The 118,746-nt window shown below is 47.2% G+C and overlaps 1 protein-coding gene across 3 annotated transcripts; it reads right to left on the bottom strand.

Moving 5' to 3' along the window:
* Positions 1 to 10,103: 10,103 nt before the first annotated feature.
* On the bottom strand, positions 10,104 to 96,708 carry ATP2A3 (ATPase sarcoplasmic/endoplasmic reticulum Ca2+ transporting 3). Of its 3 annotated transcripts, none has more exons than XM_028707608.2 (21): positions 95,953 to 96,708; positions 58,946 to 58,963; positions 58,025 to 58,107; positions 55,222 to 55,326; positions 54,151 to 54,289; positions 53,408 to 53,488; positions 52,435 to 52,520; positions 50,388 to 50,852; positions 38,622 to 38,710; positions 33,180 to 33,282; positions 32,304 to 32,435; positions 31,603 to 31,728; positions 28,411 to 28,629; positions 27,304 to 27,639; positions 26,407 to 26,627; positions 24,407 to 24,609; positions 22,365 to 22,450; positions 21,845 to 21,978; positions 20,300 to 20,417; positions 18,625 to 18,742; positions 10,104 to 14,885 (listed from the first exon to the last, which is right to left on the bottom strand). In XM_028707608.2, the coding sequence occupies exons 1-21, from the start codon at positions 96,068 to 96,070 to the stop codon at positions 14,833 to 14,835; spliced, it is 3,033 nt and encodes a 1,010-aa protein (XP_028563441.2). In that variant the 5' UTR covers positions 96,071 to 96,708; the 3' UTR covers positions 10,104 to 14,832. The 3 variants fall into 3 exon arrangements, with proteins under 3 accessions (XP_028563441.2, XP_028563442.2, XP_028563443.2); XM_028707609.2 differs by having other exon boundaries at positions 10,104 to 14,889; positions 95,953 to 96,707; XM_028707610.2 differs by lacking the exons at positions 58,025 to 58,107; positions 58,946 to 58,963; positions 95,953 to 96,708 and adding an exon at positions 57,144 to 57,162.
* Between the last annotated feature and the right edge of the window lie 22,038 nt (positions 96,709 to 118,746).

Genomic DNA, 118,746 nt, shown 5'->3' with positions numbered 1-118,746 from the left:
GAGAATGGGGTGGTGGTCTAGAATGGTCCAACAGAGTTCTTGTTTTGCTCAAGCTACTCTCCCTATGAAAACAGTAGCAAGGCCCTCTCCATACTGAGATAACATTCCCGCATGTTGCTCTGCCCCTCTAAATGCTGGCGAGAATCCGCAGAGCTTATTTCACCCCCTCACTGGGCTTTTAAACAGCAAGCCCTGCAGAGAGTGGTGGGTGTCCCCAGACAACCGCTCACTCTCTGGGGACATTGCTTGTTGTTTTTTTGGTAACAATTTATTGATTTTCTGAAACAAAAACAATAAAAAAGAAAAAAGAAAAAATCATAAACAGATTAAACCATAATTTTTTGGTCAACTTTCCTCCACCCCCCCCCCTCTTGGTTCCATTATAATATACTTGTTTATGCACATCCATAAAACCTTATATACTTAACAATCCAATTTTAAAACCTTCTTCATCTTATTACAAGTGACTTTTAAAAGTTGTACCAATGTAAAAATCTGTACACGAAGCTTTAAAAATATGCATTGAAAAATTGCCCTTTTTAAAATAATTTGTCCTTCAAAGTTCAGTAATTTATTTTGCCAGTCTTCTTCTTTATCTTCTTTGGCTGAGGCTTCTTCCTTCCATAGGGCCTGGCTGGTCTTGGCCTGGCATCCAGTCTCGCATATCGGAACAAAATCTTTCGCTCAAACAATCCATCAAGTCCTGAACCATCTCAATATCATAACATCAATTTTTTTAACAATCATTTTCCACATTTTCTTCAAATCTTTATATGTCTTTTCTCTGGGGACATTGTTTGTTGTTGCTGGACGTGCAACTGCAGAAATCATTCCATGTGTAACTTAAGGGTTACTTCCCTTCCCTGTGTTAGTCAACTACCCATAGGTGGTGGTGTTGCTTAGCAACCAGCAAGAGTGGCATGATCTCTAGTGAGATCTTATGATGAAGAGTGGAATAATAATAATAATAATAATAATAATAATAATAATAATAATAATAATGGTGAGATATGATTGGCTGCATATCTCTGAGGGAGTTTCCCCTTTCCTGTTGGGTGATATGTCTCCCTCCTGTGGAATAGGCCTGAAAAACAAAACCTCTCTGTTCCTTTCCCTCAAATTATATAGTTTATGCCCTCCCTCAGGTTTCCTTCAGTAAAGTGTGACTGGGATTTTTCTTATTTCATTTTTATTCTATTTATTTCATGCAGTTCGTATACCACTTGATCTTTAAACAACAACAACAACCCCCCATCAAAGTGGTTTACAGAGACTCATTCTAGACTCAGTCTGTATCATTTAAGTGACTTTGCTAACAGTTGTATCTTCCCTTCTCACAGCATGGCACCTTTGAACTGACATACTTGAAATTAAATCTGATGTTTTTACATCCAAGCTGGGTTGGATAGCCCTTGGCTTGCCTGCTTTTACATTTGTATTTTAGCTGGTTTTTGCTGTTTTAAGCAAATTGGGATCTTTTTCAAGAAGTTGAGAAACTCTGTGCAGGCTAACTCAGTTGCACCTACAGTTCGGCATTCACAATTATGTCACAATTATGAGAGCCAGTGTGGTGTAGTGGTTAAGAGTGGTAGACTCGTAATCTGGTGAACCGGGTTCGCTTCCCCGCTCCTCCACATGCAGCTGCTGGGTGACCTTGGGCCAGTCACACTTCTTTGAAGTCTCTCAGCCCCACTCACCTCACAGAGTGTTTGTTGTGGGGGAGGAAGGGAAAGGAGAATGTTAGCCGCTTTGAGACTCCTTTGGGTAGTGATAAAGGCGGGATATCAAATCCAAACTCTTTTTCTTCACTCAGCCAGTTTCTGTCCTTGGTCCGAAGCTGTGCTGTTAAGTTGAAAACTCTCTCATAGAAGTTATTGGCATCCAACTGTGAAGTCAAACCTCTGTGCTAGCAGCGCCAAAGTCACCTCATTGGAATATCACAGAAGACCATTGACATTTTGAGAAGGTGTCATGTGGTACAAAACAATTCCCCTCACATGCCCAAGAAATCTTGCAGGCCTGGGCCTTTTAAGCGGCAAATTCTGTTTATTCCATAAACGGGTAGTTTCTTGTGCCTAGTTTTGAGATGGCACTGTGTGGAGATTTTTATCTTTAAGATAATGGTTCAGCTGACAACTGGCAGTTATCTATCTTGACTTCCTACCACATGTCAGGAGCAGGTAGCCCTTTTGTTGTCTGGGAGCCTAGCAACTCGGAGCATTAATCCATACCAACTCATAGAAGTGGCAGCCAATGTGTCCCACTGAAAAGTCTCGCAGGCATCATTTGGTACCAGCTGCAGCATCCAAACAGTCTCCAGGGGGCAGTCCCATGTACAGCACATTGCAGTAGTCTAACTGGAAGGCGACTGGAGCCTGGATAACTGCCCAGGAGATCTGAAGAACAGATTCCTAATGCCCTCAACAGTTTCTCCATTGCAGATGCTGACAGAGAGGTCTGGGATGTTCAGCTAGTTTGAGATTGGTCAGCTGCTATCATCACCAACGGTTACCGCCACCACCCCTCCCCAGGTCTGGCTTTTGGGGATCGGGAGCAGAGGACATACCCTGAATCTCTTCCATGTGTGGTTCATCTTGATGAGCTACCTTTGAAGGTGACCTGGAAACTACAACTAATTCAGAATGTGGCAGCTAGACTGATGACTGGAAGTGGCCGCCAAGACCACATCACACCGGTCCTGAAAGGCCTTCATTGGTTCCCAGTACGTTTCTGAGCACAATTCAAAGTGTTGGTGCTGACCTTTAAAGCCTTAAATGGCTCCAGTCCAGCATACCTGAAGGAGCATCTCCACCCCCATTGTTCAGCCTGGACACTGAGGTCCAGCTCCAAGGGCCTTCTGGTGGTTCCCTCACTGTGAGAAGTGAGGTTACAGGGAACCAGGCAGAGGGCCTTCTCGGTAGTGGCGTCCGCCCTGTGGTCCGTCCTCCTACCAGATGTCAAGGAAATAAACAACTACCTGACTTTTAGAAGACATCTGAAGGCGGCCCCGTTTAGGGAAGCTTTTAAAGTTTGATGTAGTTATTGTGTTTTTAATATTCTATTGGGAGCTGCCCAGAGTGACTGCGGAAACCCAGCCAGATGGATGGGATATAAATAATAAATTATATTATTATTATTATTATTATTATTATTATTATTATTATTATTGATACTATTACATAAGAGGTTGTGTTTTACAAGATGTTTTGCTGTTAAATTTAGAGTTCCAGCTGCCCCATTATTGTCACTGCTTTGGCACAGCAAGTTACCAAGCCTTCCATAGAAGGCCTCATTTCATGCCATCAGTTATGATTACGGGCCGGCCGCACTTTATAAGGCTTGCCTTGCAGCACTCGATAGTAAACGATTGTCATCAAGGGCCTGAAGTTTGCAGTTGGCCGTCCAATCTGATGGTTATCAGACATTCTTCTGAGTTTTAGGGGCCTGGCCAATGTCATGTCGAAGAACCCATTATCATCTGATCTGTGCTTCTCCAATTTGCTTCATGCCCCAGAGGCTCAAATCAAACCATTCAAATGCATTCCCAACCCAACTGTTTCCAACAGCCAGCCTCCCATGGCATGGGGCAAAAGCACAGGGCCAAGCCAAATGGATTGGTTCAGGTCCTTTGGCCACTTTTCCTGTCTAGCATGTAATAGATGCGGAACCGTTACCATGTAAGCAGCAAATAAACACCAAGGTGCAAGTCCTGTTTTAGAGTAGATATGCTATTCTGTGATTTGAAAGGTTCACTTCACAGAGGCCTCATATTCCATTTCGTTTCACGGTGGGTTAATGGGGAAATGTTCTTGGTGCAAAAAAGGTGGATTTTGGGTGCAATAAAGGACTCCCCACCCCCCCCAAGAAACCCTGACACAGCTTGTTTTTTCGTTTCAGTTTTGCTGCTTTGACACAAAACCCACACCCCTCTTTTTGCTGCTTATATGGTCTAGTTCATCAGGGATCACGTAGCCAACACAATATCAATACACTCTGAAGGTAACCAATTGATTTTGGCTATTGGAAAATGCTTCAAAGACAGATGAGAGAGAGAGAGAGAGAGAGAGAGAGAGAGAGAGAGAGAGAGAGAGAGAGAGAGCTCCCTTTCAATAAGATAACATTTCTGCCTCACTTCAGTCCCCCTGGAATTATCCAAAATGGGGAAAGCGACACAATTTCTCTGCAGTGAATTTTCACAAAACAAGTCTCTCTCCCACACCCAATTTCAAATCAGCTACCCCCCCTTTTTTTGCTACAGTACCCTTCCCCACCCCACCCCCGATCTTCTCTTCTTGGCAGCAGACTTGCTATTGACTTGTCTGCTGCTGAGTTTTGGCCAGAGAATGCTTGGATGACATTATTCCTCTGAAGCTTGTATATTCCCGGCCACCGGTGGGTTCTACACCCAGTACAAATCACTTTGCTTCTCACAAAGGATAGCTGTTCGACTTGCACTGATGACAAGGTCATATGCAATGTGAAGCATAGCAAGTAGAGCTAACCACGTGTTCAACTTTAGAATTTAAGTTTCTCGGGTCAAGAATCCCTCTTCTAGTTCTGCAACAATTTACGTAAGTTGACGGGTTTGTGGGTTCAGTCTGGATGAGTCCCCTCCAGTTCTTGGGTTCCTGTACCAATTGAGGGTTAGATATCCTAACAGAGGAGGTTGCTGGACTGGTCAGACAGGTTTAAGACAATAGCCTTAGTAAAGGTAAAGGGACCCCTGACCATTAGGTCAAGTCGTGGCCGACTCTGGGGTTGCAGCGCTCATCTCGCTTTATTGGCCGAGGGAGCCGGCATACAGCTTCCAGGTCATGTGGCGAACCAGAGCAGCACACAGAAACGCCATTTACCTTCCCGCTGGAGCGGTACCTATTTATCTACTTGCACTTTGACGTGCTTTCAAACTGCTAGGTTGGCAGGAGCAGGGACCGAGCAACGGGAGCTCCAATCTGTTTGAGAGCATTTTGCAGCCCTCCCATCCAAAACCCTAAACATATCCCGTATAACTTTGATTGTCCTCATTTTTCAAAAGCATTTGTTGTGCTTCTGCTTCTTTTTAAAAACCACAATTTAATCACCTCCAGGAGTGGTCCTTAAAACCTTGTTTGGATTTGAATCCTGAGATAGTGCCCTTGAAATGAGCGGTTTAAGTTTTCCCTGGCAGGGTCTAATGTTCTCTCTTCTAATTTATTAGATGCCAGATAAGATAAAACTCCAGTGAACAACAGATACTGGCCCTGTAACAATGTTGAGGTGGAGTCAATCCTTTTTTTAAAAAAGAAAAAGTTTCGCTCAAGGGGCTTTTAATGTTTAATAGGTTATTGTATTTTAGTGTTCTGTTGGAAGCAGCCCAGAGTGACTGGGGAAACCCAGCCAGATGGGTGGGGTATAAATAAATTATTATTATTATTATTATTATTATTATTATTATTATTATTATTATTATTAAAGACATTATATATTCCATTATTCAGCCCCTCCCTAGTCACTCTTCTGAGTCACTTATGACCACTTGCCTCTGGGCTCCTATAAATCAGTTACAGTGAAAGTGGCAATGTTTTTGAACATAGAGGCCATAGAATATTAGAACTCTAGAGTTGGGAGAGACCCTCAAAGGTCATCTAGTCCAATCCCCTGTAGTGAAGGAATCGCAGAATGAATCCCTGACAGATGGCCACCCAACCTTTGCTTGAAAATCTCCACTGAAGGAAGGTCCACTACCTTCCCAGGTAGTCTGTTCCCCTGTCCAACAGCTCTTCCTGTCAGAAAGTTCTTCCTAACATTCGGTCAGAATCTCCTTTCTTGTGATTTGAATCCATGGCTTCAGGTCTTCCCCTCTGGAACAGCCAAAAACAAACTCCCTCTATCTTCCATGAGCTATCTGAAGATGGCGGCTGTCATATACAGTGGTACCCTGGGTTACAGATGCTTCAGGTTACAGACTCCGCTAACCCAGAAATAATACTTCGGGTTAAGAACTTTACCTCAGGATGGGAGCAGAAATTGCGCGGTGGCAGCAGGAGGCCCCATTAGCTAATGTGGTACCTCAGGTTAAGAACAGTTTCAGGTTAAGAACGGACCTCCAGAACGAATTAAGTTCTTACTCTGTGAAACTCTGTGTTCAGTTTTATATATGTGTATTTTATTACAATGTTTTTAACAGCAATTGTTAATTGTTATTAAATGTTAGAACGGTCTGTCTGACTGCCAATAAAGAAGGTTTTCCTTTTGGAAAGGGTGCTTTCTGTTTGCTCCTGACTTCCCAAATCCTCTTGCCTATATTCCACCCTCTATTTACTTACCCTTGCCATTTATTATCGTGATAGTTATTGCCAAGGCTTCTGGAGAGAGAGAGAGAGAGAGAGAGAGAGAGAGAGAGCGCAAATGGATAAACTGCAACAGCTGGTTAATACAGCACCCTGTTTGCCATGGGTGGGAAGGAACACAGTTTCCCACCTACATATCAAAGTCTGGGGGACGGCCACAACCCGCCTCTTCCTGCTCAACAGTAATGTTGACAGCCGTTCTCTATTTAAGGTTTCGGTTGTCCTGGTGATAAAATCCCACAACAGCGTTGCAAATAAAAATTGATATAATCTAATATAGACAACCGTTGCATAAGCACCCGGGTTCTGAGAGCTGGTTGTCAAAAAGAAGCTTGTCAACCACAGCCAAATTAAGTAGCTAGCTTTTCACAGGTTCTTCAGCGGCAAGGCCATAGTGCAGTGGGAGCACATTCATTGCCTATAGAGGGTCCCAGGTTCAATCCTTGATTTCTCTAGGGAATGTTCCCTGTTTGAAACACTGGACAGTCCCTGCCAGTAACATCAAGTTCGTTGGACTGATCATGTCGTGCGGATGTCTGATTATCGCCTTCCAATGCAACTACTCTATTCCGAACTTTAAAATGGAAAGCGTAACGCTGGTGGTCAACAAAAGAGGTTCAAAGACTCTCTCAAGGCAAATCTAAAAAAACAAAAGTAGTACAGTGGTACCTCGGGTTACATATGCTTCAGGTTACATACACTTCAGGTTACAGACTCCGCTACCCAGAAATAGTACCTTGGGTTAAGAACTTTGCTTCAGGATGAGAACAGAAATCGTGCTCCAGCGGTGCGGTGGCAGCAGGAGGCCCCATTAGCTAAAGTGGTGCTTCAGGTTAAGAACAGTTTCAGGTTAAGAACGGACCTCCGGAACAAATTAAGTACGTAACCAGAGGTACCACTGTATAAATATGGACAACTGGGAAACACTGGCCTGCAAGCGTTCCAATTGGAGAACAGCCTTTACCAAAGGTGTCATGGGATTTGAAGTCGCTCGAACCCAGGACGAAAGGGAGAAACGTGCTAAGAGGAAGGCACATTTGGCAATCCCCCCACCATGATCAACTCCTGCCCAGAAACCTATGTCCCCACTGTGGAAGGACGTGTGGATCCAGAATTGGCCTCCACATTCACTTACGGACTGACTTTTAAAACCGTGTTTATGGAAGACAATCTTACTGGGCTACGAGTGATCGCCAAAGAGACCAGAGGTGGGGAAACTCCAGCCCTCAGGCCAGATTTGGCTTACCTGGTCATTTCTCCCACACCACACCCACCTGCCCCACACCTGATGTGATCTGTGACATCAGGTGCGGTGAAAGTAGACATGGATGGAGTGGCCGCTTGCAGTGTCAATCCCTCCCAAAAGCAGGATTGAACTGCCAGCTAAACTGGTTGGTGTGTGGGCCTGGGGAGTTCAATCCTGCTTGGTGTGGTGCACCCAAACCCTGCAGGGTGCATGGGAAGTTTTATTTGGTCCATACCTCCTCCCCAGCCCCCCCTCTCCTATTCCCCTGGTACCCTTGGCTGTGCTTGTTTGAACTATATCCCTGCCTCTAGCCCCTGTCCTGGCCTCAGTATTATTTAGCAGGACTGCACCCTTGTCTTGGGGGGAAAAAAACATCACCAGGAGTGTCACGAGAAGGTGCTTACAGTGTGCCAACAGGTTTGGATCTGGACAGCGCAACCCGAGGGGATAAATCCACCAGCTGCATAGAAGGCACCTAAGAGGGAGCCTCCACTTCCCAGTCACTGGCCAATCTGACCTGGAGGAAAATGCTCATCTGAATGATTGCTGTGGATTACTGTTGAGTGACGCATCTCCGGATGTGCCAAGCAAATAACCCCCGTTCAAAAGCATATTTACAGTCCAGGACCATGGATTTACTGCCAAAGTGTACTGGGTGTGTGCTTATGCACTTTTCCACGGAGAAGCTTGGAGTGAAAGACGAAACAACAAATCTATCTGTATCCTCAAAGAAAAAAGGAAGACACCCACAAGTATTATTACTAGGTGTGGCCTCAACCTGCAGCTTATCCTGTAGCTCCAGCTAAGACTGCAAACCCTAAACTGTGTGTGCTAGGATGGGCACCATCACGTGGCTTGACTCACCATGAGAAACAACATCGTTACATAATTGTTGCGTGCCGAAATGGCTCATAACCGGATCTGGGTTTTTTTGCAGACCGACTCCATGTTACAAAGATGTCTGCAAACGTGACATGAAGCTTGGCAACATCAGCCCTGGCATGTGGGAATGCCTTGCAGAGGACCACAATGCCTGGACCCTCTTAGGTTGGGTATCCACAGCAGTGACCAGAGAAGGAATAACCGCTGGGAGGAGAGCAGAAGAGAAGAAACGCCATGGTGCATCTGCACAACCGGACACCTTCATCTGCCCCAGCTGCAACAGGACATGTCTCTCCCCTATTGGACTGGACAGCCACACCAGGTGCTGTAACTCTCCAATGGTTTGGGCTTTACCCCCGAAGGCGCAATCCTCCGTTGTCTCCCGAGATAGATGGATACCAATCTCCTCTTTTGTGAGCTACACCTGCTGCTGCCCCCAGGGGGTTAATGAAGAGGGGAAATGGCCCTCGTGCTGAAAATCAACCCCCTGTCCACCTCCAATTTTAGAGTCTTGCAAGCTGCCTTGTGAATGATACCGTATTTTTTGCTCTATAAGACTCACTTTTTCCCTCCTAAAAAGTAAGGGGAAATGTGTGCGCATCTTATGGAGCGAATGCAGGCTGCGCAGCTATCCCAGAAGCCAGAACAGCAAGAGGGATCGCTGCTTTCACTGCGCAGCAATCCCTCTTGCTGTTCTGGCTTCTGAGATTCAGAATATTTTTTTTTTTTTGTTTTCCTCCTCCAAAAACTTATAGAGCAAAAAATACGGTAAATACAATTGGGTCCCAGCCAACAACTCAATCAGCACCTCAGACAGCGCCAAAGGACCTCTGCATGGGGAGGGTGTCCCAAGATTGGGGTGTTTTGCTGAGGGCTTCCTAGTTGGAAAGTAACCTCCTAACATTTCCCCTGCTAAAACTAGAGAGACTTCCACTGGCACAGTTGACTCTTTTCCTGGTTCCAGGGTTAGATCGATCCAAGGAGACGAGAGGGACTGTGAGGGGAGTGCTGAGAATTCCATGTATGATAAAGGACTGTTATTGCTATTGTAACTTATTAGTTGCTTTTCTTACAAAATTCAAAGCGACCTCTGGTACATATTGAGATGGAAAGGAATAAAATGGCACAGACACAACCTTGCAAGAGAGGACTCTCCACCCAGCAGCTTAGCTCATGCAATTCATCTGCAAAATGCATCCGCTTTGGGGGAACGGTTAATTAAATTTGTTGTTGTGGTTGCTGTGGTTGTTGTGAGTTGCGAGGTCTCACAGAATTTGGACGCTGGCAGATGGTGACTTGACTGTGTCTGGGTTACTTTAATTAAATAACTGAATAAATGGGTGCCATCCTCTCTCTTTCGCATATCTGCCTTATTCTCCTTGACTCTTTGTCAGTCAGGGCTCCTTTTGGGTTGTATAAATTTGTTTATACCTCTTTTTTCTTTCTTTCTTTTTTACTTCATGCTGTTCACTACAATTGTAGCATTTTTATTGCTTATTTTTATCAATTGGCTTGGATTTTCATTGCCTTGTGCAATCTGTGTGTGGGTCTTCCCCATCTTACTAAAATATTAAAATGCCAACAAAGATCAGCTCGACCGCAAGAGGGAGGGGGGAGGGAAACACACACACAACACAGCCAGAATGTGAAGAATAACTTTTCTTTTTGTTTCTTAAAACAACTTTCCTGAAATCACACACAGTATCTATAAAGGGTTTTTCCCCCCTCTCCAAAAAACCTCCATATTAAAATTCCTTGAATACAATTATATATTAAATACAGTAACAACATTTCATGCAAGAATTTTTTTTCCCTGTACAGCAAAACCAACTCAGTAGTATATTCAAGTCTGTACACTCCCAGAGGCCTGGTGATGCTCCCAATCATTTAATTAACATCTTATTTTATACAATGCTGGTGATAAAGAAGAAAGGGGTGGCCTGATATTCAATCAGCATATTGGAGAATCGTCATTTAAAAAAATAAAACAAAAGCTGCTTAAGCAGGTCCAATATGTGTGACTGATCTCTCTTTGCCTGTCTCTTTTAAAACAAAAAAACAAAAACTGGTATAAATCCACAGATGAACTTTTCGGGGGTACCTGTCAGATTTTAGCCTGCTATAACTGAGAATACTTCAACCTAGGCAGGGCTGGCCTAAGACATTTTTGCTGCCGGGGCACCATACATTTAAATTATGAAACCACTTTAAACCATCATGGATTCCCCCAAAGGATTCTGGGAGCTGCAGTTTGTTAAGGACGCTGAGAGTTGTTAGGAGACCACTATTCCCTTTGCAGAACTACAGTTCCCAGAATGGTCTAATTAAAGCAATCCCTCTTCACAGGGAACTCTGGGAACTGTAGTTCTGTGAGGGGAATAGGTGCCTCCTAGCAACTTTCAGCACCCTCAACGAACAGCAGCTCCCAGAATTCTTTGGGGCAGAAGCCATGACGGTTCAAGGTGGGATCACAGCACTTTACATGTATGGCCAAGATGGCCTCCTTTCCATTTCACGTCCAGAAGCCAGCTAGATCGGCAGCTGAATCTTCCTTTAAACACAAGCAACAGGATAGCATTGTGCCCTGGGCCTTAATTTAGGGGCTCCATGACAGAAATAGCTCTTCTCCCCAAGAGAATGGAATGGTCAGGGGACTCTGGGGGATCATCTGTAGGGGGCTGTCACTGCCCCCTACCCCCCACATCTGGAGCCTGAGGTGATTCCCTCACTTTGCCAAAAATTAGGGCTTCCCCCTCACTCACACCCTTCGACAAAAATGCTAAAGGGTGCAGCGTTACCTCCAAGACAACAAAGGTAAATACGACAAAATCAGGCTGGAGTCTGGTTTAGGCTTTCCCTGAGAATTCCAGTAGTTGTTTCTTTTATTATTGTTTAAAGGGGGGGGGCGCTACAAACTTCATAGAATTATAGAATTGTCTAGTCTCAGCTAAGATATGAGACTGGAGTCAACCTTCCAAACTTGCCCTCTAGTACAGCCATGGGTCCAGGATGATAGGAAGAGTATTCCAAAATATCTGGAAGGGCACTGGAGCAGGGAGAATGATGCAAAGATTGGGGCTTTAGAAAAGATTCTCCACTTATAGTTTTCAGCAGAAATTGGCCGTTTTGGTACAGCAGAGATCCTTCCCCACCAGTTTAGAATGTACAAATGCCCGGATTCGTATCCTGTTTACTGGCCTTTGTTTACCCACTTGCTGCTTCCTCTAGGATCCATCTCGAGGGAAAGTCTAGCCAATCAGGGATCACGCCACGAGAAGGTTGCTGCTGCAGTGCTGTGCAGCCTATCATGCTTTGCTATCTCAGGAGCAGACTGTCTAGTCCAGTTGCTGTTGGTTGGCTACAACCCCCATCATCGCTGACCATTGGCTGGGGCTGATGGGAGTTGTAATCCCACAACTGCTGAAGGGCACCCCATTGGCTAGCCTGGTCTATGTGATGACATCAGTAAGGGTAAGTGAGAGAATGAGGGCGAGGTAAATTGGTAAGTGAACAGCTTTGCAAGAAAAGGCATCTAAAATATTTTTTTGGGGGGGACAGTTTCAGTACCCCCCACAAGCTCACAAAAGAAAAACGAACCCTTGCATCATTTTTCTCTTAATATTCATAGCCTAAAAACTACAGTTCTTAGATATCTTTGGGTTGGGAAAGATGACAAGATAAGTAGGTTTGAACAATGTTTCAAATTTAGCAATGGATTTGCATGTTATATTAAGCTTGGCTTAGCACCAACATGCGGAATCCTAGAGCATGGGACTCTTTGCCCGCTGTCCCATGCTAAATCAAACCATAATTCGGCTTAGCATGCCATCTGAGCCTGGACTCCTGGTTTAGCTCTCTACAGGCTAAACATGAGCAGTAACCAAGGTCTGTCCTAGGAGTTATGGCTTGTTCTTTGTCCAGGAGAGTTAAACGACAAGCTCAGGTTTAGACAACAAGCTAAACGAAACCATGGCTTAACTCAAACCAGCAGCAGAACAAACCAGCAGCAACTGCAATCTCCTCTTCGGGAGCCAGGGCATTCACCCTAAACCATGGTTTGCCTTAGCACAACACATGAACCAGGTATCTATAAATAAAGCAAAGAAATGCATAGCCCAAGTTGAGACACAGAGGGGCTTAAACTCAATTAGCAAAACGATAACTATAGGAACATGAATATGGCACACACATTGGGTTGCCACCTTCTTTCCTGGCAATGCTCCTGTACATTTAACAATATGTGCCTGTGGCTTCCAACTTGTCTGTGCATGACAATCAAGAACTTCAACAGATCCAGCGTTTGTTAGCCTGGAGATATAAGGAAGTTTCCCCCAATTTGCTCAGCCCTCATTCACCTTCAAAGGGTTCCCCTCAGATTTGATTAATGCATTCTCAGTTCTGCAGTTGCTTATTCCAAATGGTCCACGGAATTTCTTTTTGGCTTATTGTTATTTGAAAGTTAAGACACGTGGGTTCTGAAATGTGTCCCAAAGGTGATGGAAACCCTTAACAAGAAAAAGGTGGCAGGATAATGTGGCGTATTCACACAATACTCTGCACCAGAATCCACCCCACCCAAAAAGGATTTTGTAGCAAATTAAATTGTGCAAGAATTGGTCACGGCAAGCAGCCAAACACTCCAACTTTTGTGGCGCTAGGATGAACCTAAAAGTGCCACAGTGACATCCCTGAGATGAAGGTGCAACACCCACATTTTTAAATGTTATGTTAGTATGGTGGCAACACATTGATAGCATTCACTCCCTAGTGCAAAGCAGACCTACCCAACAAAACGTGGTTGAAAACAGCTTAAGCTGGACTTGTATCTCTCACATAAAAACAGCAAATGAAAACACAGCATAAACACAGAATCCTCAACCCTAGGAATTGTAGTTTTGCGGTGTGCAGAGACCATTCAACATCCAGCCCTCTACAGAACTCCCAGTAATTCGCAGGGTTGTTAGACTGAAAGGCAGGATAAATGAATGGGACTGAAATTAACTCAGACCTTTGGGGTTGCAATTACACCCCAGGACACTTTCCACTGCAGAATATATACAAAGATCTATAGCATAGTTCATTTAGGGCAGTCTGGCTTAAGCCCTTCCAGATGTTTGGGACTACAAGTCCCATCTGCCTGAGTTAGCGCAGCTCTGCTGGTTGATGGGGGTTGTGATCCCAAACCCCTGGATCACAACCAGGTTGGGCAAGGCTGACCTAAGACAATGTTCAGTAGTAAATAATGCCCACATATTTCAGCCACTTACCATTGACCATTTTCTTTCTGCTTTCCAAAAAAGCATCTGGGAGAAAATTAAATATCCCAAGATTTGCCATTGCCCCAAATTATCTGCAACTCTGGCTCAATTTATGTGCCCAGACAGTTTTGTTTTGGATAGTCTAGGGGAAATTTATCCCAAGAAAATGATTTATTTTTGCTACTGGGATTATTTCCTTTTTTTCTCTCGTCCCAGACAATGTTAGTAACAAAAATTTCCCACAGCATTTTTCAACAAAAACTGATCAAAGGAAACAGATTCCTTAAGAACTTAAAACATCCTTATTTACTCAAGCTTTCCCAGACGTATGGCCCAGTCCTTGGGCTGATATGACTTTCGATGGCTTTAAAACAATTATGTTAAGCCAATTTTGTTATCTGCATTGCCTAGATATGATTCCCCCCACATTTGATTCATAGCATGCAAATTTATAAAATAAATACATAAAAGAATCTTCTTCTGATAGCGCAATTGTTGATTGGATTTAGGGGTATTTGACTACCTTGAGATACATTGGAATGTAGGGGAAGGTGGGGGGGGGGGAAATCTCCAAAACGATTTGTGTGATTTTTCACTTATGGGTTTCAGGTGAGAGTTAAATTAAGTCAGAGCATCAAGGGAGCACTTAATGCTACCTCTTCCTGAGCAGGGGTGGTGTCTGTCAAGAACTCTCCCCGAAACTACCACAAGCTCACTTCCTTTCTGAGACAGAAAAACACAGGTTTTTAGGGCACTGAAGATTTGGAGAGTGTGGGGAAGAAGAGAAAATTACAGGAAAAAAGATTGCATTTTGAAGAAGCAGACCTTTAAGGATCTAGGCTCTCCTGCCTCCACGACATTGCAAAATTCTACACCCTAAGCCATAATTTAGCTGTCCAGTCTTTGCACCACTATGTACAAGGGTGGAAGGGGAAGCTATGTAACAAGAGTAAAAACAAAACTAAAAATAAAGTCAGGTTGTTTGTTTGTTTTTTCCTTTTCTTTAACGATTAACCGCATTAAGTCCGACACTTTTTCAAAAGCATGCATATTCCTTGTTGGCTTCTGGTGATGTTCAGGCATGCAGGCTCTTCAGTCCCAGTTAGGAGCTGAGGGTTCAATTGCGGAGAAATTGAGTTCCTTTTGGTGTCGTTTCATTTCTTCGCATCTCTGCCTGGTGGTGGTGGGGAGAATGAGTGGAGGGGGAGAGACGGGAAATGATTATCGGTTTTCATTTTTTTAAAGATAAAATATTTCCCCCTACCTTTAACCATAATAGTATAGCTCAGGATGGAGGGAACCCAAAAAAAGGGGGGGGGGAGTCATTCAGGCAACAGATTGCTGCTTTGTGCAACTAACTCCCTCATGAGACTTATTTATAAAAATATTTATCTACTGCTATTCATTAAAAACATCAGAGCTGTTTGCAACAATTATATGTAAAGCCATACCATAAAATGCGAAAAAGTTAAAATCAGAAATCAGCTAGTTATTGTGGAAAGATGTATTCTTAATTGGCTGCATAACAGAAAAACTGCTGAGAGTTTAAAAGTTGACTGAGAAAGTGCCTGCTGAATCTAGTGGCAGAGTGTTCCGCAGGACCGAGCCAATGACGCTAAAGGCTCAGTTTCCTGTTGTTGTCAAGTAAGCCGTGCCAACCTGAGGAACAACCAATGACCCCCCTGCAGATGAACTCAGGAATCGACCTGGGATACAAAGGTGCCTGAACTACCCTTGGGCTAAGTCGTTCAGGGCTTTGCAAATTAATACAAGGTTCTTGACCTTGGCTGGATAATAGATGAAAAACAGCCAGTGCAGAGGCTTTAACAATGATGTCACAGGTTGTCAGCCAGATGCCCTATCAGCAGTCTGGCTGCCACATTCTGGACCAGCTGAAGCTTCTGAACCATGTTCCTGGCAAGGACCACAGCCTCAAATAGCTGGGAAAGGGCCATTAAACAAAAATTGCAGTACAGGATAGACCCCATCAATGGACCATGACCGATGAATGGAACCTCAGGGGCAGTGTTACTTGCTGCAATAGCAGGAGATAGCTGCTGACTCTGTGCTCTGGGTTAAACCACAGAGCCTAGGACTTGCCGATCAGAAGGTCGGCAGTTCGAATCCCCTTGATGGGGTGAGCTCCCGTTGCTCGGTCCCTGCTCCTGCCAACCTAGCAGTTCGAAAGCACGTCAAAGTGCAAGTAGATAAATAGGTACCACTCTGGCGGGAAGGTAAACAGCATTTCTGTGCGCTGCTCTGGTTCGCCAGAAGCAGCTTAGTCATGCTGGCCACATGACCCGGAAGCTGTACGCCGGCTCCCTCGGCCAATAAAGCGAGATGAGCGCTGCAACCCCAGAGTCGGCCACAACTGGACCTAATGGTCTGGGCTCCCTCTACCTTTACCTTAGGTTCTGCAGCACTTGCTGAAACAAGATCTATACTTGTTGAATTGTGCTGAGCCTTGGGCCTGGCTTTCCCCTTCCTAGTAGCCCAGATCGAGACATGTGGGTCTCTAAGTGGAATGGGGTTTGCTCTGCCTCTGAGGCCTCTGTGTCCTAGTTTTTTTGGGGGGGTCTCTCTAAGTGGCAAGTGGAGCATAGAGTTATAGAGCTGGAAGGGACCTCAAATGTCATGTAGTCCAACCCCCTGCAATGAGGGAACCATGGCTAAAGAATCCATGACAGATCTTTGTTTAAAAGCCCTCAAAGCACGAAAGCCGCCTTCCTGACATCAAGTCAGGTAGCAGACAGTATATTTCTTTGCTTAAAAAGCAAAACAATGCCAGAAACCCTCCTGGAGGGGGGGGGGAATGGGTTTGGTCTTCTCGTAAAGCACTCCCCCCCCCTTGCACATGTCAATTTGGCTCCAAGGTAACGACAGCAAAGGATTACCCTACAAGGCCATATTATGACAGGGGGAACGACAGGCTCTCAGCATCCAAAACAGACACAAAGACTCTGTTCTATGCCCACCGGTAATGAGTCACTATGGAGATCCTGCTGTGCTTCAAAGGGGCCTTTTATGGTCTCCAAGAGAGCAGGTTACATTGGCAGGCAAAGAAGGAGAAAAAAACGCCACAATCGATTTAAGAGGATTTGTAAATTCCTGGAAATGCAATAGCAGGAGTGGGAAGCCGAGAGAGCTGGTACCCAACCTGCTCTGAATGGGATTGCATTCTCCCCTAAGGATCAGATTCACACTTTGTGTGTTGTCTGTGTGTGGGGATAGAGCCAGCTCTGTCCCTGGAAGGCCATGTGATATCCGTGGCACTCACAGGCCTTCTAGCAGCCAACTACGACCCCACCTGGACAGGAGCAGCTTAGTCACGGTTATGAATACTACTACTACTACTACTACTACTACTACTACTACTACTACTACTAATATATTATTTATACCCCGCCCATCTGGCTGGGTTTCCCCAGTCACTCTGGGCAGCTTTCAACAAAATATTAAAATACAATAATTCATTAAAATACAATAATGAATGCTCCAGCAAACTTCCGTTTAGACTTACAATTGCAATTTTTATTTATTTATTTCATATAATTTAGATGCCGCTTGACTGTGAGGAAAAACCCTCAGACTGGATTTCAAAAAGATTATAAAGCAGTAACATAAAACAGTTAAGAACAGCTATTTATAAAAAATAAAACCAACAATAAGATAAAAACAGATTAAAGCACATGGCAAAAGTCTGCATATGTGGACAGGATTGCCGAAATAGAAATGCTTTCTTTTTGCAGGTGCCCAAAAGAGTAGTGTGAAAGTACCTGCCTGAGGTCCCTAGGCAGAGCGTTCCAAAGTCACTCAAAATGACTTCTGAAGAACGACATGTTTCTCATGTAAACTGTCCATTTCTACGGAAGTGAAGCTCAGTGAGCTCATCAGGACTTATTCCCAAGCTTCTGCAAGGACAAGTCCCGTTTCACAAACTTGTTAAGAGTTCTACAAGTGTCAGCAATCAAATAGGTCAGGATTTCCCAAAACTTGGGTCTCCAGCTGTTTTCGGACAACAATTCCCATCATCCCTGAACACTGGTCTTGCTAGCTAAGGATGATGGGAGTTGTAGTCCAAATATGGAGACCCAAATTTCGGAAACCCTGATATAGGCAGAGGTGATCCAGTGGACACGGTGGACTTGGACCTTCAATAAACATTACAAGGTACCTCACCCAAGATTCCTGAATACCAGTTGCTGGAAATCACAGGGGTGCTGGGAGAGTGCTCTTGTACTCGTGTCCCGCTTGCCGGTTTCCCACTGGTGCATCTAGTTGGCCACTGTGAGAACAAGATGCTGGACCAGATAAGCCACTGGCCTGACCTTGCAGAGCTCTTCTTATGCTCTTATCTGTGCTGATACATTGACTCCCAGTACGTTTCTGGGCACAATTCAAAGTGTTGGTGCTGACCTTTAAAGCCCTAAATGGCCTCAGCCCGGTATACCTGAAGGAGCGTCTCCACCCCCATTGTTCAGCCCGGACACTGAGGTCCAGCTCTGAGGGCCTTCTGGCAGTTCCTTCCCTGCAAGAAGTGAGGTTACAGGGAACCAGGCAGAGGACCTTCTCAGTGGTGGCGCCCACCCTGTGGAATGCGCTCCCATCAGATGTCAAGGAAATAAACAACTATCTGACTTTTAGAAGACATCTGAAGGCAGCCCTGTTTAGGGAAGTTTTTAATGTTTGATGTTCTATCGTGTTTTTAATATTATTTTGGGAGCTGCCCACAGTGGCTTGAGAAACCCAGCCAGATAGGTGGGGTATAAATAATATATTATTATTATTATTGTTGTTGTTGTTGTCGTTGTTATGATAATTGTGACCCCGCTAGCTGGGTTCCTAAGTGACCCATGCACATGCAGGAAAGAAGGAGAGGACTGCCACCCCCACCACAGGACACACTCACCATCTAAATGATTGCGGGAAAGGTACTTGAGTCCTTCATCCAGCAGGATAACCGGCAAGGAGATTTTCAGCACCGTTACCCATTGGGGCCAGCTAAGTGGTGTCACCTGGAAGATCAGCTGGGAAGCAAGGAGAGGATACGTATCACACCTGCCCTTCTGTTCAGAGGCAAGTGCCAATCATTATGTAACCGATATGGCACTGTCCAGACACAGGAATCAGCAGACTTGCGGTGGTACCCTGAGGTTTATAGCACTGCATAATTTTTTTTATAGAAAAAGATCTCCAAACATGGCGACACTTCCAGCAGCCCAATGAGCTTGTTGAGTGTCTGCAGAGGGAAATATGGAAAAGGGGAGGAGAAACGGAATGGAGTTTCCTAGAGGAGGGCATAACTTCATAACTGGAACCATGAATGGGAGTACGTCACAATGCAATATTTTTCTTGCTGGATAATGTTTTTACTTCAAGGGGGGGGGGGCAACAACCTCTAAATGTGAATTTAAACAAACATATACAATGTTAGCCCACAATGGGTTTCCAGCTGGGAGAAAGACATATGGGGAAAGTTTGCACACCGGAGGTTGTATGATTGATGTCTGGTGTCTCCACTTCATCAAACAGAAGCTTCATGGGGAAGATCTCTAACTGAGACTCCGGAGAGCAGCTGTTGGTCTAGATCAGGAATGAAGAACCTGAGGTCCTCCAGATGTTGTTGGACTCCAACTCCCATCAGCCCCCAGTCAGCATGGCCAATGCTCAGGTGTGATGGGAGTCAGAGGCCACCTGGAAGGCCACAGGTTGCTCCATACTTGCTTGAGACCAGGGGTTTCCCACCTTTTTAAGGCCACAGCTCCCTTGGTTCCATAAACTCATCTCCAGTGCCCCCTATCCTATCCTATCCTATCCTATCCTATCCTATCCTATCCTATGAAAAAGCATTATTGAGAATAGCGGTTTGCACTAAGGAAGACAATAACACACACAAAAATCAAAACAGTAACCATTAATTGCACATTTATTCAAAAGCCAATGAAAACTAAATTAAATTCTAAACATCCGTTCAATGAAATGGATCCAGTGGTGCCAGCTTTTCAAGGTCTGATCCTGCTGGCCTCTTAGAACCGCTCTTTAGAGCTCAATCGGAGCAAACAGCAATTTGGGTTCCCCCTGGATTGCCATTTGTTCCAATCTATCACTAGAGAGTGGGTATTCTCTTGGAAGGAGCTGGGCAAGTGGAAAAGTGCTTAGACTCATACTTTCTAGGCATGGCACAAGTGGAAATGTGGATGGGGCCTTAGTGCCCCCCCCCCAGTTAATCCCACTGCCTGCTCCCCAAGGTACAGCCCTCTTTTGGAACCACTGCTTTACTAGGACCAACTTCCTGCCTCAGTAACAAGGCAACTGGTTATGTTTACCCTGCCAAGTCCAGTCCTGAAAGGGACCACATGTGGACCCAGCCTGCTCAGAAAGTGGGAGAGCAGGTAGCATCTTTCTTGGGGTCCAAGGCTTCCCCTCTCTCATGGTGTCTAGGTGGTCAGATGCTGAAGAGGATGGGGCGAGGGTTGTCTCCTGCACCTTTAATAGTGGAGTAGGAGATGGGGATTTCAGGCACGGGCAGCCTGGGTCTTGTCTGCATCTGGCTGCCCTCCAAAATGCAGGTTCTACCTACTTACAGGCAATGGCTTCATGTAGAGGATCAGGAAGTGCAGAGCCATGGATATGACAATGGCCCCCAGGAGCCAGAGGTTCAGCCAGGGAGGCATCCTGAGCAGCGATTGGTTTTCAGACACACTGTGGGAGAGATGGGGTGCATTCAGACGTTGGGAATATTGGGTTAGTTTTCCTGATTATAATGCTAGAGCTTCTGCCCTGATCCCTAACGTTCCTTTCACACTGCAGTACCTGTTGAGCTATGGAACTGTGGGATTTTTTAAATCAACACACCATCAAGTCACACTAAATCTCATTTACTCTGGTGGGTGTGACCAGAAACATCACAGGAAAACTTTGCTGTGCCCCCCCTCCGTTTCCGCACATGCATCCTTCTTCCCCCCATAATTCACCCATGAAAAGGGTAGGAGAAAACATCTGCTTTACCTCCCCAAATTTCGTCACTTTAAAGGTAAAGGGACCCCATTAGGTCCAGTCGTGGCCGACTCTGGGGTTGCGGCACTCATCTTGCTTTATTGGCCAAGGGAGCCAGCGTACAGCTTCCGGGTCATGTGGCCAGCATGACTAAGCCGCTTCTGGCGAACCAGAGCAGTGCACAGAAACGCCGTTTACCTTCCCGCCGGAGCGGTACCTATTTATCTACTTGCACTTTGACGTGCTTTTGAACTGCTAGGTTGGCAGGAGCAGGGAACGAGCAACAGGAGCTCACCCCGTCGCGGGGATTCCAACCGCGACCTTCTGATCGGCAAGTCCTAGGCTCTGTGGTTTAACCCCCAGCGCCACCCGCATCCGTCACTTTACTCGAGCCCAAAAAACCCATGACCCAAATCAAAGTCCAATGTGCTATAGTACAAACGTATTATAATGATACTTTTGATATTGGTGATAATGATGAAGACGATGACGGTGGTGGCCCCGTCCCCCTTACGAATGCTGCGGGTTACGTTCTCCGCTAACCCGGAAGTAAATGCCCCTTGTTGCGACCTTTGCCCCGGAATGCAAGCGGAAGTCGCACTCCGGCCGCGCGGCAGCAGCAGGAGGTGCCATTAGAGAGAGCGCGCCTCATGTTACGAGCAGTTTCCTGTTACGAACGGACCTCCAGAACGGATTAAGTACGTAACACGAGGTACCACTGTATTTTGGAAAGCGGTTTTCAGGTTCTGGTCTTTGTTTGGAAGCCACTTGAACTCACGATGGCAGACCAAAACTTTTCAAAACTGCACTGTGGTGGTGTTTTTTTTTGGTTTCTCATAATTCCTGTGCAACTCTAGGCATTTTCCACTAGTGGCAACAATAATTTATGCCACAGAGCATGCTCTGCCCAAATGATTTTGTACTTGCATGATTCAGAAGCACATGCAGATGTCAAGGTTCTCTGCACATCTGCACATGCTTTACATGTGATGCAGAAAATCCCCTTCCTGGATTAAACGGGCCACACACTGTACCTGCGTTAGCCAGTTCCCATTTGCTGGACCATTTCTTCTTAATTTCATACCCAAACCGTTTTTTCAAGGGAAGGAGATGCCTGGCCGGCAAAGCAATACCTGTTGAGTGCATTTAACATCTCAATGGTCACCAGCACAGAGAGCGCCATGGTGGTCGGGTAACGCGATTCGAAAATGTCACAGTCGACGCCTTCAAAGATGGGGTTGTCCTCTGTGCATCGCATGAAGTTCCTCTGTGGGCAGGAGAATATAAATACAAGTCTGGAGTGAGGGGCTGCCATTGCCCCCCATCTTTCACCGCCACTACCAACAGGTTCCAGAGGAGCCTTTTGCTCCTAAAAATTAAATTACTTTATTCCCTAGCAGCAGTCACGATATAGCTATCCCTGTGGGTTGACAACAAGAATGACTAGGCTTCCTTGATAGCTATGCTCTGCCTCCGTGGTCTGAGGCAGGAATGCTTCTGAATAACAGAAGCTGCAGGAAGGAAGAGTCCTCTTGCGCTTGGATCCTGCTCGTGTGTCGGCCACTGTGAGAGCAGGATGCTGGACAAAATGGGCCAGATCCAGGCTCTTCTGATATTCTCACGTGTTTTCCCTGCACTGGACTATCAACTTACCAGCTGGTGGAAGGTAACTTGTGGTCCTTCGGGGTCATACAAGAACCACCAGGTAGCTGAACCCACAGTGGCAAAGCCAACATACACTGCAAGGAAAGGAGGAAAAAGTAATTGATCACACAGGCTAAACTCTGTGTGCTATTGTGCTGCCTTCAGAAGGCAGCCATTCGACAGTAGCCATATTCTCCGAGCAGGCTTTACAGGGCAGCCCCACTCTGAGCATCATTTATTTGTTTCAAAGGCCACTTAATCAAAAGACTCTCCCTGGGCAGCTTCGGTTCACTGGCATTCTTGATGCTGCAACCTAAATACCACAAGCTTTATACTCCACCTCCCATGGGACATGTCTGGCAAGTGGGCAGGGCCCCTGGCCTGTCAATCACACAACATGGCAATGATGTCACTTTGGCACAGCTGTTAGGGAGGGAAGCCCAGGCAATCAGCTGGTTGTTGGTGCTTGGAAAGGACAGATCTTTGCAGTTGCTGCCAACCAGCTGATGGGAGGGGTCTACAATTTCCCTGAAATATACTCGGAGTCAAGTGTGGATTTCATGCTCTTTATTCAGCTCAGAGTAGTGAGGAATGGAAGTTCCCCCGAAATGTCTGCTTTATATACATTACAGTATTTACACAATAGGCCCCATGTGATTGGCTAATTCTGGGATTCTCCTGTGGGCCAATCAGGTTGCAGATTCACTTCCACCCGGAGTTGGATTGGGTGGCTCCTGCGGACCAATCAGACTGCTGCATTCTGAATCCTATTGTTCTAGGACCAAACAGACGGCTGCATTTTGGACCCTATTCAACTCAGTACATAACATTCCCCTTTCGCTCAAGTGGCTTCTTTAGCTGGCTTACATTGTGCAGTGGGGAGAAGGCATAGGGTGAGGCAGGTGGGTGGGGCTTGTCTTGTCTTCTCCAAAACATGGGACAAATGGAAGGCCCTAGCAGGCTGAATTAGACCCTCGGTCAGAGATGCCCCAATACTGCTATTCCCACTTATCTGGGATTACGTCCCATTGGCCCCAGTGGGATTTACTTCTGAGTAGACCTGTTAACTGCCTTGTTAAGATGCTGGGCATTATAGAACATAAAATCAGCGAACAAAGCCCCGCCTAGAAGGCTTACAATCTAACTGCAACAAAGATGTGATTGGAAGGAAGCAGGGAAGGCGAGATATCTCTCGCTCTCAGAGTAGCCAAGTGCCACACTCCAGCTAAGCAAAACCCACCAGGAACCGACCCAGACATTTTGCAGTTTTCCTCTTTAAAGCTCGTGATGCAATGACAAAATGTTGATGCCCATTTTGCTTCATGCCATGCTATTTTTAGTTACTTATAATTAAATGAATTTACTAGTCGCTTTTTTGCCTTGGCAACTCAAAGCGAGTTACGAAAAAGCTTAACCCCCCACAAGAAAACCCCCATAAATACATTAAAACTAGATAGGAAAGGGGGAATGCATTAAAACATTCCACCCACTCTAGAAGGCCACAGGTCGCTAGGAGCCAAAGGTCTGGTTAAAAAGGAATGTTTTTGCCTGGCACCTTAAGATGCATAATCACGGTGCCAGGCCTGGGGAGAGCATTCCACAAACAGGGAGCCACCACCCAAAAGGCCAATTGTGGTATTTTATTTTGTTTTATTCCTTTTCACCCTATTATACACCCTGTTGGATAATGCATTTCATGTGGCTCTCATCGTATTTCCTTGGTGCTCGTCATTGGCTATAACTACAGAGATTTGGTTTAGAACGTGAGCTACACGTGAGATAAAATCTCACTAGCCTTTTAACCACACTAAGGGGTGGCGAGGATGAAGAGGCTGTGATGCTCCCCCCTTAGCCCCGCCCCACGGTCACCTGACAGCTGCTGGATTCTGATGCATTCTGGGCAAATGTCTGCAGAAAGGACCAGACTCTATGCACACAGCCTCCCCGTAGGAACTTCTAAACTCTGTGCTTCGAATGGGGGTTAAAGCAGTCTCTCCAAAATTCTCCTCTTGTCCCTAATCCCTAGTGTTGAACATGGCCTTGTTTCTCACCTCCAATGGCAAGGTAGCGGAAGAAGAGCCACCCACTGATCAGAGGCTCCCTGGGATTCCGCGGCAGCTTGTCCATGATGTCAAGGTCAGGCGGATTGAAGCCCAGAGCCGTCGCTGGCAGCCCATCGGTCACCAGGTTGACCCAAAGCAGCTGGACTGGGATCAACGCTTCGGGGAGGCCCAGGATGGCTGTCAGGAAGATACTGGGGAAAAGAAACACACAGAAATTCTACCATGACTTGATTTCACTCCTAGTGCTTTTCTTTTTTTATCACACAAGTGATAAACCTCAGTTCTGTGGGCCAGATTTCAGGGAATCATGGAACTGTAGAGTTGGAAGGGACTCGAAGAGTCATTTAGTCCAACCCCCTGCAGTGCAGGATTCTAAACTAAAGCCTCTGTTAAAAAAACATTCAAGGAAAGAAAGTTCACAATCTCCTGAAGGTGACCATCCACTGTCAAACAGCTCTTATCATCAGAAAGTTCTTCCTGATGTTGGCTATTGTATCTCCTCCCAGCAGTGGCGTAGCGTGGGTTGTCAGCACCCGGGGCAAGGCAAGTAATTTGCGCCCCCTAACCCGTGGATTTGCGCCCCCTAACCTGTGGATTTGCCCTAACCCCAGATGTTGCGCCCGGTGCGGCCGCCCCCCCCCTGCACCCCCCACGCTACGCCACTGCCTCCCAGTATTCTCTTTTCCAGGCTAAACATATCCAGCTCCTTCAGCCATTCCTCATAAGGCCTGGTTTCCAGAAACCAAGGATTGGAAACCTCCAGGGTTCCCCCCATTTGTGACGTGAAATGCGGGGCAAGTAGAGATGCAGCTGGAAAGCAGGATTGAACTCCCCGCCTATTGGCTGAGACATGGTGAGTTTACTTCTTTATTATTTCCATTTATAGACTGCGCTGCTAGCTACAAGATCTCGAAGCAGGTTGTGCACGCAATCAGTACGATAAAACCAAGCCAAACGTGTCGCATAACAAAATGCATTAACAATATCCACAAATGTAATAAGGAATGAATAAAACTGGAGAGCCCTGCAAGGTGGTATAAATTTCAAGCGCCACAACATGCATGCATCCCATTTTACTCACCACCCCGTTTCACACAACCACCACAAGCATTCGTAGATTCCAACATTGCCCCCATCAACCCCTTATACATAGATCACTCACACTCAACAATATTACAACCCATGTACAAAGTACCACTGCCAAGCATATACAAATTAGGCACATCCCTAATATCTGAAGCAGTAATTGACTTGTGCCCCCCTCCTGCTGGACCATCTAATACTCTCCTTCCATCTATCACCTGAGAGGCACCCAGTTCTCTACCAGAGCATCTGTTCTGCTTAGTTCTCTGTGGGGAAAGCTCAACTCTTCAAAAAACAGGACTGAACTCCCTGCCCATCAGCTGATGTACTGGTGTGCAATTCTGCATTCTTCCCACCTGTCAAAGTCAGCCCATTTGTGGGGGAGATAAAGATCTGGCTCGCTGGGGACCCCATGCTTTATTATTACAGTGGTACCTCTAGATATGAACGGGATCCTTCCGGAGCCCCGTTCACATCTAGAAGCAAACGTAACTAGCGATGGCACGTGTGTGCATGCGCGCGTCACTTTTTGCCACTTCTGCGCATGTGCGTGACGTCATTTTGAGCATCTGCGCATGCGCAAGCGGTGAAACCCGGAAGTAACGCGCTCCGTTACTTCCGGGTTGCCGCGGAGCACAACCCAAAGCACATTCAACTCGAGGTGTGACTGTATAAAGCTTATGAATTAGGAGTGGAACCCATGCTCAAGCCAAACTTGTCTGCTGGGGAGCACCCAGTGGACAAAGCAAACAAGGCGCATTTACGTAATCTTTGATGGCTTTGAAGGCGCCTTCCCAATATTTTGGACTACAACTTCCATCATGGAAGCTGGCTGGTGTGAGTTGGCACCCGTCTGGAGGGCCACAGGCATTCCTGGCTGCAGAATGGAGGGCACAGGCGCTTACCAGACCACTTCTCCGACGTTGGAGGAAATGAGGTAGCGGATGAACTGCTTCATATTATTGTAGATGGCGCGGCCCTCCTCCACGGCTGCCACGATGGTGGAGAAGTTGTCGTCGGACAAGACCATTTCCGCCGCTGACTTTGCCACCGCTGTGCCGGAGCCCATGGCGATGCCGATTTCGGCTTTCTTCAACGCAGGGGCATCGTTCACTCCGTCGCCGGTCTGGAGCACAAAGAAAAACCTTCGTCACTGGAAGTAACATAAGAAGAGCCATCTAGGCCAGCATCGTCTTCTCACAGGGGCAAACCAGATGCCTGTGGGAAGCCAGCAAGCCTATAACATTTAAACATGTTATAAAACACAACGTGTTAATAACAAATGAGTTAAAATTTAGAACCAGCAATTAAAATCTAGTTTGTCCTGATAGCAGCCCATTTGGGCAGCACTGTCTGCACCTTAATTTCCAAAGACCTGTCTGAACAAGAAGGTCTTAGCCTACTCTATTGGGATGGAAGAAGAAGAAGAAGAAGAAGAAGAAGAAGAAGAAGAAGAAGAAGAAGAAGAAGAAGAAGAAGAAGAAGAAGAAGAAGAAGAAGAAGAATTCTGCAATATGGGAGCAGCCACAGAAAAGGCCCTATCTTGGGTCACCACCAGCTACACCTCTGATACTGAAGGGACTGGGAGAAGGTGCTCACCTGAGGATCTTAGCACCTGGGAAGCTTCATATAGGGAGACATGATCTTTCAGGTGCCTTGGGCCCAATCCACTCCCACCCAAGCTTTTTCCAGCAACTGAAAGGGGATTTGGAGCCAGCCAGCTCCAAAATCTGATTTGGGAACATGCTTGGAGGCTTCAGGTGCAACAAGACAAGCAGGGAGTCCCCGTTTCCAAAGCTCACCATAGCTGTGATTTCGTTGAACGACTGCAGGTACTCCACTATCTTGGACTTGTGGGCAGGTTCCACGCGGGCAAAGCAGCGAGCGGAGCGGCAGGCGTTGCTCTGGTCCTCTGGCGAGAGGTCGTCGAATTCCCGCCCCGTGTAGGCTTTGTCCGCCACCTCTTCACTCTCCGAGAAGATCCCAATCCTCCGGCAGATGGCCACGGCCGTCCCCTTATTGTCGCCAGTGATCATGATGACCCGGATGCCGGCTTTCTTGCACAACTCGATGGACAGCATCACTTCCTTCCGAGGAGGGTCCAGCATCCCCACGCAACCCACAAAGGTCAGGTTGGTCTGCAGGCCGGACGAGAATGGAGGGATCAGTCCCCTGAAAAGTGGTACCCACCAGACTTTCTATAGAGGGAAGCCCTTTTTAAGAAAGGCCCAAGGATGCCTAGTGGTTATAGTCAGGAATGGCTGAGGATAGAACTGGGTTTTTCCCAGTGCCTCCTCCGAGGAGCCAAAGAATTATCAAACTGCTTTGGCTAGGAGGCAGAAGGCAGATGTTGTCCCAAACAACTGGCGAACACCAAGTTGAAGAAGGTGGATATAAACAATGATAGCTTAAAGGTAAAGGTAAAGGGACCCCTTACCATTAGGCCCAGTCGTGACCGACTCTGGGGTTGCGGCGCTCATCTCGCTTTATTGGCCGAGGGAGCCGGCATACAGCTTCCAAGTCATGTGGGCAGCATGACTAAGCCGCTTCTGGCGAACGAGAGCAGCGCACGGAAACGCCGTTTACCTTCCCGCCGGAGAGGTACCTATTTATCTACTTGCACTTCTGATGTGCTTTCAAACTGCTAGGTTGGCAGGAGCAGGGACTGAGCAACGGGAGCTCACCCTGTCACGGGGATTCAAACCGCCAACCTTCTGATCGGTAAGTCCTAGGCTCTGTGGTTTAACCCACAGCGCCACCCGCGTCCCAATGATAGCTCAGGGAGCCTTAAAGTCTTTGTTTATGAACTGCACACAGCCCCTTAACCCTGCTCCTCCTGCACTGCTCCAACCACCTCACTCCATCCTAAACCAGGCTGCTCTTTGGCCTCTTCCTTGACTCTGCCTTACCTCGTAGTTGATGAACTGGCTGGAATCATCCAGACGCATATCCTCCTTCCGGGGAGGGTGGTCTCTCGTGGCCAACGCGAGGCAGCGCAGGGTGTCGATGCCGGTGCCCCACTCCCGGATCTTGGAGAGTATCTTCTCCTTGGTGGAGAGAGTCAGGGCAACCCGGGTGCTGCCGACGCGGACGTAGTTGCACCGCTCGATGACGCTCTCTGGGGCGCCCTGTCGGAAAAGGTATGGAAGTCACAGGACAGGCCCATTAAGAGATGCAGAAGGCAAGCAAACGGGTAAGAGATTGGAGGACAACCAGCCCAAGAGCTGGGGGGTTTCCTCAGGTGGGTTCCATTAGCACCCAGAGGATGGAGAGCCGACTGAAGGGCCAGGGCTAAAATTCAATGCGAATTATTTGATGGGATGGATGTGCTGCCTGCCCTCTTCAAATTCACAGACACAGCGTGGACCACCTGAATGATGCTCACAGGCTCCTGGTGGTACATGGACTACAGTTTGGGCACCTTCTGCTTTATTGCATTTTTGCTGCTGTTTTAAAGGTTTTCATTGTATATTTCTAAAGTCGCCATTTTTAGTTGTAATAGCTTAGCGATTTTTTTCCTGCATTAAGTGAGAGAAAAATGGTCTTAAAACTAAGCCATTAAAAATAAGCAATTTCTGTTCATTTTTTGCAAACAAAAAACAGACTTCAAAAATCCAGAAGTGGTGAATCATCTGGTTGAGGGTTGTATGCCGAACCACCAGTAAGTTTAGGAACCTTGGGTTGGACTGGTCTGATGAGAAGAGCAGCAAATTCAGACCCCCATCCCTACCCAGCAGGACAGATTTAAAACAAAAACAAAAAAACAAAAACAACCAGTCTTAGTGTAAATATTTCCTTTAGCCGAACTCACAAATGAACACTGGGCATTTGATCCACGATACCTCTGCATGAAAATAGAGACTTAAAAGTAAAACAAGAGCGTGTGCTATTTAGGGAATTACTTTTCTGCCTTTTGGAGCAGAGAAACCTTTTTCTCCCTCTGTTATAACACAGGTATCTGAAGAAGTGTGCATGCACACGAAAGCTCATACCAAGAACTAACTTAGTTGGTCTTTAAGGTGCTACTGGAAGGAATTTGTTTTGTTTTGTTATAACACTGTGATTCGTGGACATCCAACGAAGGTGAAGGTTGGAAGGACAGAGAAAAGAAAGTCCTTCTTCACCCAGCACATAGTTAAACTCAGGAGGCAGTGATGGTCACCAACCTAGATTTCTTTAATAAAGGATTAGACCTAACCATGGAGGAGTGGGCTATCAATGGAGATTAGCCATGATGGCTATGCTTCTGCCTCCAAAACTGGAGGCAGCAATGCTTCTGAAGAGCAGTTGCTGGGAGCCACAGGAGGGTAGAGGGCTCTTGCGCTTGGGTCCTGCTTGTGGGTTTCTCACTGGGGCATCTGGGTGGCCACAGTGAGAGCAGGATGCTGGACTAGGTGGGGCATTGTCCTAACCCAGCAGGGCTCTTATAATGTTCTTAAACAAGCAATGTGATTTTCACCTCCAGTGCCGTCCCCTTGCATCCCAGGGGTGAGAAACCTGTGGCCTTCCAGACAGCATTAGACTCCAACTCCCATCATCCCTGGGCAGTGGGCCATGCTGGCTGGGACTGATGGGAGCTAGAGTGCAGCAAGCTCTGGAGGTGCATCCGGTCTCCCTACCCTGCTATAGCAAGGATGCTGGCTTTTGACTTGTCTGTTTTCCTCCTGATATCCTCTTGCATATGAGAAGCTCTGCTAAGTGAGCGATTGTAGAGGTTAAGCCCAGTGATAGTTTAGCTCACTGGGAACTCAGCCAATTCCCAGCATTTCCTCTAGGTGGTGCTGCTTTGCCAGTCTTCAAATGCCGCATGTTTCGCAGAAGGGGGAAGCTTGGACAACGGAGCAGAGTTATGTGGAATACCGGGAACCCTGATTAGGTCACTACAAAACCCAGGAGGAAAGGGGAATTGGGGACGTAGACAGAATAACCCTTGTGCAGAAGCAGCAGAAAACAGAATAGTAGCACTTTCATGTTATGCCCCTGCTGAATGAAAGGTGGGGTATATATGTAATGAGTAAGTAAGAGAATGCCAATTCCCCTGGATTCCAGGTTCACTAAAACCTTTTGTAAGCGTTGCCAGGATTCAGCCTTGCCCAGAGCTAAAACCTTGGAGGAAAAGCAGCGGAGAGCAGGAGCCCCCAGCAGCCAGTATGGTCAATGGCAAGGGATGATGGGGAGTTTTGAGTCCGCCAACTGTGGCTGGAGTACTGCAATTGTTTTATGCAGAGAGAAGAAACGCCGTGGTTCATCTGTAATAGTGAAACCGGGTGCCTTCTTCTGCCCCAGCTGCAACAAAACATGTCTCTCTCCTGTATCGGTCTCTATAGCTACAGCAGGCGCTGTAACTCTCCAACGGTTCGACTTTACCCCCCACTGGCGCACTCTTCCACTGCAGTATAGAAATTTAATTTTAAAAAATAAGTACCGTATTTTTTTGCTCTATAAGACTCACTTTTTCCCTCCTAAAAAGTAAGGGGAATGTGTGTGCGTCTTATGGAGCGAATGCAGGCTGCACAGCTATCCCAGAAGCCAGAACAGCAAGAGGGATTGCTGCTTTCACTGCGTAGTGATCCCTCTTGCTGTTCTGGCTTCTGAGATTCAGAATATTTTTTTCTTGTTTTCCTCCTCCAAAAACTAGGTGCGTCTTGTGGTCTGGTGCGTCTTATAGAGCGAAAAATACAGTAATTTGGTCTTGATGGGGCTACTATTGTGGTTGGTGTAACTAGGTGGCTTATGGAGACAAACTCCCTCCAGCCTAGGGTACCTTGCTTGCGGGATTTTGAACTGGTATTGGTGTGCAAAGCCCCATGCAGTTTGGGACCAGGACACCTAAAACATTGTCCTCTACAACCAACCAATCGCTGTGTTCTGCTGGAGAGGGCATCCTGCAGACGCCATCCCATCAGAAAGTCTTGTCTGCACAATGTCAGAGCTCGGTGGCATTTAGCATGGCGGCACCTACCTTCTAGAACACCCTCCCAACCCTCAGCAGGAGAACCCCACACTGCAACATTCTGTTGCCGCTCCTCTTTCATTGCCAGCTTGTGAAAGCATTCTGAGGCCACCAAGTGGAGCAAAGCTCTCTGCCCATGAGCCGGTACCTTGACGAAGAGCTTGCTGCCAGAAGAGTTGTGGTTGGTCGGCACCGGCGTGCAGTAAACCGACATGGACTTGCGGTCGCGGGAAAATTCAAGGGTGCACTCCTTCTTCATCAGCTGCTTGATCACCTGAAGAGGGAGGAGGTAAGAAAGGATGGAGAAGTTGAACCTTAAAACTTCAGCGAGGTGAATTCCCTTCAACGGGACATCCCACCTCAAAAAGGGTATGGAGAAGGTTCAGAAAAAAAGCAGAGAAGCTCAACACCAAGATTTCTTAAAAAATCCTAGTATCAGGGTCCTACTGTTGTGTGTGTTTTTGTGGGGGTCAGTCTGGATGATACCTGTGGGCCCCTTACTAAAGGCATCTGCTGTGCAGGCACATTATCCTCAATCCAATTAAATATTACCAGCGCTGGAGAAAGCCTCAGATTTACTCTGGTTGACCCTTGGTGCTTTCAATTTAATTGAATAAGCGTAATGCCATTTCCTCACAAACCTCATCTTTCTAGACTTCAGATTCCCAGCTGCCTATAGATGAACCCAGATGAACTTTGAAGTTCTCCCATGGGCTGCTTGTGGCTCAAGGGAGGGAGGTTGTTCACCCCCCCAGTGTAGGAAGCAAGCCTAGGTTACCCTGATCTTCTCCTCTCTGGCTGCCCCAGCTGAGCGCAAGGAAGCGGAAGGAAAATTAACGTCTTACGCACTGTATTGCACGCGTTGGCCCTCTCGACTTTGGAGAGGCTGCTGGTATCCGTGTCGAAAACATTCATCTTCTCCACTAGGCATGTTAAGGCTGTTTCTGTGGCTTCGCCCACCTTTTCGTAGACTTTCTTGGACTGTTAACAGGAAGGAAAAAGGGGGGGAAACAGTGAGCAGAAAAGAAAGATGCAATATAGTTCTCATAGAACCCAATGCTGTGGGTTTTCTGGAAATGTGTGTTTCTTCCTTCTTTTAATAAACTTTTATTAACACTTGCCACAATGCAAAGGAAGACAATGTGTGTTTCTGAACATCACTCGCTCTCAGTCCAGATTACCTCACAGGGTTGTTGTGAGGATAAAATGGGAGCTCCTTGGAAACGTGGGGGATATGAATGTGATAAATATTAAAGACTACAGTGGTACCTCAGGTTAAGTACTTAATTCGTTCCGGAGGTCCATTCTTAACCTGAAACTGTTCTTAACCTGAAGCACCACTTTAGCTAATGGGGCCTCCTGCTGCTGTCGCGCCGCCGAAGCACGATTTCTGTTCTCATCCTGAAGCAAAGTTTTTAACCTGAAGCACTATTTCTGGGTTGGCGGAGTCTGTAACCTGAAGCGTATGTAACCTGAAGCATATGTAACCTGAGGTACCAATGTATTATAATTATTATTTTCTAGAAAGGAAAATAACAGTAAGAAAAAATTCAGTGCCCCAAATTACAGATATTTTATTCCATAAAATTTATATACCACTTGATTGTAACAAACAAACCTCAAAACAGTTTACAAAAATATAACAATAATTTTTATTTTTAAAAACACCTATTGAAAACATTCAAAATCATTATAATAAACAAACTGGTTTCAAGCACAACCCACCTCATTGTAATCTAGGGAGGAGTCATTGCAAAGGGCACAAATTGTGGCGAGTTCCACCAGGCCGTCATACTGTCCACAGCGAACCGGCCTGTCATTCTTGAAGCTGCAATTTAAAAGTGGAGGGATATTGTCATTATTAACTATCGTTATGTATTGTTGTTATAATACAAATACCTTTACTGGCATTACAAGTTAAGACATTTCAAATCACTGGGATAAATTCAAAAGGGACAGGAGTTATTGTACTGTTGTTATTGTTATTTGTATACCCGCAAGACTCAGGGCAGTCCACAAGATAAAATCACAATATAAAAGCACAAAATATATAATAAAAATAAAAGCAAGAGCAACCCAATAATCCCCCCTCCCCAACACATTTTGAAAGGGCATAGGATGTCAAATCAACCAAAGGCCTGGTTAAAGAGGAATGTTTTCGCCTGGTGCCTAAAGGTGTAAACATTATCCCACAAATGGGGAGCCACTGCAGAAAAGGCCGGTTCTCATATTGCTGCCCCCTGCCCTCTTGTGGAAGAGGCACATGAAGAAGGGCCTCAGAATATGATCTCAGGGTCTGGGCAGGTTCATATGGAGAGAGGCGTTCCTTGAGGTATTGTGGTATTATATCTTTGCTCATCGCCTTTAACGAAGCGTCACCACACAACTTACGAAACAATTGAAATACAGAATGACTTCTCAAACACTGATAATCCTTAACCCAGAATAGAATGTAAACACAATAAGTGTTCATCCATCAACAAGAATAAAAGGGGATGAAACTTATACCCGCATTTGAAATCAAAACAAACCGGGACTGTTTGCACCAGGAGATAATGAACAAAAGGATGGAACCATTTGTTTATTTGTTTTTATTATTTATCTGTCTCTGGGATTTCTGTCCTGACCTGCTATATAAATAACACAGTCCAGTGGTTCACAAACTTTTCCCTCCCATGGACCGCTTGAAAATTGCAGAGGGTCTCGGCAGACGGCTTAGCGATTTTTCTGCCCCTTGTAGCAATTGCAATTTTAAATAAAATTGTATTTTATTAGCGTTCCATAAAACTGACTAAAACCAGTGAGGGGACAGAGGTCTGCAGAATTATTGGGGGGCGGGGCGGGGCGAGTCATGACTTGTTACCATGAGATGATACTGTTTAAATATATTGTACAGACGGGGTCTCTAAGGCTTTGTTGCTGAGGCAACATTCTGGAACATTCTAGGGGGCAACCAGCAATTTGGAGTGCTGGTCACCTCACGATTTTGCTCGCCTCACCTCAAATAGGATATTACAGAGTTGGAAAACAGAGACTAAAATGATTAAGGGGATGCAGAGACTCCCCTATGTGGAAAGATTTGTGACTTTCCTGTGTGAGGGATCGTCCACACTTCTGCCTGGGTCCCATGCATGGGTCTGAGTGGTTTTGCCTTTGCCCTGCGGCTTTCCCTCAGAAAACCCACTATTTTGCAATAAACTTGATTGCCATTTGTTCCAATTCCGCGCCAAAGATCGGGTTTCCTCGGGGGAAAGCGGTAGGGCAAACGGAAGTGTAGATAAGCCCTAAGAGACGGCAGGATAGAAGTTTATAAAATTATGTGGGACACAGGGAAAGTGCATAGAGAATGGTTTTCCTCCCTCTCTCATAACACTATAACTTGGGGACGTCTGATGTTGGAAGATTCAGGACAGAGGAAAGAAAGGACTTCTTCACACAACACCTAGTTAAACTACAGAACTCACTCCCACAGGAGGCAGTGATGGCCACCAACTTAGATGGCTTTAAAAGGGGATGTTACTATGGCGATGCTTTGCCTCCAGAGTCATAATGCTTCTGAATCCCAGTTGCTGGAAACCACAGGATGTCCTGTTTGCAGGTTTCCCGGAAAAGGCATCTGGTCAGACCATGTGAGAACAGGATGCTGGACTAGATGGGCCCCCGCTGGCCTGATCCTGCAGGCGCCCTTAGGTTCTTAACTTGCTCCAGCTTGCGCTTCATATGGAGCTGTCTGTCCTGAACGTCTTTCCTGGAACGGAACAGGCAGCTTCGTCTGCAGTACCAGGCTGTGACCACTCAGAAATACTGAAAACGGACTTTGCACGTTCTCAGAGGCTCTCCTCCCACGAAGCTGCCCTACACTAAGCCAGGCCTTTGGTCCATCTACTTCAGTACTGTCTGTTTTGACTGGCAATGGGGTCTTCGGCAGAGGTCCTTCCTGCCTGCTACTACCTCAAGCTTGTCTTAACTGGAGGGGTGCTGACCCTCTGGGCCCCCAGCCCCAGAAGCAGAGTCCTTCCCAAATCCCAGGCTGAGGGCTGCCCACCCCCCATCCAGACTGCTCAAATTAGACCCTGAGCCTTCCCGATTAAATCCCTGTGGAAAAGCCATTTTTGGAAGGCCGGAAGGAGGCCTTCTGTCAACGAGCTGTTTCGAACGGAGTGACAAATTGTACCCTTTCATGAGACATTAGCAAATGTCTTGGACTAAGCACAGCTGTGATGGAAAAGTTCTTTGCTAATTAAGGGATCATTAGAGTCGGGGGGGAGGGGGAGAAAAAAGTTTATATATCGAAGAGGAGAAGGGAATGAACACACCCTTACACTCAAATAATTCTAGATCTCCTGCCAGGGTTTTGTTATTGCTGAAACTCCATAGGAATGTGGAAAAAAGAGCAGAGTATTTTAGCTTCCTTTTTTTGTTTGTTTTTAATATGTACTGGTAAGTTTCTAGAATGTGTGGCCACAGAGATGTGCTTGAAAGTTTTCTGGCTGCTGAAAATTTAGAAGCCAGAGAAGCCGAATTAAATTTACACTGGTGCAGGTGAGTGCTCCGCTCAGCTCTTCAGCCTGCAAGACCAGAGTTTCAAAAATATTACAGGGTAGAGAAATAAGGTCTAGAAATTTACATATTAAGTGAAGTACACAAATGCTGAGATTCTCTGCTCTTTTTTTGCATTGACATTCACACTTCTCCAAATTCTGCAGTGCAGTTCAACAACAACAACAACATATGAGGGGAAAGTGTATACAGAAAATTGTATGCCACAGCTAGGGAGAATATGTATGTATCAAGCAAGGCTGCATACAAATATTAGGAGAAATATCCTTGAAATTGTATATGAATTTTTGTGCTGATGCAGAAATGGGGCAAACTGAAGTTTGGAGAATAAGGAACTGGAGAGAAACCGATCCCTATGAGGTCTGTCCCTCCCCAAGTATAATTTGCCACTATTTACATGGTGGATCCTGCTTGTGCAACCCTTGGATGCAAGACGTGGATCCCCACAGATCCCAGAGCTAAACCTGCAGCTCTTCTCCCTTGCTCTGCTTAGGCTCCACCCATTCCAAAGCAATTTGCTGTACATTCTTCCAAGTGGAGCTTTATTCCACTTGCTGTTTCCCATGGATGCGCCTCTTAAAATAGCCCAAGATTCAAAACTGGATAAAAAAGTGACTTGACCCTGGTGATTTACAGCCTCATGAACTGCATTATGAATTCCGACTGGTTTGGAGCAGGATCTGAGCAGCTTACATGCCCCTAATGGCACCACTGCAGTGCTCCATGGCAAAACTAAATTCAAATAAATTAAAATGTGGAACCCGAAGGTCGTATCCAATGTCAGTCATACTCATACCCCAGAGAAATTAATGGTTTTGTGTTAGTCATAGGAGTTGACTTCTTTGGAAGGTTTTTGGACTCCCCTTCATTGGAGACTTTCCAACAGAGGTGGGATTCCTCGGATGTGATTCCTGCATTGCAGGGGGTTGGACTAGATGACCCTCTGGGTCCCTTCCAACTCTATAATTGTACAATTCTATGTCTATTATTGTCAATGGGTCTACTTTGAGCGTGACAACCACTGGATAGAATGCAGAATTTTTAAGTGAACATGGTTATATGAGGACCAAATCAGGGATATTGTTTTTCAAAAACCAGCCATAGAAAATCTAGCGCTCAAACCCAGAAGGCCTTAAAAGAAATATCTTCGACTTACAGAATAAAGATGTCTGGCAATTGGCTATCCCTGAGAAGATAACTCATAACTTGAAAGCAATTAAAGGAACAAAACAAAAAGAAAAACAGAGAAATTTGACGCAGTAGAGTAGAGTGGTCATTCTTTCAAAATGAAACAGGTCTTAAAAGATAAACTTTACAAAGCATCTTTGCAGATATGGCTATCCTGAACAGCAAAAGCTTGAAATATAGGCTTCCCTAGGAACAATTATCCATGATGGATTTTAAAAAGAAAATAACTTTTTTGCTGTGCCCGATACATTATATGATGGAGATTTGGATAATTTGAATGGGTTAATAAGAATAATTTATGTTAATGTGCTATATGATATCAGTTATGGGGGTGAGGATGCTGTGTTATATATTTGCTACTATATTTTTTACAAAAACCAGGAGATTTTATATAAAATAAAGGAAAAGATGGCAATGAAAGGGCAGGGATAGTTAGATCAGAGCCGTGCGGATAGTTAGATCAGAGGTGTGGCACAGGAAGAGAGGGGGTTTAAACCAAGGGCGGAAAACCTCCAGGTGTTATTGGATAGTAACTCTCCGCAGGCCCTAAGCCAGCCTCAAAAATTGCCCCCATCCAGCTTCCTTTTTTAAAGAAACAAATCATGGAACTCCCCTTTAACAGCTTGTTAGATCATAGAGATTTTTAATGTTTTAAATAAGGGTAGAATAAGCCTCATGTGCCCCCTTTGTGAAGGATGAAACCCAGACCATCTGGAAATCAATGCACATGGCAGAACTGGCGATTGGTTATTGTGTGTGTGTGTGTGTGTGTGTGTGTGTGTGTGTGTGTGTGGTAGGTGGGTTTTATTGGAAGATGGCGGCTGGAAAGTTCCGGAAAACCAAAGCAAACAGAAGAGGCGTTTTGCAAGATTCACAGAAGGGATCTTCCTGTTCTCTCTCCACGCCACATGGCACATCCTGGGGCTAAAGAATAAATTTAATGCTGGGTGTCCCCAGCACTGCCAGCCCAGAGCTGCAATTTTAATTCCATGCATTTAAAACATTTTTAACCTTGCTTTTCAAATTTGTAGAAATTTCGGAGGAGGATTACAATCTACTAGGCCTTTTGGAAAGTTGTTTGTTCGCTATGCACTTGGGACGCCTCTTAAGATATTGAAATCAAATATGGCATGATGGTTTCTGAGATCAAGGAGCAGGTTTTCATCTATGTTCAGACACAATTGGACAGCATTTTGAATCAAGATGGCAGAATGAACCTTCCAATACTGCTTTGATATTTTGGTTTCTTAGATTTCCTGAGCAAAGCCAAGTGCAATGCTGCTAGTAAATAAATGAAATTAAAATTAAATATCTAATTAAATATACCCTGGTTGGCATTCCTTTCTGAGCCTGCCTCTAGATAACTTTGCTAGCTCTCTACTTGATAAATAAAGCCAAAGAGAAGTGCCAAGTGCTTACATTTGTCCCTCTGGTGTGTACGTAGACCCGGAGATGGTGAACTCATGCAGGCTGCAATGGATTCCTTCTATCTTCTCAACAATGAACATCTGCAATAAAGGCAGAGAGAGGGAAAGAGGGAAAGGTGAGCAATGGAAAGAATCCCACACGGCTGAGTAATAATTTTTCAAAATGTAGTAATGCTCCCATTCTCCCCGTTTGTTCAATTATACCTGGCCTTCCTGCCAAAAAGCGCATTTTAGACACAATCCACTGAAACAGGCTAACAAACGACACAAAAGGAAACAGGGTTGGGGAGGGTAGAAGGGGGAAAGCAAACTTAAGTGGTGATTATTAAACTGTATTTGTTGCAATTCAAACATTGCTCTGTGGCAATGTGGAAAATGAAGCCATAGGCAATCCCTCAGGGCTTCTTGGAGCACCACAATCACAGCAAGGCAAGTTCTGCAGGATCCGCCGACAGAGGAGGAGGCCCTCACTAAGGGACACTTTGCTCAGAGCACCATCAAAGCTAGAGCAGGTCTTACCTCTGGTGCAGGCATGTTCAAAGGCATGTTTCCCAATTTTTATTTTTATTTTGGTTCAGACATCTCACCAAACCATGACTGCCACAAGTTATGGTGTATAAAGTTCTCTTCGCCATTTTAAGCTCACAACACCTTTTGCGGTAGGTTAGGTTGAGAGCGAGAGGCGGACTGTCACATCACCAGGTCACACTGCTCTGTGGCTGAGTGGGGACTAGAACCCGGCTCTCCCCAGTCTTAGTCTAGCACTCTAGCCAGGGCCAACTCACCTATTAGCTCTGGTGAGGCAGCCACCTCAGGCAGCAGGCTGGGGATAGCTGGGAGGGGTAGCAGATCTGGGTCCCTGAGAAGTGTGTCGCTCCCTGCCTCCTGCATTTGTTCCCTGTGGCCTCTGCCTCACAATGTCCTCTCTTGGCCTCCTTTTTTCTTCAGCGCACCAGGGCTTCCCCAGGTTTCTTCCAGTCGCCTCAGGCGGAAGAGGCAGGGGGAAGGCAGCGACGGTGGGGGGGGGGAGGGCACAGTGGCATACCGTGGGGGAAGCCACATGGGCAATTGCCCCAGGAGCAAAATTGTTTGGGGGCACAAAATTTCAACTCCTGGTGCTGTCTCAATACAGCTGCATGCTTCCGTCGCTGGACTCCATTGAAAATGGCTTCTCCTTGAGAATTGGGAAGTAGCCTCTCCAGACAACAGAATGTCTCTTCTTTTCTTATCTCTACGGCTGTGATCTCCCGGGTGACATGGATGCCATTGGGCATTTCAATGCGCATGCGTACTCCATTTCCCTCCCTCCGCACGGCCCCGGGCACTGGCAACCCATGCTACACCACTGAATGGGCACCATATTCTATTTTGCCTCAGGCGGCAAAATGTCTTCTTCTTCTACCACTACGCTGCTTCTTACCACTACGCTAGCTCAACTCTCTCACCTTATGTGCACTAAACATTCCTGACAGTGAAGAACTACGGGTTTCAGCATCATTAGTTCTGCTCCGGCAAACATTTCCGCTGGAGCCGAACGGAGAGGATCGAGGGAGGAATTCAGCAGAGGGACAATTTGGTGAGCAGCTTCACTAATTAATGGGAAGTGCAGCTTGGCGTTCCGGTCCATGTGCACAACACTTCAGCCAAGCGAATTTACGGGGGTTTCAGAAAGCCCATGGTATCTACAGAACACCCCCACCTCACCCCACGCCAGATGAGCAAGAGACACTGCTATGATTTATGAGAATGAAGAGGATATCAGAGGATATCCACAAAGGCAGCACGGGTTGCCAACGTTTCTCTTTTAGTTATGCTCCTGTGCTTTGAAGCAGCGCGTGCAAGAAAAACGATGGGTGTCAGGAGCTCCTATGATCCGTTTGAGGGTGCCTCATGTGGTGAGCCTTTGGATTGCAGGCAGCAGCTTCTCAGCGAAGGACCCTCAGGCCCTAGACTGAGTTGGCCCTTGCAGGTATTTTCTTTTCACACAGACACACACCCCACTGTTAGGAGAACCACACATACCACCTTGAGCTCCTTTGAGGAAAGCTGGGAAATAACGCTTTTTATTATTAATAATATTTTATTGGGAGAATTTCAGTTATAAGAAAGAAGAAAAGAAAGGAAGGAAGGAAGGAAGGTAGGTAGGTAGGTAGGTGGGGGGAATCTTGTTTTTTCATCAGAGATCTTGGCAGCCATTTTGAGTGCAAGATACATGCTTAAGCGTCGCCACCCATTGTGAAGGAATCCCACCCTCCAGAAATCAAGCAGGGAACAAAGCCCTCTGCTCTTTGTGTTTCAAGGAAAGGGCTGAGAATATACCATTTCAACTGTATCCAACTTCATTTTCTAAAATTAGGCAATGGAGAATAAACAGCAAGCCTTGCAGGGACTCTATCTTCTGTGGGCAGAGGGAAAAGCTCATTAAAAACAGCTGGATTCCCCCCTACCTTTTTGTCCAAAATATCTGTTAGAGATGGAAATTTATAAGGGCCCAGCTCACATGGTTAATTTCTGATTTGGGTGTGTGTGTGGAACATTACTATGCTTTTCATGTGCACCGCAAGTATGGTTACCAGATTCAAAGGAATACACCCAAGAATGGACACCTGAGGGGTCTCAGAGGGCAGGAATGGCCAGTGGTTGGGACAGAAAGGCCTGATCTCGTTCTCCCAATGCATGCTGGGAGTGGGTAAGATGGATACAGAGACCAAGTGGGGTGCCTCAGAGGGATTTTTGGCTCATCGGCCCCTGGGCCTATTTGCCTGTGATCTGGCAGGCTTCAACTGCTCTGGAGGGGTAAGCAGCCTGCAAATTTCATCCACTTCTGTCAAAAGGTGTGGAGGAAAGGTAAGAGAGTTCTTTTGTTTCTCACTAGTAAACTGGAAGGTCAGAGAAACCCCGAGTCAAACTGAGGAGTGGTACAAAGCACCCTGGATCACAGCAGCGCTGAATTGGGGACCAAACCAACTTTTGTGGTCAGTGCACACACATCCTTGTAAATAAAACACAGGAAGCAGAATCTGGTCATGGAGGAGTGGACTGTACCACATGCAGACTTTGACTGGGGGAATACATTCTTTTTCTATGAAGCGAAATAATTAGATCCATCAAGGAAAAAGAACCTACCTCAGGATATTCCCTAATTTTTTGGTTGCAGGATATGAATCACGTAGGGGGAGCATTCAATAAGCAATTCCCCACACATAGCTGGCTATGAGAAAGTAAAAACAGCAACAACCCTCTTCTACCCAATTCTTCTGAATGAGCTGGCGCCGACCAGATGAGAACAAAATGAAGAAAAAAGAAAAAAAGGAAGATGAAAATAAAAACGAGCTCTTGTGAGTTGTATACATTTGAGTCTTCTCAGCCCCCAAATTCCTGGTTACTTCCTCCTGGCTTTTGTTCAGTGTAACTGGACTGTCAACACTGCTGAAACCTGGTTAATGTACCAGAACATACCTGGCCTGGAGGATGCATTTCTGGGAAGATGACAGATTGAGCAAAGAGAAGGGGGGGGGGCTGAGTTGCAGCAGACAAAACCAGCTTGCAATTTCATTTCATTTTTTAAAGTAACCCTTTTTGATAGAGAGAGAGAGAGACCCAGAAGCAACACAGAGACATCCAGGGAAGACCCAAACAGCAGCTCTGTATTCTCTGAGCACATTCAACTGTGTCATGAGGACTGTTCACACATTACATCCTGTGCGCTTGTGTGTACAGCTGCCTGAACGCTTGTAGAGTTTGGGTTTGATATCCCGGCTCTATCACTGCCCTAAAGAGTGCCTGGCGTGCTCTGGTCCATGGGGTCACGAAGAGTCGGACACGACTAAACGACTAAACAACAACAAGGAGTCTCAAAGCGGCTAACAATCTCCTTTCCCTTCCTCCCCCACAACAAACACTCTGTGAGGTGAGTGGGGCTGAGAGACTTCAAAGAAGTGTGACTGGCCCAAGGTCACCCAGCAGCTGCATGTGGAGGAGTGGAGACGCGAACCCGGTTCCCCAGATTACGAGTCTACCGCTCTTAACCAATACACCACACTGGCTCTCTGTACATATCTTTGGGTACGTAAAAGCACAAAGAGAGCCCTGCTGGATCAGACCAATGGCCCATCTAGTCCAACATCCTGTTCTCACAGTGGCCAACCATGCCTGTAAGAAACCAGCAAGCGGGACCCGTGCACAAGAAGCCTCTCCCCTCCTGCTGCGTCTAGCAGCTGATATCTGTCCTAAATCTTCCAACATTCAGCTTTATGGGGTGACTACGACTTCCAGTGGCTCTGTAGCTTGACAGTACAAGATTGGAAAGTCGGTATGCCCAAACCGAAGCCACACCTGTCTTGTTCTTGGACAGCAGTGAGAAAAGACCTTGAGTCAGTTCCTCCAGATGAGTGAGCTTTTTGGTCCTTTGCCAGTGGAGTTTTCCATCTTTTTGACGCAGCTGTTAGCTTGCATCCTTAAGCCTTTTAAAGTAAATGGGGTTTTGTGGAGCTGGCTGCCCTCCAGCCCCTTTCAGACTGGCTTGAGGAGGATTGAGCGCTTGCCCGTCCGGTTTGGGGATTAGCCCCCTGCTATTTCTGCTCGGGTGTTTACATTCGTCCTGGAAAGATGTTCTTTTTATTAAAAAACAAAAAAAGCACACACAAATCGTGCACAGAGCAGGATACCTGCTGGATCTCTTGCCGCTGAACTCTTGAGCCTTGCCTTCGGTTGCGTTGGCCACCAAATGCTTCCTAACGAGGAGAGGGAGAGGAATGCAGAGCTTGGTTGCCATGGGATACGGCGTTGCCTTTCTGAATGCCACAGGCCAAATCCTGAATCCTTCATCTAAAAATGCCCAGGCTGGTACATGAAGTGACCAGAAAGTCAGGAGAAGATCCGTAGCTCAGTGTCGGAGCATCTTCTTTGAATAGAGAAGATCCCAGGTTCAGTTCCTGGCACCTCCTGGTAGGGATGGGAATGTCCCCTGTCTGAAACCTTGGAGAGTGAGTGTAGGCCAGGCATCCCCAAATTCGGCCCTCTGGATGTTTTGGAACCACAACTCCCATCATCCCTAGCTAACAGGACCAGTGGTCAGGGATGATGGGAATTGTAGTCCCAAAACATCTGGAGGGCCGAGTTTGGGGGTGCCTGGTGTAGACAACACTCAGCCAGATTCCTGTGTCTTCAAAAAGAGACTTAATCCATAGATGGGTACATGCCATACCCCTGGGAACCTCATCTCTGCTGAATTTTCTGCCAGCCAGCTGGATTTTGTAGTCTACATCCCTCTCTGCTTAGATCCAGGGATTCAGGTCCGACCTGAAGCCTCCAGCTTTGCCCGACCCCCTTCAGGTGGCAAGTGGCAGGCTTGAATCTTCAAGTGGGCAGAAGTCCCTTTAACAATAACAATTTTAAAAAATTAAGAAGACTGTGCATGCGGCTTGATACTGCCAGAGCCACCTGAGAATGCTGAAGGGCTTCGATTTCTGTGGACAGACCAGATCCACATCTCCCTGGCTAATGTGAAGATCGGAACATAATTATCTTTCAGATTTCACACTTCTCCGAATTTCGCCACATAGTTCTTGGCTCAAAACATTTGCATTTAAAAATAAAATAAAACCCATGGGTTAGAACAGAATGCATTAAGAAATGTGTACAATGAGGGGGGAAATCCACATGGGAACCTCAATATAACGTACACGGGGTTCCTTGCAGACTTCTTGGAAAGTTCAATTAGTACGAACTGCAGATGCTGGGTAGATAATTTGGCAACACATCCGGGCAGTGCTTGAACAGCTGCAACAGCTACTGGTCTGTTTCTGAGCATCACACTGGATGCCATGGGGGGAATGTCTTCCCCACATTAGCGTCGCCCCCATCTCAACTGCCAATCAATGGAGGATGAAGGCACTTGGACCTCTCATCTGTTCAGAGTGAAGGGTGGGTATCCAATCCTGGCAACCCAGGAAATGTGTGCACATCTGAGGGGACACAGGAGAGGCTGAGGCAATGCAAACAGGAAGGAAGAGCAAACAGTTTTTGGTGCATTGTGGCGTTTTCAGTGGATATTTATTTTAGCGAAGTCTCTTAAATACCATAGATGGGAGTCCAGAGTGGGGAAAAAATCTGGTATGCTACATGGAAGAAATGGAACAAGAACAGTGTATGATTTGAGGAGAAAGGAACAGAGAGGGTTTCGTATTCTTTTGTACATAGCAGGAAGACTTACAACCAAATATAGATGAAAAACTTCCTCAGAACTACAGTCAACAAGAACAGGTGGTACCTCAGTAAACATCTTCCTGGTTGCTAAGAAGTACAGTCTTTTGTGCATTTTTGAGGGGATATTTATCATTGCAGGCAAAAGTAGGAAGCACTTGTGGGTTGCTGCTTGCCTCGTTATTCCCATTAACTATAACCCAGCAAGTCAATTTCTTATTTCACATATCCATAAGCTGTACAGGCCAGACCTCCAGCTCAGGCTAACATTTCTGAAGGGGGAGAAAAAGCAACACGATAATATCCTTTTGTTTCTGGAAAAAAATATTTCCCATCAGAGAGGGAGAAGGAAGATTGAAAACGCAGGGCCTCTCATCTCTCTCTCCGCCATCCCTTTGAAATGCTGAGCCCAAATGCACAGCAGCTTGAGCCGGGAGCCACCATCGCCCAAGTCTTATCATTAATTATCTCATCTCCTACTCAGCAACCTGAACACACACTTAAAAGCTTGCCAGCTAAATACCTTGTTGATGAGGTGGGGAACTCAAACAGAGCGATAAAGGGATTTGCTTAATCGACAAAAGGCCTGGCACCTCATACAAAGAGGCCTCCTGTTTTTTTCAAGAACAGATTAAAAGGGTCTAAGGATGATGGTTCAGCTGTCCTTCTAAAAAAAAAAAAAGGTGTAGAAGCAAGGACACAGAAACATTGACTAATAAGGAGACACGCTGCACAAGAGGACATGCTCACCCTATAACGTTTAAAGCACTAGGATTCCATACCCCCCAACATTCCTCAAATGAAAATAGGGACATTCCCTTCTACGTCAGAGTCGTCATCCCACTGCATCCCGTATATATGAGCACTGCCAATGGAATATAGGAAAAGAGTGGGGCTGGCTGAGCTGCCCCAAATGGCTGCCACCAAGAGGAGTATGTAAGAGTACTGTACCAGCAAATGTCTCTGTTATATATGTGAAACTTAGAGGATATATGGCAAAACTGTGGGGCTTCCATCAGTCCGCCTTGGGCGTCAGAGGAGGCACCCACACCAAATGTTTACAAGGCGGTACCTCCATGCCAGTAACGTAGTCTCTATGGTCAGTGGTTGGAGGGACCGTCGAAGGGCCCCTGTGTGGGCCTACATGAGCTGGGGCCCCTAAGGCCACTCCTGCCACCACCATCACCGTAATTGAGCAGTACCGGCTGGTGGAGCTAAGGCACCCCAAACCTCCCCTCCTCATGGGTCCTGCTGGGCCTCCTCCCCCTGCCCCCTTTCCATGCTTGCAGAATTAAGGACTCTGTGTGATATAGTGAGAAGCCACCATGGCTTATGGGTTTTCATGACAGTCATGGCATTTTCGGGGCACTTGGAGACCATTAACAGCTATGGCATCCCCCAAAGGATTCTGGGAGCTAGACAGTTGTTAGGAGACACCCTATTCCCTCCCCTCAGAGGACTAAAATGGTTTAATGGCCCATTCATATTCACAGAGGGTGGCGCTGTGGGTAAAAGCCTCAGCGCCTAGGGCTTGCCGATCGAAAGGTCGGCGGTTTGAATCCCCGCGGCGGGGTGTGCTCCCATTGTTCGGTCCCAGCGCCTGCCAACCTAGCAGTTCGAAAGCACTCCCGGGTGCAAGTAGATAAATAGGGACCGCTTTCTAGCGGGAAGGTAAACGGCGTTTCCGTGTGCAGCTCTGGCTCGCCAGAGCAGCGATGTCACGCTGGCCACGAGACCCGGAAGTGTCTCCGGACAGCGCTGGCCCCCGGCCTCTTGAGTGAGATGGGCGCACAACCCTAGAGTCTGACAAGACTGGCCCGTACGGGCAGGGGTACCTTTACCTTTTACCATATTCACAGGCAACTTGGGGAATTGTAGCTCTGTGAGGGGAATTCTGGGAGCTGCAGTTTGTTAAGAACGCTGAAGATTGTCAGGAAACACCCTCACAGAGCTACAGTTCCCACAGTTCCCCGTGAAGAGGAATTCCACTCTGGGAACTGTAGCTCTGGAAGCGGAATACGGGTTTCCGAACAACTCAGTCCCCTTTACAAACTACAGCTCCCAGGATGCTTTGGGGGAAGCCATGATGGTTTAAAGAGGTATCATAGTTTTAACCCTGGTCTCTCAGGCCCTAATGGACACTTCTTGCCACTGAGGAAGCCTGTGCCTCACAGGACAGTGCTGATCTAGGAGTTACCCTCAGGCTATGCATCTTCCCCATCCTCCAATAGGACACAGGAACCACCCACCAAAAGCGCCCCCTTCTTGTCACATCTCAACGATGCCTTTAGATTGACAGCTTTCTTCTGGGTGACCGAGAGGTCAGTGCTAAAAACAGGAGCGCGAGTCATCAGGAACGAAGCTGCCCGTGCATGCTAATTAAATTTGGTGAGGTGGGAAGAGGCGGGTGAGTCATATCTTGGAAGTGTTGCTGACCAAAAGCCTACTCAATCCTGTAGAAACTGTACAGGGCGGGATTTAAACAAGTTGCAGCCCTGATCAATCTGTGATTTATTTATTTATTAAAAAGGCATTCTCAGCAAATCCCAGAGGGCCATAAGAGAGTTCTGTCATTAATTAGTCTTTTAATTAACTCTGCCCAGGGCTGTATCTTCTCTGGCTGATTAAAAAGAAATTCAAATTTTTGCATCAAGGAAAAAAACAAATCTCCAAAACAGGTGGCAGAGGAGAGGGGAGGGCCGTCCTAAGACATTTCGATGCTGTAGGCCAAACATCCCGATGATGACCTGTCCCTCATGCCTACTGTGGATGTGAGTTCCATAGTTAAACTATGCACTCCACGAAGCACTTGATTTTCCTGGAGTGAGGCACCAACAGGCAATTAGTTTCAAAGAGGCTTTCCTCACTGAAACTGAGATTGTTGTCTTGTGTGGGGCAGAGAGACCCCCTAACAAGCTGAAGCAGAAAAGGCTTCTTCAAGATCTGTCCCCCAAACATTCTGCAGGCGCTGGAAATCACCAAATTTCACGGTCAGTAGCACCCGATAAAATTCTGAGACCAGACCCTTCCTGGCGTTCATTTTCAAAGGCTGTCAATGGTCTAGGAGCCATTTGCTATGCAAAGCTGTAGGCCTGTAAGTGCTGTTAGCTAATGCTTTCTACAAATCAACTTTCCACGTTTCCACTCCTCCTCTGCAGTAGAACCAAGCTAACCATTTATACAGGATTCTCCCAGTTTACACAATGGTAAGGGCAGGATGTGAGCCAAGCTGTTTAGTGACAAACAACATCTTCCCTGGAGAAGGGGGTGTTCCACAGCAGCCAAGCAAATATTTAACTTTGTCATCAAGTGTGCAAACCTACTAACAATTTCCATATTCCTGCTATTAAGCCTTTGCCTTTATTTAACCAGGGAACTCCTGATGGTTAAACATTAGCTAAGAATTTGAATCTTCTCCCAGAGACGTTTGGTGCCTGGAAGAATAAATATTTATCCAATGGATCCAGCATTTCACTCTTGGAAATTCAGACAGCACCTGTCCTTAAAATGGACTTGAATGAGAATTCTCCCCTGCAGGTGCAAAGAATGACGTCAAAGCCCCAGCAACTGGGGATCTCAATAACTGAAGGAGTGATTCTGCTGATACCTGCCTGCCTGGGTTTTAATATCTTCAGTGGAAGGTCTTTAGCGCTGCAGAGGTGGGGACCTATTTTTTTGGCCCAAGGACCTCAAAATATTTTGGTTCCCCATCCCTTGCTTGACCAATGAACCAACTAAGTATTGCAGCCTTACTCTTAAAATGCTTATTTATTGCATACAATGTACACACTGCTTGATAATTTTTTAAAAACACAAACCCTCAAAGCATCTTACAGAAGGAATAAAGCTATAAAAGTTAAAAGCAGCTATTTAAAACATTCAAATATAACTAAAATCAACAATGAGCTAAAAACAGATTAAAACACATGGCAACATTCTACACGTCTGGGTAAGCTTGTCTAAACAAAAATGTTTTTAGCAGACGCGGAGACGAGAAGAGTGAAGGTGCCTTTCTGATGTCTTGCCTTGCTACCATTAGGCTCAAATTTAAACAATAACCTTAAATGCAGAGGTTTATTATTTTTTCCTGTTATCGGCAGCCTGATTAACAATAGCCTGATACCGGAAACAATCTACAGAAATCCCCATTGAAATCTGGCTAAATAAAGTTTGGAATGTGGCTCTATCTCACCGCAGAAGGGTAATTAAATGCACTTCAGGGATAGACACTTTTTGTGAGACATGGCTTCCTTCCTTTTCCTTTATAAATGAGACAGAAAATGCCATTATCCACCCTCAACACAAGAATCTCTGTGGCAAGGCTACTTGAATTGATAATACATAAATAAACATATGAAACGACCACTGAACTAGCTACGGTAGTTATACAGTGGTACCTCGGGTTAAGAACTTAATTCGTTCTGGAGGTCCGTTCTTAACCTGAAACTGCTCTTAACCTGAAGCACCACTTTAGCTAATGGGGCCTCCTGCCACTGCCGCGCCGCCAGAGCACAATTTCTGTTCTCATCCTGAAGCAAGGTTCTTAACCTGAGGTACTATTTCTGGATTAGCGGAGTCTGTAACCTGAAGCGTATGTAACCTAAAGCGTATGTAACCCGAGGTACCACTCTATGTTCTTGGATTTAAATGAAAAACAATAAAAATATGGGGGGGGGGGAGAGAGTGAAGAAGCCCCTGACTGGTAGATTCCAACAGCAAGCCAGGCTCTTGCTTATGCTAGAATCAGGGAAAAATCTTCCCCTGTTTACCCAACTCCGCAAGGCAGCTTCCTAGAGAGATGAGCTGTTCCCTCCCACCAGCTGATTAGTAAGAGATGCTTCTACCACTGAACACGACCCCATCAGTTTTGCATAGAACGGCTTGCTGCCTCCCCCACATTCATTGCAAAAGAAAGAAAAAAAGAAATTAACTCAGGTCATTCATGCAGCTGCAACTCTCAGGAAATACTTAAGAGACATCTCCACTCTATTGCTGCCACCGCCTGTCCCAGTCCAGACACTGATTTGCTTCCCAGTCCCAAAGAAACACATCCTTGCAAGCGTTTACATTCACCAGCTGGAACAAAATGAGAGACGTGTTTCCAGAAAAGGGCTCCCACATGGATCTTTGGGTTAAATCTTCTTGTGACAAATGCAAGGCGTTTATGTGGGATGGGGTTTGCGAAGTACCTGTTAAGATCGATATAGATTTTATGACTTCCCACCCATTTTTTTGCAAAACCGCGTCTCCTCTGCAGCCTTCCCAAACAGTAGCTAAGGAGGTCAATCACTCAAGTCAAGCAAGCTGGTCCTTTCTGGTTATTTGCCAGTAATTCAAGTCCTAGCTTGAGGTGGTACAGTCCTTCTGCGGGGACTGTACCACCTTCATTTTCCCATGAAGCAGAAATCTTACCAACAAAACAAAGTTCAACTGGGCTTAAAAGGTTTCCTGAAGTAACGCCAAGAGGCTTCCCTTTCGGGAGGGACGGGGACTTATCGCAATTTTCACAAGGAAACCAGAGGGCAGGACCCAGCCCACTGTGCCCACGACTCACCCTGAACACGGACATCTGATTGGTCGTCAAAGTGCCCGTCTTGTCAGAGCAAATGACCGACGTGCAGCCAAGGGTCTCCACGGAAGGGAGGCTCCTCACGATGGCGTTCTTCTTGGCCATCCGGCGGGTGCCCAGCGCCAGGCAGGTGGTGATGACCGCCGGAAGCCCTTCAGGAATTGCCGCCACGGCCAAGGCCACGGCAATCTTGAAGTAATATATCGCCCCACGGAACCAGGAGCCGCCGTGCACGGGGTCACTGAAGTGGCCGATGTTGATGACCCAAACGGCGATGCAGACCAGGGAGATGACTTTCGAGAGCTGCTGGCTGAATTCGTCCAACTTCTGCTGCAGGGGGGTTTTCTCAGGCTCGGTGGCGACCATCTGGTTCCTGATCTTCCCGATTTCGGTGTACACTCCCGTGGCAATGACAACGCCAACCGCCTTTCCTGCAGCGATGTTGGTACCCTGGAGATAAGAAATAGGGCTGTTTCATGTATTATTATTTTTGCTATTAAAGGTAAAGGGACCCCTGACCATTAGGTCCAGTCGTGGCCGACTCTGGGGTTGCGGTGCTCATCTCGCTTTATTGGCCGAGGGAGCCGGTGTACAGCTTCCGGGTCATGTGGCCAGCATGACTAAGCCACTTCTGGCGAACTAGAGCAGCGCACGAAAACGCCATTTACCTTCCCACCGGAGTGGTACCTATTTATCTACTTGCACTTTGACGTGCTTTTGAACTGCTAGGTTGGCAGGAGCAGGGACCGAGCAACGGGAGCTCACCCCGTCGTGGGGATTCGAACCGCCGACCTTCTGATCGGCAAGTCTTAGGCTCTGTGGTTTAACCCACAGCGTCACCCGCGTCCCTATTTTTGCTATTATTCCTCAGCAATTAGTGGAGATGATCATTGTTTAAATGGGGTTTCCTGGTGCCTTCCAGATGTTTCCGAATGATAACTTCCACCAACCCTAGTCAGGGTTTAGACAGGGCTTTTCCCTGTGAAAAAAGGATTGTTTGTTCAACCACTCTGGGAAGTGTAGTTCTGGGAGGGGAACAGGGGCCACCTAACAACCCAGCTCCCAGAATTCTTTGGTGGAAGCCATGACTGTTTGAAGTGGTATCATAGTGCTTTTAATGTATGGTGAGGATGAGGCCCGCATCAAGCTGAACTACACAAGCAGCCAAACCCTGTAGCAGAGCTCTTGTAGTTCTGTGGGGAGGCGGGATAGGGCCTGTTTACACAAACTAAGCTCAAATTCACACATGTAAAAAGCACTGTTATACCGCTTTAAACAGCCATGGCTTCCCCCAAAGAATTCTGGGAGTTGGAGTTTGTTAAGGGTGCTGAGAGGTATTAGGAGGTTGCCCTTTTCCCATCACAGAGCTACAATTCCCAGAATCCCTTGGGAAAGGGGGGTTCATTGTTAAACCAGTCTAGGGACTGCAGCTTTCTGAGGGGAACAGGGCAACTCTTGACAACTCTCAGCACCCTTAACAAACTACAGTCCCCAGGATTCTTTGGGGGAAGCCATGAAGATTCCACCTAAACATTAGGAAGAACTTCCTGACAGTAAGAGCTGTTCGTCAGTGGAATTTGCTGCCAAGGAGTGTGGTGGCGTCTCCTTCTTTGGAGGTCTTTAAGCAGAGGCTTGACAACCATATGTCAGGAGTGCTCTGATGGTGTTTCCTGCTTGGCAGGGGGTTGGACTCGATGGCCCTTGTGGTCTATTCCAACTCTATGATTCTATGATTCTATGAACGTTTAAAGTTGCATCATAATGCTTTAAATATCTGGCGCGACTGTGGCCTAACTCTGAGGTGGAAGAGTTACCCAAAGGATGCTTCTTCACTGCCACCAGGCCTCCCCTCCATGAATTGCACAGTCCTCCATGACATGGCCTCCAAGAATTCAAATTAATACACCCCCCTCCCAAAGAATAGCCAGAGATAGCCTTGTCCTCCATGAATTGGTCTAATCCACTTTTAAAGCCCTCTAGGTTGATGGCCATCACAGCCTCTTGTGGCTCCTTTAGGCATGAGGGTACTTACAGAAAAAAGCATGTTCTTTTTATCCTGGTTGACAGCCCTGGGGTCAGGGACTGGATCTGTGTGTTTGATGACAGAAACAGATTCACCTGCGAAGGAAAAACGATGTTGAGCATAATTACAAGGATTTCAAACTAGTACATAATGAGGAGAAAACAGAGACAGGGGGAGGGAGGGAGGGAGGGAGGGAGGAACATGTATACCCCTCTTTGTTCCTGGGAGGAAAGGTGGGCTATAAATTAAATAAATACAATAAACATCTAGCAAAAAGCAGGGTAAGTAGTGATTCCTGCATTGCAGGGTTTGGACAATTTTATGAATCTGACCAGCTGAGTCTCCTGTAGAAACATAGAATAACAACGAGGGTCATCTAAGTCCAACCTTCTGCAAGGCAGAAATCTTTTTGCCCAACGTGGGGCTTGAACCCACAACCCTGAGATTAAGAGACTCCTGCTCTACCAACTGAGCTAGCTAAAGGTAAAGGACCCCTGGATGGTTAAGTCCAGTCAAAAGCGACTATGGGCTTGCGGTGGTCATCTTGCTTTCAGGCTAAGGGAGCCGGCATTTGCCCACAGACGGCTTTCCAGGTCATGTGGCCAGCATGACTAAACCACTTTTGGTGCAACAGAACACCGTGACGGAAACCAGAGCGAACGGAAACACCGTTTTCCTTCCCGCCACAGCGGTACCTATTTATCTACTTGCACTGATGTGCTTTCACACTGCTAGGTTGGCAGGAGCTGGGACAAAGCAACGGGAGCTCACCGCAACACACAGATTCGAACTGCCGACCTTCCGATCGGCAAGCCCAAGAGGCTCAGTGGTTTAGACCACAGCGCCACCCACGACCCTTCTGAGCTATCTGGGCTGGTCTTGCTGTGCCCAAAGTGAAAAAGATAAATCAGGGGAGGCAGGGTGTCTCAGCAGGCACCAAGGAAGGTTCTCAGGGTAGCATAGGACAAACACAGACACACACCAGTGAGAATGGACTGGTCTACTCGTAACGTCGTTGACTTGATCTCAATGATCCGGATATCGGCAGGCACCTTGTCACCAACTGTGAAAGGAAAAAGGACAACAATATGGTTCACAAGCAGAAACTGTTTGCATCTGATAACTGATTAAATAGGGGTGAAATGAGACTTCCCCTGTTCTGATTCCTGATTGTTTTGGTTAGCTGTGCCATGAATTCCAGTGTGGTGTAGTGGTTAGAGTGCTGGACTTGGGAGAGACCAGGGTTCAAATCCCCACTGAGCTCACTTGGGTGACCCTTGGGCCCGTCGCTCACTTTCAGCCTAACCTACATCACAGGGGTGTTGTGCGATAAAATGGGAGGAGAACTATGCATGCCACCTTGAGCTCCCCTGGTGTAATACTGTATATATGTAATGAATAAATCAATCAATCCAGGAATTCTCTTGGATTCCAGGTTCACTAAAGCCTTATTAGCGCATTGCCAGGATTCAGCCCTGCCTAGAGTTAAAACCTGGGGTCTCCTTGGAGGAAAAGCAGATGGCGCAGGAGACCCTAGCAGCCCCAGCAGCCAGCATGGCCAAGGACCAGGAACGAGGGAAATTGGGGTCCAGAAAGTAGCTGCAACTCTAGATATGCAAAAAGGAATTGTGGATTGGCTAGGGAACAATTCTTCGCAGTTCATCACCTGAAAAAGTAAGAAGCACAAGGCAAAAACAAACCCACACAAAGCAAGGAAGGTCATACCTGCCACCTCTACAATATCTCCTGGGACAATGTCGCGTGCTCGGATCCGTTGAACTCCGTTCCTATCTGCCCTGATCACCTTCCCCATTTCTGGTTCATATTCCTTCAAGGCTTCAATCGCACTCTCTGCATTCCTCTCCTGCAAAGACGTGCAGTTTTCACATTAATTGAGGAGGGGGCTAGAAACGGGCAGTCTCCCGCTCCCCCATAGTTAGCAGCTTTCCATAAGAACCTTCAGAAAATTTGAGATCCGTCAATGAGTTGCTTCAGGTATTCATTCTCTTTGGGTGCCTATGCCCCACAAGGAGCAAGCCCAGTTCTGGTGGCCTTCTCTCCATTTGTTCATTTGTCTAGCCCACCCAAAGGTGCGTCTCTCAGACACCCAGTAGATCTTTGTGGTCTGCAGGGGAGCTTCTCCTGCAAAGTCCATAGATCTCAGGAGCCCCACTCTGCAGGAACTCTGAGCAGGGCCTTAAGGGTGGCTGCCCCTGTTCTGTGGAATAGCATTCCTGTCGACAGGCCCCCACTCTGCACCTTCTGGAAACAACTGAATACATTTCGTTCCAATAGCCTTCCCCAGCTGGATAAAGGATTCTTTACCACAAGTATCCATTTGTTGGGGTTTTAGTCTTGCTTTAAAGGCATCCGCTTTTGCTTTTTCAAACCTTTCTTAATTATCTTATGCATAAACAGCCTTGAGGTGGCGGTTTAGAACGCGATAAACAAATTAACTGTAATAATAACATTGTGCAACAGCAGGAGTCAGAATCATAGAACCGTAGAGCTGGAAGGGACCCCCGGGGGTCTAATCCCCTGTAATGCAGGAATATTTTCCCCCTCGCGGAACTTGAACCCACAGCACTGAGCTTACGGGTCTCATGCTTGACCGGCTGAGCTCTGTGTGCCACGCCGGTTGCCCCACCCACTTTGGCCTCCAGCCACACCTGCCACGGACATGCGGAGATTGTGCCTGTGAGGAAATGCGGCCCCTGGCCTGGGAAAGGTACCCCACATTGCATGATGGGAAACAAGGTGGCCTCCCCCAAGTCACACTCCAAGGTGCCACCGTACCTGCCACACTCCCACCACTGCATTGGCAAGGAGGATCATGATAATGACGATGGGTTCCACGAAAGCCGTCACTGTTTCTTCCCCTTCCTCAAACCAGGCCAGGATCTGCAGAGGGAAGAGAGAAGAGGAAGGAAGGGCCATCAGCTCAGTGGTTAGAGTATATTTATCTTATTTATCTTATTTATCTTATTTATTCATTCATTCATTCATTCAAAAAAATTAGTAATTTTCTGAATTATAACAAAATATCAACAAATATAAACAAACAAACAAACAAACATAGATTCTAACCATAATAATTCCACTTTTGTTAACATTGGTAGGGGACTTCCTCGAATCCCTCTGGCTGAGTTTCCATGTATATCATTGTAGCAGTTTTCCAAAACTATTTTCACATAAAATTTACTTAGTCAATTAAAATCTTTCTTTTCATTTTAACTTTAAACATATTATTCTATAACATCCCATATTTAAATCCTAGGCCTATCTAGTACTTGCAAGTAGTTCTATTAACTTAAATAGAACTACTTGCAAGTACTAGATGGGCCTAGGATTTAAATATCTTAGCGTATTTAGCTAACTAGTCTTTAAATTTCTTCCATTCCTCCTGGTGCTCCTCCTCCTTCTGGTCGCGGACTCTTCCAGTCAGGTCGGCTAGCTCCCCAAAGTCCATCATCTTCATCTGCCATTTCTCCACTATTTATTTGCTGAATTTATACCCCAGCTTTTCTCTCCAAGGAGCTCAAGGGGGGGCGGGTTACAGAGTTCTTCTTCTTCTCCCCCACCCCCCAATTAATCCCCACAACCACCCTGTGGCTAGGGCCGAGAGGCAGCGATTGGCCCAGGCTCACAGCTTTTTGGCAATGCCTAAAATACTCCATGGCTTCCACTGACCATTGGGCACTCTAAGCTTTGAATAGCTAATCTGAAAACTGGGCTAAAAAGTAGGTTATTTATTTAAGCGCTGGGTGCTTTTTGGCACACCAAATTCTGTGTATTTTTCCCAGCTGGGAGTACAGTGAGAACAGAACCCAAACCACACAGAAACCCTTTCCAGCCTTGTATTCGATCGAAAGAGAGACAGCGGTCATCAAACAGAAATCTACTTAACTCTCTGTTACTAGTCATTTTGTGTGTGTGTGTTTTTAAACTCCTACTTTGGCTGAATTTTCCTCGGGAAATATTCCCCGAGCAGCTGCAGAGCGTAATTCTCCCTTTTTTCTTCGAGCGGAAAAGCCAAGTCGAAAAGCAAAGAAACAGGGGCCTGTCGTGTTAATGCTACGCTTGGAGAAAGAGCAGACCGATTTGTGAAAGCGCCATTGAATTCCCACTGTGCTGTTCAGCTCTCTGTATTTTCATTTTTATCAGATTAAGTAATTGGCTGTTAATAAGGAAACAAAGTGTGTGTGGGGTGGGGAGAGCGAGCGAGGAAGGCAACCCACCAGGACTTATAACTCTTTTATTCAAAATATTTTAATTCTGCAAACTGGCGGTGGGGGAAGTTAAAGGAAAAACTGGATATTGTAAAATTTCAGATTCGGTTTTCGGAGGTTGTTTAAAGCAAGCCACATCTCTGCTTGTCCCTGCACATGTCCCTGATGGTCTGCCCACTTTCTCGTGGTCCCTTGGAGTGCTAGTGGTGGAAGCATCAGTAAGAGGCAGTGTGGTATAGTGGTTAAAGTGTTGGACTAGGACTTGGGAGAGACCCAGGTTCAAATCCCCACTCAGACATGAAGCTCTCTGGGTGACCTTCAGCCCAGTCACTGCCTCTCCTGTCTAACCTACCTCAGAGGGTTGTTGTGGGGATTAAATGAGGAGGGATGGAAGGACCCATGTAGGCCAAAGGTGAGATATGAATGCCATCAATAAACAATGTTGTCCATAATTATTACATTTACACATACAGGCGACTCCCCACTTACGCAGGGGTTACGTTCCCTTGCATGTGCGCAAAAATAGTGGAAACACGGTCTAAACCTCTGGAAACAGACTGGTATGAATGGTGGCAAATGCCCCCACAATCATTCCCTCCAAACCTTTCTCAAACTCCAACTCTCCATAGCCCTCAAAGGTTCATGCGATTTTACTTGCAAAGACTCTTGGGATTGGTAACCATTTCCCTGCTCTTTTCGCGCCATTTTCTTTAGTTTTCCTGCTCTTTTGGGGCCGTTTTTGCCCTTTCTTGTGCCCTTTTGCAGTTTAAATCTATTTATATGTTTCCTGGCGCTGTGCGTATATGCGGTTGCACACAAGTTGAGTGTGCGTTGGTGGGGAGTCGCCTGTACAGCAGCTTCTCTTAAAATTGGTTTATGATGCTCCCCTTCATAGCAATCTCAGCGGGCCAGCGCCAACAAAATGGGGGCGCTGGGGATCAAGGAGGAGGCACACCCGCACGTTCAAGAGGATCCCAAGATTGGCACGAATACATAAAACAAAATTTGTAGAGGGAAAAGAAGCCCTGAGGAACGAGCAGTCAAAGTGGCCCCAGAATGTAGTCTTGGGCTCAGAGACTCACTGACTTAACATCAGGAAGAAGGATTATCTGGCAGCATACAGTGGTACCTCAGGTTACATATGCTTCAGCTTACATATGCTTCAGGTTACAGACTCCGCTAACCCAGAAATAGTGCTTCAGGTTAAGAACTTTGCTTCAGGATGAGAACAGAAATTGTGCTCCGGCGGCGGCGGAGGCAGCAGGAAGCCCCATTAGCTGAAGTGGTGCTTCAGGTTAAGAACAGTTTCAGGTTAAGAACAGGCCTCCAGAATGAATTAAGTACTTAACCCGAGGTACCACTGTACTTACGAAGGAAACGAAGGCAGCCAAGAGGAGGATCCGAACTAGGAGGTCTTCAAACTGCTCTGATATCAGCTCCAGGAGTGATTTTCCTAGGAAGAACAATGAACAACAAAAGCCAGAATTATCTTTAGTCCTTCAACAATGCAAAATTCTAACCACTGAGTGACTTTGCCCCACAAACCCATCTCTCCACCCCAATAATGTATGTGGGTTGCATCCGATTTACTCCAGAGTAGACTTGCTGAAATTAATGGATGTAGCTAACTTAGGCCCACTCATTTCAATGGGTCTACCCTGAGCAGGGCTAGCATTTGGATACAACCCTAAGGCTGTAATGTCATATCCACCAGCCTGAGATTTACTTCTGAGCAGGCAAGTCTAACATTGTGCTTTAAGGCTCTAGTCCTGTGCCAATGCACCCACCTGGGACTGAAGAATATACCACTGAACTCACCTGACTTAAGGCTCGTCTACATGAACAACAGATAAAGTGGCCACACTATTCTTGTGTCGTACCACCAGAGTGTTGGTGGAGGAGAAGAAAGACAAAATCTCTGGCACACAGAAATTTTGACTGCCAGGCTAGAATCCTCCCCCTTGACACGCTAGATTTCTATATGCGGTGGGTGCTTACATAGATGGTTTCTGGGGACATTTTACTGCTCCCACACAGTGCATTTTGGAATGGCCAATAGTCAGGGATGATGAGAGACAACAACATCTCAAGGGTGCCACATTGGAATGAGCTGTCTGAGCATGGAATAGATGCCTCATTTAGTCCTACCCCCCGCAATGTAGGAATCACAGCTCAAGAATCACCAAGCTCCCCTTCCTTCTCCTCTGGGCATCTCCTTCCTCCGCCAACCCACCCCACGTATAACAAAGCAGCTCTTCATGACCAAGCTGGATAACAGGAAGTCTACATACCTTCTTCAGCAGGGAGTTCTGCAGGTTTCCAGTGGAGAGCAGCCACGGATGGGAAAGAGTGGGGAAAGAAAAAGGGCAGTCATTGATTTGCAAAAAAACCAAACACACAATCCAAATCTCTCATTGTTAGATGATATCTTCACATACTCACTGTTTCCCATATTTGAGTTTCCAGCTGTTCTTGGACTACAATTCCCATCATCCCTTGTCCTGCTAGCTAGGGATGATGGGAGTTGTAGTCCAAAAACAGCTGAAGACGCAAGTTTGGGAAACCATGCGCTAGGACACATATGAGAAGTGGATGGCCTGGTGTTGGCCTGTGCACTTATGTCTTCAAAAATGTTGCGTCCGTGTCTGGAGATTATATATTTTGAAGCATTTCTAAAGCACTCAACAGTTTCAAAATCTCCAGGTGTTGCGCACTATATGTACAATATGAAAAGGAGTTGCTGAACTGCATCGAGACATGTGCAAAGCTCTGAATAAAATCAACACTGGCTGAATCTTTGCCATTTCAATGCTGTGCAAGTCTGGGTGCTCTTGAAAAGCGGGTGGGTGCCTGTTCCTCCCCTGCCCCCAAAAAACACCCCACATGCCACTTCATCGCTTCTCATTCCTCTTTCCCCCATTGAACACTTCCCAATTCCCCCAAAGATAATCCTCCCCCTCCCCAATGTTTTCCAAAGGGAGCCTCACGGGGTGGCCTGTTTCCACAGCAACCACCGTCGTGACTCCCACTTATGCATTTAGCAGTGCTATATGGTGCTTCAGAACATTCAAAGCACCTCACATACATTCTCTCTCCCCACAACCACTTTGTAAGGTAGGACCATATGAATGTAAGAAGAGCTTGCAGGATCAGGCCCAGGGCCCATCCTGTTCTCACAGTAGCTAGCCAGATGCCTGCAGGGACCCGAAAGCAGGAGCAACTCTCCGCTCTTGTGTTCATCACTGCTTCTGTCTCCTTAAAAGTCATCCAAGATGCTGACCGCCGCTGCCTCCTGAGGGAGGGCGTTCCATAGTTGAACTATGAACTGCATGAATGACTTTCTCAGACTCTCCATGTGCCCCTGTTTTCCAGGGACAGTCCCGGATTTACAGAAGCCATCCCGGTTTCTGATTTGATCCCAGAATGCCCCACTTTCCCTTAGGACATCCATATTTTTATTAGAGAAATGTTGGAGGGTATGGAGTTATGTAACTCCCGAGCTAAGAAGACTGGTAACTATACAACCCTTAGAAGACATGTGAAGGCAGCCCTGTATAGGGGAGGTTTTTTAAATGTTTAATTGTGTTTTTATATATATTGGAAGCCACCCAGAGCGGCTGAGGCAACCCGGTCAAATGGGCAGGGTATAACAACAACAGCAACAACAACACAAGCCAACAAAAACAACACATCCCTATTTTCATCGGTGAAATGTTGGAGGGTATGCTTTCTTTTATCTGTCCTGAATCTTCCACCATTCAATTTCATTGGAGGTCTAAAAGCCCTAGTGTTATGAGAGGAAGAAAACCATTTTTTTCTAAACTAAAAAGTCCCCAAAAGGGCAACCTTTTTGCACTGGAGAATTTTTCCACCCACTTGATAGTTTTTAGTTGCCATTTTCTGAACCTTTTCCTGAGTTTATAATATAATTTTTGAGGGGAGGTGACCAGTACTGCACACTGTTCCGTACCCTGGAACTTGGTATTTGCACATTCCACCTTGCCAACAAAGGTCCGTATAGTTAAAGCTATGGTTTTCCCAGTAGTGGTGTATGGAAGTGAGAGCTGGACCATAAAGAAGGCTGATCGCCGAAGAATGGATGCTTTTGAATTATGGTGCTGGAGGAGACTCTTGAGAGTCCCATGGACTGCAAGAAGATCAAACCTATCCATTCTTAAGGAAATCAGCCCTGAGTGCTCACTGGAAGGACAGATTGTGAAGCTGAGGCTCCAGTACTTTGGCCACCTCATGAGAAGAGAAGACTCCCTGGAAAAGACCCTGATGTTGGGAAAGATTGAGGGCACAAGGAGAAGGGGACAACAGAGGATGAGATGGTTGGACAGTGTTCTCGAAGCTACCAGCATGAGTTTGACCAAACTGCGGGAGGCAGTGGAAGACAGGAGTGCCTGACGCGCTCTGGTCCATGGGGTCACGAAGAGTCGGACACGACTAAACGACTAAACAACAACAACATGCAACAGGGTTGGCTAATCTGTGGTCTCCAGATGCCGCCAGATTACAACTCCCAGCATCCCTGAAGATTGGTCAAGGTAGCTGGGGTTGGTGGAAGCTGGATTCTCATGACGCTCCCAGGGCCCCTGATTAGCCACACCTCTCAAAATGAATGTTCAGAGTGGAATTTTTGGCTATTCGCTTGATTCAGAGCTTCTCCAAATGGCGCATCACAGTCTTTGGTAGCTTAAATGACTCAAAAGCACGCATTTTGATACGATAGCCAAATATCTAAAGGGCTTTAAGATGGAAGATGGAGCAAGCTTGTTTTCTCCTGCTCTGGAGGGTAGGACTCGAATTGTAGAGGGTTGGACTAGATGACCCTCAGGGTCCCTTCCAACAATTCTATGATTCAGCAAGAAAATGCACATTTGTATCAATATCTGTCCCCCCCCCACACACACACAGTATCTCAGACTGATGCAGTAACAAAGCAGCATGAAATTATAGGTTAAAAATTTGCCAAAATGAGTTGGAGTAGAAATGAACAAATGCGCCTGTCCCTGCCCATCCTCTTCAAACTATGCAGCAAAATTTTAATGCAAACAGCTGAATCATATTGGGGGAGGGGAGCCAATTCCTGGCATCCACCAAGCTGCTCATTTTTTACTCTTTTTTTACATGATTAGCATTCAGTGAATGAGTTCACAATTCATAGCAAGCTCCCGAATGACTCACTGCTGCAGACAACACCGAACCTCTTTCTGAAAAGAGGAAAGCCTGCGGAAGAAGAGAGAGCGAGAGTGTCATCAGAGACAATTTGCAATTTCACTTTCGGTGGAAGAACGGAGCAACAATGAGCCAGGAGAGCAACACAGAAGACATTCACAGCGCCAGCGGAGGCAAATATTTGCTGTTTCCAAGCAAAGGCTGGCTGTCTAATTACAGTGGATGCTCACCCCTGGGCCAGATGTGGCCCACATGTTTGTCCCTAAACAAAATGTACTTGCCCTCTGGTTTTGGCAAAAAGAAATGGAGGTAGGCACAACGTTGGGGTGGCTTGGGAAAAACATAAGGACGTCATTTTGGATCACAGCTGTCCATGGAGGTGCAGGTCAATTCTGTGTCCAGGGCAGCTGTCTACCAGCTCCATCTGGTACGCAGGATGAAACCCTCCCTGCCCACAGACTGTTTCACCAGAGTGGTGCATGCTCTGGTCATCTCTCACTTGGACTACTGCAATGCACTCTATGTGGGGCTACCTTTGAAGGTGACCTGGAAACTACAACTCATCCAGAATGTGGCAGCTATACTGGTGACTGGGAGTGGCCGCTGAGACCATTTAACACTGGTCCTGAAAGACCTATGTTGGCTCCCAGTGCGTTACCGAGCACAATTCAAAGTGTTGGTGCTGACCTTTAAAGCCCTAAACAGGCTCAGCCCAGTATACCTGAAGGAGTGTCTGCCTGGACACTGAGGACCAGCTCCGGGGGCCTTCTGGCAGTTCCCTCACTGCGAGAAGTAAGGTTACAGGGAACCAGGCAGAGGGCCTTCTCAGTGGTGGTGCCCACCCTGTGGAACGCCCTCCCATCAGATGTCAAGGAAATAAACAACTATCTGACTTTTAGAAGACATCTGAATGCAGCCCTGTTTAGGGAAGTTTTTAATGTTTGATCGTGTTTTTAATATTCTGCCGGGAGCCACCCAGAGAGGCTGGGGAAACCCAGCCAGATGGATGGGGTATAAATAAATTATTATTATTATTATTATTATTATTATTATTATTATTATTATTATTATTAGATACAAAAAGGCTGCTGGATCAGGCCAATTGTAGGGTTAGAAGGAACCCTGATGGTCAACTAGTTGAACCCCCTGCAACAGAGGAATCATTTAGCCCAGGCATCCCCAACCTGTGGCCCTCCAGATATTTTGGCCTACAACTCCCATGATCCCTAGCTAACAGGACCAGTGGTCAGGGATGATGGGAATTGTAGTCCAAAACATCTGGAGGGCCGAAGGTTGGGGATGCCTGATTTAGCCCAACGTGGGGGCTCAAACCCAAACTGTGTATCTGAAATTAAGGGTCGCGTGCTCTACCAACTGCCAATGGGCTATCTTCTTCTCAACAGCGGCCAGCCAGATGTCTGTGGGAAACCCGGAAGCAGGATTTGAACACAAGAGCCCTCACTCCCACTGCAGTTCCAGCATCTGGAATTCAGAAGAAGTGCTGCCTCCAACCGCAGAGGCAGAGTATTTTCATTTGCAGCAACAGCCCTGCATGACTCCCCTTGCTGCAAAACGTTTGCATGTTGACGAATTGAAATATCTGCTAACCCGATTGAAATCAGAGACATAATTTTTTCCCCAATGGCTGGAAATATTTCAGATTGAGAACAGCCAACAACCATTTGTCCAATCGATACACGACCACCAACACACGGGTCCTTTGTCGGACTAAAAATGTTACAGTAATAATTCTTTTCTAAATACAAATACAAATTTTGCCTTTCTCAGTCTTGCCATTTGGGAAAGGCTACTTTAACATGGAAGGAACGTGGGGGAAATCGGCTGCAGGCACACACAGGTTAAGTTTCTCTAAGATTAATTGGGTCTGGGAGTCACTTAGGCAACTGGAACTCCAACTGCAGCTGGTGTTTGACTAGCGCTGACATTTCAGCCTCCGCCAAGTCAAACAAACGTCCTTTTGCAATGGGAAGACCTCATCCCGGCATCCCTCACAAGCAAATGTGTGACAGGCAGGTGATGGAGAGGATAAACATGGGCAGGGATATTTGCATTTCGTACCTGCAAAGATAGCCTGCCCAACTGCACCGCTGCAACGTGCCTAAATCAGAGTAGGATATACATTTGCATCTTGGAGGAGTCATTCTGCTCCTGTTAGCCATAAAGGTAAAGGGACCCCTGAACATTAGGTCCAGTCACTTTATTGGCCGAGGGAGCCGGCGTACAGCTTCCGGGTCATGTGGCCAGCATGACTAAGCCGCTTCTGGAGAACCAGAGCACAGAAACGCCGTTTACCTTCCCGCCGGAGCAGTACCTATTTATCTACTTGCACTTTGATGTGCTTTCAAACTGCTTGGTGGGCAGGAGCAGGGACCGAGCAACGGGATTTGAACTGCCGACCTTCTGATTGGCAAGTCCTAGGCTCTGTGGTTTAACCCACAGTGCCACCCACGTCCCTCCTGTTAGCCATAAGGAGGGGGAAAACATAAATGCAAAACACCTTGGACACAGGAAATTCTCCTGAACCTTTCTTTCCCCCACCTGCTCTGTGGTGCAGATTTCTCCTGGCCAATCTTTGCAGTCATAGAGATTAGAAGCTTGAGGCTTGTTAAGTTCTTTCTTTAATGAAAGAAATAAGCATATCGTGGCGTGGTCAATACGGGCCTAGGGACCATCTCTGATGGAAAGCGGTGCATGGGGGTGAGGTGTAGATAAGGAGTGCTTCATTGCACTTCCTTCGAAGGAAGACCAACAAGTTAACACCCATTGCCATACGCTTTGTAGCAGCAGGTTTTTGCTGCTTTTGGTGAACTAATCGACTTTCTGCCGATTCTGATGGAGGCCGACGTGTCTCCTCACCTCAAAAACTAATGTGCTTGGCCTTCAGATTTTGCGCTTCCCCAAATGTTGCAAAGGAAAAAGTACCCTACAGTGGTACCTCGGGTTACATACGCTTCAGGTTACACACGCTTCAGGTTACAGACTCCGCTAACCCAGAAATATTACCTCGGGTTAAGAACTTTGCTTCAGGATGAGAACAGAAACCGTGCTCTGGCAACAGCAGGAGGCCCCATTAGCTAAAGTGGTGCTTCAGGTTAAGAACAGTTTCAGGTTAAGAACGGACCTCCGGAACGAATTAAGTACTTAACCTGAGGTACCACTGTAATGCATTAGAATGCTTCTTTTAAGGTAAAAGATTCAGCAATGCATACGCTAAAATAAAATACGATGCCTAAAATGCAAATTTCAATGTGGAATTTGTTACTAGAAACAGCATTCTTAATGCAAAAATTGATCAGACTTAAGAAACTGACACAGAGCAGAAATATGCATAGAGAAGGGGTACCAGGAAAGCTGTTTCAGCCCAAGGGATGTTTTTCCTTCTAGACAACATTCAGGGAGCCACATACATTGGTGGGAGGCGCCAGAGGCAAAAGTAGGAGGGGCTAGGAAAGCAACTTTTGCTTTTGCGCAGTAGGCGCATACTGACTCAGACACATTTATTTATTGCACTTCTACCCAAGGAGCTCAAGGTGGCATACATAGTTCTCCTCCTCACAACAACCCTGTGAGGTAGGTTTGGCTGAGAGGGAGTGACTGGCCCAAGATCGTCTAGTGAGCTTCGTGGCTGAACAGGGATTCGAACCCTGGTCCACCGAATCAAAGTCCGACGCTCTAACCACTACACCACCACCACTTGCTCTCTTTCTTCTTCCAGGCAAGCAAGACACAAGCCGACTGCCTCCTCCCGCCCATTCACAGATCTCTCCCTACACGCCGCAAATCAAATCCTAGCAGGGATAAATTGCCAAGGACAAGGAAGAGAAAATAACAACAGCCCTTCCCAAGTGCCACCATTTTGGGGAGGTTGCCCCTGGTTGAGTGTCTCTGAAAAACGAATTGTTCTTTTCACCAGCTAAACCCCAGCCCAAACATATTAATGGGAGAGAAACCACGTCACAAAAGGAGACTGTTGTGTGTCAACCGCAGCTGACAGCTTAACACAACATGTCAGCCTGAGAACTTCTCCCTCAGTTCTCAGCTCCCAGTTCCCTTTGAGGGAACTTATGGATTAAAAGTGATAATGGCAACAATACACAGACTGTTTTAATGTATATATTTGCAGGAACGAACGCAAGCCGTCCCGGGTTCAGGCTTTATCAACATCTTGTGGAAGAGGGAGGAGCGATTTCCTATGAGGAACGGTTGCAGTATTTGGGACTTTCCGGTTTAGAGAAAAGGCGAATAAAGAAGTGACGTGACAGAAGGTTCTAGAACTATACAGGGCATGGAGAAAGTGGACAGAGGAAAGGTTTTCTCCTTCTCGCGCAACACTAGAGCTTGTGGACATCCAATGAAGATAACGTTGGAGGGATAAAAGAAAGGGTCAAATTCATTGGGATGGCCCCAATTTATTGGATTATGACAAAGGCAGAGAAACTGCTTCCCACCCACCCTGACGACAAGAAGATCCTCCCCAATGAGGCTTACCTGGCATCTATATTAAGATCCATTTGGCATCTTATGAAAACCTGTCTGTTCTCTCCTGGCCTTCTCAAACTACATTTTTATGTGTTTTTTTGTACTTGGAGCAGATTATTTCTGCAGGGCTTTGAAAGCTCTCGTCGCTGTTTGTTTTTACGGCAGGAAAGTCAACTTTTTTAAAGGTTTAATCAATCTTTTTATTGTGGATTAAAACAAACTTTTCCATGAATGTTTTCATTGTGCATTGTTTGAGCCTCACAAAAGGACACTGTTGATTTGGGTGGCCCTCCAATGTTCCAAAGCAGGGATTGGTCACCTTTGGACCTCTGGATGTTGTAGCTGGCGCTCCTTGGAACTGGTAGGGCAGAAGGCAGGGAAGTTAACAGTAGGTGGCGCCAGAGGCAATGACAGGCAGAGCCAGCTCACTCCAGCTTTGTCCCCATCTGTAAGGAGGTAAAGGGACCCCTGACCATTAGGTCCAGTCGCGGACGACTCTGGGGTTGTGGCACTCATCTCACTTTATTGGCTGAGGGAGCCGGCATACAGCTTCCGGGTCATGTGGCCAGCATGACTAAGCCGCTTCTAGCAAACCAGAGCAGCGCACGGAAGCGCTGTTTACCTTCTCGCCAGAGTGGTACCTATTTATCTACTTGCACTTTGACGTGCTTTCGAACTGCTAGGTTGGCAGGAGCAGGGACTGAGCAACGGGAGCTCACCCGGTCGCGGGGATTCGAACCGCCGACCTTCTGATCGGCAAGTCCTAGGCTCTGTGGTATAGACCACACCACCACCCGCGTCCCTTTTCTGTAAGGAGGAGCCTGCAGTAAATCACACCATGCAAGTTGTAGTTAACTCTTTGTTGGCAAAAACAGGATCTGCACAGAATTACCATGCCTAATCAGCACATCAACTAATCTCTGTTCTGCTCTTTTCATTTATTTGCATGTTCTCAGAGACCGGGGGGGGGGGGGAGAGGAGCTGGTCTCACCAGAAGGGGGAGACTTCCTGGCCTCCTCAGCCAGCTTTTGACCGCCTTCCTCTCCAGCCTCTGCTTCAGCCTCAGAGTCTGAACTGCACTCTGCCACAGACGCTTCCTGCTCACTAACGGCTAGTGATCCCAGAAGCCTTTGCAACTGCAATCCCAGGAGCCTTTGCGACCTGTGAAGAGTTGGGAGTTTTGAGAAAGAAGGGTTTATACAGGTTTTTCAGATGGTGTCCCCCACTGTACCCGATTTAACCCAGGAACATAACCCCCACGTAAGCTGGGAGATGCCCGTATGTATTTGCTGCAACAAAGCAATTGCGTTGGCAGCCTGGTTGGCGCTTGCGCAGCCTCCCACAATGCCCCAGGGCTAGCGGCTTTCCAGGGCATTGTGGGGGTGCGGGAACGACGACTGCCACAAGAACAAAAAGGATGCAAGAATATCTGGAGGAAATTCAGCAAAGGCATCTGTTTTGGAGGGTAGGCGGGGGAGAAAAATAAAAACTCGGCAGCCGAGAAAAAGGCTGATGGAGGAGATGGGCCTTTGGCCTTTCGTAGAATGTGAAGAAGCTCAAAGACTTCTAAACCACCAGCTCCTGACGTGCTACAGCTTTCAGGAAATCCTGGACCTTATTTGCCAGCTCACACCCAGCTGCACAGTGTTTACCTTTTTTTTTTTTTTTGCTTACCCGCCCTCCTCTTTTTCTGTTGCATTTGCAATTTTGCAGGCTCCACCCATGAACAAGAGACAACAGCTAGCCCTGCGTGAACTCTCTCAGCTTCCTAGCCGAATAAACGGCACCACGCCTAAACAGGGCTGGGATATCCCTTTCTGCCACAAATCCAGGGAACCCCTTTTGCAGCCGGGCTGGCCCAATCCAATTCCAAGAGGGAAAGCAAAGCAAAATACCATTTCCCCTCAGCCCATGTCACAACAGACAAAAAGGCCAAGATCGGCCCAGGAGATTTCTGCCGCCGCCGGTGCTAAAAAACGGCAGCCAGCTTCAGGTCTCTTTCTCTTTTCCCTTTTCCGCAAAGGCAGGATTCAAACAGAACAACCGAGGAGCTGTCTGCCCCCCCCCCCCAGTTTCCAATGCATCTCGCTCTCCTCACACTTGCAAGAGGTCCCCAAAGGTGCACATTAGAAGGTCGCATTCTGACCCCCCTGTGACAGATTCACAGAGAAGTCTAAAACGGAGGTGGTTTTGTCCAACGGTTGCCAAAGCAAAACAGAGCAGAGTGAGTTTCCAGAGAAATCCCCAAGGTGCATTAAAAAGAAAAAAAAGGGGGGGGAACGTATTTGAATTTTGAAAGAGACCCAACGGTTTTGGGGGCAAACAAAGGAAGCCAACCCAATGTAATACAGTAGTCTCGCAGCAATTCTCGTGTGTATGGTGCGACCACGGCCTAAGTACAGTGGTACCTCGGGTTACATACGCTTCAGGTTACATACGCTTCAGGTTACAGACTCCGCTAACCCAGAAATAGTGCTTCAGGTTAAGAACTTTGCTTCAGGATGAGAACAGAAATCGTGCTCCGGCAGCACGGCAGCAGCAGGAGGCCCCATTAGCTAAAGTGGTGCTTCAGGTTAAGAACAGTTTCAGGTTAAGTACGGACTTCTGGAACGAATTAAGTACTTAACCCGAGGTACCACTGTAAATTCAAGCAGGAGCTGAGCGTTTTTTGCTTATTTTCTCAGTACAGCACACTTCCTGTGTGGCTCTATGTTCTTATTTATTCTGCACCCCCTCTTTTGTTTTTGCCACCACGGCCCAAACTGGTGGGAGCTCGGGAGCAGGGGCCAAAAAGGGGACACATTATCTGTCGCCCCTGCTTTGCAGGCTCAGGGGTGCTAGCTAAAAGGACCCAGAAGGCAGGCTAACAAATGTTGCAACGTTAAGCCAGCAGCAAAATCTTACGGTTGGGGAAACTGCAGCGAACCCTCCCAAAAGTTACTCACAGGAAACCACAGCAGCAGCATTTCCCGCGATATCAGGCCTGGCGCTTTTCAAACAGAGGTTTCCCTTAAGAGGTATTTTCCACCTCCGCCCTCCACAACACCACAGACACACACACACAATAAGTCCACACACAAACTGGACTTTTGTTTAAAGCCTGGCAAGGAAAAGTAAAACAAGGGTTGTCCCGGGAAGGTTTCCGCCGAAGCTGATAAAGTTATGACTTGCTCCTACCTCCCTGCCCCCTTGCCCCCACCTGTGCTGATCGTGATAAGATCTCTCTTAAGACTCCGTTCTCAAGCAGCTTGTTTTTTGCAAAGGGATACCAGGAAAACTAAAACTCCTGAGCTCCTTAGTGGAGTGCGACTGAGCTCTGGGACAGCTATGAAGTTTCCAGTAAGGGAAATAAGTGTAAAAAGATTTGACACACACACACACACAATTGCATGCAAGTCAGCAGTTTACAAGCAAGATCGGCTTAGTCCAGGAATGGGCAAATCTGTCTTTTTTATGACCCATGGCATATTGGCATGTTTCAGCCCATCATTCTCTTCCATTTCTACACTAACCAGCATTTCCCCCCGTTAATCCTCTCATAATATGTAATTCCATACATATCTAAATGCAGATATTCTGCCCAAATACTTCCTCATGCAATATTTAAGACAGCTAGTCCAACTCCCACAATTGCAGGAATCACAGCTAAAGAATCCTCGATAGATGACCCACCTAACCTCTATTTGAACCCACCCACCCCAATGTAGGAGAGTCCACCACCTTGCAAGGTCATACGTTCCGCTGTCAAACAGCTCTGACGTAAGGAAGTAATTCCTAATGCTGAGTCTGGATCCCCATTCTTGCCATTGAATCAATTGATTCGGGAGCTACACTCTGGAGCAGCAGAAAACAAGCTTGCTCCATCTTCCATGTGAAAGCCCTTCAGATACTTGAAGGCGGCTCTCATATCATCTCTCAGTCTTCTCTCCTCTAGGGCTGAACATGAACATCCTCAGTTCCCTCAGGCATTCCTCCTAAGGCTTGGTTTCCAGGCCTTTTTTAATTATCTTGGTCCATCCTGTCTCCTCACCTTTCAGCTTGTCAATACCCTTCTTACGTTTTGGACTACAACTCCCATCATCCACAACCAGTATAGCTCAACGCCTGTCTCCACCCCCGGAATGGATTTATGGCCTCCTACTCCCTTAACTGCTCTATACTATAATTATTTTGGCCCTGGGTTTTAGTGCTGTGTACAAAGGAACTCTCTTATTTTATTGCTTTCTACAGTGGTACCTCAGGTTAAGTACTTAATTTGTTCCGGAGGTAACCTGAAACTGTTCTTAACCTGAAGCACCACTTTAGCTAATGGGGCCTCCTGCTGCTGCCGCACCGCCGGAGCACGATTTCTGTTCTCATCCTGAAGCAAAGTTCTTAACCTGAAGCACTATTTCTGGGTTAGCGGAGTCTGTAACCTGAAGCGTATGTAACCTGAAGCGTATGTAACCCGAGGTACCACTGTATTTTCATTCTTGTACACTGCCCTGGAATCTGCTTGCATGAAGGGCACTTTTGTGTGTGTGCATAAGACACACACACACACACACACACACACACGGGGCTGGCCCCTGTTCATTCAGCTCACCAACCCCCTGTCATTCCCCCCAACCCCCTAGAGTCTAGGGCCTAGACAAATGGTTCCCAAAGTGGGCGATACCGTACCCCTGGGGGACAGCTGGATTACCTAGGGAGTGCTAAGAGTTTCCAAGTGTCATAAAGAGCCCTTCCCCATTATTCTCCCATTAGCAACTGGCATTCACAGGTACACTGCCCCTGCACAGGGAGGCTTTATCTCAGCCATTAGACCCAAATAGCCTTCCATGAGTTTTCTCTAATCCCAATTGTGGTTTTTTTGTTGTTGTTAATGTCCTATAGGAAATGCAGCAGGACTAAAGAAAACCCGGGGCCCCCTTTCACATGCTGCTGGGTTAAAACTCCCATCACCTCTAACCACTGGTCATGCTGGCTGGGCTTGGTGGGAGTTGCAAACCAACAGCATCCAAAGTACTTCATGTCCCTCCCTGAAGCACAGAAGGTCTACAGAGATCCTGGTTCGTGCATGCAAGCAAGCCAGGCAGCGGAGACATTTCTAGGTGTTATCAAAATGTGTGTCTTCCTGCAAACACAATTGGGTTGTGTGGAGGGGGGGGGGAGGGCACAGAAAAATTGCATCTTTGCACTGTATTATGGGAACAGGAAGGAGCCTTGCGCTCTGATAAAAACCGCTTACAAATTGACAAGCAAAAGCCGACAGAGAGGCTTGTTTCCCACTCTTTTTGGTTGTTGTTTTTTTTCCAGCTCCCCGTAATCATTTTCCATTTTGTCACCTCCCAAGGTCAACAGCGGGACTAAAATAAGGAAAATGTGGTGAGCCAGTGGAGAAAGGCGGCGGCAGCTGGGGGGGGGGGGGAGAGAGAAACAGAACAGCCTCGCTTTTGTCGCCTCTCGACAACCTGCAGAGCCCTTGTAAAAGTTGCAAAGTCGGTGTTAAGCGCAGGAGCTGAGCCAGAGCCCAAGAAGCAGCAAGAGCAGCTGTTCCAGGGAGGAGGCTGCTGGATGAGGCCAATGGACCACCTAGCTCAGCATCCTGTTCCCACAGTGGCCAACCAGATGCCTCTTCTGGGAAACCCCCAAGCAGGATTCGAACACAAGAGCCCTCTCCCCTCCTCTGGCTTCCAGCAACTGGCATTCAGAAGCATCACGGCAAATGCAGTATATACCCATCAATGCCAGTACAGTGGTACCTCAGGTTAAGTACTTAATTCGTTCCGGAGGTCCGTTCTTAACCTGAAACTGTTCTTAACCTGAAGCACCACTTTAGCTAATGGGGCCTCCTGTTGCCACCGTGCCGCAGCACAATTTCTGTCCTCATCCTGAAGCAAAGTTCTTAACCCGAGATACTATTTCTGGGTTAGCGGAGTCTGTAATCTGAAGCGTCTGTAACCTGAAGCGTATGTAACCCGAAGTACCACTGTAATCACTTATAGCTGCATCCTCCACGAATCTGTCTTGAGGTTGAATCCCGAAAAGACAGAAGTACTGTTTCTGAGGGGACAGGGGGTAGGCAGGTGTAGGGGATTCCCTGGTCCTGAATGGAGCAACTGTGTGCAGTCTGGGAGTCATTTTGGACTCATAGCCGTCCACGGAGGCACAGGTTAATCCTGTGTCCAGGGCAGCTGTCTACCAGCTCCATCTGGTACGCAGGATGAAACCCTCCCTGCCTGCCGACTGTCTCGCCAGAGTGGTACATGTTCTGGTTATCTCCCACTTGGACTACTGCAATGTGCTCTATGTGGGGCTACCTTTGAAGGTGACTCAGAAACCACAACTAATCCAGAATGCGGCAGCTAGACTGGTGACTGGGAGTGGCTGCCAGCCCATATAACACCGGTCCTGAAAGACCTATATTGGCTCCCGGTATGTTTCCAAACACAATTCAAAGTGTTGGTGCTGCCCTTTAAAGTCCTAAACGCCTTTGGCCCTGTATACCTGAAGGAGCGTCTCCACCTCCATCTCTCAGCCCAGACACTGAGCTCCGAAGGCCTTCTGGCAGCTCCCTCACTGCGGGTAGTGAAGTTACAGGGAACCAGGCAGATGGCCTTCTCGGCAGTGGCACCCACCCTGTGGAACGCCCTCCCATCAGATGTCAAGGAAATAAACAACTACCTGACTTTTAGAAGACATCTGACAGCAGTCCCGTAGAGAAAAACCTTTTGATGTCTCATGTTTTATTATGTTTTTATATATGTTGGAAACTGCCCAGAGTGGCTGGGGCAACCCAGGCAGATGGATGAGGTACTAGGATTGCCATAGGTCTGGAATTTTCCAGACACAGCCCGTATTCAGCCCCATTAAGCAGAGTCTGGGCGGAAATCGCTGAAATGTCCAGGAAAATCCAGACTTATGGCAGCCCATGTCACTAGTACAGATCTGGGCGATTTTCATGAAAAATAGCTCAAAACCAGCTCAAAAACTCTTGTCACGTCGCTTCCGCCTTGCTTTTCGCTAAGTTAAGGAGTCCCGACTGCTGCAAGCTTTCTTCCTTTTTTACGTGGTTTGCAAAAACCCTTGCAAACAAAACGTGGTGGGAAGGTGGGGGGCAGGACCCCTCTGAACAAGGCAGTAAAAAAGCCCCGCCCCCCGCCTTGTTGGTATGCCAACTTCTTCCTGAGAGTGTGGTACCTCAGGAGTACGGTTTTGCATAAAAACGTAACTCTCGCTACCCATGCAAAACCCAATCAGTACAATCAGGCACTTGCTATCTCAGTGGTCTATATTTTCTTTTCCAGGAAGGAAAGAATGGGTGGAGAGGTAAAAAAGAAAAGAAAAAAACCAAACCCTAACCAGACCAAAAGCAGCCTAACGGCTCTTGTGTCATGGATGCTGACAGCACAAGACAGAAACCTTTCTGACTTTTTTTTTAAGGCAGGGGAGGGGCATATTATTTATTATTATATCTATATTCCATCTTTCTCAGGATCTGGCTTCTTAGCCCTGAGGCCAAAGAGAGAGGCTTCCAGGAAGCCCACTATCTGGACACAAAGGTGGCAATGTTTTTCCTGCTGTTGCCCTGCAGGAAGAGGCATTCGGGAGGTAGACTGCTGCTGAACAGGGAAGCTCCATTTGATTGGAAGATGCAATTGTACGGAATCAAATTGTCTGATTTTAATAATAAATAAATTAATAATAATAATAATAATAATAATAATAATAATAATAATAATAATAATTTTATTATGTGTACCCAGCCCATCTGACTGGATGCCACACCACCAACACACACATTGGAGAAAGAGAGATACCAAGATCAGCTTTGTTTAGGTTTTTCTTGCCCCGCAGGTGCTAAAAGGCTGTCAAGCCACAAAGGAAGATGCAAGAGGCCTCCAGGGCAGAATACTTGCAGAGGCAAGAGTCACACCTCATTTCTCTTCAAGAGAGAAGGGGAGGGGTGGAGTCCCACCCAGCCACGTCAGGCTTGCAAGCTCTTGAGATAATAGGCAGAACTGTGTTCCCAGGCAAGCTGCTCAGGCAGCGCCACTCAACTGTGTCAATAACAACAACTTAAATCTAATACAAAACATTTAGACACTAATTTGCAATTGATCTGAGTGTCTAATTTATATTTTTTGTCCCTCCTTTTCATTAAAAGCCGCCGCCGGGACGCAGGTGGCGCTGTGGGTAAAAGCCTCAGTGCCTAGGGCTTGCCGGTCGAAAGGTCGACGGTTCGAATCCCTGCGGCGGGGTGCGCTCCCATTGCTCGGTCCCAGTGCCTGCCAACCTAGCAGTTCGAAAGCACCCCCGGGTGCAAGTAGATAAATAGGGACCGCTTACTGGCGGGAAGGTAAACGGCGTTTCCGTGTGCTGCGCTGGCTCGCCAGATGCAGCTTGTCACACTGGCCACGTCACCCGGAAGTGTCTCCGGACAGCGCTGGCCCCCGGCCTCTTGAGTGAGATGGGCGCACAACCCTAGAGTCTGTCAAGACTGGCCCGTACGGGCAGGGGTACCTTTACCTTTACCTTTCATTAAAAACTTTTTAAAATAATACATACTATTTTCTTTCTTTGAATCGTCTACAGATCTAAATGCACAAATAAAAACATTTATGTTAAAGTGTTTTGTTTCCTCTTTCTTTTCCTATTTATTTGTTTCTATAGGTTCCTTTCCTTTTTAAGAGGTTCGTAAGATTCTGAACAACGGACTGATGTTTTCCCTTTAGAAAATTTCCTTTATTCATTATTTATTTCATAAAATGTATACACCGCTCGACCGTAAATCTCAAAGAGGATCATGGGCGTAGCGAGGATTTTTGTTGGTGGGGGCAGCCAAAGTTGTTGAACAATAAAATAAACAATGAAATTATCAACAGGAAGAATTAACGACGACAATTTCAAAAAGTTGAAACCAGAAATTAAAACAGATTATAACTTGCATCCAAAGTGCAGGTGATGCCACATTAAAAGTTTGAGCTCTTCCAAATGTGGAACAGGTATTATTAATATGGCACCTGTAAGAGTGCCAAATCTGCCAATCAAAGCGAACGAGTGGGTACATCTGGAGTAATGATATGCCTACAGTGGTTTGGAGACCAGAGACAGGTTTAGTCACAAAACATTAGAGAATACAGACTAGGCTATTTAGCCATTGGCTGAGGACTATGCACATGACTGACAACAGATTCCAAGACATTTGCATCCAGCAGCAAAAGAGGGATAGACCTGTATTTTCCCAAGTTTTCACATCTGGAGGAGGTAGTTAACCAATATGGTGTTCCTCCGGACCTATTTCACACATTGTTCCATTGTTCAGGCAAAAATTAGAAATTTAATTTTCGTTGAGCCAGTGATGCTTTCAGTGGATAGTGTCATTAATAGCATTTCATCACTAGATGGCACTGGACTTACTGTATGTGGGTGGAGTCGGGCGTTTGTTGTGTCTGTCCTTGCGGAAGACAGAGACAATAAAGTTCTTGTCTGACTTCCTGACAGCTGTGTTCTCCAAGTATTCCCTGACCTGCCCACTCACTGCACTCCATACAAAACTAAAAAAAATGGTTGGCTATGAGTCGTCTTTGACCTTAATAGAAAAGTTCCCTTTGAATCCTTAATAGAAAAGTTCCCTTTGAATTCAAATTGGTCAGATCTGAACACTGAACAGCTGCTATTACAAAGGGGAGGTAGAAGAAAATACCATATCTAAACTGCAATCACTTTTGTGATAGTGGGCAAACAGAGGATCTGAATTTTCACTGCCAAGGAAGTAGCTACAATAATTTTGCTCCACGTTCTCCTTTTGAAACCTTGTATGATTAACAGCTTTTCAAACTTTTAAAAAATTAAATCCAGAAAAGTGTTCCATTATAGAAGGTGTCTGCCTTCGCTAGAAATACCTAGCACCTTCTGTGTAAATCTCTTTGAGACGGTGGTTTAGAAGGCAATTAATAAATCAATGATAATAATAATTTGTAAACAAAACATTTCCAAAAGGACCATACTGCCAATTCTCAATGTGATAATTAACTATTCTTTATTACTTATAAACAGTTTAATTAGCAGCTGCAGATGTCTCTTTGTCTGAGCATCAACATGAGCAAAATAGGTTTGCTTAATTGCTGATGGTGCCTGAAGCTTCCTTTAATTATTTGTTTTAAAAAGTTATTTGTTGCTATTTAATACGGTGATGCTACAGTTTACGGGCATACAGTAAATATATTCAGACCAGCAGTCTCATAACCTGACATTATTTGGGAAGCCTAAGGGGGGGAAATTGTGCCGTTTTCAAAGGTTCAGTCCGCCGTCTTGATTCAAAATGGCGTCTAGTTGCATCCAAACAAACGAAAAGTTGCTCCTTGATCCCAGGACCCATCATGCAAAATTTGACTATAGTATCTTAGGCGGTGTCGAAAGCAAACAAAAACAGCTATCTAAAATATGTGGTAGATTTTAGCTTTTGCGACAAGATGATCATTTGTGTGCATATGACAAGTTCCATGGGGTAGCCATCTTGTTGTGGCAGTATAGTGTGACTGTGGCCTTTTCCTGCTCTTTGACGTACGGTAGTCAATGTTAAGTTGTGGGTGAACATATCAGACGACACAGCGATTCTTCAAACAGCTCTTCTTTATTCAGAGGCTACAACAGAACTGAACTGAAGAGCTCAGTCAACCTGCTTATATAGAGCTCCAGAACAACGGAACTGTAGCAACTTTCTAAAACTATCCAATCACTGAACGTCACTTTCGATCCTGAATCACACACACACACACACACACAGTGTGCAGATGTGAATGCTGTATTTTAATTCAGTTGCATTCTCCTCAGGAGAGGAGAAACCCAATGAAATTAACAGCTATGTCTATCTGAGCTCCATTAATTTCAATGAGTATACTATGCGGAGGACATAGTTGGATAGAACCAAATGATTTTGTACTTTTTTTATGCTGTACAATCCTTTGGTTCTGTTTTGCGATATGTGGGAGCCCACTGGCGAAAAATGGGCGTATAAATTCAATCAAAGTAATGATTTTGTGATGGGTCTAGTTCTCATGAATCAGATCCAAATCAAGTCACTTTGAGAGCTTTTAAAGCTGTGGCGAAGAGGGAGGTTTGTCTCTCCAAGGTCTGCGTAACACCCAGGTAGCACCGGCGAAAATCCACTCTTCCACACAATTTGTCATGGGTGCAGCCGCCCTGACCCACACTCCCCTGCTATCTGGTTCAATCATCACTCCTGCCCCTCAGGCAACGTGCCGTTTTGACGTTTGCAAAGCACAGTTCCTGAAGACATACTGTTCGGCAGGCGCAGTTATCCGACACAAGCATGTGTCAAAGAGATGTCCGTCCCGCCCAAAGATGTCCACACCTGGCACACCAAAAAATATTTCCAGCCATAGCCTCCAGCCCATTTCCTCATTGCTCTTTTCTGAAGAACATAATTTACATTTCTGAACAAAGGTCAGCGCCAGACAGAAAAGGGAAGAAGCTGAAATTGTACGACCCATATGGTCTTCAGAACATTGGCTCACCCAGCTGAGTAACATGTCCACTAATATAATAAATAAATAAATAAATAATATTTATTACTTATACCCCGCCCGTCTGGGCGGCTCCCAACATATCAAAAACACCATAAAACACTAAAAAGTTCCCTAAACAGGGCTGCTTTCAGATGTCTTCTAAAAGTCAGATAGTTGTTTATTTCCTTGACATCTGATGGGAGGGCGTTCCATAGGGCGGGCGCCACCACCAAGAAGGCCCTCTGCCTGGTTCCCTGTAACCTCACTTCTTGCAGGGAGGGAACTGCCAGACGGCCCTTGGAATTTGCATCCGTCCCCACCACCCCCTCAGTGAATCACAGAACTATAGAGTGGGAAAGGACCACGAGGGTCATCTCATCCAACCCCCCGCAATGCTGGAATCTTCTTGTGACGCTGTGGACTCATTCAGCAGGCACTATTGGGGTTAGGAACATAGGAATAGGAATCAAATACTGAATCAGCCCACTGGTCCACCTATCTCAGTATTGTCTACAGTACACTAAAGGGTTTCAGGAAGGAGCCTACCTGGAGATGCCATTGGAAGTTAGACCTGAGACTTCTGGAATGCAAAGTAGATGCTCTACCACTGAGCTACAGCCCTTCCCTTAAAAATAAACCAAGACTCCAGTCCTCATGGTTCTGGAAATATGGGTCTGGTACATGGGTCTCTCCAACCCTAACTAGCAGAGATGCTCTTGGAGATTGGAGCTAGACTTTCAGCATGCAAAAGCTACAGCCCTTTCTGAAACCTTTGGGGTCAAACCTTTGACCTCTGTCTTAGTAGCAGTAAATGTTTCTGCACCTCCCCAAACGGGACCAACAGGGCATGGCTAACTTCCCATGCTAAGCCTAAGGTTATCCAGGGGTGGCTGTCACTCTGATTTCGTGTTATTGCTATTTTGCACCCCCTCTCTCAGAATTTGAGTCCAAAAAGTTTGGCGACTTGAGCCAAAGGGACCTGGGTTCCAAACCCACAACCGGCCGCAAAGCTTACTACGCAGTCACTGTCCACCAAGCCTACCTCTTGGGGCTGTTGTGGTGAGGATGAGAAGGGGAAGGCACAGGCAAGCTATTCTGAGCTGCTTGGAGGAAGCTGTGCAAGAAACATAAGACTCTTAGGAACTGGAACCGCCCCCTCCCCTGATTTCCAGAGAATCTCAGCGTACACAGACCCATCTATTTTCTCCGGCAGCGACCATAGAAATTGGGATTTCATGGCGACATGTAAAAAAGCACAAACGAAACTAACCCACCCCCCTGGTAGTATAGCCTCCAAATTTCAACCATTTTCATAACAAAACAAAACAAAAAAGCATCCCACAGAACTTTTGGCCTTAGTTTACTTTTTTTGCTCCATGCAATGTTAACATATTGATGAGCAGAAAGAAAGAAAAAAAGTGTCCCATGTGGGTTTTTGTGTGTTTTTTTTAAAAAAAAATTATTAAAGTTTTCTTGGTTTACAAAGGTATGAGCAGGGGGAACCCAACCAGGAAAAGCACTTAAGTGCTCTTCTTGGAAAAGCAGTTAAGTGCTCTTCTTCTCTTCTTAACAGGCATGGCTTTATTTGGGGACCACCTAAAACAAAAGCCCAAATTTTCATCTCCACTTGAAACAGCCTTGCTGCACCATTCAGATATCAGCACATTTGTCTACGGTATCTTTAAGCCGCCCTTCACCAGCTGGTCCCAGGAACAGAGCAATAAAACAGCCACTATCTATACAGAATTAAAGCACCCTTAAAAGGTCCTTAAAACACACAAGGTGAGCTGGCAGCAGGTGGCAGACAGCTTCAGATTGGGTGATTCATGCTGTTTGCTAAAGACCTGGGCGAGGAGGTATTTGTGTGCATCAGTCAGTGAAAAGTCATCGAGGTTTATGCAAGCTGCTCCTTAAATATTTCCCACCTTTAAACTCCTACTTTCGGCTAAAGAACCACCCCCTCGTTTTTAACAATGAGGCCACATGGGCATAGCCAGGACTTATGTGAGAGTGGGGCAGGACACTCACCTGCCATCACCCTCTGTCTGGAAGATTTTGGACTGAAATTTCTCTAAATTACTTTCTTTTGATCCCAAGCGCTCAGAGAAATCAAAAATCTTCCGTCATTTGAAAACTAGGAAGTTAAATATAAAAAATTAACACTGGGGACTACCTTTCACGCGGTTAACAAGTACATTATGCAAAATTACTAAGGGCTTGCCTTTTTTTATCTTAAAAATCTAAACTAAAACAAGATTTCTTGGATTTGCTGAAAACCTTTTCAGCACTTCCTTCTCAAATTCCTCCCTTTTTTTTCTCCCAATGCAGCGAGCATTTCAGTTTCAAATATTCTGATTATTTCTACTTTTATTTAAATATTTTTATGTATTTATTTGATTTAGTGGGTGGGCAGGGGCATGGATCAGGGAGTGGAACTTAAGTGAAAACTCAAAAACCCAAGGCAGATAGATTAATGGGGCGCTTGCATCCCATGCTGGCTTCCACTTTATTTTGGGGGTAGCCGAATATCCCCCAAAAAGCTGTGCACCCTGTGGCAGGGCAGGAAAGAGAGCATCTTAACCCGCTTCCCTGGACTGGTTTTTGTTTTGGAAACTATGCAGAATTCTTTCTTTCTTTTCCAACCACGGAACTGTGGAGTTGAAATGCTGTCTCGCGGCAATTCTCGTGTGTATGGTGCCACCACGGCCTAAGTACAGTGGTACCTCGGGTTACAGACACTTCAGGTTACAGACGCTTCAGGTTACAGACTCCGCTAACCCAGAAATAGTACCTCAGGTTAAGAACTTTGCTTCAGGATGAGAACAGAAATTGCACGATGGTGGCATGGCAGCAGCAGGAGGCCGCATTAGCTAAAGTGGTACCTCAGGTTAAGAACAGTTTCAGGTTAAGAACGGACCTCCAGAACGAATAAAGTTCTTAACCCGAGGCACCACTGTACCATTCAGAGAAGAACCTAGGAGACCAGGTTTGCAACGTCCAGCCATGCCAATGGGTGTGTGCAGATTACAAAACAATTATTTGATACGACCCGTGCTTTCCACCATCTGGGAAGCAGCTGGCAGCCCTCCAGCTCAGCCCCAGCAGCTTCTCGCGAAAACGGTTAGGGAGGCTTTAATCCGACGGAAGAATGAATCTCACAAACACAGAGAGCACGTCATGGAAACAGTCGAGAAGCCGCAGAGTCGCTCCCCGCCCCGCACACACGCACCCCCAGCAGCCCCATGTCAACTCACTCTGAGCCACAAAGTTTATCTTTCATGCTGCTTTCAGAAAGTCATGCTCACTGCACTCTTTATATCAATGCCTCCCATTTGAGGGATGGGTTTCTGAAGAGGAAAATCTATTCAGAACATCGTCACAGCAGGAAAAGAAAGAGTGAGGTACAGTGGTACCTCGGGTTACAGACGCTTCAGGTTACAGACTCCGCTAACCCCGAAATAGTACCTCGGGTTAAGAACTTTACCTCAGGATGGGAGCAGAAATTGCGCAGCAGTCGCAGGAGGCCCCATTAGCTAAAGTGGTACCTCAGGTTAAGAACAGTTTCAGGTCAAGAACGGACCTCCAGAACGAAATAAGTTCTTAACCTGAGGTACCAATGTATATATTTTGAGGGGTTAACCAGCCAAGCTGTCTCTCTTTACCCAGTCCCCCCCCCCTCTTTTCTGAACCTTTTCCGACTCTACAATATCCTATTTGAGTTGGGAAAGGTCCAGAAATGGGTAATCAAAATGATTGAAGGGATGGAGCGGCTCAGCTATGAGGAAAGGCCGCAGTGTTCGGGACTTCATATGTTAGAGAAAAAGCCAGGGGGAAGTGGCACGAAAAAGGTTCACAGAATTATGCGTGGTGTGGAGAAAGCGCATAGGGAAAAGGTTCCCCTGCGAGAACTCGTGGGCATCCCATGAAGATGAATGTGGGAAGATTCAGAACAGATAAAAGAAAGCCCTTCTTCACACAGCGGCCAGTTGAACTATGGAACTCACTCCTGCAGGAGTCAGGGATTGCTACCAACCTAGATGGCTTTAAAAGAAAGTGGACACATCTTCTTCCCTCCCCATTCCATTTTCCTTTCGTGCCATGCCTTCTTAGATCAGCCCAAGGGTAGGGACCACACTGTATTTTGTTGAGATGTAAGCTGCCTTGGGAGCCTTTCCAGCTGAAGAGCAGGATATACAGTGGTACCTCGGGTTAAGAACTTAATTCGTTCTGGAGGTCTGTTCTTAACCTGAAACTGTTCTTAACCTGAGGTACCAATTTAGCTAATGGGGCCTCCCGCGGCCACTGTGTGATTTCTGTTCTCATCCTGAAGCAAAATTCTTAACCTGAGATACTATTCCTGGGTTAGCGGAGTCTGCAACCTGAAGCATCTGCAACCCGAGGTACCACTGTAAATGCTATGCATCAGTTGAAATTGTGGGCTGGGATGTATCAGGATTCAAGAGTGACAAGACAGAGGGTGTTGAAGGCTATGCAGCTTGTGAGGCCAAAGAATCAGAACTGGAAGGGGCATCAAGAGGCATCTAGTCCAACCCCCAGCCATACAGGAATCGCAAGATAATCTCTGGCAGATGGCCATCTAACCTCTGCTTTAAAACCTCCCACAAGGAGAGTCTGCTGTCGAACAGCTATTGCGTTCAGGAAGTTCTTCCTAATGTCATATTAACCACTCTGAGCATCTTACTGATCAAAGAGCAGGTGAAGACATTTTCTGATTTATTTTAAAAGTATCAGAACCTCAGCCCCCAGGAGAAGAGACTGCTCTTGCGTTTGAATCCTGCTTGCGGGTTTCCCAGAAGAGGCATCTGGTCGGCCACTGTGAGAACAGGATGCTGGACGACTAGATGGGTCACTGGCCTGATCCAGCAAGCTCTTCTTATGTTCAAACATGAGCAACAGCCCATCGTACGTCTCCAAACGAAGCTCGGGGCACAACTCCCCTCTATCCAAATTCCCATGTTTACAGCTGTGCTGCTGCTGCTGCTGCTGCTGCCAGGCTTTAAAAAGTGAAAGCAAATCTTTCCCCAATTCAAAATTTAGGGCTTGCTTAAATTAAATTATCAAGCACCCAAGGCATTTTGAATGTAATCTGGATTTCCCCAGAGGAAAAAAGGATTGGGAGAAGGGGGTGGGGCGGACTGAATGTTTATGAATCAGACGGTTTTAAGTGTGTGCATCGGGGGCTGGAAGGTGGGCGATGTGCTGAAGAACAGAAAGTTGAGCTGGATGAGTCAGGAAGTTGTTTTTTTAAAAAAAAGCGTTTCTCTTTTCTCCCCCAATGCCATATCAGAAAGCTAAATACCTGAATAGAAAGAGGGCACCTGTTGTTTCTTGTTGTTATAAGGCCAGGAAAGTTCAGTGCGCTTGTCTCTCATGGGAGAAAAAGAAGTCGGAGAGGGGAGAGGGTCAACTTGCCTTACCCTCCCTGCCACCGCCCTCCCCACTGCTTGATCTCCTTCGTAAAATAACGCCAGAGGACTGTTCACACATCTGCCGCAGAGCCTCGGGTTTGGCTCTCAGAAGGCGAGACGAGATGCAAAAGCAGAAGAAAATCTGGAAAGTCTACAAACTAATTTGCTAAGGTCTGCCTTGTCCCTCCCAGCACATTTTACGGATCAAGCTGTTCTGAAGCTTAGCTGGCACTTAATAATAATAATAATAAAAAGCATAATGGAAGCAGGAAGCCGGTGTGTGTGTGCAGAACACACACATGGTTATGCAACAAGCAAACAATTTCTTCCTAGCAACCATTTATCACTTTTTAAAAAGAAAAAGGAGAGATTAACAAATCTACACATTGCAGATCTGGCTGAGAACTCGCCAGATCCTTCAAAACAAAGCTGTCTTCCTCCAAATCCTGGGGAAAGAACCTCTATTCCACAGCTCAAATGCACACACCCCCGGCATCCATATCCATCCCTTGAGGCTCTTCCCTGGGTGCCACCCATCAAAAGCCCTGAATAGCAGCCTCCTCAAGTGCTTTTGTTTGGCTGGGAAGAGTTCCCGAAATGTGATCATGCCTCTGGCTTGCCCTACATGGAGGGCTCTGTGTATGTGTGTGTGGTGTGGGTGTGTGGGTGTGCAGAAGGCTCTGAAAACTTTCCTATGACTGGAATGTGACCTACTGTATATTGCTCCACCCACTTTTACCTCTGGCCCCGCCCACCAATGACAAGGAGGGCTCCCCGGGAGGTCCCTTCCAGCCCCACCACTGTATTCTTCTGGTGTTATGAGTTTGTGGGTGCCAGACCACGATAAATCCCTGGATACAGTAAGTGTTGGAATTTAATCAAGGCTTGGGGCATTAAACTGGGTGCCAGACACTCTATCCCTGGAACCTGCAAGCGTTAGAAGCTAAAACCAAGTCAGGTGTTCAGGTAATCACCTAGTTTGATGGGCCATGAAGAAAGCAAGAGAGGGGGGTCTCTATATGAGATGGGAAAAGGACATAAGCCTGAGTTTAGAGTTGAAAGTGTCTGCAATGTGACCCAGAAGCAAAGCTGGAAAGCCAGAGAGGCAGAGCACTATGTCTGATTTCTGGCTATAAGAGAAACAAGACCTTTTTGGGTTGTTAATGCTACAAACCCCTCCATCTCAGTCTCAGGTTGCATGTTGTTGTTGTTTTTTAGTCATTTAGTCATGTCCGACTCTTTGTGACCCCATGGACCAGAGCACGCCAGGCACTCCTGTCTTCCACTGCCTCCCACAGTTTGGTCAAACTCATGCTGGTAGCTTCGAGAACACTGTCCAACCATCTCGTCCTCTGTCGTCCCCTTCTCCTTGTGCCCTCCACCTTTCCCAACATCAGGGTCTTTTCCAGGGAGTCTTCTCTTCTCATGAGGTGGCCAAAGTATTGGAGCAGGCACAGGCAAACTCAGCCCTCCAGATGTTTTGTTTTGGGACTACAACTCCCATCATCCCTAGCTAACAGGACCAGTGGTCAGGGATGATGGGAGTTGTAGTTGCAAAACATCTGGAGGGCAGAGTTTGCCTATGCCTGTATTGGAGCCTCAGCTTCAGGTTGCACAGATGTGTCAATAAACCATAAATCCTAAAGACGCCACAGTCTCCGCTGTGCCTCATTCTCAAAAGGAAACGTGAACCCCAGGTCAACGCCTGGAATCTTGCACTGCTCCAAGACTGGGGTGGGCAGGCGACTCTACGTCCCACGAACACGGAAACAAGAGCAGAAGCGAGAAAACGAAGCGAGGAATGTTCGCTTGCATTTCCCCTACTTCGAGCAACCCAAATGAAGGAGCTATTTTAAAAGGGGGGCAAACCCTTGGGACAGCTCCAAGCGACTCAATGGGGGCAAAGGCAGATTTAGGAGAGTACGACCGGTGTGGTCGCGCTGGGTGCAGAGCTTCGGGGTAGCCAAAGGGGGTGCCGCAGCTATAAGGCAGAATGGAACGTGAGAGGCAAGTAGGCACCAATTTTTGGCGCCGCACAGGGTGCTGCTGAAATTAGAGAACCCCCCCCCCAAGGTCTGCCACTGATGGGGACTGAGCATGCTCAGAACCACTGGCATCACTTCAGTAAAAGAAAACTGGGAACGGCAGCCGGAAATGGGATTACGACTCAAGTTTTTGTCCTACGTGCAGGAAAGTAGATGGAGCCCATGGATTCAACATTCATTCCTGGAGAAGCAGCGCCTTACAGAAGAGAAGTAGTATATCATGGGAGCTGCCCCTCCTATTTGGGACATGGAGGTGCAAAAGCCCCCCACAAAGACATCTATTCCCTGGAATAACAAAGCACCAGCATATCTATCTGCCCCTCAGGGCAGAATTTATTATTTATCCCTTTCCCCCCTCATAACTGCCTTGAAATGGAGGCAGTTTCTTTACTCAGGAAGGTGCCTTAAGGCCCCCTCTCACAGTGTACATTTAAAGCACCATGTAGCAACTTTCAAGAGTCGTGGCTTTCCCCCAAAGAACCTGGAAACTGTAGTTTCTTAAAGGTAAATACAACCGAGCAGTATTTACATTTTGTGAAATGAAATTAAAAAAGAAGGGTGCTGAAAGCTGTTAGGAGGCCCTCATTCCCCTAAAATCAGTGTTAGAAACTGGGAGAGAAGAGCTAGGAGCCAAATGGCTCCTGAGACCTGGGTTGTGGACGCCAAAACAGATTTTCTAGTTGCCATGTGGCAACAATTTTCATTTATTATTTTGATAAGCATAAACTAACACACAATTCACATAAGTGACAAATTTTTAGCAGAAATTGTTAATACATGTTTAATTTGGTGTTTCCAATAAAAATAATGGCACCATACTTCAGTTTTCAAAACACTCTACTCTTTATTGTTAAACTCCTTAACATGTTGCTTATCCTTAACATATACTTTGAGGCTTCGAAGCACATACATTATTTCAGTAATCCTTGACCGTCAACCAGGCGCAAAAAAAGGGCACCCAGGCTTTTTGAGGTGCTCGCAAATGGAGAATCTTTAGGTGCAAAATGTGCCTGGCACCCTGCTGATTTCAAACCCTACCTAAAATATTACAAAGTTTGGGCTTGCGCAGGGTATCATATTACGAAAGATTACCATCGACAAGCATATATGTATGTATGTATGTATGTATGTATAATTGAAAATTTTGATATATATTTTTTATACTGCTCTTCCAACTGAAAACCCAGAACACTGCCCACTATAATTAAAACAATCAACACAAGTTAATTCACAACCTCATTTAAGAAAAAAAAGTCAAAACATGCTCACACACTGAGGGGGTGCATTTCAGCTATTTTTTGAGGGGGACAGAAGTGGAGACTTATTGGTGGTGGCTCCGCACAAGGTAGCTGTGGCAGCTGTTTTTTCTTTCAGAAGTCCACTGGGAACAATACTTTGTCACCACAGTGAACTTTCTCAGTGAACTTTCGTGTTGGGGGTGGCCACTAGGCACCTCACAAAAACAAAACCGCCAACAACAGAGTCTCCAAAGAAAATCTTAGCTGGCAGGTTGGAGACTCATCCAAAGACTCTGGGCCAAAGTAGCATTTGAACCCAGGACTCTGCAGTCCTAACCCGAAACCACATTTCAATGAATGCCTTTAAAAACAGTTGCTTTGTAGATGGGAGCTTGGTTGTTCACTTGTGGAAAAGGTCACATCCCTCTTTTTAAGTACCCGTACGATTACGAAGAGGGCCAATTTCTCACAACAATGTGGGGTTTTTTGTTTCTGATGGGAGAAACCGCCACCAACTGGACTGTCTCCAAAGAAGCTGCCTCCAAAAAGCGTAGGAATGATTCACTTTAATTTGGCTGCGCTCGATCTCTGAACGCCTTCCAGGATGCAGCAAGCTACAACCTTCTTTTAATTATAGAATTACAAATAAATACCATTCCCAAGAAACAGCGTTCCGTTAATTTATAAATGGGCTCCGCTCTGACGGCAAAATCATCCATCATAAACAAGCCGTTCTGCACATTGTCAGATGGAAAAGGAGCAGATCGTCAAGGAAGCCTACCTGGCCACGCCTCAGTCCAGCTTATGACCAAATACATTGGTACCTCGGGTTACAAACACCTCAGGTTACAAACACTTTGGGTTACAGACTCCACTAACCCAGAAGTAGTACCTCAGGTTAAGAACTTTACCTCAGGATGAGTACAGAAATCGCACGGCAGCAGCGGGAGGCCCCATTAGCTAAAGTGGTACCTTTACCACTTTAAGAACGGTTAAGAACGGTTTCAGGTTAAGAATGGACCTCCGGAACGAATTAAGTTCATAACTAGAGGTACCACTGTACCACTAAAAGGCTGCACCATATCCTTAAAGCACTCTCAAACCACTTTAGCTCATCACAGCTTCCCCCCAAGGAATTCTGGGAGTTGTAGTTTGTTCAGAATGCACACGTGATGCCAGAGGCATGCGCTAAACACCGTGCATGATGTCACAGGTGTGTACTGCGGCACTGAGCCCCTCCACTGTGGGGCCCAAGATGGCACCTCTGTACTCTGGCAGTGACAGCTTACTTCGACACTGGTGATGGGACGAGACCTCTGGCCACACTCACAGGCAACAGGCTTGGACAGGGCAGGTGTTGCAGCACACACAGCTCTCTCCTCTGACATCTTGCTGCCACTGCTCACCTCACCGCTGCCCGAAGCGTCTTCCTGACTCTGCCTAATGGTAGGGCCAGCTCCTTACTTGCATTTCTTTTTAAAAATATATATGTTCTTATGTTAACTGACAGCCTAACCTTCCTCACAGGGTTGTTGTGAGGCTAAAATGGGGAGGAAAATAACCATGCATGCCACCTTGAGCTCCCTGGAGGAAAAGCAGGACATAAAAAGTATCTTTGCAACAGGTTCACTGATTATTTGGGGGCACATATTCTAATTGTTATGCTTTTGAATTATGCTGCTGGAGGGGACTCTTGAGAGTCCCATAGACTGATCAAACCTATCCATTCTAAAGGAAATCAGCCCTGAGTGCTCACTGGAAGGGCAGATCGTGAAGCTGAGGCTCCAATACTTTGGCCACCTCATGAGAAGAGAAGACTCCCTGGAAAAGACCCTGATGTTGGGAAAGATGGAAGGCACAAGGAGAAGGGGACGGCAGAGGACGAGATGGTTGGACAGTGTTCTCGAAGCTACCAGCATGAGTTTGACTAAACTGCGGGAGACAGTGGAAGACAGGAGTGCCTGGCGTGCTCTGGTCCATGGGGTCACGAAGAGTCGGACACAACTAAACGACTAAACAACAACAACAATTCTAATTGTTACAGTCATAACCCACCTTCCCTCCAAGAGCAGAGGCAGATTTAGGGGAGCACGGCTGGTTTGCGTTTTAGCATTGCACAGGGCACCGCTGAAATTTGAAACCCCAAAGTCCACCACTGCCAAGGGCCTCAAGATGGTGTACATAGTTCTCCTGCTCACAACAGCCCTGTGAGATAGGCTAGGCAGAGAGGCTGTGACTTTCCTATGAGCTTCGTGGCTGAGTGAGGACCCTGGTCTCCCAGGCCCTATACGTTAACAGCTACACCACACTGCCTCTGAAGACTATTGGTCCATCAAGCTCAGTGCTGTCAACACTGGCTGGCAGCAGCCTTCCAGGGTTTCCAACGGGGTTCCCCAGTCCTTCCCGTCTAATACCAGGGATTGAACCTGGACCTTTCACATGCAAAGCGGATGCTCTTCCCCATTTCTCTACACGGTCAAGAAGGGTTTCCAATTTCAGTTTCATCTAGCCACCCAACAAAACGCAGCAGTTTTTCTTCCAGGGGTTGCCAGACCTGGTGACTTCCAGATGTTGGCAGCTCCCAGCTCCCTCAGCCCCAGCCAGCATGGTCACTGGTCAGTGATGGAGCGTAGCAACATCTGGTGGGGTGCGGTTTCTCCACCCCTGATTTAATAAAATGCAATGTGCTATTATAAATCAAAGGCTCAATTGAACCCCGAAGATTTGTAGGGTCTCGGCAGTCTCCATCTATACCCACAGAGCTGTAGCTCAGTGGCAGATGAGTGGTAGACCTTTGCATGCAGAAGGACCTGATATGAATCCCCTACATTTTCTGGTAGGACTGGGAATGTCCCATGTCTGAAGAGAGCCAACACTCCGACTCAGTTCAAGGCAGCTTCAGATACTGTTGGCTAGGAAGTTTAGAGTCCATTCGCCTTGCAGATCAGCTTGTGCTCAATCCCTCCTGATTTCCTGCGGAACGGCCAAGAGCACCTGTGGCAGAAGATCCCAGATCCTGAAGGGCTGGTTAACTCACACCCAGCCCAATCCTATGCATGCTTGCTCAGAACTAGGACTCGCAAAGTCCAGCAGCGCCTGGTAAGAGATCACCAGATGGCAGCCGTTGATCACCTTCAACCTCCAAAGCCATTCCTGTAAAGAAGCCAGAGGTGGGTGCGAGTTCAGGAGCCGCCAAGCTGGCCAGCGGAAAGACGCCTTTCAGTGCACAAGCTGGCCAGAGAGGTCTTCCCCAACGGTGTTCGAAAATAGCCAGGCGCCAGGCTCGTCTTGCAACTGGCGCAGGTCCAGTTGTGACCACCTGGAGATCTCTGGATGCTAGCTTGGTGACTGACATCTCCATCTGGCTGGCCCCTCCAGTTTTCTTAAGCAGGTAAGCAGAAGGGCTTACTTACTGCATATACATCCCATATATTTCCTTTAAAATATAAAGTGGTATAGAAATGAAATGATTAAGAATAATAACAATCTCCACTGGGGGAGGGGAATGGCGCCTAGACATACCATTGTGGCGACCATAAGCTATGTTTAACGTGCGTTTTGGCAGTTAACTCATGGGTAGGCAAACTAAGGCCCGGGGGCCAGATCCAGCCCAATCGCCTTCTAAATCCGGCCCACGGACGGTCCGGGAATCAGCATGTTTTTACATGAATAGAAGAAGAGGAGTTTGGATTTGATATCCTGCTTTATCACTCCCCTTCAGGAGTCTCAAAGCGGCTAACATTCTCCTTTCCCTTCGTCCCCCACAACAAACACTCTGTGAGGTGAGTGGGGCTGAGAGACTTCAGAGAAGTGTGGCTGGCCCAAGGTCACCCAGTAGCTGCATGTGGAGGTGCGGAGACGCGAACCCGGTTCCCCATATTTACCACTCTTAGCCACTACACCACACTGGCTCTCTAGAATGTGTCCTTTTATTTAAAATGCATCTCTGGGTTATTTGTGGGGCATAGGAATTCACTCATTCCCCCCCAAAAAAATATAGTCCGGCCCCCCCACAAGGTCTGAGGAACAGTGGACCGGTCCCCTGTTGAAAAAGTTTGCTGACCCCTGGGTTAACTTATATATCTGAGTTTTTAACACTGTTCCTTGACACCCAAAGGGTCAACTCAGGCTTGAAAGAACATGTTGCAGTGTGTGCCTCTAGGTGTGGGGTGCCCACAACCATTTTTCTGGTTTGCAAGTGTGCCCCTGGGTGCAGGAAGGTTGGCAGTGCCTGATCAAAGCCATTCAGCAGTCGGCCCAAGACATTTTGCAGTCCGAAGCACATGTTAAGATAGTGCTCCCGCTTGGGCAGCTGAGTCTTAACGCTGAAGACGAATTAGCATCCTCTATGGCACAGAACAGGCTAGCAAAGAGAAGGCTGCATAACATGCCCAGCTGAGTTCACTACCTCTGTCCTCAGTAACTGCCACCCGAGGCAGCTGCCTCACTCCATGCAATACTAGGGCTGGCCATGCCCTCCAAATTTACAAGAACGGAGATTCCGACTAAACATCAGGAAGAACTTTCTGCCGGCAAGAGCCGTTCTACAATGGAACGGTCCACCTCGGAAGGTGGCGGACTCTCCTTCATTGGAGGTTTTTAAAAGCAGAGCTTGGATGGCCATCGGTCATGGATGCTTGAGTCGTGATTCCTGCATTGAAGGGGGTTGGACTAAATGACTCTTGGGTTCCCTTCCAACCCAACAATTCTATAATCCAGAGAGCGTTGCAAGAAAGGGCTTTGCTGCAGAACTACAACAGGCTCCCCTCCGTTCTACCCACCGACAATAAGTAGCCTTTAAAAGAACACACACAGAGAGAGAAATATGCATCCTCTAAAAATAGGCTGCACAGATGATCACAAATTGCTTCTGAAACTCAATTTAGTTTTACAAAGTTTTTTTAAAACATTAATTGCCTTTTAAAAAAAACCCCAACAACCTGGCACAACCCATCCTCCAACTTCTGCCATTTTCCAACACACACACACTTCATTTCAGCTTCATCAAAGCTCTTTGCATATGCAAATATTGGTTGGGCTGCATAAGGACTTTCCAATGAGCTTTCTTCTAATCAGATAAATATTGACTCAGGTGTGGTTGTGTTCTGAGGCTCAGTGTCAAGTTCCACCCTTCTTTGTGTAGGGATAACCAAATCTTATTGTCTCGGGGGAAAGGTGGCGCCCGCAGGAAACAAAGGTCACAGGTCTCTTATCCCTGAGTATCATAAAATCGTAAGGTTGGCAGGGACCCGAGGGTCATCTAGTCCAACCCCCTGCAATGCAGGAATCTTTTTGCCCAATGTGGGGCTCGAACCCACAACCATGAGATTAAGAGTCTCGTGCTCTTACCATCTGAGCTGTCTGCAGCAGAGGTGAGGAACAATACAAGAGCAAACATACAATACAATACAATACAATACAATACAATACAATAGCGAACATACAATAGCGAACATTCCATCCAAGTAAAATACTAGAGTTGCTAGGTCAGGACCCTAAGATTTCAGGGGCAGCCCCTGTTGATCTCACAGGAGGCAACCTCCAGTGATGTCATTAAGCATGACTGAGCCCTGGAGATGGAGGTTAATTGGGATTGGAGAGGAAGGGGGGGAGGGACTCCACCCACAAGAATCAATGCAATAATTTGCAGCTGGCTCCTGCCAGGCTGAAGCCTGCAAGCTGTATGTACAGTCTTAATAATAAGAGTAATAAAGCTTATGGAACCCTCGCACACCTGGAAAGTCAAACCATCCCCCTGTCACTATCTTCCCACCTTCGTAGGCCAGGTCTGGCAGATGGGCAGGACACCTGCCATTCACCTGACACAATTAAGGTATCAGATGACTGACAGGTGGGTGGTCCTGCCCACCTGCCAACGTCGGCCTGCAGGGTTTGGGAGGGATGATAATCATCTGTCCTGGGTTAGAGGGAGTGGCTACCAAAGAACGTAGTAGCCCAGTGGGCCTTATTTCCATGTCAGTCGTTCCCCTCTAGATGCTTTGGACTACAACTCCCATCATCCTCTCTGGCAACTGGCCACTCTGGCCGGGAGATGAGAGTCCAGCACAGGCATCCCCATCATCCCTAGCTAAAAGGACCAGTGGTCAGGGGTGATGGGAATTGTAGTCCCAAAACAGCTAGAGGGCAGAGTTTGGGATGCCTGGTCCAGCAACATCTCAGAGCACCAGCCTGACGGCAAGAACCATCTAGAGCAGTGTTTCCCCAAACTTGGGTCTCTAGCTGTTTTTTGGACTACAACTCCCATTATCCCTAGCTAACAAGACCACTCGTCACGAATGATGGGAGTTGTAGCCCAACAACCTCTGGGGAACCAGGGTTAAGAAAGGCTGATCTAGAGCACCATGGCTCCCTCTAGAGAGGTCAATACTGTGAGATGTGGGGTGACAGCCTGAATCAGTACACTCCCTGACCCACGCCACCTCTGCCAACCCTGGCTCCTGCACACTCCACCCTGAATATTCATTGCATGAATGGAGAGCTGGTGTAGCACAGTGGTTAGAGTGTCGGACAATGACCTGGGAGACCTGGGTTCAAATCCCCACTCGGCCATGAAGCTCACTGGCTAACCCTGGGCCAGGATCTGCCTCTCAGCCAAACCTACCTCACAGGACTGTTGTGAGGATTAAATGAGGAAGAGGAGAACCACATGCTCTACCTTGTGCTCCTTGAAGAAATGGGTGGGATATAAATGCAATAAATAAGTAAATGATATCCCATCTTTCTTCCAAGAAGTTCATGATCCCCAACATGGTTCTTCCCTGCCTTCATTTAATCCCCACAACCCCCTGTGAGGTAGGTTAGACGGAGAGGTAGTGCTTGGCCCCAAGGTCACCCAGTGAGCTTCATGGCTGAGTCGGGGTTTGAACGCTCGTCTCCCAGGTCCTGGGAATCCTCAGGGTCCCTTTCAACTCTACAATTCTGTGCTGGAATGTTGGAAGGGTCAAGACTCTGTGGCAGGACATCTGCGTTTCATGCCCAAAGTCCCAATTTCAATTCCTTTCAGCAGCTCCAAGCAGGGATGAGAAGACTACTACCTACACAAAACCCTAGGGAGCTGCTGCCAGTCAGTGTAGGGAACACCCAGCTAGATGGGTTCAGGCACACACATTGTAAGAGACGAGGGTACTGATCTGATACAGAAAGAAGTTTGCTAACATTCCTGTGTTTACTCTGCCTGTGACCCAAATCCCCCTTCCGAAGCCTGCTTCCAGATCATAAGGTAAAAGGTAAAGGTACCCCTGCCCGTATGGGCCAGTCTTGCCAGACTCTAGGGTTGTGCGCTCATCTCACTCTATAGGCCGGGAGCCAGCGCTGTCCGCAGACACTTCCGGGTCACGTGGCCAGCGTGATAAGCTGCATCTGGCGAGCCAGCGCAGCACACGGAACACCGTTTACCTTCCCGCTGGTAAGCGGTCCCTATTTATCTACTTGCACCCGGGGGTGCTTTCGAACTGCTAGGTTGGCAGGCGCTGGGACCGAACGACGGCAGCGCACCCCGCCGCGGGGATTCTAACCGCCGACCATGCGATCGGCAAGTCCTAGGCGCTGAGGTTTTACCCACAGCGCCACCCGCGTCCCTGCTTCCAGGTCATCTGCACCCCAAAATTCACCCACAATATTCACCAACTTACAGACACATCAACCCCCAGCCAAGCCCCAACACACAGCAGTCCCCCCAAAGACCTAGGTCAACACCTCCCTCAGATGCTCAGAACTGCATCCTTTCCAGGAGTCAAACCAGGTGCTCTGATCTCCGCAAATCCAGATGTCCGCTCCCTGCTCTCCCTCCCTGGCCCAGGCCTGACCAGATTCACAATCACAGCTCCAAGCACTTCTCATGGCAGGTGGCTGGGCTAGATGACCTTTGGGACATCTTCCAGCTCCACAATTCTATGATTCACCTTCCAGGTAACTCCTAAGCAAAGCAGTCTTCCAGGGCCCGCCCAGGGCCCAGCCAGTTCTTCCTTGACCGGGCAGTCAGGCCACCATGGTCCGTAACCAATGGCCGGTGCAAGCCTTGCCTTTCATGCCCAAATAATCTCTGATCCCCACCCTGCCACAGTCTCCAAACCTAACCTCAATTTATTCTCTAAAGCAACATTTAAAAATAATAAATCAGTCTCTCCTCTTCCCCCTCCAAGCATGAAAGCTGCCATTTCGGAGCTCTCCCAATGGAGCTTCCAGAGTCCAGGGCATTCTGGCTGTAAATGTAAGATTACTAGGGGCAAATACAAAGGGGAGCAAAAGGCTGCTTTTGCAGACATCCCGGAAGCCTTGTGCCGACTTCTACGGAAGCAGGCTGCTCAGCTAAATGGAACCTGTGGTTTGATCTAGCAGCAGGGCTCCTCTTTGAGTGCTTATTTTAAAACTGATCAGACAAAAGTCCCGAGAGGAGGGAGCCAATTAATGGCCGTCCGTTGAAGCATCTCAATGGAACTAGCATGCTTAGGGGCAGTCTATCTCTGAAAGCAAGGGCAGAGGGTTCTTGCCTTCATGGTGCTGCTCTCGGGCACCTACAAGGAGTGGCTGCGGTTCTTGGCGATTGCACTTTTCTCTCTCTCTCTCTCTCTGCCCAGTCACCTTTGGCTTCAGGATCCTACCACCCACTGCCCAAACTGGATGGCACTCCCATGCCCCACAGAGCCACCCTCTCCAGCCCCACGTAAACCCCACAGGACACCCAACCATTAAAAGTACCTCCCTTACCCCAGATCACACACCCTGTTTATAAACTCTGTTTAGGTGGGCCCCTTTCAAGGTAGCCCACTATGTGGAAAACAAAGGGTTGCACCCAAACAGCATAAGAGCCAACTCCCAGCAGATGAGGTCCCTTTGCCACCCAACGTAACATTTGAGGGAGCTGGGGCCCTCAAAGTCGATGGACATTGTCATTCAAATGGTGTGCATGTGCCACATCATGAGATGATTATGCAGGGCGAGGCTTACCTGCCCCCCCCCCATATTTTATTCAAGTTGGCATCCCTGCAACCAAGAGCAGACCCATAGGAATCAGTAGGACCCATCCATTCAAAGCACTCTTGCACCACAGTCAGCCATGCCTCCCCTGCCCCAAGGATCCTGGGAACTGTAGTTGAAGGATGCTGCCATTCTCAGCACCCTTAAAAACTACAGTTCCCGGGATTCTTTTTGGGGGAGGGGGCGAGCCATGCCCGGTGCAGAGCGCTTTGACTGCATGGCGTGGCTGCGACCTGAAACCATAGCTTTCAATGGGTCTACTCTGAGTAGGGCTAACCCTGGCTCCAACCCCCAAACCCATCCTGATGACATCGCCGTTCTGAAAGCCACCATGGATGGCATCGCGGTTCTCCGGCGGTAGGGCGCGAGGCGGCGTCGGCCCCAGCAGGACTCACCGTTGGCGCCGTACTTCTCCCGGTTCCGCCGCACCTGCTCCGCGCTCAGCCCGCAGCTTTCGCGCACGCCGAAGCTCCGCAGCACCTCCTCGGCCGTCGAGCTGTGCGCGCTCTCCATGACGCGCGGCTGGAGCGCTCCGGCGCCCGCTCGCCTCGCCTGGCTGTGCGCTCCGGCGGCGCCCGCCTGATCCCTTGAACGCTGCCCGGTTACCGGACCGGCTCCGGAGGAGGAGGAGGAAGCCTGATCCGGCTGGACGACGATGAAAAGAGGAAAGCCGCTCGCAGGTTCCCACCTACTCCAAAGCCAAATCGCGCAACCCGGATTGTAATAATAATAAAATTTAATTTAAAAACCCGGGGCGTTTTTTCTCTCTCCAAGTCCCTCGGTCTCAGCCTGCCGCGATCTTGCAGGAAGGGACTCCTCCGAGCCGAGCCCAGAGCCGGGCACCTTCCGCTTGGCCCCGCGAGCAGCCCTCTCCGCTTGCGCGCTCACAGCCGCGGCTCCCGTCCGCAGAGCCTGCCCGGGCGTTCCGCTACTGCCGCTGCCATGCCGCGCCTTGCAAAGTTACTTTCTCTCCACTCGGGTTTCCCTGAGCCAGGCCCCGCCCTCTGCCTCCAGCGCCCGGCCTCGCCTTCCCCCAGGATCGCTCGCCTCGATCACCTGCGATCGCTCGCCCTTTTTGTACGATTTTTTGGGGGGGAAGTGTTATTATTGTGATTCTTTAAGCCTCGCTGCTGAGCGCGCGGCGGCTCCTCCCTCTCCCTCCTCCAGCCTTCCCCATTCACAAGCTACCTGCCGCCTCCCCATTGGTTCCGGCACACCCTTGATACCTTCCTGCCCTTCTGCCATTGGCTATGAGAGGCGTTCCGATTTGCATAGCATTTCTCTCTTTCCCCCCACCCGGGGGAGGGCGCTTTTCCGACCCGCCCACTTGTGCCTTTTAAGGTGTTTTGTGTCTTTTTAAAGGAATTCCCATCGCTGCAGCGATTGGGGGCGGGGCACAACTGCACCTGTTGGATTTCTGTCTGCCATACACCTGCTGTTAACAGTCCCGCGCCGAAAGCTCTTGCTGCCTGAAACAGGGAAGAAATCTAGTACACACGGAATGAGAACTAGATCCTCTCTCTGTGTATAGAATTAATTCATAAGGGCACTTCAAAATCACGGGGAAAGGGACTTTTCAATCTTCATTTTAACTAAGTAAACACACATTATTATTTTTTTCAAATAAAGCAATGTCATGAAACATGTATTTTAATATTAAATGATTGCAATTTCAAGAATCTTGACATTTAAATTTTAATTTAAAATGTTCAGATATGGGGGAGGAGGCACGTTCCAAAAGCCCTCTCAGCATCAATCTCTGGAATGGCTGAAAGAAAGCAGATAACAGCAGTCCAGGTGACACACAGAGCATACCAATCCCATTCAGAACTATGTTTACTTGTGCATTAACTGTCTCTGTGAATGACATATTGCTTGTGTGTCATTCACTATAACAGGGGCTGGGCTCTGCAGGCCAGATCCTTACCTAGCACCACCCCTAGGGGCCAGCTTTGACAGGTGGGTGGGTGGGACAACTCACCTGCCAATCACCTGATGCCGCCAATAATTGACAGGCAGGCTGTCCTGCCCACCTTTTGCTCCATTCTCTTATGGAAAACGCCTTAGTAGGAAAAGTGTTTTCAGATTTCCATTTGTCAGCGCAGTTCTACAACCAATAGATATTTTTTTTATCTTCCATTTGTTAACTGACACCACCATCAGTCCGAATACCAAACGTTCCTCAAATGCACTGTTCACCAGCAGGTCTCAGAGTAGGTAACAACACTTTAAAATTCTGCACTAAAAACATACTAAGCAAAGTAATAAACGTAATAATCAGATTTTTTTATTTAAAAAATTATCATAGGAGCCTTCTGAGGAGGTATAACGACTCAATTTAACCTTAATCGGGATTCAACATGTACCATAACTTTTCATTTTTAAAAACCTGGTCACAATGACCATTTTACTGAATTGTACTGTTGGTAGAGACCAACCACATTTCTGATTGTGATTCATTTACTGGCTGCTACATTTGTGTTGGCCCCATACAATAAGCCTCCTGCCTTGCCAGTGGCTACAAAATGGTTTATGAAGTTTTCAGAGTCAGCTGAAATGAAAAGGGAGACAAATTAACAGGCAGTGTGTCCACCCAAGAAACAATCCCTCAGCCTCCTGTCTCCAAATGACAGAGAAATGTTCTCCTTTTCTGATATACTGTAACACACAGTGTAAGACATGGCAAAATCTCAAATACATTATTTTTAAAATGGCAGGGGAGGGGGAATATTGAAAGAAAACCATCTGTTTAAATTTTTGTTTCTACTCTGCTCCTTCAGCCAGGGCTGCTTACATACAATCAAAGCAAGACAGTTCCCTCCCTCAACTCCAGTAGGGAGCTAGAAAGAAAAAGGCCAAAGTTGAGAGTTGAGTTATGTGAGCTAGAAGCTGGAAGAAGGGAAGCAGACTGTGAAGTCAGAGAGACAAAGCCATGCCTGATTTCTGCTGGAATCCCAAGGTCTAGCTATGGGAGAAGCAAGACCATCTTGGGCTGTTACTGCAGTGAACTCCTCCATCATAGACTCAGGTTGCATATATGTGCAAATAAACCATATGTCGTAAAGGCACCACAAACCTTCTGTAAGCACTGGGAACCCCTGGAATCACGGACTGCTCACAGGATCAGGGTGGTATGCAACAATATGCTCTTGTGAACGCATATGCCCCCACCCTCCCAAAAACAGCCATTCACAAATTACGATGTGATAGTGTTTTATCAATAATAATATGCCCGATAACTGTGTGCGATGGCAGAAAATAGGTGAGCTTCTGTTTTCCAATCAATAGATGTTTTGAATGAATTGTATCGCCGTCATCCTTTCTTGCTAGATACATAGAAATGTAGGTTGTCATCACGCCACTAGGAAGCCATACCAATTGCCACATAAGGAACAGTGGGTAGGCCCAGGTGAACAGCGAGATTTAACAGAGGGGTGGGGGAGGCAAGTCATTGTGTAAAACAACTCTGTTACAACGTGGCTGAAGAGTAAAAATGTTTTAAATAAAATAGTTCAAGAAATACCTTTCGAATGCAGAATGTATTGCTGATCTCTGCAAGCCACTCAGATAACCTTTCCCCCCACCTGGCAGAAGAGCAGAGTAAATATGGTTTAAATAAAATAGTTTAAATGCATAGAATCATAGAATTGTAGAGTTGGAAGGGACCCAAGGGTCATCTAGTCCAGCCCCCTGCAATACAGGAATCTCAACTAAAGCATCCATGATAGATGGCCATCCAACCTCTGCTTAAAAACCAGCTTGGTTTCAGAAGAAGAAAGCAAAGACTGCCTCAGGTGAGGCCAAACAATAAATGGAATAATAATAATAATAATAATAATAATAATAATAATAATAATAATTTATTTCTACCCCACCCATCTGGCTGGGCTTCCCCAGCCACTCTGGGCGGCTTCCAACAAAATATTAAAATACAGTAATGCATCAAACATTAAAAGCTTCCCTAAACAGGGCTGCCTTCAGATGTCTTCTAAAAGTCTGATAGTTGTTCTCTTTGACATCTGGTGGGAGGGCGTTCCACAGGGCGGGTGCCACTACCGAGAAGGCCCTCTGCCTGGTTCCCTGTAGCTTGGCTTCTCACATCAAGGGAACTGCTAGAAGGCCCATAGAGCTGGACCTCAGTGTCTGGGCAGAACGATGGGGGTGGAGACGCTCCTTCCGATATCCTGGACTGAGGCCGTTTAGGGCTTTAAAGGTCAGCACCAACACTTTGAATCGTGCTTGGAAACCTACTGGGAACAGAGTATTCTACCTGAGCAGAAGAAACAGCAGCCTTTATCCAAGAGAGTTGGATCTGGCTGTCTGACACCGTTCTGCAAATATGAGAGAATCTAAAAACAGGAATGTCTCCCTCTTATAGTTTAACTTTCCAGGGTTGAGGAGCTGGACTGCTAGTGAAGAGGATGTGCAAGTTCTCCTTTCTTTCAAAAAGAAGGGTGTTTATTTTCCTGCTCTGCCTCCCTCCCTGCCTGCCCCATATCTGCGAGATTCTATTTTCATATTGCCAGTGGGAGGAAGGTTCAGAGGCTCTGGAGAGCAGCAGTGAAGGAGAGGAGGAGGAAGGAGCAGCAGCAGCAAGCATCCTTCCCAGCATGCTTTGCCGCAAGCAGCGTCCACGGAAACCTCAAATAAAGGCAGCGGTGCAACATTGCAAAACTCGTGCTTTTTAGATGCTTCCACCTGAGCCCAAACTCGCCCACAGCACAGCAGAGCTGGAGAAGCGGCTGTAGCTCAGCGTTGTGGAATATCTGCTTTGCATGCAGAAGGATCAGTCCCTGGCCTCTGCACGCCCCCACTAAAAAGCTTACCTTGGCAGGTGGGCCATTCCTCATACTGGGGGGGTGGGCAGAGAGAGATGCAAACTGTTGAGCATCTCAACACCTTACTTTTTATATGTATAGGGAGAAAGGAAAGAAGGAAACCGTATAATACAGTGGTACCTCGGGTTAAGAACTTAATTCGTTCTGGAGGTTCGTTCTTAACCTGAAACTGTTCTTAACCTGAGGTACCACTTTAGCTAATGGGGCCTCCCACTGTCGCCGCACTGCTGGAGCACGATTTCTGTTCTCATCCTGAAGCAAAGTTCTTAACCCGAGGTACTATTTCTGGGTTAGCAGAGTCTGAAACCTGAAGCATCTGTAGCCTGAAGCGTCTGTAACCTGAGGTACCACTGTACATTCATTCAGAACTGTTCTACATTTATTGGTGATTGCAAAACGAAAGCTCATCCGTTTTCTGACCTTGTGTGCACACTTAACTGAATGGACATCTCATTATTGATAAAATACATCATAATTTGTGAAATAAAAAGAGCCTGCTGGGTCAGGCCAATGGCCCATCTAGTCCAGCAATTTATCCCCATAGTGGCCAACCAGATGCTCTAATAGGCAGCAGCAGAGGAAGCCTCTTGGGCGCCTGGGGCAGTGAGCCCATGGGCAGGGGAAGCCACCCATAGGGGCAGGGTGAGGGCGGGATGAGCCTCCAGAGTCTACCTGCCTCCTCCCACTCAGCCGCCCTACAGCTGGGGGGGGGGGTGTAGCTGGCAGCCCGCGTGCGCCCAAGCCACCGCATCACTCCCAGGAGAGACGTGTGGCTCAGGTGCGCTGCAGGCCCCGCGGTGAGTGCCGCCCGGCATTTTGTCACCCCCCTCAGTGGTGACACCCGGGGCAGACAGCACCAACATGTCCCCCTTCCTCCGCCCCTGCCAGTAGGAATCCCAGAAGCAGGATTCGTGCACAAGAGCCTTCTCCCCTCTTGCGGTTTCCAGCAACCAGGATTCAGAAACGTTGCTGTTTCTGACTGTAGTTGCAGAGCATAGCCATCGTGGCTAGTAACCAAGGACAGCTCTCTCTTCCATGAAGTTACCCAATTCTCTTTCAAAGGCATCCAGGTTGGCAGTCCTCGCTGTCTCCTGGGGAAGCGAGTTCCACAGTTTAGCAGTGTGCTGCGCAAAGGACTTTGCAAACTGATGTGGAAGTGTGGAGTTCTGATCTGGGGAAACTGGAGAGATTTACCCGTCCCTACCTAGTTGTAAGGGACGCGGGTGGCACTGTGGGTTAAACCACAGAGCCTAGGACTTGCCAATCAGAAGGTCGGCAGTTTGAATCCCCATGACGGGGTGAGCTCCTGTTGCTCGGTCCCTGCTCCTGCCAACCTAGCAGTTCGAAAGCACCTCAAAGTGCAAGTAGATAAATAGGTACCGCTCCGGCGGGAAGGTAAACGGCGTTTCTGTGCGCTGCTCTGGTTTGCCAGAAGTGGCATCGTCATGCTGGCCACATGACCCGGAAGCTGTACGCCGGCTCCCTCGGCCAATAAAGCGAGATGAGCGCCGCAACCCAGAGTTGGCTACGACTGGACCTAATGGTCAGGGGTCCCGTTACTTTACCTTTACCAATTTGTGACATTTGACAACTTAATTACTGGTCACAGGACGCGTCTGTTAAGGCATCGGCCTTGGCTTCCAATTCCCTGGCTTTGGAGAGCTTAAAGCTAAGGCAGACAAGATTAAAACCACCCTTAAAATCAACAAGGTTTTCAAATCATTGAATGGATTTTAAACACTCAATGTACTTCGCACACATTATTTCCGTACTCTTCGCAACAACCCTGCAGAGCAGAGCAGGAATAATAATCATAGACTCATAAAAGGGCCCCAATGGGTCATCTAGCCCAACCACCTGCAATAATTAGTAGTAGTATTCCTATATTCAGAGGGGACACCATAAGAAGCCATTTGCCTAAGGCTATACTTGGCCAATATACAGGTGGGGTAAGATTTGAACAATGCACCCTGGTCTGCCAGCGCGAAGGGCCACTGTGCCACCAACCTTAGGTTTGCCCTCAGCCAATCCCTCCCTCCCTTTCTTCTTACTCACAACCAATCAGGGGCTGGCTCCGCCTGCCATTGTCTCTGGCCCTAGCATTCGAATCCTGGCTCACAGCTCACACCCAGGCAAGCTGCTATACCTCACACACAGGCTACCTGAAAGCTTTACCTGAAAACCTTTTGCTAGAGATTCGAACCTGGGACCGTCAACATGCAAAGCACTGAACTACGGCCCTGCCTTTTCTGAGGACAAGTACCTGTTGCAAATCATGCAAATTACTTTCCCTAGGGGCTGGCTGGTCTCATTTGTGTAACGAGCCTCGTGCTCCCAATTTGCACGACATGCAAATTCTGCATTTGGAGAATTCAGAGAACTTGCATATGGCAAATGGCACCGCCTCTCCCTCGGTCTTCCCCATCCTTGTTTTAGGAACAGCTGGCGAAAGGACATAAGAAGAGCCTGCTGGATCAGGCCCAGAACCCTCAAGCAGGATTCGAACACAAGAGCCCTGTGGTTCCCAGAAACCCCTATTCAGAAGTATGGCTGCCTCCAGCTGTGAAGGCAGAGAGTGCAGCCAGCATGGCTAATAGCCATCAATAGCCCACCCCTCCATGAATTTGTCCAGTCCTCTTTGAAAGCCGTCTGTGTTGGCGGTCATCCCTGCCTCCTGTGGGAATGAGTTCCACAGTTCAACTACGCACTTAGTGAAAAAGTCCTTTCTTTGATCTGTCCTGAATCTTCCAACATTCCGCTTCCTTGGATGCCTCTGTTCAAGAAGGACACTGACAAAGTGGGACGTGTCCAGAGGAGGGCAACCAAAATGGTCAAAGGCCTGGAAACGATGCCTTATGAGGAACGGCTAAGGGAGCTGGGCATGTTTAGCCTGGAGAAGAGGAGGTTAAGGGGTGATATGATAGCCATGTTCAAATATATAAAAGGATGTCACATAGAGGAGGGAGAAAGGTTGTTTTCTGCTGCTCCAGAGAAGCGGACACGGAGCAATGGATCCAAACTACAAGAAAGAAGATTCCACCTAAACATTAGGAAGAACTTCCTGACAGTAAGAGCTGTTCGACAGTGGAATTTGCTGCCAAGGAGTGTGGTGGAGTCTCCTTCTTTGGAGGTCTTTAAGCAGAGGCTTGACAACCATATGTCAGGAGTGCTCTGATGGTGTTTCCTGCTTGGCAGGGGGTTGGACTCGATGGCCCTTGTGGTCTCTATGATTCTATGATTCTGAGTTCTAGTGTTATGAGGGGGGGGGGGAGAACTTTGATGCATTCACTTCCTCGCATGCATAATTTTATCCTCGTCTGCCCTCTTCTTCTTCCCCACTGATGGGAGCTGTCGTCCAAAATATTTGCTTGGAGAAGGTTGTTCTAGGTACTCTTTGGGAGGGAGGTGAACCCTGCAGAACAGCCAAAATAGCAGCTCACCATTAAGCAAAAAGACAACAACAACAACCATAACCAAAACATAGGGCTGGTCAATAGGGATATTTGGAGCCTCCCTCCTCTGCTGGAAGCAACATATTTTTTTCTTTAAATAATAAAAAGGCAGCTCAATTTCTCCCTGGGTAGTTTCTTCTGTGGTTTGCATTTTCATTGGTACCTCGAGTTAAGTACTTAATTCGTTCTGGGCGTCTGTTCTTCACCTGAAACAGTTCCTAACCTGAGGTACCACTTTAGCTAATGGGGCCTCCCACTGCCGCTGCTACATGATTTCTGTTCTCATTGTGAAGCAAAGTTCTTAACCTGAAGCACTATTTCTGGGTTAGCAGAGTCTGTAACCTGGAGCATCTGTAACCTGAAGCATATGTAACCTGAGGTACCACTGTATACCTGAAGATCCCTTATTTTGCCCTCATGCAGCTCAATTGGATGTGTCTGGAGGGGGGGGGGAGTTAAGTTCTCACCCCAACACCTGCCTTTTCCGAGTGCCAAGTGCTTAACTTGCAAGGATTTCAAGTTCACCCTTTCATTTGGCAGCCACCCAAGGTGATCAGGTTCCGTTAAAATATGTTTATAGTGGGCAAAAATCTGTTTATCGCGAGCTGAAAATCTGTTTGCTCAGAGCCAGCTCTCCCCACATACACACAGACACTTCCCTTCATTAGTATGTTTTGTCATGGAAACCAGGGAAAGAGAGCTTGCTACCTTGGAAATGGCATGTGTGGCATTGCTGGGAAACCCAGATGTCTCGTGGGCTCAGTGTGGGGTAGAATCGTGCCCTTCCACTTTTTCCTTACATTCTTCTCACCTCTGATTTCAAGGCCAGTCCTTCTCCCCTCCGCCTCGCAGCTCTGACCTTTGACGTGCCAAACTACGCCTTTGTTTGGGTCAACATGAAATATTTCCTCAAACAGCAAGCTTGTTAGCGTTCGAACTGACAGGCATCCAATGAGAGAAAAGTTGAGGAAGAGGCGACATGATACAAGTGTATAAAATCATGTGTAGCATGGAGAAAGTGGACAGAGGGAAGTTTTTCTTACTCTCTTGTAACACTAAAACTTGTGGACATCCATTGAAGATTCAGGGCATATAAAAGTCATTTTTCTCACAGAAGAAGACGAAGACGAAGACGAAGAAGAAGAAGAAGAAGAAGAGGAGGAGGAGGAGGAGGAGGAGGAGGAGGAGGAGGAGGAGGAGGAGGAGGAGTTCGGATTTGATTTCCCGCTTTATCACTACCCTAAGGAGCCTCAAACGCGGGTGGCGCTGTGGGTAAAAGCCTCAGCGCCTAGGGCTTGCTGATCGAAAGGTCGGCGGTTTGAATCCCCGCGGCGGGGTGCGCTCCCGTTGTTCGGTCCCAGCTCCTGCCAACCTAGCAGTTCGAAAGCACCCCCGGGTGCAAGTAGATAAATAGGTACCGCTTTATAGCGGGAAGGTAAATGGCATTTCCGTGTGCTGCTCTGGTGCCGGTTCACCAGAGCAGCGTCGTCACGCTGACCCGGAAGTGTCTGCAGACAGCGCTGGCTCCCGGCCTCTAGAGTGAGATGAGCGCACAACCCTAGAGTCTGTCAAGACTGGCCCGTACGGGCAGGAGTACCTTTACCTTTAAGGAGTCTCAAAGTGGCTAACATTCTCCTTTCCCTTCCTCCCCCACAACAAACACTCTGTGAGGTGAGTGAGGCTGAGAGACTTCAGAGAAGTGTGACTGGCCCAAGGTCACCCAGCAGCAGCGGGGAAGCGAACCCGGTTCACCAGATTACGAGTCCACCGCTCTTAACCACTACACCACGCTTGGTCTCCACACAGTTAGACTATGGAACTCCATAGGAGGCAGCGGTGGCCACCAACCCTGATGGCTTTAAAAGAGGATGGGAAAAAAATTCATGGAGGAGAGGGCCATCCTTGGCTTCTAGCCACTATAGTTATGCTCTGCCTCCACAGCAGGGATGCTTCTTAATACCAGTTTCTGAAGCCACAGGATGGGAGAGGGATCTCGTGCTTGGGGACTGCTTGAAGGCTTCCCTTTGGGACACCAGGTTGTCCCCTGTGAGAACAGAATGCTGGACAGCATGGTGGGTCCCTGGCCTGCTCCAGCAAGCTCTCCCTATGTCCTTCACTCAGATAAGTTCTCTGTGTTCCTATCTGTGTTTTTTATTCCCTTCATTTCTGATAACCAAACTGGTCCTGCCCACCAAGTGAGGAAAGTATCAGCAGGCTGGGGTGAACTCCAGCATCTGTAGGAGTACACTCCCCCCCCAAAAAAAAATATATGGGGAGTGGGGGAAGCAGTCCAATGAAGACAGAGTGAACTCAGTGACCAGAGAATGGACTAGAGTTGCAGAGTTCTGAAATAAGGAATGCTGCAACATTTTATTGCAGCTCCCACTTATATACTATTGTTGTGGGACTGCAGCAGGGTCAGTCTGGATGATGCCCTGAGTCCCAATTCTTGGGATCATGTATCTGTGGAGGTAGAATATATGGGAACAAGCTTTCCAAACCATATCCTTTGCCTAGGTTTTCGTCTGGCTAGTTGAGCACCACGATTAGCATAACCGAAGCAGTTGCTCTGCACCATAGAACAAACGGATGGGCCTTTGCTCAACCTGCCTCTCCCAGCTACTAGGTAGAAGAACAAATAGCCAGTGTGATGTTTGTGAGCTGAGCTGAAAGCAGGCTGGAGACACAGAGACCTGCTTGCTCTGTGCTGGATCCAAAGCTGTGACTAATGGAGAAGCAAGGTCCGTTGGGGTGCTGATGCTGCGAGCCCTTCCACCTTGTATAAATGTGTAAATAAAACCATATATCCCAAAGACACCACAATCGCCATTGACCTTCATTCCTAGGAAACCAAACCCTGGGTTAAGCACCTGGAATTTCTGGATTCTCTCGCTGCTTGGAGATTGAGTTGGTGTGCAACACTAGTGAAATATACTCTGAGTCGAGTGTGGATTTCATGCTCTTTATTCAGCTCATAGTAGTGAGGAATGGAAGTTCCCACGAAATGTCTGCTTTATATACATTATTTACACAATGGGCCCCACGTGAGTGGCTAATTCCGGGATTCTCCTGTAGGCCAATCAGGTTGTGGATTCACTTCCACCAGGAGTTGGATTGGGTGGCTCCTGCAGACCAATCAGACTGCTGCATTCTGGATCCTATTGTTCTAGGACCAATCAGACTGCTGGATTCTGAATCCTATTGTTCTAGGACCAATCAGACTGCTGCATTTTGGATCCTATTCAACTCAGTACGTAACAGCTAGTCATTTCCAAATCTTCATAAAGAAGAAAAGAAGTCCACAGACGTCCATCTGAGGGAGTTGGCTTGCAAGTGCTTCCTTGGCTGCAAAAATAGTTACATCCCTGTGGTCTTTTTTTCGCCTGGCAAGTATTTATGCTGCAGTCTGGCCTGGGGGGTGGAGGAGGAGGTGGTGGAAAGGTGAACAGTGATGTGACAACAGAGAGGGTGAGAAGAAGGAAGTTCTTTCCTTTGGCTCAGAGACTGGAACAGCCAGAGGGGAAGCCACATCCTTATGTCTGTTCCATAAACAAAGCTCAAAAAGAGAAAGACGGATCTCGAGAGAAGCGCATGTCTTTCAATGCACCTTTAATGATGCTGCAGAACCTGTTGGATGGCATCGTAAACGACTCCAGAGATTGAGTGATCGATCGATAAGGTTGCTAAGTGTGCATGGTGTTTTCCTAGCCGGGGAAACTGAAAACGGTGTCCTCTCTAGGGCCTGGAAAAGTGATAAACTCCAGAGTTGCTGCCAAGATCCGTCGTGTGATTGAGGGAGTCTCCTTCCACAGGAGGAGGCCTGCAAGGTTCCACTTTGATTCAGTCCCCTGGTCTCGCCTAGGATCTGGGGATGATTACCAGGTGTCACAGAGAAACCGGGTAGGTAAATCACACGGTTCAAAACTGGGGTGAACTCTTTATTAGCGAGACGCGATCTTCACAGACTTGACTGAGTTTCAGGCCTAATGCGTGGAGCAGCTTGCGCCCTGTAGGCATGAAGTCAGCTACTGCGGCTAAAAATCCCCACCTCCCCACAGCTGCCTATGTCTCCTCCTCTCTGGCAATCAGAGACGTTGCCTGCATGCAGCCTGCCTATGCTCTGCCCGTTTCATACCTCTCTTGGTTCTAGGAGTCAGGGGAAGGGAAGCTTGTTGCAGCAGGAGGGGAAGACAGCCTTGACTCTTCACTAGCCTGACTCATCTCTGCCTCGTGACCTCCCTTCTGCCTGTGACCACTCATCGTCATCCCACCACCAACCCCCTGGATCTGAGCCTTTTCCCTTGGTGGTTCCCCAGCTGGTTCCTCGCGCCATTCCTCTGTGTCCAACCAGCCCGTGACATCAGGTGGCAGTGGGGTTGTGTGGATCTATGGTCCTCCAAATGATGCTGGATTCCCTGACCATGCTGTCTGGGGTGGCCGGAGCCGCACAATGTATCTGGAGGGCCACATACAATGCCCGTTGCTGTTGTGAAGTCACACTTAGCAAGTGGAACAATGAAGTAGGAGGAGGAGAAGCAGTAGCAGATGTGGCAGGGCCAAGAACAAGACGTTGGGGTCATAGAAGATAGCTCAACGGTGATGTTGACCCAGTGAAAAAGATTAATTCCATGCAAGGGATCATAAGGAAAGGAATTGAAAGTGAAACGGCCAATATGCCAATGCCGTCATACAAATCTATGGTACAGCTGCATTTCAAATACAGTGGTGCCTCAGGTTAAGTACTTAATTCGTTCCGGAGGTCCGTACTTAACCTGAAACTGTTCTTAGCCTGAAGCACCACTTTAGCTAATGGGGCCTCCTGCTGCTGCCGCACCGCCAGAGCACGATTTCTGTTCTCATCCTGAAGCAAAGTTCTTAACCCGAGGTATTATTTCTGGGTTAGTGGAGTCTGTAACCTGAAGCGTATGTAACCTGAAGCGTATGTAACCCGAGGTACCACTGTACTGTGTACAGTTCTGATCTCCCCACCTAACTGAGGATATTGCAGAGTTGGGAAAGGTTAATAATAGGGCAAGTGGAATGGTCAAAGGGATGGAGAGACTCCTTGAGGAGGAAAGGCTGCAGCGTCTTGGACTTTTCAGTTTAGAGAAACGCAAGCGAGAGGCGATAGAAACTTATACCGTTATGCATGGCATACATGGAGAAAGAGGACAGAGAAAGCTTTTTCTCACCTCTCGTGAGACTTCAACTCGTGGGCATTCGGAGCGTAGTTGAACCATGGAACTCCCTTCCACAGGAGGCAGTGATGGCCACGAACCTGGGACTCAGCTACATTAGTCAAGAAACAGCGTCTTGAATGCGTTATAAACGTGCAACACCAGGTGGTGCCAGAGAGCAAACAAAATAATTCTAAGCAATTTTCCATAGCGTTTTCCCCTCTTTTGTTACAACAATTTAATTTCTTACCTATTTAAAGGATTTCCTCCCCTGTGTGTAGATCCACTCCCAGATGGCTTTAAAAGAGGATTAGGCAAATGCATGGAGGAAAGGGCTATTGATGGCTGCCAGCCACGAGGGCTATGCTCTGCCAGCACTGCTGGAGTCAGCAGGGTTGCTGAATATCAGTTGCTGGAAACCATGGGAGGCGAGAGGTCTCTTGTGCTCAAATCCTGCTTGTGAGTTTCCCACAGAGATCTGGTTGGCCACTGTGAGAACGGATGCTGGACTAGATGCGCCCCCTTTGGCCTGATCCAGCAGTCTCTTCTTGGGTTCCTAAGTCTTGCCTTCTCCCCAGCTGATCTGTATTCGGGAGAAGGAGGAAGGAAGCCGTTTACCACCAAGAAGCAGCAGCAGACACTCAGATGGGTGATCCCACGCTTGGTAAAGGTCACCTTCTTGAAGCCTTGCTGTTCGAAAGATAGCCGCCGAAACTTCTTCCTCTCTGGTGGGTTAAGAGCAAACCCTTCAGCATCTTCACACATTCTCACAACGGGTGAGAATGTACAATCTCCTCTTGCCTCTGCCCAATGCACCCACCCACCCACCCACTCCCTATTTCACATTGTACTCTGACATAAGTATTTTAGCATGCACAGCTCCCTAATAGATGCATTCCCTCCCCCCCAAAAAATATATATACTTTCCAAATATAATGAATTTTCTTCATTTATCTCCAGCAGTATATGCATTTTCCCTTATATATACATTTTGTTTTTGTTCTTCTGGTTGGAGGACTGCACGGCAATATTTGGAAAGGGTGAATTTCGAAGAATGACCATGTATACACACTCCTTTGGAAGGTATGGATTATTTATATGTTTATTTATTTCATCAGATTTATCTGCCGCTTGGTATTAGCAGCATATGAGCAGTGTGCAAAAGGGATAGAGCAACAAAAAGTAGTTGAACCAGCTATTTTAAGCACACACACACAATTAGAATGAGCGATAAGATAAAGACAGTTTAAAATGCATGCCAAGATTATATACACGTTTGGGTAGGCTTTCCTGGATGAAAGACATTTTGAGCAGGTTTGAGAAAGAGTGCAGCGAAAGCACGGCTGCTGGGTGTCAAGAGGCAGGGAGTTCCACAGCACGGGTGCCGCCACACAAAAAGATTGATTTCTTCCAAATGCAGCTCCGCAGATCGAAGCAGTTGAGTGGGCTTGTATGGGATCTCACACGTAAGGTGTGAGAATTAGGTTGGTTCCTCTTTAAACACACCCTGAACCCAGATCTTCCTCCCACTCCAAATCTAAGTTTAAGAAGGCGGCAGCATTAAGTGCGAGAGGTGACTGGTGCTCAGTAAAGGCTGGCAGAGGGGGAATAAAAACCACCCGCAGCTTTGTGGATTCATGAGCCATTGGGGGCAGCGAAGCCACCCAAACAGAGGGTAAATTAGGGTAGCCAAAGCCTTGCAAATCTCCTCGGATCCTCCCTACGAGTCACAAGGAGCTGAAGGGGAGATCCCTCCCTGTAGCGCATATTTTTTCCTGCAAAATCATAGCAGGCCCCAGGAAAACCTCCTCTGTCCAAAGCTTGACTCATCGGGAGCCAGTTCAGGCCTGCCTAATTAAAACGGTGGGGACATTGAAGTCAGAATTAATGGGCAGCTGGGGAACCTGTGAAGGGATCCGTGAAAGACTTGGCCTGCCTCCCTCGGCTGACTCAGCAGAGAGGCTGGAACCAAGCCGGGGGTGTGCGGAGAAGTGGCTCCACAAGGGAGGAGGTGGAGTTTTGGGAGCTGGGAGATGGGTGGCTAGGTGGTCCAGATGTCGTAGAATGGGAAGGGACCCAAAGGGGCATCTAGGGCAACCCCCTGAGACACATTAGACCAGGGCTGGCTCACAAGAGGCGTTTTTGAATGACAGCTCCCATCTCCACTGCACATCACCGCTCACAAAAATAAAACAATAGGACAAATTCCAGTGGCACAAGAAACTCCTTATGATCTGGGAGACCAGGGTTCAAATCCTCCACTCAGCCATTAAGCTCACTGGGTGACCTTGGGCCAGTCACTGCCTCCCTGCTTAATGCAGGCTTGTTTTGGGGATTAAATAGGGAGCAGCAGAACTATGGATGCCCCCTCAAGCTCCTTGCAGGGAAGGTGGGATACAATGCAATGAATGAATGAATGAATGAATGAATGATTCAATGACTCTGTATCACCAGTTTCCAGGCCCATGAAAAACAGTTATAGCCAAACACTTGCAAGGAGGCGAAACTAAGTTCACATCCTGCACTAAGGAACCGGGCTTACACTGATACCATCATCTGAGAAGGCAGAAGAATGACAGCAGGGAAGGGAAGGTGGATTAACCTCCTAACCCGGCCAGATGGCTGGGCAGCCGCTCTTTAACCCAGACTTAAGAGCTGCCCCAGCTAACTCACATGTAAATACTCTGCAACGCAGGTTAAATGCTGCCGAAGGATTATGGGACCACGGAAGGATGGTGGGTAGAATGGCGAAAGAGCTGAGCATCGAGACAATTGGGGGTAAGTTTTCCTAAAGAAGGAGAGGACCTCACTTGATAGGCACAGAAATGGAATTTGCCAATTTGTTTTAATCCAGACATAGGCAAACTCCGGCCCTCCAGATGTTTGGGACTACAGTTCCCATCATCCCTTACCACCGGTCCTGTCTGCTGGGGATGATGGGAATTGTAGTCCCAAACTTCTGGTGGGCCGGAGTTTGCCTATGCCTGATTTAAACTCAGGAACAGATAAATTAGTCAGTTTTTGCTTTTCTCCAGTTTCTCATTTTTCCAGTCCTAAGTTAAATTCAGCACATCTTTTTCTTTACCATTCTGCGGTGTGTGTGTGTGTGTTTAAAAAAGACGGAATCCTCACAAGAATTCTCCAGAAATTTAGTGTGCATTTCTCCTAGGCCACATTCGCACGGAATATTCAAGGCACTGTGATGTCCCTTTGCATTATGGGAGCTGCAGTTTGTTAATGGGGCTGAAGGTTGTTCAGAGGTTCCCTGCTCCCCCCACATGCAGAGGTTTGTTATTAATATTATTATTAAGCAGGTCGTAAAGCTTGTTAAATAAAAATAATCAATGCGTGATCTTTCCATCAGTCCTGCTAGGAGCAAAATGAGGCTTATTTCCTAGTTAGCATCCTTAGGATTAAACAAAGTAATACTCTGGATGGGTTTCTCTTACTTAACATGCCCTGAGCTGACACTGTAATCGCTCCACCTATATGATTATCTTCACCTTCACTACCACTTTCAACAGTGCTGTTTTCACAGCTGGCACCAAACTTCAGTGGGCCCTCGGTGTGGCATTGTGGGAAGACCCTGCATGGCACCAGCCTCCCCTTGCTGGGCTGGTACTGCTGCCACCCTATCACATTTAACTGCCAGAGCCCCTGTGCCACATGGTGGTTCCTCCTTGTCCCTCCACCCCACTGTCATGAGCCCCACAGAGACGTCTTGGCAGGGCTGGTCAGAGGTTATAGTGTAAGGAGTCTCTATGGGAGTGTACTGTATTTTTAAAATGGGGTATCAGAGTTTTTAGGGGGCTAACCAGGTTGGGATAGCTGGGACAGCAGGCTTGTTGGTTTTGAATGTCTTATGTAGATATTTTATTTTATTTTCAATTTTGTTGTTCTGTGTGGGACAATGACAATAAAGATTATCGTATCACGACTAAAGAACTGGGCAAGAGAAATTGATGTGATGGACTACGCGGAACTGGCGAAACTGACACATAAACTATGTGACAAGGATAACTGTGACTTTAAAGAAGAATGGGAACCTTTTACGAAGTATTTAAAGAAACAACAACATGAACTGAAATCCTTGGCATGTTTTGAATAAACACTCACAAATTCTTATTGGTAACATAAAGGTAAAGGTACCCCTGCCCGTACGGGCCAGTCTTGACAGACTCTAGGGTTGTGCGCCCATCTCACTCAAGAGGCCGGGGGCCAGCACTGTCTGCAGACACTTCCGGGTCATGTGGCCAGTGTGACAAAGCTGCATCTGGCGAGCCAGCGCAGCACACGGAAACGCCGTTCACCTTCCCGCTAGAAAGCGGTCCCTATTTATCTACTTGCACCCGGAGGTGCTTTCAAACTGCTAGGTTGGCAGGCGCTGGGACTGAACGACGGGAGCTCACCCCGCCGCGGGGATTCGAACTGTCGACCATGCGATCGGCAAGTCCTAGGCGCTGAGGTTTTACCCACAGCGCCACCCGCGTACATACAGATACAGATTGGTAACATACAGATAGATAAATTGAGGATCTTTACAAATTTATAACATGCAGAGAATAACAGGTGCTGAGAAACCAGAGGGAGGAGCTGAGGAAAGTCTCTGGGAGGGGGGGAGGTTTTTTTTCTTTTTTAGAGGGGGAGGGGGAAAATGGGGGGTGGGAAATGTGGATGATGTATTTTTGATAAATTGTTGTGTTGAAATCCCTAATAAAAAATATTTTTTTAAAAAAAATTATTGTATCGTATAGAGTCATAGAAATGTAGAGTTGGGAGGGTCATCGAGTCCAACCCCCTGCAATGCAGGAATCTCAACACATGAGGAGGAGGAAATCGACAAGAGTGCAGAACTGGATTCGGGGGGAAAGCCTTAAGAACCCATCAGGAATGGTGATGGTGCCAGCCTAAGGACCTCTCTTCGAGTGACAAAATTTTAACTTCCCCTTTCTGACACGGCCAACCTTCATAGGATACGTTTAAGCAGACTCTGGACGGCCAACTGTCAGAGATTTCTTAGCAGTGATTCCTGTGTTCCAGGGGGTTGGAATGGATGACCTTTGGGAGTCCCTTCCAATTCTGTTATTGTATGATTCTGTGATCTTTTGGAGGAGCGAGCGCACAACAAAGCAGAAAAGGATGCTGGTTTCAAACCGGAGAGATTGGCAACCACAACTGCCAGTTGCTTCTGAGGAAGTAGAGGAAGGAAGGGGGCGGTTGCTAAAAAGGATCCCAGAGAAAAGCGTGCAACGCTTGCAAGGCAGCCGTGAAGTCATTTCTCTCTCATGCACACCCTGCTCCTTTTAAGAGCTGGGTAGGCTGGAGTCTTCCGTCCCCTTCAGAGGGGTGGCAGCAAATCCTAGAGTTTGAGAGCCTTCAGAGAATAGATGCCTAGGTGGGGTGTGGAGATAAAAGGCCACACATTTGCATTGTGTCCTGCAAAGCGTTGGAAGTGCAACAGCAGGGATCATCCAGTTTGCAACTTAATGGTTAATTCTGTTAGTGTTGAAGTCAGCTAGCCAAGAGGGGAGGAGTGGGTGGAGGTGTTGCTTAGCAACCAGGCGGAGGGGCATGATCTTCCCTTGTTCCGATAGACTGTGAATCTCTGAGGGATTTCCCCCCCCCCTTCTGTATGTGTGGTTGAATGCCTTCCTGCTACGTACAAGGCCCGAATGAAGGAAGACAAAACCTCTGTGTTCCATCCTCCTCAAATTAGACGCAGGCTGTATTTTCCCAGTTTGCTCACTCCAATGTTACTTAAGTGAGTTTGCCAACGCAAAGTTCTATAGTTTAAGAGTCTCCGACATGGAGCCCTCCGTATCTCCCATCAGCCTCAGCCAGAATGGCCAATGGTGAAGGATGATGGGAGTTGTAGTCCAACAACATCTGGAGAACACCATGCAGCCTTCCAGGCCTCTCTCCCAGGCCACGCCCCTTCTCTACAGGCCACGCCCCTCACTGTAACATTTGCATTCCTTGCTCGGACCCCTTTGGCCTCTGGTCCTGCCTGCAAATGGCAGGTGGCCCCTGAAATGTTTCCCAGCCGGGAATGCGGCCCCTAGAATGAAAAAGGTCCCCCACCACAATCCAGATACAGGAAGGATCTATTGCACTGGTGGTTGTTATATTTATACATTTTCTCCGAAGAGTTTAGGGCGGCATACATATGTTATCCACACAAGAACCCTGTGAGGTAGGTCAGGCTGAGAGGCAGCAACTGAGTTGCAAGGTCACCCAGTGGGCTTCATGGCTGAGGGGGGCGGATTTGAACCCTGGTCTCCCAGGTCCTTTTCCAGCACTCTAACCACTACACTACACTGCCTCCCAATACTACTTCTGACTTGGGATTCAGACCAGAAGGCTCAAGTCCCAGCTGGCGTTGACGGGGGGCAGAGAAGACAGGAAGAAGATGCTGCCCTTTCCTTCACCTCGCTGCCAACCCACACGCAGCTTCCAGCCGTGAATTAAAGGGTCTGCGATCTGCGAGTGACGGCACCACTTTGAGGCTGCGGTTTCGAAGGCAGGGAAGCCTCTGGCCGCAGCGTGTCATGGAAAAGGACTTGGCAAGGATGTTGTTGAAAGGATGATGGATGGCTTAGAGGAAGAGCAGGGAGCATTTCCCCCACACCCACCCCATATAAAAAAGAGTTGACTCAGCCTTGGCACCCGAGTCCAGGCGGAGGGTCCTCCTCTCCTGGTGTCTGCCGCAGCGCCGAGGATATAAAAATGCAGTCCCTGCTGGAAAGGTTGTTGGTGTGTGTGTTCAACTTGCAAGAATAGCCGCAGACTTCCCAAAACAGATTGTCAATTAAAAGAGGCTTCCCTGAAAACAAGTTTAGCGTGCAAAAAATAGCTCCCCCGGTTTGTGGAAAGGTGGGAGGGGCTGGTCTCTGCTTAAATTAAAGGATTTGGGGAATGCAAAGGGGGAGAGAATGGGCTTGAACTGAGAAGGCCTCGGACCAACCCTGGGAACAGGCTGTGGGTTTAACGTTTGAGTAACTTGTGCCGAGGCTGCGTTCAGTCACACTGTGTATTTAAAGTGCTATGATGCCACATTAAACAGTCATGGCTTCCCTTAGAGAATTCTGGGAGCTATAGTTCATTAAGGGTGGTTGAGAGTTGTTAGGAGACCCCTCTATTCACCGCAAAAAGCTACGATTCCTAGAGTTCCCTGTGTTGTGAACCACTCTAAAACTTTCCTTCCTTCCTTCCTTCCTTCCTTCCTTCCTTCCTTCCTTCCTTCCTTCCTTCCTTCCTTCCTTCCTTCCTTCCTTCCTTCCTTTCTTCCTTTGGTAGACCATCCTTCATCCCACAGGCTCCCAGGACAGTGAAATATTAATCAAAACACTGCATTGACCCAAGAATGTATTTCAACAGCAGCTGTCTCATATAGCTATGAGACTCAGACCTCCTGTGTGAACCTGTGTGAACAGATGTGTCTGAAGCTGTCTTCTGAAAACCAGCTGTGGGGGGGACGGGACAGTCAGGAGTTCCACCAACAGGGGTCACCACAGAGAAGGCCCCACACCACACCACCATATAATCAGAGTTGTCGTGGTCCAGTGTCATGGGGGTCAAAGACCCGTGTACGATATCTGCAGCAGGGTCCCTGTCTTCAGCATCCTATAGCCACCCAATTGGCATGAAAGGCAGCCGAGAAGAGGTTTTCTCGCCCTTTTTGTGCTATCGTGAGCCAAGCAGGTTGAAAGGAGGGATGTCAGCCTCTGAGGATGGGCTCCTGAGGTCCCTCTGCAGCAGCCACACGGGGAGTTGTTGTCGCTCTACATGCTTCAAAGTTAAGCATTCACATAAGAACCAAAGAAGGGGCTGCTGGATCAGGCCAATGGCCCACCTAGCCTAGCATCCCTCCTGTTCTCACAGGAGAAACCCACAAGCAGAATTTGAGCACCCAAGCAGAGGGCCTTCTCGGTAGTGGCACCTGCCCTGTGGAACTCCCTCCCACCAGATGTCAAAGAGAAAAACAACTACCAGACTTTTAGAAGACATCTGAAGGCAGCCTTGTTTAGGGAAGCTTTAATGTTTAATAGGTTATTGTATTTTAATATTCAGTTGGAAGCCGCCCAGAGTGGCTGGGGAAACCCAGCCAGATGGGTGGGGTATAAATAAATTATTATTATTATTATTATTATTATTATTATTATTATTATTATTATTCCCTCCTGTGGCTTCCAGCAACTGGCATTCAGAAACACTGCTGCCTCTGAATGTGGAGGCAGAGCACAGCCAGCATGCTTGGTAGCCATTGACAACCCTCTCCTTCTTTAGGCATGCAGATATGTTCGAAGTCCCCAGCATTCAGGTTCATTGGAAGAAGAAGAAGAAGAGGAGTTTGGATTTGATATCCCGCCTTTCACTCCCTTTAAGGAGTCTCAAAGCGGCTAACATTCTCCTTTCCCTTCCTCCCCCACAACAAACACTCTGTGAGGTGAGTGGGGCTGAGAGACTTCAAAGAAGTGTGACTGGCCCAAGGTCACCCAGCAGCTGCATGTGGAGGAGTGGAGACGCGAACCCGGTTCCCCAGATTACGAGACTACCGCTCTTAACCACTACACCACACTGGCAGACACCTTTCGACCTTATATGAGAGGGAGGAAACTTCTCTCGATGCAGAATGTGATACATCTCTACCTTGTCTCCTGCATTAGACTAGATGGGCCTTTGGGTCTCTCCCAGTTCTACAGTCCGCTTATTCCCTGCTTGCTTGCCTCCACCGCCACCCCAGCCTTAAAGCTTCATGCATGTAGTGTCTGCACAACAGGGACCATGGAACTTCCTCAGCCTTGAGTTGGAGCCTGTTTGCAAGTCCTCCCATAGGAGAGGCAGGGCCCTTCAGTGCCACCCAAATGGCTTCTGTCCTTGCGGACGATGGCGAACCTAGCAACAGCCGCGTTCTCTTCTATATTTGCGTTGGGTTTTTTTCCAGGACTAGCAGAAACGATGACACACGCCTCGAGCGAGCGTTGCAAATTCGTTACCGAGGCCATCTGAGCCTCCCACTCGCCGTGTTAAAATTAATTTCCCCTCCCCTCTTTTTTCTTTGAAAAAACTGTTTACATTGATTCCACCAGGCTCCCTCCCTCTCTGCAAAATTGCCCATCTCCAGCCACTGGATCAGGCAGCGCGGAGAGGGCTTTGCTAGAAAGCAGAGCCTCACGCCAGAAATAGAAGAGGCGTCTTACTGTCGAGTTGAGGGGATCATCGCTAAGGGGCTTAGGACGACTCGCGCCTCCCTCTCTTCAGTTAAGGTAAAGAAGCAGTGTCAGTGTACTAGCATGGAACTGCAGGGCAGCATGAATCATAGAATCACAGAACCGAAAAGCTGGAAGGGATCGCCAAGGGTCATCTAGTCCAACCCCCTGCAATACAAGATCACAACTAAAGAATATAGAACTAAGGAAGGCCCAATGTGGCCCTCCAGTTCTCTCTACTTAATGGCGCTCAAAAAAAGTGCAGTCTTTCTAACCATCACAAGCCCTCCAGGTGTCCCGATCTTCCAGGCACAGTCCCAGAATTACAGAAGCCGTCTCGGTTTCTGATTTGATCCCGAAATATTCTGTTTTTTCTTTTTCCCTCCCCTCCACGTCTCAGTGAACAATTAAACGTGGTGGAGGGGGTGCAAAACCAGAGTCCTTCTTATACTGGAAATAAAATACCTGCACCAAAGGAAGCCCTGCCTATAATTTTGAAGGAAAAGGTCACCA

The sequence above is a fragment of the Podarcis muralis genome, chromosome 15 (genome assembly GCF_964188315.1).
Source record: "Podarcis muralis chromosome 15, rPodMur119.hap1.1, whole genome shotgun sequence".
Classification (NCBI taxonomy): Eukaryota; Metazoa; Chordata; class Lepidosauria; order Squamata; family Lacertidae; genus Podarcis; species Podarcis muralis.
Note: the sequence above shows the minus strand (reverse complement) of the source record. Positions and strands in the feature narration are given on the sequence as shown.

What these genes read in the sequence shown, in the direction of transcription:
- ATP2A3 (XM_028707608.2), bottom strand. Translation starts at nt 96,070, where the DNA reads ATGGAGAGCGCGCACAGCTCGACGGCCGAGGAGGTGCTGCGGAGCTTC. An exon ending in CAGTGGTGGGAGTGTGGCAG is followed by an intron (nt 54,290 to 55,221) that starts GTACGGTGGCAC and finishes ACGTCTTTGCAG; the next exon opens with GAGAGGAATGCAGAGAGTGC. An exon ending in GCAGCAAGCTCTTCGTCAAG is followed by an intron (nt 28,630 to 31,602) that starts GTACCGGCTCAT and finishes CTTTTCCGACAG; the next exon opens with GGCGCCCCAGAGAGCGTCAT.